The sequence below is a fragment of the Rousettus aegyptiacus genome, unplaced genomic scaffold, assembly GCF_014176215.1.
Source record: "Rousettus aegyptiacus isolate mRouAeg1 unplaced genomic scaffold, mRouAeg1.p scaffold_m13_p_10, whole genome shotgun sequence".
In the NCBI taxonomy this organism is placed as follows: Eukaryota; Metazoa; Chordata; class Mammalia; order Chiroptera; family Pteropodidae; genus Rousettus; species Rousettus aegyptiacus.
This window is the reverse complement of record NW_023416285.1, coordinates 60,303,618-60,447,796: the sequence shown is the minus strand read 5'-3', so window position 1 is coordinate 60,447,796 and position 144,179 is coordinate 60,303,618. Positions and strand designations below refer to the sequence as shown.

The 144,179-nt window shown below is 31.8% G+C and overlaps 1 non-coding gene across 1 annotated transcript; it reads right to left on the bottom strand.

Annotated features, from left to right (window-relative positions):
- Window positions 1-69,660: 69,660 nt before the first annotated feature.
- On the bottom strand, window positions 69,661-69,795 carry LOC118608801. Its single transcript, XR_004953183.1, has one exon. It is a non-coding gene; the product is annotated as a U4 spliceosomal RNA (small nuclear RNA).
- Between the last annotated feature and the right edge of the window lie 74,384 nt (window positions 69,796-144,179).

The window sequence follows — 144,179 nt, the reverse complement described above, 5'->3', positions numbered from 1 at the left end:
GAAGAACAACTTCCTCCCTTGAAAGAACTCTCTTTCGGGCATCACACATTAATGGAAAACACTTCTTTATCCTCTCTCCACTCACACCTTGATGCCTTTACATTCATAACCAATCTCCCTACTAAAGAACTTAGTCCCTTGCTAAAGGGGCAGCTCCCTCAGCATAAGACATAGAAAATACTTCCATCACTGGACACAGAGTGTTTAAAAATTAACACATTGGCAGGTAAACATGTGTGAATTTATTATGCGATATCTCTGGCTTCTGTAGAATAACTATTATAAAGTAATAGACCCAGAAAATGGAATAATTGTTATTTGAATTTATACTTAACATCTAGTGGAAAATTTGGCCCAATTAATAGTCTCAGGAGTTTATCAATGAAATCTTAAAGTTTCTGTGCCTTAATTACTCCATTCATAAAACTGAAATAAAAACTACTTTAACATAATGCTACGAAAATTGAAATTACACTACTTTCGAAGAAGCAGAAAGCCTATTGTTAAATAGTACGTAGTGTATAATCTAAGAAGATACAGGTTAATTAAAGCAATATAATTCAGGTGTGGAAAAGAGGGCAGAAAGAATATTGAATGGCCATTTTATCACTGGAAAACCTCACATGGGTGGGGGAGGGGAATCGCTGCATTTAATCAGGAGATCAAGCGGCAACACATTTCTAAATTACTAATTACATTATGTATTAGATAAGTCAACAAATTTTAATTTACTCTGTGTCCTTCACATATTCAAAATAAGACTGCTTATTATTATGCTAAATTCCCTTTCACACCCTGGATAGTACAGATGATTTATAAAATGATTAAATCAGTAAAGTCCATCTTTGTCATATAAATGCCTTTCATTTATCTTTCAAAGTTAATATAACATTTATAGTTTATTTATCTTTTATAAGCCCGAAAACAACCATGTTTTCTCAATGGTTGAAGCATCTATGCAAAATTCGCTTATTGCCATATTTATTATGAAAATTTTAGAAACTTACATATTATATATAGTTTTTAGATTAAAAGAATACTGTCAGCTATAGCAGAATTCTGTTAAAATCTATGCTATTTAAGAAAACATTTGTGTTCTGATATAAATTTAGGCCCTCCAGATAATAATAATCTTTTCTGTTTGATACTAATGTATCCTTTAGAATGTCTGTGACCCAGAATAAGCCAATCACTAGCAGTGGAGAAAGAGAAATTTGATTTTTAAATTGTTATACATTGTATATTCTGAATAAAGCTTATTATTAGGAATCAAAATAATTTTCATTTCATCATCTTGCATTAGTTACATAGCAAGAGAGAAAAAGCTATGTCTTAATGAACATAAGATATGAATTTGAATAATCGATATTGAGAATCTCTGACTAAGATCTGATTATTTCTGATTTAAGAGATAGAAGCAATCATTTACTAGGTGTCGAGCATAGTACATAACTAATCAAAGGGTGGGTAGAAGGTTTTTATAGTTACAGAGATAAATAGTAATAACAGATGGCAATATACAATATCATCTTCAAAATACAAAACATACTTAATAGTTGAATATTACTAAAATACTGCAATCACAGAGGTCAACCTCTTGAGTAGAATATATTTCCTATTTTGAAAATAGACTTTTTTGACTATAATTATGGGATGACTTTTTGTACTCTTAGAGATTGTTTCATTACACTATAAAAAATACAACTGCTTTCATAAATCCTTTTATATCTTGCTGATACTTAATGTCTGACTTCAGATAATTTTGAAAGCAGAGTATATGTTGTTAATTACTTGTTTTTAATTAAACAAAAGACCTAAAAGACTCTCCAGTATGACTGGACCACATAGCTTATGGGAAACTCAGTGTTTCAAAATATGTAAAAATATGAAATTATATGTACGTGTTTATTTTTATTGCCTTTTTCTACTATAAATGACTGATAATTAAAAATAATTACATATCAATGGTCTAAATCGCATTTGTCAAAGATGAAAAGTATGCATTTAATATAAATTTTAAATTTAAAAATATGAAAGGAGTTATGCTTTACTAATATTTAATACTTAAACTGGCACTGGCATCTTCTCTAAGGCTGTATTTATTAGAAGGTCATGTGTGATGTACAGTATAGAATATATTCTTAAGGAAGAGTGAAGTTCCCTGAGGCAATAGGTGACAATGGCACTCTTAATAGCTTCTTTCAATGCATTTTGACAAAGAACAGTGTACATATGCTAGATTAATGTGATTTTATGGATTATAATAGCTATTTTAAGCTAAATAAATCTCAAAAATAGATAATGACCTTAAAATATTCCTGTAAGGAAATAGCTTATTATAAATAGCACCAAAGATTCAAATGCAAACTTTAGAAAAAAAATCAGATATGACATTTAACACATCTTAGTTAAAGCTTTTTATTTGTTATTTATGATACACAAAATAATAATTTTAATCAAGTCTAATAATGGGTTGGCAACAGATAGAAACAATCGGAGTATCAGAAATAGAAATTTACATTGCCGTATTTAAAACTAAGGAGTGCTATATCTTGGAATTTAATTTCTGAGTTAAGAATGCTCTGAAGTTCTTATGTTTGGAAAGTTATTTACAAAAATTTATTTTATCTTTATTTTTCTCTAATATTTATATTTTGAGTTCTCTGATTGTTTATAAAATGTATAATAGATGAGGATAGTCACCCACATATACAATTTATTTTAACATATTTATATTTTGGAGTAGTGGTTAATAATTATTCAGTAAAAGAGGTCTGTAATTTTTTTTTTTTTAATTTGAATACCACTACTCTAGGAGATAAGATTTTGAAGGATTTATATGAGAATGGCAACTTGGTCTAATCTACTTTTAATTAAACAATAAAAAGATCAACCTAAATCAACCATATTGCCTATAAATTTGACTTTTTAAAGTAAAATATATTAATTACACAATCTGGAAACAGATGTTTTACATTTGTTATATAATTCCCATGCAATTAATAGCTAATTGATTGCTATCTGTTACAGTGTTAAAAAAATATGTACCTGTAGCTATGGATGCAATGTTATTTACATAAGTAAATGTTTCCATTTCTAGAAAGTATATCATGCTTTTGAGAATCTTTAACTACAAATTTTAGAATGTGTATCTATTTTAATATGGGTTCTCTGTCCATCTTTCTTGTGGATAAATTGCAAAAATAAATTTTAATTCTATTATAGAAATTTGGTCAAGGTTATGCTCATAGGCATATATTTTATCTTTGAATTACTTAAGAAAATCCATTTTATCTAATGATCTGTAACCTATTTTTCCTAAGCACTACCATAAGAGAGAAGTTAAGTTCACATCAAAGACCCCAGACTCTTTCTACAGTTGAACTTCTTCCTTTCTATGGTACCCACGCTTCTTTCCAATTCATTTTGGGAGTCCCTGGAAATCTCTAACATGTTTCTTTAATTATACACTCTGTCTCTCATCATAGCTTAGTGTTTAGCAGCACACACTTTGAGTTTGACTCTTGGCTCAGCACATATTATGTGTGACTTTGAGCAAGATCACAGGGTTCAGTGAGTCAATATATATAAGCCCTTGGTAAGTGTGTGGCACATAAAAAGAACAATAGTATTTTCTATTACATCATTAGAGATAATTTCTAATATTATGGTCAACTAATGGAGTTGTTTGGCCACAGGTGATACCAAGTTTCCCGCCACCCACTGTGGCCTAACAGTATTCAGAGGTATCTTTACCAGAAAAGATGTCAGGTCCCAGTGTTGTGCAAATATATGTGGACCCTGAGAACCTGCTTACTCTGGGCATTGCCTCCATTCCTGCCATGGATGCTGGCTCTGAGGGTGCTGATACTGAGGTGCCCTCACTGTCCCAAGGAGACTTCCAAACAGCTCATCTCCCTACTTGCTCTTTCACTGTATAGTGCTCTATCTTTTTCCTAGAGCAAACACAGTGGTCCACTTTCTTTTAACCAAATATTTACATCCAAAATAAAGGTTATAAACTAGTAACTTAGAGACACTATTTATTGTTTATTAATATATTAATATATATTTTAATGTCCTTAAGTTGGGCCTACATTTTCAATTGACTATATGCCTATTGTAAATTATGTACTTATATCTAAATACATTTCCTCACTTGGCTCCTAAAGATATTTTCCTTAGCATATAGTCTCTTTCTTATATTGTATGGTAAATTAATTCCCTGAAGGCTCTTTGATACTTCATTTATATAAACCTTGACAAGCTACCTTATTAGTTCTCCATATATTTAAGATAGGTATGGCCTGGGTTTGATATGGAGGTTTTACTACAAATATAATGTGATAGGAAGAACAATTTTATAAAGTGGTTTTGTTCTTGGCTTGATAGAAAATACCATATAAGCCCTTAAAAATAATTTTTAACAAATGGTTAATTTTATAAGCAAGCTTACCATATGTTTTTGCCCAACACTTTATCAACACTTTATAGTTTCTTCAAGTATTTTTCTCTTTCAAATAATCAAATTTGTGAATGGAGCTTAATATCTAATAGAGCTACTTTGAGATGTACTAAAAGATATACTGAGAATAAAGAATGAAATTGAATAGACTTTAAAAAAAAAACTAACGCATATTAAGAATAAATATTTTATTACATAACGAGAGTTAAAGTTTTCAAAAATTATATCAACAAAATCAAAAGACATTCTGGCACAAAGAGAGAGTTCCACAATCAAAACTACCTTTCTCTTTTTAGAAATCTGATTGAAAACAAATGTCTAAATGTGCTGGAAACAGACAGGGCCAAGCCATTATGTCTATTGTGGCAAGAGAAGGAAATGTAAGTTACAGAACAATTGCCTTGACAATGACTGAAGTAGATGAAGGAAGAAGGGAGCATAAACCAGGACAGTCAGACTCAGACCAGGAGTTTACCTATTTTGTTCAGTCTGACGAGTCCCTCTGATCCAACATCATCATCCTTCTTCAGAAGTCTCTAAAAAGCTCTCTGATTTTTTTTCTCTACCTTTTGTGTTAGAAACAGCTGACTGCCTCAATATCCAGGCTTTCCTTCCTCATTTATAAGTGAATTCTCTAATTTAGTGAGACACCTGACCATCCAGAGTTCAGACTTTTTTTCAAGTAGTTGTGACCCATAGTTCCAAGTTCTGGCCAATGATATTGATATAATACCAAGTGTCAGGCTACTAAATCAGAATCAGTGTGTTTACTCCACATCAAATTATAGCAATACTTTCACACATTTAAGTAATAGTGAAACGTAAGTGAAATCTGGAGACATTTGGTTTACCAAAATGACTCTCCATGTCTTGGCTTTTCATATTAGCATAATCTTGGCCTGGATTTATCATAGGAGGTCTGTGAGTGATGTGTTTTACTCAAAATGAAGATATTTTGGTCCTGAAATATCTTCATTTATACTTCAATAGTTATGCAGTTTAAGTGCCATCTTCCATGGACCATTCCCCCCAAATTTTATAGATTCATAGATTCAAGGTGTTTACCATAAACAATTCTAAATATGTCAGCTATATCCTACTAAAAGTATTTCCGAGTTAAGAACTCCCCAGCTAGTAAATACCACTACTAAGTCTGCCAAGGTATGAGCATGATTATAATAGGTTTTAACCTGCTACTTGTTTTTTACTAATCAAATATGTAATAAAAGATGTGTGACTTCCAGGATAGCTTCCTACAAATTTATACTGAACAATTTCTAGCAATTTGCCTGCATGTAGCCTTGAGCAACATTGAGTCCAGACATTATTCAAACAAGCGAAAATTGTCACTTTTGATATAGAATTGTAGATAAATCCATATTGATAAGCCAATTTGATTTAAATATAAAGTTTTTCTCTCGTATAGTTCTTTCTGAATACATTTTCATACATAGTCCCAAGGTTTACACTGACATAAAACAATGAAATCTTGAAATTATTTTGGTGTGGAAGGTTTTTTTGTTTTTGTATTAAATATTGTAGGCAATCTCCTGAGAAAGCTAAGATTTGATCTAGTTATAAATCCAGAGGTAATTAAGGAGAGATGAGAGAAATAGGACATGAGATCAGCAATGTAAATAGTACAAGCAGTGTAATTACAAGCTTTTCAGGGCTTGGACTACTTAATTGAACTTTTAAGGAGGGAACCTCCACAATCAGAAGAAGCTCATGGAGTTAGGAGTTTGGAATATACAGATTTATTTGAATCTACCAAAATGTTTGAATTATAATATTGGGGGGGGGGGTGTCTCTGTTGAGCAATCAACACCTTAACTTTTATGAAAGCGACCTGAAAGGGCTGCTGCTTTAAACCGTTTCTGCACTAGTGGTTTAGCAGTGATACCTTGTCCAACAGTGGTGGGCTTTCATCAAATAAGTATTCTACATCACTATTCATTCTATCAATTTTTCATCCTCTAATGAAGATAGTTTTTGCTGTCATCAATCCAAACCATGTCAGCTAACCACCCCTGATTCTCATTTCCTTTAGAGTCTGTTTTGTTGCCTGCATCCTCTTTCAGCAAAAATTACTAAACCCACACAAAAAATGTTACAAATAACAAAATTTTTTACAACTACTTTAAGTAGAACTAGATTAATTAATACATAGAGAGCTCAAAGAATCTTTTAGAGTACTAAATTGACACATTCAAATCTGAATTTCCAGAAATTGTTCCCTAGACCTAACCAGAGACTCAGAAACCAAACTACACATTGCCTCTGCCTCTGTTAGTTGTTTGGAATTGACAGGAAGTTGTCACTGATGCTTGCATCTCCAGAACCTCTGAAACGATTCTCATCAGTAAGCATGGCTGCTCCGTGCCTCTCTTGCCAAAGTAAACTCCTTCCAAAAATAAAATTATCAGTTGAGAACCTTTTTTTCTTCATGCAGCTAAAGGTTTCTCCATCTGATTTACAAAATGTAAATCTTAACCAGAGCTCTAGTGTTGATGAAATCGAGAAGTAATATTTTTCGTCTTTTTTCCTTTATGTACTAGAAACAATTTTAGTCAGCATTGAAGAAGACAAGGTACTATATCTGACGTATCTATGATTGACTTTATAATGAAAGTCAACTATTAAAATAAAATGTTAATACATATGTTTTGAAAAATGATGGATTAGACAAAGTTAGTATGTTTCTTTACAAAGACTTTTAAAGAGAATTTTATATATGAAATCCTTTTAAAAAGGGATCTAAGAGGTATTTTAAGATTTATTTGACCATAAAAATATTTTTATAAAATAGTAGAGGCTAATGGAATCTGAGTATTCAATGCAATAAAGTTTAGGAAACAAGCAGCCTAAGAGCTCCTTTTTCAGACAACTACATAATTGCAATTAATTATCTCCAGACCTCATCCTCCAAAAAAATTATAGAGATAAAGCCAGAAATAAATATATATATATACATATATGTGTGTACACTGGTATGTTGTATGTTCATGTGTGTATGAAACCATATATATGGAAAATTGAGATAGCTTACATAAGAAGTAACAATAAACTAAAAACAATGTCCAAACTAATACCACTTAAATTCCAATCAAACCACTGGAACAAAGGAAAAATAAACAATAATAAGGTTAAAGACTAATGATGAGGGATAAGTAAATGATACAAAGAATCAGAACCAAAGAGTACTCACCATAATGTTTCCTTTACCTCTTAAGAGATAAATACAAAATTTTAAAAATCAACAAAATAAATATATTAAGGTATCTTTGAGATGTTATGAATTATTAGAATATGCTATTTGAAAGCACTGAACATTATTGAAAATCTCTAAAAACCTACACATGCCATATATTTTAGAATCTTAATAATTAAAAAAATTTTCCTATAAGTCAATATTAAAAACTAAAAATATTGGGTTTGTAACAAAACAAAATTATTCATATTTTTCTGAAATACTACATGCCAGAAGTTATGGAATCTATATTTATACTTTTGAGGAAAATAATTCCTCAGGAATTTTTAATATGGCCAATTTATTTTTAAATTTTTAAGGTAACTTAAAGATAGTCGCAGAGAAGCAACCTGCTCAGAAAATTTACCTTTCTCATGACGTTAAAAAAATGTATTATTTGCTATTGTATTCAAGTCAATTATGAAATTAATATGTGATAAAACATTATCAAGTAGAAAGGAAATCATGGTGCAAATAGGTTAACAGGATTTTTTTCATTTAAATTATCATTTGAGATGAGAGCTGAGTGACAGGGAGCCTGCCATTCAAGGATTTGAGAAAAGTAGAGCAAGAAGACCTAGTTCATGAACTTTATTAAATGAGGTCAGAGATTCAGGCAGGAGTTCATGCATGTATTGCCTTTCAGGCAAGAGTAAGATGTAAAAGTTTGAATCTCTTTGCAATGAAAAGCCATTGAAGGATTTCAAGCTGGCAGTTGACATGATTTGCATTTGGAAAGATCTCTGGGACAACAGTGTAATCGATTTATGGAGTAGAATTAGAAACAGGAAGGCCAGATGGAATTATAGAAGTCTAAGTGAGTTGTGATTGGGGCTTAGACCAGGGACTTAGGGAAGCTAGAGAGAAGTGGAAATATGTAGAATATGTTTTGGAGAAAAACTGATAAGATGATGTGGATTGGATGTCAAGTGTAAGAAAAGTAGAGAAATCAAGGATGACCTCTTAGATTTGGCTTTAGCTACTGAGTGCATGATGATGTCCTTTGCCGAGATAGATAATACTATCTGAGAAATATATTTATAGGAAGAGGAGAAATTAAAAGATCCGCTTCAAAAATTTTTTAAGTTGGAAATGGTTATTAGATGTAAAGAAACAGTGCTGGCTGAATATCTGTTAGACATTGAGAATAAGCTAATGCTTTTTGTGAGAACAGCATGAAGGGATATTAACTGTGTGCCAGACTGAGGTTGGAAATCACCATGCTCCCTGAAGTAGCCTAGGAATCTAATGCAAGGGATACTGGGCAGGTCCATAGAGACTCCATAAATTACCTGGGATATTTCAGTTAGAGAATGGAAAAGTAGTATGTATAATTCACAGAAGGTGTGATTATAAAGCCAGAGAAATTTTGTTTGTGAAACTGTTATTTTATATCTTTATTTTTTTCCTTCTAAGCTAATGCAACTTTAGACACATTTGTGTTATTAGGTAAGATGAATGTTTTAAGGGATTCAATGGGAAACATGTGTATGTTACAGTAATTAATCTTGAACAAATACCACTTAGGAAACTGCACTTACCTCACCTAATGAACTGTATTATATCTGTAGGAAAGATGAGCAGGGAGTTCAGATTAACAGTAAATCTAAAAAGTACAAAATTTTTGTAAGTTAATATATATTTTTCAAAACTCCAAATTGTTTTATATATTCCATTTTTATACTGAAAATTTATTACTTTCATTTTTAACAACAAAAAACTTTATGAAAACCTTAAGTTTTTTTCATTCTAGCAAGAATTTTAATTTCCGTTACTTTTTGGAAATCGAGTTTGCTGTGTAAATTTGCATTCAGGAATTTCTCTACATGATGTCTATATGAAGAAAATGAAAACTTATTTAGGGACAAGGATATTCACAACAACATGGTGGTGACGAATTGGAAACAAATTAAATCTCCAACATAAGAGAGATTTAAAGAAAAAAGTGAATGTCAACAACTAGAGAATAATGGGATGATTACAATTAAGCTTGTTAGGTGTCTTATGAACAAGGAAAAGGTTTATACTATAGCTATTAATTGATTAAACTAATGTACAAACTATTTTTTCAATATTATCACAAATCTTTTAAATATTCATTAGGAACTCAATAGACCATAATAACATTTTAGCTCTTACTGCTCCTGTATGTTGGGACAATCTATCATATTTCTTCCATTTTATCTTTTATATTTTATTATACTTATTATATTTTTTCTATTTTATTTTTATTAAATTTCCAGTAACATGTTTTAGTTTTGAATTAGAGAAACCAAGAAAAACAGCCCAACAATATGACTTTCGGGAAAATATTTTGAGCTGTTTTCAACATTCAAAATCCCGTCAGACAATGGTCATGGACTTAGGAAAACAACAAATAGCATCCATCACTTCCACTTGAAGTTTGAATTAAATAATAAATATGACAAGAATAGTATAGATATAAGGTCAAAATATACCTTGTTACTAATTAAGCAAATATCTGCAGGTTAGTTGATTTCTTAATACTGAATCCTAAAATTTGATATCTCCCCTCCTCAGTGATAGGTAATGTTTGACTACTTCTAATATGCCTATTCCTGTAAAATTTATAATATGTAGAGTTATAAAAGAATAGATTTTTCTGTTGGCAGATCAGTTCCTATGAGAAAAGAGGATGAGAAATGAGCCATATGTGTATGCCAGGTTCTGCTCTTAAATTTAGTAGTCAAATAAGTCAGTCATCTTTGGAAAATGAAGGAATTGAAGGAGAGGGGTGAGGAGGAGACTAGTAATGTTATGCATTTATAATTCCCTCCACATGGAAAGAAACATCATAAGTGTTAGAAAGTATGGCATGCAAATCACATTACATGTAAGAACAAATTCATTTTTATGGATTAGATTTATTTTTAAATTTTAATCCACAATACCTAGAACAAAGAATATATGCATTTGTTTGTGCATTTATATTTCACAGTAGTACTAATTCTTCCTGAGCAATCAAATCAAATTTAGAAAAAAAGAAATTTTCAGAGTATTTATCAAAAGTCATCTTGAGAGTTGATATAGCAAAGCTTCTAAATATACCTATAGTTTTGAGGTTGCTGGTAGAATATATATTCTAAAAAATAAATATTCCTTTTCATATAAAACTAAAAGATAAAACTGTCCTTTACTTTCTCAAATAGAGAACTATAAATAATTGCTAATTACTGTTTTTAATAGAAATTAAATAATGTTATATAGTTCTTATAATTTTTTATGTCATTTAACAGTATACCTTGGACATCCTCCTATGGCAGCATTTAGAGAACAATTTATTTCTGTTTTATAGATACAAAGAAGGCCATTGAATGGGAGTATTTTTATTTTTTTTTAATTCTCTCTTGGTAAACAACTAAACTGGGAGGGGATTAAAATTCTAGCAAATATTATTGAAAAAATCTATTTTTTCACTTATCAGATGGTTCTCTATAGACTAAAATATTAGAATCTGAATGTCTAGGTAAAAAAAAAATACACCTAAATTTTTGTTACATATTACAAAATTGGCATATGTAAAAAAACTTAATTGAATAATATTTCCACCAAAATAATTATAACTTTGAATAGATCTCCAGTTTGTTAAAAATATTATATACTCTATTTTCACCATGTTTAAATACAGAAGAAAGATAAAACTATTTGATTAGTTATTACATTATTCCAGCAGTATTTCGATAGTATAACAAAAATATGAATGCAATATTCAAGTACTCATAATTGTACAATATTTCAGGAGAAAATTAGTGGAATATGATAAAATTTGTGCTTGTTTCGACTGTACAACTATGGTTGATTTTAAGAACCCAATAGACTATGATAGCATATTAGCTAATTTTAATGTGTTTCCAATTAAGACATGTAATGAGTTAAAAGGTAGCTGATGTATTCTAGTATTTCTAACAGCTTGCCCAGCCAGAACTTGAACAACAAAAAAACACATTTTCCTTTCAGAGACTGTATTTTAAAAGCAACACTCATTCTTTATGTATATTCGAAGGCTTCTTTATGTCATGATTTCTAACCTGCAATGTTTATGAAAATCATTCATTAATCCATTTGTGAACAACATATACTATGACTTCCCATGCTTCAGTTACACTGTGAAGTGTTAAGAATACATAGATATGTCAGACATACCTTCTGCCCTCCAGGACTTGATAGAAGCTATATTATTCTGTCAAAAAAAAAAAAATCAGAGATGGCAAGAAAACATGGTGGAGTGAGGGACGTCTTCAGATCTCTCCCCCTGAAACAACAATAAGCCGAACATCTAAAACTCAATAAAAAACACCCAAACTGCATACTAGCACATCTGAGCATGAGATCTGCGCATAAGAGCTACCACAGATCAGAATCCTGAGTGTTGAGAGGTGAACTCAGAGAAATAAAGAAGCTGCCTCACAACAGCCGGAGCTCCTTGCAGGAGGAGGAGGAGGAGTGAAGTTGCAATAACTTCCCCTGTCAGCCTGCCTGGAAGTGCAGGAAATTCTAGCAGCCAGCAGCTGGACTCAGTCATCAGGGCAGAAGGCAGAGAAGCTAGATGGGACTGCAGAGACACAACAGTTAATTTTTACTGGCCCCAGTTCCAAAACTGAGGCTGAGCTGCAGCCCCCAACCTTAAACCCAAGGGCACCTCTCCCCAAGCTCTCTGAGACCTAACACTGCAGAGACGCAGAGGAATCTGAGCAAAAGTTGCCGAGACTGAAGCTACCTCTCATAGCCTCTGGAGCTCCCTGCAGGAGGACTGGGAGGGGAGAAGGTGTGGCTACTTCTCTGATCAGCCCAGGAAGTACCAGAAATTCTAGCAGCTGGCCCCAGGGACAAGTCATCAGGGCAGAAAGCAGAGAAGCAGGACAGGAACACAGAGAAACAACAGTTGATTTTTACTGGTCCTAGTTGCAAAAACGAGGCTGAGCCACAGCTCCCAACTTCCAAACCAGAGGGCGGGCCCCTACCCTTATACCCTGCAAGAATTATTACCGCAGATCCCCAAGGGAATCTGAGCAAATGCTACCGAAACTGTTGTAACACTGACAGGGACTGAAATTGATAGTAGCAAGTATGATTTAATATCTATAAAAAAATAAAAAAGACATCGAGGCTTTACATGAAGCAAGGACTCAAGAGGCTTAGATCCCACCTACTGGAAACCAAAAAAAAGAAAAGAAAAAAAAAAAACACCTTCTTTGCAGCAGGCTAAAGAGAGACCTTTATATAATAAATCATCTTTCTAGAAAAATAGCATAATACACTTCCATTAATGCCCAGGCAGAGAAATAATCCATTAAACACCATGAACAACCAAGATGAAAAGGCATCTCAGAATTAAAGAGAAAAAATCCAGAAAATAAGCTTACAGGCATAGAAATATGCAACTTAAATGACAGAGAATTCAAGATAGTACTTCTAAAAAAATTCAATGAGATCCAAAACAAGTCAAATCAACAATTACAAGAACTGAAAAAACAGCTCAATGAGCAGAACAAGGAGATCGAAACCCTCAAAAAGAACCAAATAGAACTTCTAGAGATGAAGAACACACCACAAGAGTGAAAAATGAAATAGCAAGCTTAGGAAATAGAGTTGACCAAACGGAGAAAAGGATCAGTGATATCGAAGACAGAAATCTAGAAATAAGTCAGAAGGAAGAAGAGAGAAACCGAAGAATGAAAAATAATGAAAGAGAAATACAAGAACTAGCTGATGCTATCAGGAGAGGAAATACAAGAATAATGGGCATTACTGAAGGTGAGGAGAAGGACCTGGGACTAGAAAGCATTTTCAGACAAATAGTTGATGAGAATTTCCCAAATCTCAGGATGAGCTGGACCTTGGAATTCAAGAAGTTAACAGAACACCCAATTATCTCACCCCAAAAAGGTTTTCACCAAGACATATTGTATTAAAATTATCAAAAATCAATGACAAAGACAGAATTCTCAAGGCAGCCAGGGAAAAGAAGATGGTAACTTATAATGAAAAACCTATTAGATTTCATTGGACTTCTCTATGCAAACCTTGCAAACCAGAAAAGAATAGAATCAAATATTTAAACTATTAAGTGAGAGAGACTACCAGCCTATAATAATGTATCCGGCTAAGCTCTCCTTTAGATATGAAGGAAAAGTTAAGACCTTTTCAGACATACAAAAATTGAGGGAATTCTCCACTACTAGGTCTGTACTACAGGAAATATTGAAAGATGTCAGCTCACCTAAAACAAAATAACAAAACAAAACAAAAATACATAATTAGGAGTAAAGTGACTATCAGGGAAATGGAAACATAGGATGCAACCCTTACTAAGAACAGGCATTATAAGAATAAATTATGAGAAGAGAATTGCTATAGCAAGATAGTAACAAACGTTCCGCATACATAGGGACAAATTGAGATAACAACGACTGAAAAGGGGAGGATTCAAAGATCCATATTTGCAAAGGGGAAAGGAGTTAAGGCACACAAAGGAGAAAACGGATGACTGTACATATATAAGTATCCTTTTCATATTCATAATGATAACCATACACCAAAGATTCAGAACTGAAATATATAACGTCAAACAAGAAGAACCAGATGCAAAACCCACAAAAGCCAATCAAAATAAAGAAAACAGAAACACAAGGACAGGTGCAATGGAAACGTGAGCTACCAGAAAGCGAAAGATAAAATGACTGTAAGAAGACCTCATATTTTAATAATTACCCTAAATGTAAATAGACTGAACTCACCAATAAAAAGACAGTGTTGCAGAATAGATCAAAAACAAAACCCAACTATATGCTGCTTCCAGGAGACATATCTCAGCTCCAAAGACAAATATAGACTCAAAGTGAAAGGGTGGGCAATGATATATCAACAAATGGCATTCAAAGAAAAGTAGGAATAGCGGTACTAATATTGGATGAAATAGACTTTGAAATAAAAAAAGGTAAAGAAAGATATGGAGGGACACTTCATAATGACAAAGGGAATCATACACCAAGAAGACATAGCACTTATTAATATCTATGCTCCCAATCAGGGAACCCCGAAATATGTGAAGCAATTACTAACAGAACTAGAAGGGGAAACAGACCTAAACACTATCATAGTAGGGGACCTAAATAGCCTGCTGTCGGATATGGATCAATCATCCAAACAGAAAATCAATAAGGAAATAACATCCTTAAATGACACATAAGACCAAGTGGACATAGTTGACATTTACAAAGCCTTCCATTCTAAAACAGCTGCTTATATATTCTTCTCTAGTGCACATGGAAAATTCTCAAGAATCAACCACCTACTGAAACACAGAAATAGCTTCAACAAATATGAGGGTTGAAATGATATCAACCATATTCTCTGATCATAATCCCTTGAAACTAGAGATCAACTGCAAAAAAAAAAAATCAGAAAGAACCACAAATACATGGAGATTAAACAACATGCTACTGAAAAATAACTGGGACAGAAAAGGAATAAAAAGAGAAATCAAGAGATACATAGAAATGAATGATAATGATAGTACAACATATCAAAACTTGTGAAACATGGCAAAAGCAATCATAAAAGAAAAGTTCACATCATTACAGGCCTATCTCAAAAACAAGGACAAGCCCAAATAAACAACCTAACGCTTCATCTTAAAAAACTAGAAAAGGAAGAACAAATGAGGCCTAAAGTTAGCAGAAGGAAAGAAATCGTCCAAATTAGAGCAAAAATAAATGAAATTGAAAACAAAACAAAAGAAAAAAAATAGAAAAAATAAATGCAACAAAGCTGTTTCTTTGAGAAGGTTAATACAATTGACAATCCCCTAGCTAGACTCATTAAACAAAAAGAGAACGGACACAAATCAACAAAATCAGGGATGAAAGAGGAGAAATTATGGCTGACATTGCAGAAATACAAAGGATAATGCAAGAATACTATGAAAAAGTATATAATAATAAATTCAATAACCTAGAAGAAATGGACAAGTCCTTAGAAAAATACAATATTCCAAGACTGAGTCAAGAAGATCTGGAAAATCTAAATAGACCAATCAGCTGTATGGAAATTGAAACAATCATTAAAAACCTACTAAAAGGTAAAAGTTCAGGACCAGATGGCTTCACCAGTGAATTCTAGCAAACATTTAAGGAAGATTTAATACTTATTCTCCTCAAACACTTCCAAAAAATCAAAAGGGAGTCAACATTCCCCAACTCATCTTATGAGGTCTATATTACTCTGATACCAAAATCTGGTAAAGATAATACACAAAAAGAGAAGCACAGACCAATATCTCTCATGAACATAGAGGCAAAAATCCTCAATATGATACTAGCGAACTGAAATAGCAACAAATTAAAAAGATTATACACCTGATCAAGTGGGCTTTATCCTAGGGGCACAGGAATGGTTCAATATATGCAAATTGATTAATGTTATATGCCACATTAACAAATTAAAAAAGAAGAATCATATGATCATATCAATACATGCAGAAAAAGCCTTTGACAAGATACAGCATCTATTTATGATGTAAAGACTTAACAAAATTAGTATAGAAGGAAAGTACCTTAACATAATAAAGGCTGTCTATGACAAACCCTCAGTCAACATTATACTTAATGGTGAAAAACTAAAAGCCTACCCTCTAACATCAGAAACAAGGTAAGGCTGTCCATTATCGTCACTGTTATTCAATATAACATTGGAGGTCATAAGTTCAATAAGGCAAGAGAAAGATATAAAAGGCATGCAAACAGGAAACAAAGAAGTCAAACTGTTACTATTCTCTATATAGAAAACCCTAAAGATTCCACAAGAACACTACTAGAAACAAGGAGCAAATACAGTGAAGTCTCTAGATACAAAATCAACATTCAAAAACCTGTAGGGTTCCTGTACTCTAATAATAAAATGTCAGGAAAAAAAGTGAAAAAAATGATTCCTTTGCAATTGCAATGAAAAGAACAAAATACCTAGGAATAAATTTAATGAAACATGTGAAGGACCTATATAATGAAAACTACAAGACCTTATTAAAAGAAATTGAAGAAAATACAAATAAATGGAAAGACATTCCGTGTTCTTGGATTGGAAGATTCAACATAGTTAAAATTAGCATATTACCTAAAGCATTATACAGATTTAATGCAATCCCTATCAAAATCCTATTGGCATCTTTTAAAGAAATAGAACAAAAAGTCATCAGATTTGTATGGAAGCGCAAAAGACCCTGAATTGCCAAAGCCATCCTGAGAAAAACAAATGAGGCTGGAGGCATCACTCTGCTTGACTTCAAATTATACTACAAAGTGACAGTAATCAAAACGGTATGATATTGGCAGCAAAACAGACACACGAACCAGTGGGACAGAATCAATAGTCCAGAAGTAAACCCATATTTATATGGGCAAATAATTTTCAACAAAAAGTCTAAAAACATACATTGGAGAAAGGAAAGCCTCTTCAATAAATGGTGCTGGGAAAATTGGAAGGCCACATGCAAAAGAATGAAACTAGACTGTTTTCTATCACCACACACCAAATTTAACTCAAAATGGATTAAGGACCTGACTATAAGTCCTGAAACGATAAAATGCATAGAATAAAACATAGGAACTAAAGTCAAGGATCTTGTACTTAAAGAGGATTTTATGAATTTTACCTCAATGTCAAGGTAAGTAAAAGCAAAAATAAATGAGTGGAACTACATCAAAATAAAAAGCTTCTGCTCAGCAAAAGAAATCATCAACAAGGTAAAGAGACAACCATCTGAATGAGAAAACATATTTGTAAGCAACGCTTTCGATAAGGGCCTAATATCCAAAAAGTACAAAAAAACTCATATGACTCACTAACAACAAATGAACAAATGATCCATTCAAAAAAAATGGTCAGAGGACCTAAACAGACACTTCTCCCTGGATGGCATATAAATGACCAACATATATATGAAAAGATGCTCAGCATCACTACCTATTAGGGAAATGCAAATCAAAACCACAATGATATATCATCTCATACCTGTTAGAATAGCAGAATCAAGCAAACAAGTAATAACAAATGTTAGAGAGAATGCAGAGTAAAGGAACCCTCATACACTGCTGATGGGACTGCAAATTGGTACAGCCACCATGGAAAACAGCATGGAGATTTCTCAAAAAACTAAGAATTGATCTACCATGTGATCCAGCAATCTGTATAATGGCTATTTACCCCAAAGACTTGAAAATCCATATCTGAAAAGATATTTGCACACTGATGTTCATAGCAGCATTATTCACAGCGGCCAGGGCATGGAAGCGACCGAAGTGTCCTACGATAGATAATTGGCTAAAGAAGTTGTGGTACATATATACAATGGAATATTACTCAGCCATAAGAAGAGATGAAATACTTCCATTTGAGACAACATGGATGGACCTTGAGATAATCATGCTAAGCGAAATAAGCCAAACTGAAAAAGTTGAAAATCACATATATATGTGGGATATAAACCTAAAAGCAACAAATGAACAGGACAAACAGAGACTTAGGTACATGGAAAATGGACTAGTGGTTACCAGAGGGTAGGGGGTAGGGGAGGAAGGAAGAGGTATAAGGGGGTTGGGCAAAGTGAAGTGCAGACAGGGGATCAAATATATGTTAGCTGAAGGAAACTGAACTCTGGGTGTTAATCACACAATAGAATATATAGATGTCAAATTATAATGTACACCCAAAAATTATATAATTGTATTAACTAATGTTACCCCTATAACCTTAAAAAAATCCATCTATATCATAATCTACACAACCTAAAATAAGCATTGTAGAATTAGGCAATTTAAATAACACAATATGTATACTTGTATTACCATAAGATGTATTCTTTGAATGAATATGTGAATTACACTCTTCTCTGATTACTAAAGTGAGGTGTGAACAATGATTATTCAGCATTGTGGCAAAACGATAAAATATTCAAATGTGTCCTCAGAGATCTTTGATTTCAATGTTTAAAAGTTTAAAGTTTATGGCACATATGCTATCCAACTACCTCTCTGCTCCCAGTGAGAGAACCACTATTTTTATGACAATACGTGAACTTTTCATCTAACTATATGTACAAACGTCAATTTGGTCACACCTAGAAGCATATCACATTTTCTAATATATTTTTATGCTTTTCCTAGTCTAGGTTTCTATTACAAAAACACTGTTCATAATATTTCTGTTAGATCAGAATTTTACTCCCGTCTGAAAAAAATCAATGATCTACTGAAGGTGAGGAGGGATGATTAGTAGGGCAGTTATCTGTTTCTTTGGTTTTGAAATTCATGGATAAAATAAATACCAAGTATTTATCCTTTGCAAGGAAGGCACTGTGCTAGGTGCTAAGGATCAGTTTTCAAGACACAGAGCAGAACTGAACCTGAGAGGAAGATTGATATAGATGGTCAAACTACTATTTTGTTATGAATGGTGGTATCAATAGGACCACTTGAACAAGAAGTTCAATGTCTTCTAATTTTCAAATATTCAATTATATTTATGACACTCATTTTGTCTCAATGTATTTAGCCTAAAATATTCCATGAGCTCTTTTTTTAAAGATAGTAAAGGGACACCATTTTCATATCATGACTATTAAACATTTAAAACATTTTCCACCAGAAGCCTAAAAAATATGTATAATAATATTCACAATTCTAATTAACTTTTCTTTTGATAGAGGACTTATTATTTATTTATTTATGACCATGCTAATATTTTATTTATCCAGCAGCTTCTGGGTAGTGGGGTGTGTTATACAATTAGCAGAACCTATATTCTTGGGCCACTTGGGCCTTAGATGGTCTTCTGTTCCGATGCTATTACACAGCATTCCTTCTCTATGGATCAGATAATCTTTTTTAACAATTCAGTAATTATTTATATTGTATTGTGTATTCACCACTCAAAGTTAAATTTCCTTTCGTCACCAAATTAACTTTTTAAAAAAGTAAAAATAGATGTGTTTTTTATACATATTATGAATGAACAAACTAAATATGGGTATTATTTGCCACTTGAGCTATGGTAGCATGAGAATCAGTATTACCTGGGAATATTCTTAAAATGGAGACTCTCGAGGCCTCTCCTGAATATGTACTTCGAAAGATCTTTAGGTACTTATATTAGTGGCATAATAACATTAAGAAGCACCACTTTATAGAATTTTGTGGGGATTGAAAGAGAATGAGATAAGGTTAAAGTGAGAGATAAGGTACTAAAAGGAATGGCAGGTTAAAAACAAAGACACACTTGAATGGTCAGTACAGCAGTGGTGGAGAATGAATTGTGTAGCTAGAGCAGATGTGAAGTTCTGATTGTTCGGCTCATTCTCTAGAATGCTCAATGATCCTAGGAGCATTCTAAGATGTTCATAACACACTCCTCTAAACTCAGGCAAAATAAAATTACACATTTGAAAACTGCAAGTCACTTGACCTAGATGGCATCCTTATCAAGCAAGATGAATGTTTTAAAGTATATTTGAACAACCATTGACTGTATTTTTTCCTGTTATACATTCACAGCAAAGAGTGACAAAGCATGTAAAATCTATCCTTTTTTTGGAACTTGGAGGAATGTCCTAAGTGAACATCTGAGGTAGAATTGCTAACTCCCTAATTTGTGCTATTATAAAAATTAATTCCTGCTTTGAGGATTACATGTCTGTCTTCTCATAAGACAGTTTCCATGGAAAAAGAGACCAGCTCTCTGTTGCTGTAGCTTTGTCCATGGCACATTGCCTATACACAGCAGGTGCTCTATGCCTACTTAATTTGGGAAGAAATGATTGTCTTAATGAGAGAATGAATGATAGACTAAATAGTTTAAATAAAAAAGATTTCATTTGTCATCATGATCTAACAAGGAGAGAGAAAGGGAGACCCATGTCCTCAGCAGTTGTATAGAGAGGATCATTAAACTGCAGGGGTCCATTCCTTGATTTTTCAAGTGGCAGCTGCTTCATTCACTCAGCAGGTAACACCAACTACTCCATCACCGATAGCCCCAGGGAAGGCCACTTAAGGGGCAACTGCCACTTTAGGGGGATTTTATATTCACAGAGATAACAGGCTACCAAGTTTATTCTATTTTTTATACATGTTCCACATAACTTCTGAACACAAATAAGAATATATGAAGAATTATAATGAATTCAGTTGTTCTCTCTGCTGCAGCCAGGGACGTTATGTAGTGCAGACACATTATAGGGTTACAGGAGTTCGTTTAAGAATAGATAAAAGAGAGATGCAAAATAATGTAAGTAAAATCATATAATGAATTTTATGTGTCATTAATTCTGATAACTGATTTTATTGCTTTGGAAAATTATTATGGCAGTCTGCTACAAAATACTTAACCTAATTTAAATTTCGGAACACAGTTTTTGGCAAATCACTAGAAGCAATATTTTTAATCAATGAAGTGGATCTAATTTGGATTTCAGATGCACAGAAAGAGAGAGAGAGGAAAAAAGTTTCCTAAGGTAAGCACTGTGTATTTCACAGCTGTGTTTTGATTGTTGTTACAAGGAACAAAATTAAATAATAACTTTTTATTTCTATACAGAAAACTCACAGAAGATTAAAGTCTAAACTATTTCCTTGCTGATGTATTTTAATTGATATTTTTATACAGCCATTATGGTTTCAGAAACTACTTTATTACCACTGCACGCAATAATTTTTTTTAAGAACTGGATAGTGCTTAGAAGTTCTACTTGAATGCCTAATGAATAATGTTTTAGGAATTAGGATTTTAAAATTGCTGTTAACTTTGCTCTGACCAACAACTTAACAAGTTATTACAATTCTCAAGAGTTTAAACTGGGAAAGACAGGACTGCACTGTTTTCTAAAGTTTAATTTTTCCAGTTAGTTGATTGTATGATGGCATCACCTTTATCAAAAGGCTTGGCTGCTATAAAAATAGGTCTTTTATACAGATGAAAAAGAAAATCTCTACTTTTTCATCTGTTTACTATAAAATGTTGGTTAACATGAGAAAAGGCAATGTTCCTATCAGTCGGTTGACTACCTACAGTGAACTGTAGGCACCACTCATAGAATCCTGGCTTCATTTCCTCGTTTTATTTCTTTCTAGGGCAGTCATCCATAATACTAGCAAATAAAGCTATCCACTGCACTTAACCTAAAACCTAGATGAGGTCACTGACTGTCAGAATGGAATCAGAGGCAGTAGTATATAAACTGTGCCTCCTCTGGACACTGTTGAGGAATGCAAACATTTTAAAAAATGATACATGTGCATTGGTAGGAGGAAAAGTGAATTAACTTTGCTCTATCAAGGAAGATGAGATGTTTTAAAGTCAATAGACCAATTCTACTTTTTATTTATGTGTCTATTACTCTTGATGAAGTAAAGATAAACATAAATAAACACAGAAAGCTGCCCAACTTATTATAGATATTGGCATGTTCTAGTTTTGTCTTAAAATATTCTAATGTTTTATATAACAATAACAAAAATTTCAAGTGCAGGGTATCTATTTTTACCACTTGTGATTGACAGTCATTTTATATTGATATGTGGAAGTAAGTGAGAAGATTTACTTTCACTTAAATGAATTTAAGATGATTTGATGAGAAAAGTTACTTATAAAACAATATCACAACCAATTTACTAGGTGGTCCTCAGTCAAAGAGCAGGCTGCCTGAGTCTCATGAGGGGAAATTAATCATCCCCTAAGAAAATGAAAATCCTGATTCTTTTAGCAGAACACACACTTGAACAGATAACTAAATCAGATAATTTTGAATAAAACGTGAGAGTTGTATTGTTCACAAAGCAAGTTAAAAATGTCCATTCCATGCCAGGTAGAGCAATGGGTTCTTTCCAGGAAATCCAGTATGTCATTATCATGGGGAAGATAATATTATCAGAAAATTACATTGGGATAGTGACATTTTAATCTAAACAGACCATTTTGCCAAATAAGAAAAACAAAAATTTAGGCAACATCTGCAGTCAGAGAGTACAATGCTCTGACAAATACCTCATATTTAGGTGCTATTCTTTGAAATACCATAATTTCATACTCAAAATAGTAGAGAACACAAAGGAAATGCATTTGAGTTTCTTCAGAATGTGGTGGAACAAGACAGTCCATACAAAAAGAATTCCTTTTTTAAAAGTAATGGACTGATCAACAGAATAATTCTAAAATAATATATAAATACTGAACATATTACTTTGCTTTAAAAGTAAATGATTAAAAGGAAATAGAGCAAAATACAAAATACTTGTCTCAAGATAATAAAATTACGGATTCTCTTTATTAACTTAAACTTTTTATATTTTATCACAAATACTATGCTTAAATTTTAGATTGGAGTGAAATTATTTAAAGAACTGCTATCTTTTAAATATTTGTGCAATGAATCAATAGTACATATAACCATTTAACTTAAGGCTAAATCAAAAGCCACATGTAACGTGAGGTGAAACTTTTTGTTATTGTATCATAGAAATTATGTCTACATGGGTTAATTTGAATTAAAGATTTAGATCATTTCAGTATGCACTTTCTAAGTGCTTGTCCAATCCTTAATAATAGGATGTCAAAAGTTTCTTTAACTCTATTCATAATTTACAAATTATGTTCAAATAAAGTGTATTATTTCATCCTCACAACATTGTAAAGTTTTATTTTTAGTAAATGTGTAGCTGAATAAACAAAGAATTAGGTCATATTGAAAGAGAGTGGAAGAGATTAAAACCATAGTTCCCCCTACCATGCTAAGTTTTCTTCTACTATTATAGTACTTGAAATAAAGATTCAATCTTTTTAATTTACTATTACCTAAATGCGTTAGTCATGGAAAGGTTGAGAGAGTAACTTAACTAATTCCTTCTAGCACAATGATGACAGGCGACAAATTTATTTCAAAAAACAAGTATGCTTCCTGCTCTATATGGAACTAACAGAGAGGGTAGATCATATTGGGTAACAGAATACTACATGGCACATTTTGTAGAAACAGAAAGAAGACCTGAGTGAGTAGAAGGAAGGAGAGTCAAAGTGGAGTGAGATGAGCCTAGAGAATATTAGCAAGCTCACATAGTACAGACTATGAAGGTAATGTCAAGAACTTTAGTCTTTACCATAAAAAACTAGAAATCTATTGAAATATTTTAACAATAGATGGAGCATAATCAGATTTTAATTTTAAAAAATTATGATTGCAAGGTGGAGAATTATGGAAAATGGGTCAGAGTGGACATGAAGTAATTAGATTTGAAGCTATTGTAGAATATAATCCATAAGTAATAGTGTCTAATATGTGACTTACTATGATGATGGTGGTTGTGATTGTTTGTTTCTTAACAGAATCAAGAAGGGACAGTCTCTGAATTATCATCCGGGTAATTTTTATCTACACTTATCTATGAATTAACCAAAAATAGTCACACGAGTAATTAGGAAAGTTATCTATTGGCCCTATTATTCAATTATCTTCAAAGTTAGGACATGATAGTTATGGTTATTCACTATTTGCCATGGATTATAAACCAAAGATATATAAAATCCATTAACTCTAGCAGTTTGTATATTTTTTTAATGAAAATGTATGTCTTAACTACAGAGTATGAGAGATCTCTATAGGAAAAAATGGACTGTCACATTAACTTCCAAGTCATTAAATAGTGTCTATGTATTTAAATAAGTATTACTAAGAACTATGTGATATTTGACCTCAGTCAGATATGTAGATATTGCTAATCCAAATGTTTTGTTACCTGTTCTTGTGTTTCTGATTAATCAGCTATAAATCATAGGTTTTCACAGCCTCCTCATTGGGTTCAACTAATTTGCTAGATTGGTTCACAGAACTCAGGGAAACATTTTACTTACTAGATAACAGCCAGATGGAAGAGACACAAAGGGTAGGGTATCAGGAAGGGGTCTGAAGTTTCCATGCCCTCTCTGAATTTGTCATCCTCTTCAAATCTCCACATATTCACCTACCTGGAAGTTCTCTGAATCCCATCCTTTTGGGTTTTTATACATGCTTCATTATGAAGAAATGATTGATTAAATCATTGGCTATTGGTGATAGATGTCAACCACCAGTCCTTCTCCTCTCTGGAAGTCAGGGGGTGGGACTGAACATTGCAACCCTCTAATCACTTGATTGGCTCCTTAGGTTGGATCCATAAGGCATTTCATTTACATAACAAGACACCTTTATCACTCTCATTACTTAGGAAATTCCAATGGTTTTAGCACTCTATGCTGTAACCCCCCCCCCAAAAAAAAGACCAGATACATATTTCTTATTATAAATCACAATATATTAAAATGAGCAACCCTTATAGGGATAGTAGAGTCTGCATTTACAGCTGAGTTGTGTTGATGCATTGCAGATGAATAATGAGAAACTGAGGGTCATTAACAAACTGTTAAAAGCTACACCTGAAAGTTAAGAGGGAGTTGGGGGTATCTTTACAAAGAAGCACTTATCTCCTGGAATAGATGAGTAGGCACAGCTGAGCAGCAGACTGAGGCCCAGGTAGAATCACAGAACTCAATGACTTCTAAATTTCTGACCAAGTAGATTATTACATTAAAGTCAGAACCTTATTAAAGCCTAGAACCCAGTAATATGGGATGAGACTATCCAGATGAATACCCTGGTAGATGTCTTTACAGAAACCTCTAAACCCTCCACCAAATTTAAACCCTCCACCAGCTCGCAAAAGTGGTACTACACTCAGGAACTTGCCCCACTTTCTCTCTTAGCTTCCGGGATGACTAGGATTAAATTCCAAGAAAAATCGCCTGTGGACTTGTAAGGCTTGATGAGGAAAGGGAAAAAGTTATATACCAAAGAAGCTGTAATGATTAGATAAGACTTCTCATAGGAACTAAGAGAGTATCCCTGAGATTAATTTAGAGTGTACTTCACCCCCTGGATTAGAATATAAAACTTAATAAATAAGAAGTCATTGGTTCGAAGGCCATTGTCTTGGGATATCAGATTTCAGGCAAGGTCCCCATGGGTTGGGGCAAAGTCATGCTGGAATGGCTCTTAGAGTGTGGAGAAATGACAGTCAACACTGAATAAAGTGTAAACTGACTTATAATAGCAGGTGGTAGAGTAACAAATAAAAATAACTGAGGAAAGTGGAATTGCTGGAATGGGTATATAATGTAAGTTCAAAAAGTTTGCAGAGGACAATATTCAATAGGATAGCCCAAAGGACACTGTTTACTCTTCAAAACTATGAGGATGCATTGAAGGTGGAGCACTATCATCACTAAGTTCAATAAAAACTCTGCAAGATAAGAGAGCAGCCAGAGAACCCTGATACTATTAATGGAGATAATATAGCCCTAAAGTTATAGAAGCCAAGTGAGAATTGACAGTGCTAAACTGTCAAAAGTCCATATTTTCCATAATTAACAGCATGGTGGAAAGGCATTCAGGGAGCTTGACACACAGTGAGTTGTGGAAATGATAAATAAAGCATTTTCTCAGAAGAGGCAAAATAGATGGGTACCAGTAAGGCTGGTTTTAACATCTACAACCAGAAAAAATGAAAGAATCAAAGATTTGGAGGATGAAGATAGTTCTCTCAATGCAAAATCATTTCTTGCTCAGTACTTAGACCAGACCCAATTTTTATGTCAAGAACTCTGAAGAATTACATGGGTTTCTACAAGGAAAGGCCCTACAACACAACTGAAAATATACACTATAATAATTCCTCTAGTCTCTCCCAAAGACACCTATGGCCATTTAACCAGGTGCCTCTACAGTGGGAAATAAGGCTATACTCAAGCATTGCAAACACTAAGGGTCAGAGGGTATGATTTTAGTGATACCTGAAAACTCAAAGCATCAAATCGACCTCCTGTTAGAAAAGCGTACTAGCTAAATTTCTGCTCATAGGCAGAAAACAAACAAACAATCAAACAAACAATAATTTTTGAGAGCCTTAGATTTGTTAGACATGAATGACCTCATTTAATAAGATATCTTAAATTTGTTTATTACATTACCAGTACTATTAGATATACAATTGGCAGGCACTGTGTTATGATATAAAAAGCATGGCCTTTAGGCTCACTGCATCCATGGACCCACTCAGTGGTCCTTTCTCCAAATGTTTGCGTATAATTGGAATTGATATACTTGGCAGTTGAAGAAAACTCCATATTTGGCTCTCGGCTTATGGAGTAAAAACTATTGTATCAGAAAAGCCCAAGTAAAAATCTCTGAAATTGTAGCACCTCATGCATTGGCCTAGAGAGCAGATGCAAACCAATGAGTATTCTGGAAGGAGAAAGGGAAGATGATGGAATTTATTGTCATTATTTAAGATTTCAACAATGCACAAATAGTAGTACCTGTTATATCTACACTTATTTTGCCATTTGGATGCTAGATAAGATAGAAAGATCTTGGAGAATAAATGTGGACTACTACAATTAATATTGTCCTGATATAAACACCTGAAGGAGAGGGAAATGAGCAACATTGATTTACAGGTTATTTAGCTTGCTATCTGGGTGCAAACTGCAAAATGTTAGTGCCCCTGCAAGACAATATAGAATGACAACCTTCCCAATAGGTAGAACTGTAAGTTTTGCATTTATTCATTTTATGTAGAAAAGTAAATGACCCAAGGAGAGGATATATAGATATATAAATACATAGAGAGATATATAGAAATAGATATGGAGAATGAAAGAGAGAGAGAGAGACAGAGACAGAGAGACAGAGACAGAGATTCTTAGGCAATAGTCAATAGCTTGGCCATCTGAACAGGCTTGAAAGAAAAAGGGCCTGGAAAACTGACACCAAAGAAGATGAGATTGATGAATGTAGAAGGACATTGAGATTGGGCACTCAGTAAAACTTTTTGTGTCATACAAAAGTGTATTATATATCACATGTTACCCAGAACACAAGAGGCTTTGGACAACAAAATTAGTAAAATGACTTGGACAATATATACTAGTGAGCCATTACTGTTATCTACTCTGGACCATCACAATGGGCACATGAACAAAGTTGTTATAATGGTAGAAAATGAGGCTATTATAAGCTACATTCTGTACTAGAAAGACCAACAGTTATACACAGAGGTGTTTAACCAGCAGTGCTCTTTGAGGTCTTATGAAATGTCTGCTTCTTTGGGATGTAATACACAGAACTTAGCATATAGTCAGATAATCTACTTCACCCTGTAGGAGGTGAGTGAGTGCATCCATGGGATCATGGGACCCACTGGTAGACTAAAACATTATACTATCCAGCCATGGTTGGCCCTATAGAGAACTAGAATGAAATGGCTTAAATGCCAACTCAGAGGCATTTCTTGAAAGAATGGAACGCCATCCTTCAAGATACAGTATAATATGTTGAATTAGAGACTGTCACATGGTGATCCATCCACAAAAGACAAAAATATGCGTCTGCCAACTAATGAATGAAAATGGTTTTATTTGCCATCACTCATAATGACCCAATGAGGAGATTGTGCTTCTTGCCCCCCAAATTTAGATGGTCCCTGGAAGGCTATACTCTTGCCAGGGGACATAGCAGGTGCTCTAGGGGACAACAGTCTATGTCTGTTGCCAAAGAAATTTAGAGTACTTGTGTCCAAGAAGAGTTATCATCATCACAAAGAAGAGGTGTAAATGTTTTTACACAATGGAGACAGAAAAAAATCAGTATGAAACCCATGTGATTCCCGTGGGTGCCTCTTGACATTCCCTTACCCCAATACAACTTTGAAAGGACATGTGCAGCAAGCCTGGTCTGAAAAGACATGATTTCCAATGGCTTAGACAGTTTAGTAATGAAGGTCTGAATTACAGGACCATGTAAACCACCAAAATCTCCCGAGTGGATAGCCGAGGATTAGTGTAGGAGAGGTTTAGAGGGATAATAGAGGAGAAATAAATGAATACAAGTTAGGGCCCTGAAGTCAACTTTAGAAAGAGAAGAGTAGTTTATCATACAAGCATCTCATTACAGGTTTCCTCTTAGAAAAAGAAACTCATAGGAACCATAAGGAAGCAACTCTCCAAATGTGTGGAGAAAATTAGGTCTACATGTTTTAAGGAGTAGATAGTGACAAATATGAATATACAATCTAAATCTTCTGTTTTGGGTAGCATGCTTGACTGTCGTCCAAGTTACTGATGTTCAAGCTTCTGCATCTCTACCATGTTTTTATTCATTCTCAGGCCACGTTTTCCATAGGTATCACCCACATACTAAGTACAGAGGGGGTGCTAAAACAAGCCTATGTCTGAAAGGTATGGATAACTCTACTGCACAACTTTGGCTCCAGGATTACCCTTACAATAGAAAAACTCTTCTCGGACTTGCACTGCAATATCAAATTCTTTCTACTCAATTCTCTTTACTTCCCTCCTGCATTTGTTAGATATTGTCACAATTTGCAATATCTCACTCTCTTTTTTATTTTTCTCCTTTTTGTTCCTTACCAATGTTTCTCCCATAAATTCTTTGCCAGTCATAACACATTTTGGCATCTTTTTTTGGAGGTCTCTCTAAATAACACAGTCTGGATATGAACTGGACATGTGAGACATTCTCTGTCATGTTGACAATAGTCATGTAGACAATAGTCATGTAGAGTAAATGTCATAATCACTGTCATGTTAGTGAGAAAATTGGGGCTCCAGAAGTCAGCACATTTGTCCAAGATAAAAGAACTAGGAAACTGTGGAGCAAAGTCTCTTTGAATCTAAGACCAGTTCCCTTTCATTACACCTAAGAGTGATCTTTGACTTCCAGCCCTTAATTATTACAAAGTCATTTGGAATTTAATCACTTTTTTCTTGCAACTATTCGCTGCTTGACCCAAGCTCCAAAATCCCTTTTGCTCTCTACCCTCCATCAAAAATGGCTTCTCCCATTTTTATTAAATGCATAATATTTTCTTTGACACTAGGGTCAGAGAGAATTCCCCACCCCCACCTTCTCTAGTTTGTTTCTCTTTATACATTAGATTTCATCAAATATTACTTCTACAAGAATGTCTCTTCTGCGCTTCCTTCATCTACATTCAATATCGTGTGGTCATTTGATTAAATCAAATTCTTTCTCATATGTAGTCCATATGAGACAGAGATAATGCCTGATTTCTTCACACCTTTGTGTTGCTAGAATTTTATGCAATATTTACCACAATAGATACTCATACATTGTTGAAAAACTAAAGAAATGACTACATTAATAAACCGTGTTTCTTAACACTTGGTTTTTAGAACATATGTTGTATTTGTTTCAAAATTCATTCTAATTGCAAGAGATGACTAGAAATGGTTAACATATATTTTGTGCTTTACTTCTCCTACTTGCAGATAAATTTCATTCACCATGCAGTAATTACTAAAGCATAAGACAAGAGAATTCAGCAAACACAGGTGGCTACAAATGGTAACACTATTAAATTTTGTTATACCTGAAAATTATCACACGGGATGTCTTTAAAAGCATGAAATCATCAGTTTTTTCTCCTTCTTTTCTAATAATATCATATAAATCCAACTATAGAAAATGAAAAAGGTATGATTTGCCATTTAAGAGGTATAAAATTAATGCTATTTGCCTTTATTTAATTTCCCTCTGCTTCCATGTACATAAAGGATTCAACTTCCCCAAACTTTCGAATTTGGATATGGACATTTAGCAAGTTATGACCATGAAATGTAACTGGAAATGAGGTATAATCAACTTTACAATTATCACTTCATCTTCTGTATGAACATGTAAAACACATATTGAGATGTCGAAGAATATTTTCTAGGATCCATGAGTGTACAGAGCAGAATTTTGAGACTTGTAGCAAAAACAGAAATAAAATATTTGTTATTTGAAGCCGCTGATATTTGGAGGTTACTCTTCCACATATTAAAATATATACTATCCTGAGTCTTAAACTATGTCTAGATGTATTTCTGGAAAAGTATAGAAACTGTGTGTAGGAGGAAGTATCTATTCGAAGATGTATTTTTAAATTCTAGGCTAGCTAAAATAGAGGCAAAGATCTTTATGTATGGAGCAGTAACTGAACACAATCTCCATAGCTACTTGCATCTCAAATGCCACATTGTTCAAATACATATGAGAGTGATATCTAACACTTAATAATCACAAAGTCATAAGTTATGTTCACTAAAAAAATTTCTTATAAGTTTACTACATAATTGTTTTTTTTAGTTATTTTTAAGAGCAGTTATTATAAAAATTACCTGAAAAATAATTAATATAAGAACTTATAAAGTTCTAGAACCAATATTGTCTCTGAAATAGAAAATAAAAATATATTAATATTTTGTTTCCTGCAATAGTCCACTGGAATATTTTAGAAGCATGGATATTTTTCATTTGTTTGTTTTGTGTTTGTAACAAAATTTTTCAGCTGGAAAAAGTACTATGCTCTGTTTACACTATTTCATTCCTTTAAAGTATGCTTTCAGTGTTTCCATATAAAAGGTTAAAGGTTATAAGATTAGATGAAGCAGAGAATCAAATCATTGATTAAAAGACAAAGTAGCAGAAAACGCCCAACCAGAACAATGTTTATTTCTGACTGGTTCTGTTTTATGGTTTTTATATCCTGTTTTATGCTTACTTTAAAAAAATATCATTGAATTTATCTATTCTTTCCCTGAATTCCTTGAGAATTCTTATGACCTGGGTTTGAACTCTGTATGGTAGATTGCTTGCCTCCATTTTGTTTAGCTATTTTTCAGGAGTTTTCTCTTTTCTTTCATTAGACACATGTTTCTTTGTCTCCTCATTTTGTCTTTCTCTCTATGTTTTCTTCTATGTATTAGGTAAACCTTCTATATTTCCTAATCTTGGCACAGTGGCTTTATGTAATAGGTGCCCTATGTGGCCCAGTGGCACAGTCTTCCTGGTCACTTGAGTTGGATCTTCCAAGAGTATCCTTAGTGTGGGTTGTGTGTGTACTCCTGCTATAGTTGATCCTTAACTGCATGTTAATGGGTAGGATTGACCTTCAGGCTAACCCTCCATGACAATTGGCCATGAGTATAGTATACTTCTGTATAGGGTCTGAACCCATTAGGGAGATTCACCACAGAAGGTTCTGGAACCTGGCAATACCCCTCTTTGTGTGTGCCTTTTGTGGAGCTAATCTGGTGGTGCTCTGGTGTGATCTGAAGCTGGACACCAGGTATGTTGCTTCTGGGGTCTCTTGGGAAGTGCTCTGGTCAGCCACTGCCTATGCTCAGCCAGGAGCTTCTAGGTAGCTATAGAGTAATCCATAGTTGGCTATTACCTGTGGGAAGCATGTGGAAGAGACAATGCTGTGAACTAAGGCTAACTGTCACCAGTACCAAACCTGGGAACACTCAGTAAAAGGCACAGTGTACCCTGAGGTCTGCTACTGCCTTCCACTTGCCCATAAGAACCAGCTGCTGAAAGACCCTTGGGGTCTGCATGTTGGGTGAAATGGGGTCTCAGGGTGTCACCAGAATGGTGTAGATGGTATACACTAGGTACAGCCAATGCTAGACATCCATCTCTAAAAGACCCTCTTGTGGTGTGTGAGTTTGGTGAGGCAAATAGTGATTACCAGACTAATGCAAATTCAGATTTGGCTGTTTGGGGGAAAGCATCAATACAGGAAAGATGATTCATGCCTGTCAGCTATATGGGAGGAGAACTCAATGTAGAGACAATGGCAGCTGTCACTCCAGCTTTTGTTCTGAAGCCACATAACTCAGTTTCTCCTTGTATGTCTCAAGTGCATCCCGAGATGCTGTCCCTCCATGAGAGCCCAGGGTGAGCGAATGAGTCTATGCACAGGCCTTTTATGAGGATGCTTGTGTTTTCAGCAACCCTCTGTCTCATTTCGATAAAAGGAATCCCTGCCGATTTTCACAGCCAGATTTTACTCTTCTTCACATTGGCACTCCAGGCCAGGGAGCCCAGAGCGGGCCTGGGTCTCCTTGCTTTTCATGGGTACATCTGAGCTGAGATATCCTCCAGATTATCAACTGCCATACATGAGTGTGGGACTAGCCTTTGTGAGTCTCTGCTTTCCTTTCAGTCTTGATGTGGCTTCTTCTTTATATTCTTAGTTACAGGACTTCTGTTCAGTTATACTTCAGTTGATTCTCAGTGTTCTCAATCAACAACCCTTAAGGAAAGAAAATTATTCTCGTTACTTTCTTGATTCTGGAGAAAATAATAAACTTTTCTCCATAAATTTGCATGGCTAATAAAATATATTTCCTTTGGGTTCTTAGTCACAAAGTAGAACATTCAGCCGATTAATAAACAAGTGAACTGACCATAATATACTACATATAATAACCATTTAAAAATAATTATCTTAACATTAAGATCCTTTTTACCAAAATGTGTGTAAAGACAATTAAATGATTATAACATCATTTATTATAACAGTCAAAAAAAAAAAAAGAATATCTCAAATGGCGAACAGAGAAATATGATGTCATATATCTATATAAGAAAACACTATTCATCAATAAAACAAATAAAATATTGATACATACTGCCACATAGATAAAGAGCAAACCTCTGAGACATTACATGAATTTAAAAAAGTCATAAACACAGAAACATATATTGTATAAATAAATGTATATCAAATATTCAGAAAAGGCAACTCTATAGAGACAGAAAGTAAATTAGTGATTACCTGGAGCAGACACAGCAAGGCAAGATTAATTATAAACAGGTAGTTGGATTAATGGAAAATTTTATAACATTTACAACTTGGTAAATGTATTACAAAGCATTTAATTTTACATTAAAATGGGTGAATTTTATGAGGTATACTTTATACATAAAGTTTTCAAAACAAAGTTATTAAAAAAACTAACAATATTATTGAGGAAACTACATTTGAAAGATCATAAGGCAAAAACAATAACCATAACAAGAGAGTCATAGTGATATTTTTATAAATCATGTATATACATATATATATGCACTATATATATATCCGTTTCCTAATGATATAAAAATGCTTAATACTAAGAAAGTCTGTGGCTAAAAAATTCATAATGGATATCTCTAGCTGTTGAATAAATGGTTTTAGTTTCATTTTTGATATTTTGGACATTTTTGTACTATCTATATTTTATATTATTACATTCTGAAGTAAGATAGTTAAAATAAAAATTTAATTGCACATGGCATTTTTAAACTTCACAGAACTGCACAACATAAAGAGTGAATAGTAATGTCAACTATGGACTTAGTTAATGATAATGCATCAAATTTGGCTCATCATTTATGACAAATGTATCACACCAATGTGAGATGTTAAAAATAGGAGGAACCATTGGGGAGGTGGGAAGTATATAGTAACTTTGTATTTTCTGTTCAATTTTTATATGCACTTAAAATCTGATAAATAAAATCTATTATTTTTAAAAAGCAATATTTTTAAGAGCATGTATAGTAAAATGATATCATTTTATTTGTATTTATTAAATCATCAAGAATTAAAACTAATGATAAACTCAATTTGAGGAGTTTTATAAAACATATACACATATATTTTTGACATTTAATAGGTAATACTCTTCTAAAGAATGGTATGGCAATATTATTTAAACGTCTTAAAATTTTTCTTATTTGACATAACAATTACAGCCTTATACTTTTTTAAGGCAATAATGTGAAGAGAGAAAACTATGTTTGTTATTATTTTAACAAGCACAATGTATAATATTTGCAACAATAAAATTAATGGTTAACATCCATTGAATGTTTTGCCTCCAACACGATGGTAATTTCATTACATGAAAATGAAATCTCAAACAGTGATTCAATAATGAAAAAATTTGATTGTCATATAATGGGCAAAATGTTATGTCCATTAAACACAGATATGGATATTAAGTGGAGATCCAGAAAAGGTTTATAATATAATGTTAAGTTATAAAACAATAAAACCTTAGATTGCAATGCTATCAAAATTTTCAAAGATATAAGTAAGAAATTGAAGAAACAGGAAAAAGTGAAAACAGTTGAGATATTGAAATTATGAATTTTTATGTTATTCTAAATTTCCATTATTAGTAAAAAAAAGTCTGGGCATTAAAACAACTCTTGGCATTATACTATAGCATAATAATAATTTATAATAATATATAATAATAATAATTTCATATCTTACATTTTATTTACCATATGACAGGAACTTTCTCAAATTTAGAAATGTATTCTGCACATCTATCATCATTAACAGGCTTTATAGATTAAAACAATGGAAAAGATTGGCATTTTAAATAACTTTCCTAAAATCACAGCGCTAATAGTAGAACCAGTACCAATTAAATAACTTAGGCAATAAATGTATGATGAACTAATTTTACAAAATTATTCAAAATATTTAGAATTCAAATTATACTATATTATTTAAAAGTTTCCTCAATAATAATATTGATTTAGTTTCTTTTTTCAATATTTTGAGAAAATAAACCTTAGTCAATAAGACCCATCAAAAGATAATTTTTGGACTGTTCTACAGTAATTATTTAACTTTTTATATAAGTAGAGATTCTCTATTAAAATGGTGTGATATTAAAATTAAAATTTTCGTGTGATGTTGACATAAATTCACTGAGATAGGAAGAGTAGAAAACATCATACTTTGACAAATTAAAAAAAAAAAAGTTTAAATCCTGAGGCTCAGGGAAGTTATATCTTTTTCATAGTCATGTCTCTAGTAAGCAGGGAGAGTGAAATCAGAACCTTTCCCAACATCTTCATCTGTACTCTGGCAGTTTTGCTGGATTTGCCTTTCACTCTGCAGGCTCTACTGGTTTTCCTTATCTGGGCAATATCATGTTTAATATCCCCCAGAGAATTAAGGTTTCTGAATTCTGCTCTAAGAAGGTTTCAGGTGGGAGAAGAGCAGAAATTTAAGATGATAAGAAGCTTAATTTTATCTTGCATCACACCAAACTCTGTGTAATTCAAGAGTAAGAGGTAGATAGAATTGTTAGCTTTGCATGCATGGAGAAATGCAATTTTTCCTTTTTCCGCAGAAATGCAGCTCATTAGAACAAGTTGACTTTTTGGTTACCCAGGACAGATGGGGATTTCTTTTTTCTTAGTCTTGCATTTTCACAATGGTAACCACAACCTCAGGTCTAAAAAGACAAAATGATCTCATTTGGCCATGCTGAACAGCTGACTTATTCAACTCATCAAAGTTCTTCAAAATAGGCCAATACATCCTTGAAATCAATGTTGATTTTATAATAACATAATAATTTTGAAAACCATAAACTTTCTTTATGTTAATTCTATTCTAGATGATAAATTTAATTATTTGTTAGCTATACCAAGCCTCTTAAGATCACCAAGTATTATTTTTTAAATAACTAATTGAATAAACTACATTAGTAGATATTAATTTTAAAATGTGATAAAAAGTAATAATTACTACTTTTTTACTTTATGAGATTCAGAGACTTATTCAATATTTGGGGTGCAATTTAAAAGCAATATACCATTTTAATTCAAAATTAGGTACGAAATATTGGAAAAAACATAGCAAGTAAAGGTCCTGAAGCTTAAGTTATCTTAGTTTCTTGGTAAAGCAACCTTTGCTGACATATATTGAATGCTTTTTCAATACACTTTGTGAAAAATGCTTTTGGTGCATTATTTCATTTTTTTCCCTTATAATGACTATGTGAGAAAGATACTTTTATTAACCACAATTGATGGTTAAAGGTCCTAAGGCAGAGAAAGATTAAGAAGATACTTTTAATAACTGGGGAGCTGTAATCAAGCCTAGGAGCCTATTCCTCAATTCCTTAAAATAATAAAAATAAAATAAACTATGAGAAATAAAAACAGAATAGACCTTTACCATTTTGTCCAGCACCTTTGTTTTATACAAAGAACTCTAAGCTAGAAAAGTTAAGCAACTCACCCAAAGTTATATAGCTAGGATATTTCTCATAAAGTTAAAATTGAAACTTTAAGTAGAATTTGACTTTCATCTCAGTTACTACCAAAAACAAATATGAAAGACAATAGCATATCATTATAATACTCAGTCATGTTAACTGTTTTGTTTCAAAATTATTTGCTTTCCAGAAATTCTATGATTAGCCACTTAATTTTCTACTCAGATTTTGTATATATCTTTTGATATCTCCAGTTACAGATATCTAGGCCATAGAAAGTCATTATGCCAGGTTCCATTTGTTCTTCGGTCTATTGCAATTTTATTCCTGCGAAGCTTTCAATTCTACTTATTTTTATCCTAGCTTTGAAGCTAGTTACTTGCTTCACTGTCTGTTTAATTTAGATACGTTCCCTCTTGTCTCACTGTTAATTCAGTGACATAGTATTCCAAATTGATTTGTCAGTTTTGTAGATTTTCATTTAACATTATTCACATTTTGCTTAGTTTTGCAGACACTCTTATACATATCTTTGAAAGGATATCTCACTGAGTTGTGAAGATGTGTGCTGTATATGGACAAGCATATAAAAATAATAATTATTTCCATGGCGTTCTCTCTAAATTTAAGTCCAGTCTTTCTATCCAAAACAAGTTTCTATGTTTTCAGATGATTACAAAGAACGTATATTTTGATATTTGTCATTTATAGCTTATTAGTTTAAAACCATTTCCTAGAAGAGTAAACTACAGTGTTAATTTTATTGGGCAACAGAATAAAGATTTTATATACTGTGAAACTTGATTCTACATTTTCAAATGATCAGAGGAAAAGAAAAAGTTGTATGAGATATACTAAAATATAGAAATTATATAACCAAAATTTTTACTTCAGCAATATGATATTTACAGAAATACAAAAAATAACAGCAACATCCCAGGAAGTCAGGATTATTGGTTTAACCAGCTAGATTTTTTTTCAAAAGATATAAAGAACTATTGGAAAACATTATAGTTTTCTTTTAAAAAGGAAATATTTAATATGTGATAATATTAGACATATTATGGTTTTTTGGTCTATAAGCTTTGGTAGTTAGACGCATTAAAAAGTTGGATCAGATAAGTTTTTTAAAATATCAACAAAAACACACTTTCTTTTAGATCAAATCTGACAAGAACATCTGATGTTCAAAGCAAATGCACTGAAGCTGCTCATTTTCAAAATGTGATTGGATATCTGAGAACCCACTTACTCCTTCCACTGGCACTTTCCTCCACAGCCTCTAAGGGGTAGGCTGCAGCTCTGGTGTTTTTTTAGAAAATAATATAAAAACTTCTGGATTTAAATGTGTTTTTAAATGTATAGAGGTATAAAAGCCTTCATATGGTTTTACCCTTTTGATTCCTATCTCCTTCATTTGTGGAAAAAGATTCTCTGGTAAGACAAAGCGAAGCAGAATACACCTTTTAGGAATGAGTCATTGACATTCTGCTATGAATGGAAAGGTGTTTACTGCTGAGCATCTAGCTAAATTTGCTGTGAATCTTGTGTTAACTATGGAGATAAAAATCGCTGACAATTATGAAAGTTTTCACCTATGTTTACCTGAGATGAGATAAATTTGAAAAGCAAAGTATTGGGAGATCAAGAGGCTTTTACACATGCCTGGCATAAGAGCAATGAAATCTAGAATTTCTCCTTTCATAGTAAAACCAAAAATGATATGGACACCTTGGAAGCATACAAAGATCATCAACATTAACAAAAACACATGCATAGATGCTGGTCAACATAATATCATTCAATTTCTTCATCAGACTTCAAGGGGAAAAAGATGAAATGGAAATAAATAAATCATAGTGAATTATGTGTAAACTTACTCAGGTGATGACCCTAATTGTGGTCAGTTTGCTAAATATAGAATTGTCATTAAAGTGGATCAATATACACTTTGGCTGTTAGCGCAAAGCTATTATATATGGAAAACTTAATTCCCATTATTAGAGGTGATTAAAAATAGTTTGCAGTTACATGACAAGAAAAGCAGTATAACGAAAGTTCATGTTAATCTTCCTATTTGTTCTTTGACAGAACATTACGCTGCCCCATTATATTAATGAATCATATTAAGTAAACTTTAACAGGAAGTGGTGAATTCCACAGAATTCATTGAAAGGCACAGGTATGACAGAAGTACAAGAAAAAAAAAATCCCAGAAAAAAAAACAAAGGCTTGTGTACTTTTTAAGAAGCTAGTGGTTTATGTTATACTCCACTCTCTCCTCTATGGTACAAAGCAAGTGACTGTACCCTGCATCTCCCACCACTAAGAAAGAGGCACATCACTTAGGATTTGATTATATTCTTCCAATTAATTTATTGGGTGACTTCAACAGCTGTTGGTTTCAAGTAAAGCCCAGAATAAGACTACTCTTAAGAATATTCAGGCTATTGGAAAAACTGCTATCCACTTAAGAATTAAAATTTAATAGGTTCAATCTTGCTAGAGGTATCCATGATGTATAATGGTGGTAAGTGGAGTCAGTAATGTCACAGAATAGACCCCTGGTTGTCTGAAATCAGGTCATATCCTCTTTAGAAGAGAACTATTTTTTTTTTCTTCTACAAAAAGCGATTGGTATCCATGTAGAGAAAGATCCCCCAATAACAATACACTAGTTAACTAGGCAACCACGGCTAGCCACCATGAGCTATGTTCCATCCAATTTCCCCATGCATGTGTTAGGCAGACTTAGCAGCAATCTGTTGCATGATGGTAGCAATACAGTCAGAAACTGCCTGATCAGGTACAGAAGACATGAAGAAGCAGTTGTCCCATAATCATAGACAGTTGTCCTATACTCTCATACCACCAACTTCTTTTGCAACAGTGTCATACATATAGCCTCCATAGGAAGATCCTAACCAATGTAAGAAGAAAGGGTATGGGTCCCTATAGAGAGGTTGGTGTGAAATGCAAGAGTAAGCTGGACAAAAATATCTACTATTTTACTGCCTTTATAAATGTTAGTTATGAGGTCAGAGGTGAACGGAGATATTTCCAATCACCAGAGCTGCTAATCGAACATTTCGTGTTAACTCAATTTGAAGAGAGAAGAAAACTGAAATATGGCACCCAGAGATACCTAGGAGATGGAAAGTAACTTGGCTGGTTGATCAGAGGCCTGGCACTTGGAGAATTATGTGAATGAATCTATGCAACTGGACATGTGGATCTTTATGTTTCTTATTAATGCCAATCAGAGATCATCTTATGCAAACGAAGCTCTCAAAATGCAAGCAGATAAAATTACTCAACCTGTGGTGTCTCTAGATTCTCTCTTCAGCTTACCTTAGGGCGGCCATGAACTCACAGAGTGGAAATAGTAGCAGGAATGGAACTATGAATGTCGCCAACAAGTTCTATGTGTTACCACAGCTGGTCTAGCTCATGATATTGTTAGCCTGCTAGAAATCCATGATTTCACATATGTTTATAATTGCCTAACTCAGATTTTCAATCAGATAAGAAGCTTAATTAGCAATTTGTATGCCCCAAAGTAATTTTGTATGCTTAAATATTAAAAAGCATATAAAATCTTTTCATTTTGTTCTTTAAAAAGTGTATTTCAATGTTTGGCTATTTTGTTTTATGTGCTATTTTTTTCTAGCTTTATTGGAGTATAATTGACATATAACATTATATAACTTTAAGATGTACAAGGTGATGATTTGATATATGTATATACTGTGAAATTCTTACCATAAGTTTGGTTAACATATCCCTCACTCACATAATTATTATTATTTTTCTTATGTTGAAAACATTTAAGATTTACTCTCTCAGCAACTTTAAAGTATATCATACAGTATTGTTAATTACAGCCACTGTGCTCAATATTAGATATCCAGAACTCATTTCTCTTATGAATGTGAGTTGGTACCCTTTGATAGACATCTCCTCATTCCCTCCATCCTCCAGCTTCACCATTCTACCCTGTTTTATGAGTTTGGCTTTTTTATAGATTCCACATATAAGTGGAATCATGCAGTATTTGTCTTTCTCTGTCTCATTTAATTTACTTAGCATAATTGTTTTGCTATGTTTATTCATACAATATGCCATATAAATCACAAATCAAAAATCAATGTGGTAGCAACTAAAATTGAAGAGTTTGTATGGGTATTTTTTTTCAGATTAGAAGCAAGACGTGTTATCAAAAGAGTATAGGATAGTTGATATATTATTTTGCATGTGGAACTTAGGTAACTATTATATGCAAATAATTATTAAAAATTAATACATTCGTTAAATTATAGAATCACCAACAATTCACAAAATGTTAACTGATGGCAAGGATTATTATACACTCTGCTTCTTATTTTCCAACTGAATTCGGAGATCATATGTGATATATGACACCAATCATCATATACCTACATTTGAAGCTACATGATATTTATGAGTTTCCTGAATTATATTACTGATTACTAAATTTTTATATCTAAAAAAATTAGATTTCTCAAGTTTCTGTAATCTTTGTGTCTATGTGACCTGGAATGATACTAGACAGGAGATGGTAAAAGATGATGGTGGTCGGAGTGTCATGCTCTCAATGCCTGGTGGCATCGCCCACAAATCAAGATTTCAAGATTACATGTCATTCTTGATACACTGAGACCTTATGGTAGTCAAAGTTCCATGAAATTTAAAAGAAGTCATCCATGTAATGACACTATCCTGGTGTTATAAATATTACACATTTTAGGAAGAAATTTTCCACTCAAGCATTGTGAACTGGGGTCCACTTGGTACCACCGTGACCTCTATCTGACATGTCTGGTGCAAAGTTATGTATAAGCTTCTGAGATTATTCACTTGTTTATTCTTCCTATAGGATAGTATAAGACAATGAATTTTGCTGACACTTGTCAAGAAGCCTTTCTTCACAATTTTCTTAATAATTTGAGGCTTTCAGATGAATGATAGCACCGGGAAAAATATATGAATTCCTTAAAGCTGCTATAGTGAAAGCAGTTTGCTCCAGGTTTGTATAGTCTGGCTTTGATTAGAGGTCAACAAAATTCTGCCCTCAATGATCAATAGAGTGACTATTAATTATAATTGGTCTGGAAAGGTCCAGAGAGTTCTATCCTGTTATCTAGGCCTATTTTTTAATAGGCTCACTTTAACTCTCATGCGGAACGACACTACTATTTAAAACTGCTTAGAAGACACTATTTAAAGGCTATCTTGAATTTCTCTTCTCCTCATTTCATAGCCTGAACCTACAAAGGAGTCTTGTTCCTAGCCAAAGGGAATTTTGTTCAGTGCTCTCTTTTATGAGTACTCTGGAAATTTTAACCAGGACTTAAAGCTTTAGAAATGTCTTTCATATGGAGAGGTCCACTTTTAACATCACATTCATACAATGGAATAGAAAAGGGCTTGATCATTAGAGTGGGAGATAACCTAGGTTTACATTGCAGCTTTTATACTTACTAGCGTCTATACGTTTTTTCTATTTTGAAGCCTTTTAACTTTTGACCCAACTGGGTAATTCATTATTTATAAACTTCATTTTCTCACTCTCCTAGAGTTTTCAAGAAGGCAGAAGGTTTTTAAGGTTTTTTTTTTTTTTTTTTAATTTTTAGTTTGTCACTATATATCTTAGTTCTGGAAATAATGCTTTTATATAGTAGGTGCTCAATAAATATTTGTGATCTGAAGAAAAGTAAGGGATGACTTTGGGCCATCATTGTCTGTAGTTGTTAGGTAGTTAGTCAAGCACGTGTAACAGGAGCAAAGGCCCAGCTCTGTAACCATAGAAACTTCCCTTGAAGACCTTTCTTAAGGACTTCCCAGAGATACCTTCCTTTTAGGGTTATAAATTATCCCAAATCCTACAGCAAAAAGGCCATAAAACCTGCTGGCTAAACCAGCTACAAATGCATACACAGAAAGTATTGCCCATAACTTCAGCCTCATTATACTATCATTATAATATCATAGCTGCGCCTAGAAGTTCATGAATCTAATTATAACAGACTAAATTCTGTGTTATATAGCAGCTAACTGTCAGTCAAGATTACCTCACAGATCATTTAGACCCTCCTATCATGGCCCAAATATAAACAGACTTTCCCATTTCTGCATTGTTACTGCTCTCCTGGATGGAAACTCACTCCTCCCTTTGGGGAGCACCACCTTATATCTTCTTCTCCTAAATTCCACAGGGCTGCAACCTTCTTTGGTATGGCCCATCTCCTTTTAAAATGTATTTTCAATGAATCTTACTTTTTCTCAATCTCACCGACCTGTCATTCTTTGCTGTGCCTGCAGGGAAGAACCAAGGGACAACAACACACAATGTCACCATCCACCATACTCCACTATCCACTATCCATTATCATCCTCCTCCTCCCCCACACCGCTGGGGCGATGCCGGATTTCACCTCACCCCAACGGTGACATAGTGATAAAAAGTAAATGTGATAACGTGTGTAAGATTGTCACAGGGTAAAATGCTTGGTGTCTCTGACCCCATCTTGTTCAAACCTGCTTTGTTCTCATGGCCTTCAGGCTAATAGCTTCTACTTAGTCTTGTATGTAGCCAAGCTAATCATTAGATGAATTCTGCTGTGGCTGGTCAAACACAGCCAGTATCCAGAAGATGTCTCTCCTCAGGAGATAAGGGAAGTTTGTACAAAAATAATGATTGCTTATCAAAGATTTGCAAGAAACTTGTGATTGGATTCATGATTCACATCAGTTGGTACAATCTTCTAATCCCTGCTGGCACCCAGGTGTCTGTGATGATCAATCACCTCTTGCCGCAGCCTACCCCCATTTCCCCTTACCTAGGCATAAAAGAAGCCTGAGCTCCATACTTTGGAATGATGGATTTGAGGAATCACTAAGTCCCTCATCTTCTTAGTTGGCACCTTCTCCCAATACAACTTTTCTTAGTCCAGTTTGACATTTTAATTTTTGGCCTTTTAAAGCATTGAACACATGGACTTTGGACTAGTAACAAGATTTTGGAATATAGTAGGCTCTAATTATGTCTTCTTTCCTCTTCCTAAAGCACTTGCCAATAGTATTTAATTATTTTTTCATTAAAAAACAAAACAAGACAACAATTAGTAAAACTTGTTTGGCATTTAGTGATATGTATTTTATAAAATTTATTTTTTTCTTTATATTCTTTACTCATTATTTCAGCTAAGTTGTTTAAACTTTAAAAATGTTTAATTTAAGGTTATTAAAATATGGCAACTATAGGTCACTCTGTGCTTTAAAGAAAGATATTTGCCATAAAGTACTTATAGTATTTCCAAATAGATGCTCAAAATAAACCAGATGATATTTTAAACTAAAATATTGCTTCCTAAATAAATTCTTCATTCATATACTTAACTAATATTTATAAACAAGTCAGAAAAGTATGTTAACATATAATATATACAAGTTTTGCTTCCTACATCATTGTCAAGGTCAATTCCCAATAGTAGTTCAGTATAATTTATAAAGTGGTTTTTAATCTCCAAGGCTAAAAAATTTAAAATACATTTTGAGTTATTTATCATACTGATCTCTGGCATTACCTGAATCTCCTAACTGGTCTGTTGTGTTACCACTGAAGAGGTTGGGTGTACGGAGTATTTTCAGCAGTAAAAACTTTCTGAATGGTAAATAATATCATAAACTAATCAAAAGACAAACTGGGAGAAATACTGTGTGAACACACACAATAAATTGCCAATTTTCCTAATTTTTAAGAAGAGTAAAATTAAACATGAAAAAGTCAAAGAACAACAAAATACATAACATACCCAATAGAACAGGCACAGTATTTAAAGAGATAATATACAAAAACAAATAAATAAATAAATAAATAAATAAATAAATAAATAAATAAATAAAAATAGTGAACATATGAACAGATGGTCAATTCTGCACGTAATTAAAGAAATGGCAAGTAAAAACAAGAAATAATTTTTACCAATATAGTTTAAATTATATGAAAATGTTACTGATACCAAATGTTGCTTAGGGTGTTGGGAAATGTGGGTAAATTAAATGCACTCCTATACTTCTGATAGTAATATAAAGTTGCACAGATTTTTGACAATTTGCAATGATTTAAAGTAAGGATCCCTTGACCTAGTATTCCAATCTTTCTCACCTGCCTTAAAGAATCGCTCCGTCTCAAGGCAGCTTATGAAAAATTCTCATTACAACATTGTTTACATTGTCTAAAAATTGGAAACATTAGATACTAACTTCTGGGTACCTGATAAAATACAATAAAACACAAAATATCCTCCTAAAAGATAGGATAGCTGTGTATGTATTGACATGCAAACATCTTTAATTTATATTATTAAAGGAAAATGCACAATGTTTGCTATATCCCAGTCTTTCACAAGAATTGTCAAATATATCCTTATAACATCCCTAGAAGTTAGGGGCAGCATTTTTTTTTCTTTCATTTTAGAAAAAAGAAAATGTGGATTTTTTTTGTTTGTTTCTTTGTTTTGTTTTGTTTTTGGTGCAGGAGAGGACCTACTCAAGATCACAGAGGTGAAAATTGTGTAGCAACTAATTTAATCCAAATAATGTATATTCAGTAATTACAATGCAATTTGTTCATTTCTGCATCCCATTCTAGTCCATAAACTTAATCCTAGTTTTAGGCAGACACCACACTGCCAAAATTATCATACCAATAATTTTGATAGACGATTCACTTGACATTTAATGTTGCTCATAAGTCTTAGAATAAGAAGCCAATTTAAATTTTAATGAAATTTCTGTAAATGGGTAGATTAGTTTTTGAAGAGTTATTATCTATACACTTTTGAGTGTTTCTGTGTTGGATCATGGTATGGCTACATTTACTCAGTTTTTCTTATTGTTGATATTCTATTTTTTTCTTGATATGGATCTTGCACATTTACTGTAAAGTTGATGTATTATTTTATTCTATTAGAAGTTCTTTTCTATAATAATAGATGTATTTCAAAAAATTGTTTTTTATTTAAGTGCACATACACTAATTATAAAGATTTTCCTAATGTCACTGATCACTTCTGCTTGTCCCAGCTCTTTTTCACTATCAGTTCTTCAAATATAAAATTCTTATCATGAACATTTTTAGGGCCCAATTTCCCAGTGTTGAAAAGGGACTCATTATCTTCTCATTACCGTATAACTTTCCTGAAAGGAGATTTTTTATTTTCTTTCTTTCTTTTTTTTTTTTTTTTGCTTTATTTGCCCATCTTTATTGATATGCAATTGATGAATAAATATATATACTTAAGATGTATAATTTGATGTTTTGATATATGTATACATTGTGAAATAGTTGCTAAAATCTAGCTGCTTAACATATCCATCACTTCACATAGTTTTCTTTTTTTCTTTTTTCTTTTTTTTGTGATGAGAACACTTAAGATTCTCCCACTGCAAACTTCGAATATACAGTACAGTATTGTTCACTATAGTAACATTGCTGTATATTAGATCTCAAGAAATTACACATCTTGTATTACTTGGACTTTGTACTCCTTTCCCAACATTTCCAAATTTTCCTTTCTTCTCAGCTTCTGGAAACAAACATTCTACTCTCGCTTCTAGCTGGTTGACAATTTTGGATTTCACATATAAGTAAAATCATGCAGCACTTGTTCCATGTCCAGCTTTGTTCACTTAGCATATTGTCCTCCAGGTTCTTTCATGATATCACAAATGACAAGATTTTTTTATTTTTTAAAAGTTGAATAACATTCCATTGTTTATATAACACATTTTCTTTATTCATTCATTCATTGATGGATATTTAGGTGGTTTCCATATCTTGGCTGTTGTAGATAATATTGCACTTAACATAAGATTGAAGATATCTTTTTGAGATCCTGATTTCATTTTCCTTTGGATATATACACAAACGTAGGATTGATGGATCGTAAGTCAGTTCTGTTTAATTTTTTGAGGTAACTTTGTGTTTTTTCCATAATGGCCATATCAACTAAAATTCTATCCAACAGTGTATAAGGGTTCTCTTTTCTCCACATCCTCCCCAATCCTACTATCTTTTGTCTTTTAGATAATAGGCATAATAACAGCTATCAAGTGATATCTCATTGTGGTTTTGATTTGCATTTCCTTGATGATTAATTATGTTGAATACTTTTTTATAAACCTGTTGGCCATTTGTATGTGTTCATTTTGAGAAATGTTTATTCAAGTCCTTTGCTCATTTAAAAAAAATTATTGTTTTCCTTTAACTTGGAGGAATTGCTTAAGTATATTGGATATTAATTCCTTATCAGAAATATGACAGCACATATTTTCTCCCATGGCATTGGTTGTCTTATCTCCTAGTAGATTGTTTCTTTTGCCATGCAGATACTTTTTAGTTTGATGGTATGGTCTCACACATGATCTAGCCTGCGGAATATTCCATGTGTACTTGAGAAGAATGTGTATTCATCTGCTGTTGACTGGAAAGTTCTGTATATGTCTTGTAAGTTTGTTTGATTCATAGTGTTCAAGTTGGCTGTTTGTTAATTTTCCATTTGGATATTCTATCCATTATTGAAAAAGGAATACAGACATCCCTTGATGTTATTGTATTGTTGTCAGTTTCTCCCTTCAAATCTGTCTATATTTGCTTTATATAATTAGGTGCTCTGATGCAAGGTTCATATATATTTATAATTATCATAGCTTTCTTTTTTAATTGACCTTTTTATCATTATATGATGATCTTCTTTGTCTCACATGGCTATATTTGATTTAAAGTTTATTTTTCTCGGTATAAGTATCTGCTCTCTTTCAGTTACCATTTGCACAGAATATCTTTCTTCATTCTTTTGCTTTTACCCCATGTGTATTATTAAATCTATAGACAGCATATCTCTGGTTTTTTTTTTTAATTCATAGACCACTCTATGCCTTTTTATCAGAGAGATTAATCTATTTATATTTAAAGTAATTATCCACAGTAGAGAATTTAGTCTTGGCATTTTGTTAATCATTTTCTGTTTTGCAGTTATTTTGTCCCTCTTTTATTCTCTTGCTATCTTCCTTTGTCATTTGATAATTTTCGTAGCAATTTACTTTGATTTTTTTTCTCTGTAGTTTTTGTATATCTATTACAGGTTTTTTATCAAGGCTTACATAAAATGTCTTGAAGTCATAACCATGTTTCACCTAGCATACTAAGATTTAGCCATGTTTCCTTTATGTCTCAAAGGGTGGTTCATGGAATGGCAGTAGCAGCATTTCTGGGAATTTGATAGAAATTCAAATTTCAAATTAGAAGGCCAGACCTATTGAATCATAATAGAGAAGTTTTGAGGCCTGGTGTCTATACTGTAACAAGCACTTTAAGCTATTCTTATGCACATGACAATTTGAGAATTATTACATTTATCTATAATTAATTTAACTTAATATACCAGGCTACTTCACCTGGGTGGATTATTTAATTTATGTTTCTCTCTCCATCTACACTTTTTTTTCCTCTACTCATTCTCTCCCTTATTCTCCCACAAACACCTCTTAATTAAAGCCTATTCTACTTTCAAGGTACAGATTCTGTTTCAGTTCATTAGGTCTCATCCAGTAGAATCAGAATCTTCTTTTTCAGATCTTTTTACCAATTGGATAAATTTATCAGAAAACTATTAAACTTTATTGTGCCATTTGTTCATTTATATTTCTTATATAAAGACACTGCCTCATTCTTTATGGTGTCTCTATTTTTTGCTACAATGTCAGACAAATATTAGTTGCTGAGTAAATGTTATTTGACCTAATTAATAAGAAAAATTATTTCACAAACTGGTAAATTTTGCTGTTTTTGACCTCTACTATAATGATATAGAAGGCAGTAAGTCAACTTATTTTTTTTTTCTGTTCAGTACTTTAGCCACCCAGAAAGAAATTAGACCAGAATATGTTTAACATTATGAGACAGTCTCTGAAGTGTGATAATTTATTGCATCATGATGAAAGAGCTAAAATGGCAAGTGGAATTACAATTAAATATGGAACATGATTTTTAATAGATATTTAAGGTTCACTCAAATCTCCATGTGAGTCCGCAATTCAGTTCATAGCCATCTGTTGTCTTTTTATTTTATTCAATCACCGTCGATGGATGCCAGGAAGGAGTTACTACTTCTATATGAATCTTAGCACAAAGGCTTTAGATAATTAAAAATGATAGAATTGGGACAGACTATTACACATAAACAGAAGGATAAAAAGACATCTGGCATAATTAACAGTGAATAAACCAGGTTTAACTAGCTTCAGTATAAAGCACATTGAAACATCATGAAAAACTGAAAAATTGTTGAGAGATAATTCTACAGAAACGTGATTTAAAATATTTCTCTTCAGTTGAATTTTTATTAATTGGGACATTTCCATAAAATGAGGTATATTTAGTTTTTAGATCTTATTTGCCCCTGCTGTTCACTTCTCAGTTGAAGGCACAATCCTTTGTTTGTGGCACTGAAATTGGTTTATGTAGAGATGATTATGATGTACATTCAGAGAATTGTGACTTCAGGTGAGAAATAAGCAGCAGGAACAGATGAACTCTTAGCAATAGAGAAACTATTTTCATGTAAATTTCCCACAGTGACAGAAAGAGGAGAAGAGAAAATTACAGAACATAGATGGCTTACAAAAATATTATTTCATGATATTAAATGATATTTTAATTTTTATGTAGAGGAATCAATCAGAGGATTTTTAAAAATTTATTCATATGTCTTTTTAAATATCATTAAACCAGTTCTCCAAGAGAAATTATATTCACTTGTTTCTATTATTAAATCAAATACACTATCAGCAGCCATGCCTGTTCAGTCAGTTTTTAAAAATCAGAACTAGAAGCAGTTCTATAGGTTAAACATTTAGAATCCAGGAAGCAAATTTATTCAGTGAAATGATAACTTGATATGTATTTGGCTGTTGTGTATAACAATCTGTTTATTTTTAAAGAATTAAAAAAAAATCGAAGATATAGTCCTCTGGACTAGATATAGATGCATACACTATTCAAGTTATAACAAAGAACGATAATCAACAGTCTATAAAAATTAAACCTTAATAGCATCTTGAAATCTACTTTAACCTTTGCATTTGTTAGTTCTTAAGTGGAAATAGCATATGGAAAACAGGTTATAGTAATACCTGTCATGTTATTTTCTGTGATATTTGAATAAAATATCAAGATATGATATTATAATATACAAAAGAAAAACATAAAACTTCATAATTTTTTTTATCATACAATAGTTTGTAAATTGTTTTTTTCATAGATAAATGTCATTGACACCTATAATAATTAGGAGCTTCGATTTTATTAGTAAAGTTGGAATAATATTCTTCACTCCTGGCCATGTTCAATTCTTTACAATTAAATTTAAAGATGAGACTCAGGTATTAATTATACATCAAATTTCATGATGGAGCATGGTTAAGAGCTATAATATAGAGAAAGAATGCCTGAAGTCAAATCTGGATTCTGCCATTGGATTAAGTTTTCACTACCAGACTCTTCAAATATACTGTGCACATAGTAGGAGAGAAATAGGAGAATCATCTCTCCCTCTTTGTCTCTAATTCTCATTCTCTCTCCCCTTCTTGTTCTCATTTCCTCTCTCACTCTCCTCCTAGCTCTCACTCTGTCTTTTTTTTCTGTCTTTTTTAAATAGATAAACTCCTTTACTTGATACAGATTCTTATATCAGCTCTAGCTTATCTTCTTTATTTCTGACTTCTATCTATCTTGACTACAAAAGTCTCATATCCTCAAATGATAGCTATATTGCTATCAATCAATGTTAGAAAATGTTTATTTCAATTTGTTCCTATAGATAATCTTGAGTATCTCTTCAATAGTAACATCATTAGCAGTATGTAGTATTCATTGCTATATTTATCCGAAAAGATGTCTCCCATCTAAAACATTTTCTAAATGTTTTCAAAAAGATGTCTTTCACCTACAACATTTTCAGCATTTTTCATTTTCTCTCCTTATTAATCTGTATAACTGCTTACCAGATTTTAACTTTCTTTTTATTTTATTTGGGTGCTTTTATGTTTCTAGTTTTCTCTGTTTATGTAATTGTGTAGTTTTTTAGAGAGTTATTGCATTCCGACAGTTGGTAAGACACAAAATCAGTCTCTATATATTCAGTGGTGAAAAACTGAGGTGTGGTGCCTGCCATCACAATACTTACAGATCAGTGAGAAACATAGTTAAACAGATAAACAAACATGTTACCATTATAAAATTTGTTAAGTGCCACTGAGGAAAAATAAGCAAATAATAAGAGAGGATAATGGAAATATGTATGATTAATAAAGAAATGTGTCTACAAAAGCGGTCCTTGAAGGAATCAGGTGGAAAAGTCAGATATAAGATTTTGAGAAGAGCATTTCATAAAGAGGGGTCATAGATACAAAAGTTCTAAGTGGAAAAGAGCTTAACCCTTTCTTTCTTTATTTTTTAACATTTATAAAATGAGGCCAATACTTTTAAATAACATAGGTCAAAGGATATGTGAAAAAATATGAGGTTAGCAAATTATTCAGGATCCAGATAAAATAAGACATTGTAATCTATGTTATGAATGGTGTGACCAAAAGCCATGTAAGTGATAGAGAAGAATGAAGCAAGGGGAGTTAGCTGGCTTCAGTAAAAGGGAAGGGATAGTGGAAGAGTGCTCTTCTAGGTGTCATTTATACTGAATTCGATGTTAACCAGTGATTTTTTGAAAAAATCACATTATCTTACTTAGATGCACTATTGTTTTATTATTATCATTACCTTGATGTCACTGACTATCTTGAAGAAATAATGTGATGACTCACAGCAAAAATTACTTTGGTCCTATCAGTGCTTTAAAAAAAATTACTAAATAGATCCAAACAGTCATGTAGTCTATGTCCCATGACTACCAGTTCTTCTTGCCCTTCTTGAGAAAAAACCCTTATTTGCATACATGATTTCAGCTTAGGGAATATGTTTTAACATTGCTAAGTCTAACAGTGTAGTTCTTTGTTAAATCTTTTTGTGTTCTAGCTGGAAAAAAAGAAAAAAGGGGGGGAAAAAGCTTATATATAAAGCAGTGCAAATCCAGAGATTACTAGAACATGCCTCACATTTATAAGTCTATATTTTTTCTGCAAAGATTGAATATCACTTTGTAAATTCTGTTTTATTTCTGCACAGCTGAAAAGTCATATGAATTCACATAAATAGAGTTCAATGGTTGTTTTAGTAGTTAGTAAATAAACTAAGCAGGTCTGATAAAGAGCCGCTAAAATAAGAGCCTTAAAAAAGACAGAAGTGGGTTTTTTGTTTGTTTGTTTATTTATTTTCCCTCTCATATTAAGATTCAGAAGGGACTATTCAAGGCTGAGAGTCAACTCTGTTCTGTGAGGTTATCCAGGGACTGATTCTGTCTTGTTGCTTCACTACTCTCTAGGGTGTTTCCCTCATCCTTATAGTCAGAAGAGGCTTAGTAGGGCCGTATCCACATACAGCACATTAGAAGAGGAGAAGAAAAGGTTTATTTTAAAGACAAGACTCAGAAATTATACACCATACTTCTGTTCACATACTGATAGCAAAACTAATTACATGGCCACAGGAAACTACAGGAGTGGTTTCCAAATGTGTCTTTAGCTGGGCTCACGCACCTTCAGCTGGGCAGATGTGAGCCTATCTAAAACTCAGGTAGGAGGATATGGTCTAAGTAACTAAAAGGAAGAAAAAATTGCCATGACCTGCACAGCTATAGGGATAAGATACCTGAGAGTGGGCGACAGAAAGATTGAGAAAAACACAGAGACAGTATACACAAAAGTTGGGGCCAGGTGGGACACTGCACTTTGCTTAGATACAGTGACCCTGAGGAAAGCTCAGTGCTTCTGTTATATAATTTTTAAGGTTGAGGAGAAAGTGAGAGTCTTCTTCTCAGGACTTGAAACTTGTTGACAGCAATAATTTCCCAAGGCCTGTCTATACCCGGTTATCTATGCTAAACTAGAAGCAGCTGTCTGTTAACTGTTTTGCTTCTCTGTCCTTGGCAGAGTGCTACACAGCCAAGAATGGCTTTGCCAATGTTTCGATCAGGTCCAACTCAGATCTGACTCTCTACAGAAATGATGGATATTATGAAATTTAGTCTCTGATACAAAGAGTATTTTTAAAATACATAATCACTATCATCTATTCTTTAACTATGAATAGATGATATAAATATATTCTTGGTCTTTCATATAAGTACTTTCATATAAATACTATGCCTCTAGCTGGAAAATGCTATATTTTTCTATATTAAACTATATTTATATGTCCCTTTAAGAAAATATTTCTTAAAGAAATTAAGTTTTCTCTGCTTGTTCCTCCATGCAACACAAAACCATGTAATCACAGTTTATATTTATATTTAGTTATTAATTTATATTAAAAATATTTAATAGACACTTATACATTGGGTGCATGATAGATTCCAAATACACATTGGTGTTCAAAATGCCCATCCTCTCTTCTCACGAAGCCTGCAGATCAGTGGAAAAGATGGACATTCAAAATATTCAAATAAATGGAAACTTTTAAGTTTTATAAGTGACATGAGAGAGATAAACTGTTTTATGAAATTCATAATAGGAAGATTTTGTATAATCAAGGAATTGTAGGGAGGACTCCCTTAAGAACTGATTATCAAAGAGAGATCTAGTAAAGTCAGTTACCTAAATTAAGGAGGTAGGTGGTGGATGCCAGAGTTCCCAACAACCTTCAGATCCCTACTGTGGGAGTGTGTATGACGCTGCAGTGGGGAAAATTAGAGGAAGGTGAGTGAGGGTAAAGCCCAGAAGTCAAGAATGTGATAGAAGCCCAAGAGCCAGATACAGAAGAGTATAGCTGGAGTCTTGAGATTTCCTTAGAGCTTTGTTGTTTATCATCAGAGTGTCAGAATTCTACTAAGGTGATTAAACAAGAGAGAGAAGTGATCAAATTTCCACCTTAAAAAACTCCTTCTGAGGACAGTGGGAAGAATAATCTCTTGAGGATAACAGACCATATGGAGATTTATTCTTTTCTAGTAGTCCAGGTAAGAGTTGACTACTGATGTAACTATAATTAAATATAAAAAATTTACTAACTAATGGATTCATTATTCTCTAAGTAATATTTTAGATCTCTGAAAGTTTTACATGCATTTTTGAAGAAAAAGAACAGATTTTCTATACATTTTAAAACCAATTCTAAAAACATCCTAAGCCTATATAACATGAAGTATGGAATTTCTTACATTTTTTATACATTAAAAAATGTGTAAGGGTTTAAACATTAGATATTTTAGATAATTTTCCAATGTTTTTGTGAAGTAAGGAACATAAAAGATCCCAATTTAAAGATCGATATTTAAATGTAAAAAGATAATTTTTAATTGATGACATTATTAAATTGGAAACAAAGGAACATTAATGTGGAAATTATGTATGAATATTTTGCATGTAAAAATGAATATGAGAATTTAAAAAAATTCAAATGCATTATTAATCTGTATGTAAGAGGCCTCCACTATGGTTAAACTATATTTTTGGATATGGATAAAAGGAAACAAGGAAAACATTAAAATGCTTAAATTAGCTTTATGCTTAAACCACCCACTAAATACCATAAATTCAAATATATTAGGATTCTACATAAAAACATGTGATATCTAAAAAACACAATCTTAGAAATGGTGGCTTCTTGTTTACTTTTATTTATCTGATATAACTCTAACCTTTTTATTTGTTTATTTTTGTTTTCTACATGGTTTGTTATAAAGTAGATCAAAAAAAGACAATTTATATGGATGTATTTAAATTAACTATTAAACATTTAAGTATTATCCTTCAGCAGAAATTCCACAAATACAAGTTTTATGTTTACTGTTTAATATTAAACAAAGGAACACTCAGTGGTAGCAGAATTTGAGGAGTAGGTTAGGGAGACAGGTGGGCCCAGGGGAGAATTTGTTAAACTAAAATGAGAGTGAATGAATGGGAGAGTCAGGTGTCATTTACCTAGTTGACTACTGTCTTTCCCTCTCATGCACTTTTTTTTTCCTTCTTACTGTGCACATATCGCTATTTCTTGTTTTTGATTCTAATAAAATCAGATTCTCTGAATGTAGTTAAAATTAATTAGGTCTTATCTAAAAATTTTAAAATGCTAATAAAAATAAATGAGGAAAGTATAGTAGATTTTGCACTCTGGCTTCAATATTAATGAAAATTTGATCTATTTATTGCAATCAAAATATAACTTCAGAACTGATTGTAATCACTTTGACTTAGGTAGTCTTGGTAGCAAATAGCTCTCATTAAGTATCAAGAAATACACCAAATAGTTGTATCACATTGAGATTCTAATTTAGCTTAGAATAATAAATAACACTATGTAAAATAAGGAAAAAAAAGAATGTGTCATTTTATGCATTTAATCAATCAATAGTATTGTACTTCATCTATATGCAGAAGAACACTTAGCTTGTCACCAAATTAAAATGGAAAAACTTCACTTTCTGAAGAGATAGACCTAACTCTGAAACTATGCTCAGTGTGTGATGGTTAATTTTATGTGTCAACTTGGTTAGGTCATAGCACCCAACTATTTTATCAAACTTCCACTAAATGGTGATGTGAAGATATTTTTTAGATGTGATAAACATTTGAATCAGTAGACTTTGAGTAAAGCAGATTACTCTTTACAATGTGGATGGGTCTCATCTAATCAGTTAATGTATTAAAAGAAAAGAGACTGAGGTCACCTGAAGAAAAAGAAATTTTGCTTCCAGATTACCTTCAGATTCAAACTGTAACATCCACTGTTCCCTGAGTATCCTCCAGGCTGCTGGCTTCAAATTTCAGACTTGCTAATCTCCTCCTTGTGAGCCAATTTCTTAAAATTAATCTCTCTCTATCTCTCTCCCCCCTCACCCCCTGCCTCTCTCTTTATGTTTGAAAGATATATATATTTTAAACCAAGACAAAAGGGCAAGAGAAAACTTTTGGTGGTAACAGATATGTTTATTACCTTGATCGATGTATTGTTATTATTGGGGCTATCTGAACTCCATTGTTGCTTTGGTAACACTGGGGATTCTCTATTCTTTTTGATGACACAGAGATCATTCCAGCACACTAAGATTTAAAAGAAGTAAGATTCATCAAAAGTATATTTTAGAAGGAGATGGGCCACATTAAGGAAGGCTGCAGTCCTGTGGAATCTGAGAGGAAAAGATAAAAGATAGAGTATGCTCCAAGTGAAGAAAGGGTTTTCAGTAAAGAGGGCTGTAACAGTACAGAAATGGGAAGGTCTGTTAATATTAGGGCCATAATAGGTTGTTTCAAAGGTGTTCCTAGGTGATTGGCATGTGGGGTTATTTTTGATTGACATTTGGCTGTGATATAACACTGCCTACTGCACATGTGCTTACCCAGAATTCAATCTGTTTTAATTAGATTCATGAACTTCTGAGCATAGTCATAATATTGTAATGATGGTATAATGAGGCTGAGGTTATGGGCAGGTTGTGGTAGTGTTTTCTGCACAAGCATCTGTGGCTGGACTAAATCTTCTATAGTTTATGACCCTCCATTCCTTTGTCTCTCAGGATGCAGGAGTAATTTTTAAACTACAGAAGGTGTGTTTTTTCCACGGTCTCTGGGCTATCCCTGGGAGGGGCTTTTGTTCCTTCCCCATCCCCCGCCCCCGCAGTGCTCATATCTGTCTAACTATCTAACAGTAACAGTTTCGTAGGTGTAGGCCTATCTCCAAACTCATCATTTTTAAACATTAAATATGTCTATTATTTTAATATATCAATTATACCTCAATAAAGCTGTTTTCAAAAAGCGAAGGAAAAAACCTTCTTGAGGAAGAGATTCACAGGCCAACATGTAGTAGAACATGATGGAAGTGGAAAAGTAGGAAATTAACTTATTAAGAAAGCAAATTCAGTTATTAAAATTTCAAGGCCAATGAATTTTGTGCATCAAATATTTAATATTTAATAGATGACAGTTTGAAATAAGAAAAGATTTTATTTATTGAAACAGCATTGCAATGAGAAAATAGGAGCTTTCCAGTTTTCTCAAATCCATCTTAAGAACACCCCAAGTTTCAGAAACCCATATATTCAGGGAAGAGAGAAGAGGTGGGGCAAGAGGTAGGATTTAAGGAAGAGTAGGAAATCTCCAAATCTCTTTGTTCCCAGTCAGACCAGAAGTTATTCAAGTCTTAGGCTGAACTCCTTCAGTCAATTAGCATAGCCATGGAAATGTATGCTAGAACCAAGGCAGAGAGGGGAGAGAAACATTCCATGCTGTTACATTTTGACAGCCCAAGCAAACCAATGCACTCTGCCACTTACTATTCTATTGACCTGAGAAAGTCACTCGCTCCTGCCCTAGTTACCTGACTTATTTCTCTCATGTACAAAGAAAGATAATACTGTTAGGTAGCTAGTCAGACATAAGCAACAGGGGGAACAGGAATAACGACCCAGTCCAGAGACCGACCAAAGAACACCTATTGGTAGTTAGAGAATCCCTCCTGCATCTCCAGAAGCAAAGGACAGGAGGGTCATAATCTTCAATGACCTAATACAGTTACAGATGCCTGTGCAGTGTTACTACCCTAAGTTGCCTACAATTTAATCTCCATTCTAATACTATGTTTATGTCTGAAAGTTCATGAATCTAATTATAACAGACCAAATTCTGGGTAAGCACATGGATACTAGGCAGAGTAATATAGCAGCTAAGTGTCAATCAAAATGACCTCACTTGCGATTCACCTAGGAATCACCCATCATGGCCCAAATATAATGCCTACATTCCCACTCCTGGGGCCCTTTCAGGATTTTTGTTGTAGTGCTTTTTGTTACAGTGCTCTGTTATAGCTCGCACTGCTAAAACCATGTGCCTCCTTGGGGTATGCTTTGTCTTTCTAAAATACACTTTTAATAAATCTTTTCTAAATCTCACTGACCTGTGATTCTTCCCTATGTCAATGAGGAAGAACTGAAGAAAATTACTAACTATTCTTCTGCATGGTTATCCTCCTTCCCCATACCACTGGGGAGACACAGGATCACACCACCCCAATGGTAACAATAACAATCTAACAAAGCCATTGTACCTAAGCTTATTTTAGGAAAATGGAGGTGAACGATATAGACAGAATCCTAGTATTTTTATTTAATACTAACATTGCCATCTCTATTTTTCACCTCTATATTCCAAAAAACTAAAATTGTGCTTGGAACTCAATAGAATTTATTACTAATATGTGAGATAAAAAAATAATAATACTTTTCCTCCTACCTTCTAAGTTCTTCAAGTTGGGCTACTAATAAAATTAACAGAGACAAATTAAGAGGAGAAAATCAGATGTTTAATACATGCACATGGGAAATGGACATAAGCATGACAATTCCAAAGACAATATCAAAGACATTTTGGCCAAAGGAGAAAGTGGGAGAAGGGGTGTTAGGTTAAGAAGTGAGAATGGGAGATTTACAGGTAGTTAAGGAAGAGTAGATTATGTACAGCAGGCAAATTCTTGCTGGCAACTCAGAAATAATGGAACCCACAGGGTATCTAGCTAATAGGAGCCTGTCTGATGTCCTCTTATTTACCATACTTAACTCAAATTAGGCTAAAGGAGAATTCTAAGATTTCCTTCTTAAAGAAGATTTCTCTGAATCTTTAGGACAGGAAATGGGGGAGGGTCAAAATTTCCTCCTGAGTCCTTTGTTTCTTATTAAAAAGCTTAAAATCAATAAACCAAAAAGTAGCTTCTGGGTGGCAAAATTTTTGTTCCCTTCATTAATTAATGAATATCGGAAGTGTAGTTGGGGGCTAAAAAAGTGTAATTTTTTTCTCCCACCTTCTAAGTTTTTCTAGCTGAGATAATAATCAAATTAACAGACAGAATAACAATAGAAAATAAAAAAAATTCATACGTGGGGGGAAGGTCAAAGTTCTTCTTGAGTCTTTTGTTTCTTAATAACAGCTTAAAATCAATATCCCCACAAGCAGCTTTAGGGTGACAAAAACTTGGTTCCTTTCAGTAGCATAGTAAATTCCTAATAGTAGGCAGAGTAGGTGGCTGCTCTTCCTACAACTGCTAGCTCTAATCGGAATGATTAAAGGTGGAGTGAGTACAAATTTTTGCAGAAGCCAGGTTACCCTGGGAACAATTCCAGAGAGTACACATGATTAAATAACAATATCAGTAGTTCACACACTAAAGTGCTGTGCAGAAAAAGAGATCAATGGGCTTTAGAATAAATGGTAAGAACATCATGCAGAAGGTGAGGTTTCTCGAGGTCTTTAAGGATGAATTGATTGGAAAGAGACAGCTATTTAACACATTTTTACTGTGCACAGTAAGAGAAGCATCATAAATGCATTCTCTTTGAATTGGCAAACTATAATAATTGTTAAATTCCTTGTTAATTAAGCTCACCTAACGCAACCTTCACTGACATTCTCATTCTTTAACGTTAATGTAACCAATGAAATTGCCTTATAGGAAAATGACTGTTACCTGCAGCAAGAGTAGAAAATTCAAATTGGTTAAAACTTTGTTCTCAACCACTTGTATTTATGACAGACTAAAAGAGTTTTATTGAATATGTCAGATTCACAGTAATTTTACTAAAGCCCTGACAGTCTACCATGCTTTAACCACTGGGAAGAACTTACTTTAGTAATAAGATGCAGCTTCTTTAAACTATATGCACACTGAATAGGTTATCTGTGAGATATCTGTGTTTTCAATCTCTCAAATTAGCTGGGTTTAATCTCTCAAATTACTTCAAAACTTTAAGTTCTGGATCTTGGTCATTTTTACTAGGAATATAGAAAAGAATCATATGATTTATTTCCATAAATATAAAAGGTCTAAACCCCCAAGTTACTTAGCATGCAAGTGATTATACACAGTTTTCAAAGAACCCTGTTTTACTCTATTAACGACTGCATGTGATCCTTAAGTGTTTCTCATAACGGGCAGTAGAAAGTACTGAGATAAATTCTAAAATGACTTTCTAGTCATAATCTTGTAGAAACCAAGAGCTCCGAGTCTTTCTGATTTGCTTTTTCAAATACTTTTAGTATTAGCTAGGCCAAATATGGAATATTACATAGTCACAAATATTCTCTGCCTTTTTCAAGGTACTGTTATTTTTCTCCATCTGATTGTTAGTTTTCTTCTTATGACTTGATTTAGCCAATGAAATGTGATAGAAAATTATAAGCACCAGTACTCCTTTCCTCTACCTTAGCAGTTAGCAATCTTCCAGGACAGAAGACTTTCCATTGGTCCAATTTCTGAAAGTAGTCAATGCAAAATACAGTCAACTCATGGTAGTTATATAAAATACATCAGAAATGAATACATATATATATATGTATGTGTGTGTGTGTGTGTGTGTGTGTATATATATATATATATAATTTGTATTATTTATTACTATTTATGCCTATAGCACCTGGTCTTCCTCAGTGATCTCCCATCTAAGTATTAGCCAGGCCTGACCCTGCTTAAGCTTTCGAGATCAGACATCGAGCTTGTTCAGCGTGGCATGGCTATAGAACATGGACCGTGGCTCCACTGGGGTGTGAACCCAGGATCTTCTGTGTGTAAAACAGACGTGCTAACTGCTACACTGTGGAGCCATGTCTGAACTTTTCTTGTTGTAAATCATTGAGGTTCTGGATTCTGTTACCACTGCAACATGTAGTACACTATTATTATTACCGGTTCTGGGGATTCTTCGAACTCTCGCACTTGGGTTCTTGGTGTATAGCAACAATGAATTGAAGGCAGATGCCCACCAATTGTATCTAAGCTACTTTTATTGAAAATTAAAGTATACTCTCAAAAGAGACAGCAGTCTGCCAGAAGTGGTAAGCCCCAAAGACTTCTACCAAGTGAAAGTATACTCTCAGGAGAGCAGTCAGGCTTAAGAGAGAGTTATTGCATTGTCTTGTTGTAGGTTTGGATTTTCATCCATTAATCTAACTAAGGGGTGGAATATTAATAATTTTGGGTGGCCCCTTCCTAGAAAGAAGATGGTTCTTTCCTGAATCAGGGAGAACCCCCATTTTTGCCCTGTTTGGGCTATTCAGAACTGTTATGGAGTCAGATGCCTGATGGGTACAGCCTTAACCACAATGCTAATTTTTTATAATGCCTGTATAATGAAGCAAAGATGAATTGTAGGTCACATCAGCTGTCCTTCTGAGTATGCCTATGTTGGAGACTTTCTCTATCCTCTTTGTTTTCCATTTTAGGAAGAAGTTTTAAACTATAAACTTTTACTATGTTAAAGCTATTGTTCACTGCTTAATTTTCATTTTGGTGGCTGAGGAGGGACCCTGTAACTCTTACCTCATTATGACACATTAACCCAGACTCTTCATCATGATTTATTTATTCATATCACAAATATTTTTAAAACTACACCATATCAGAAACTATAACAGATTTATTCTAATGGTGAGTAAAAGACATCTTCCTAAAGTCATGGAGCTCAGTCTGGAATGACCATGACCATGCATCATAATGATGTTTTGCTATTGTTTTTTCTTTTTCTTTTTTGTCTTTTTCTCTCCTTTAAAAAATATATTTAATGTACTGACTATCACAATATCAGGCATACTTCTCTCTGTCAAATCGTTAAAGTAACAATATCTGAACACTAAGGATGGAAGAATTTGAAAAATAAAAGAGCAGAGAAAAGACAAGGCAGGAAGACGAAGGTGGTATTTTAGTTCACGTGGAAGGCCTCAGATATTATATATGTATCTCTGTGAGGATTGATCAGAGCAGATGAGTCCTGTTTGTCTTTTCTTTTTCTTCCTCTCTTCAGGAAGTTTCAAATTGCCGTTGGGTTATTTTATATCATACTTGCGGCTCAACATTGAACTTCCTTATTCCTAGGTTTAGAATTAACAGCATTTTGTAACTGTCAATAGTTCTAAAACAAGTCCTTATAAATACAGAGGTGGAAATGTGCAGCAAATTATTATTCTTGGAATCTCTTCAGTACTATAACAATAAATCTTATTGTAACTACAAATAGCTTGCTAATGGCCTGACTCTTAAATTCATACAGATAATGTTATATATAATCTGTATCTATTATGACTATATAATATCTATATATAATAGAGGTATATAACTTATTATATACAATACATCTATATCTATTTATTATCTATATATCTATCTAAAGTAGTTTTGGTTTAACCGTTTTAACAGATTTATTTCTAATTTTGATTTTCTGAAGAATATTAAAATTCTGATGTGGGGGTAAAAAATTAATACTTTTCTTCCCACCTTCTAAGTTCTTCCAGCTGGATCAATAACCAAATTAACAGAAACAGATTGAAAGAGAAAATTAAAGTTTAATACATGCTCATGAGAAATTCACATAAGCATGAAAATTTCAAAGACAAGAAGGCAACATTGGGTATATTAGACATTTTTGGACAAAGAAGAAAAAGGGAGGAATGAGGTATTAGATTTAAGAAGTGAGAATGGGTGATTTACAGGTAGTTGATAAAGAGGGAGAACATTACATGGCAGGAAAATTCTTCCTAGGCAACTCAGAAACAATGGGACACAGTGGGTATCTACCTAACAAGCTAGCTGTCTAATGCTAGGGTAAAAATTCTTTAGGTGACTAAGATCAGAGTCCCTTCCTAAAGCAGGATTTTCTGTCTAAATCTCTTGGACAAGAAGTGGGGACGGGGGCTCAAAAGTTTATTCTGAACATTGTTTCATAGTAAACAGCTTAAAATTAATATCCCAAAATGCAGCCCTTCATGGTGGAAAATATGTGATTCCCTTCACTGACAAATGCATTCTGCTGAAAAATATAAAGTATAGGCTAAAATTTTTTCTATATTTTTTCCGACATAATGAATAAGTGAAAATCAGCTCTGCTGAGAATCAGATCATTAGAACATAAACATTGTTTCTCACGGGATATAGTCAAAGCCCTAACATAGCTGCAAATATGACTAATCCCCTTCTGAGCAATGATCGCTTTTTGACCAATGCTATCTCTTGTCCTGACTTAATCCTCCTTCCTTTTGCATAAAAACTGATAGAACATTAAATCAACACATTTTATATTTTTTGATAATATCCAATCCTGAACTAGTCACTACTTCTGTAATTACTGAATAGATCTTAACCCTAGAAGTCCTTTCAACTCCTCCTTACTGAGGTCCCCTCAATCTCCTCTAATGTGTGTTCCCTCTAGCCAAAGACAGCTAAACAGACTAACCTTGCTTGAGTGCAAGAGTGTTTTTTAGTTGGTGAATTTTGACAATGATATAGTGCTCTTACTTAACGATTAAACACATACACACACATACACATAGACAAATGCGTTTTTCTAAATTTCAATGTATCTGTATACCAAAAGGAAATTGTTGTGTATTTTTATGTAGAAAAGTAAATAATTAATTTTTTCTGAAGATATATTTGTACCATTCAGATTTGAAATGAATGAAGAAAAATGTTCCTTTGTCTATGTTTCAAAATCTCTGAAGAGAATTTGTTCTTTTTGGCTGCCTTGTAGGATTGGTCATGTAAGGTGCTGAACCATTTTAAAATGATGCTGAGGATACAACTAGGTGGGGCAGAGTGTCCTGGAATAATCAATCATATTTCATTTACTGCTAAAACTAATATTTCCATTGTTTATTCCTTCTTATTATTTCAATCCCATGCTTCTCTGGCAGAAACAATGAACTGAATGGGACAGATTCTGAGAATTTTACTAGCAATAAATATACGTAAGACATTATTTGCCCAAAGTATATATTCCAATGAAAAATAAATAGGATTTATACATTTTCCCCAGGAAGAATGAAATTTTTAGTTCCCTAGTCAAAATTCTGTGAATGCTTTCCACTATAGTAACAATTTGAGATTTGTTACTTTAAGGATATAAAAGAAGCCTATAAAAAAGATTCATAACCTCAAATTACATTAACCGTACATTAAGGGTGATGCACAAATCCCAAGAAATAATGAAATGTCAGGGTTAGAATCATCCCTTTTCGAGTTTAGTGCTCAATCTTCTATGATCTTGCATAAAATGCTATTGCTGTTCACCTTACTATTAGGAAGTACAATTGATTTTCTTGCAATATTTATTAGTGCATTAGTCTTGTACATTAGCACCAAACTGGAAACAAATAATGTTTTACTTCCACAAGTCTGTGGCAAGCCAATGCAAGTAAAAATGTAGGTGCCAATATAAATTCAAGTGTGACTCACGCGCCTGAAATATTCTTTCTTTACTAGATTTATCAGAAAAAGTTAGAGAAAGAAACTAACCATTTCAATCTTTGATGAATTAAAACAGTTCACATTAGTAAGGTTAATTTTTAGTTTTTCAGTTTTTTGTCTTTTGTCAAACTATCAGTAAGAAGGTACAAAAATAAATCAAAACTGAAAGGAGAGTTTGTCTGATATTGGTAAAAACGATAGGCTAAAATCTGAGTCTACCATTTTGTCAAATATTTATTTCAGCTCATTGTTGATTTTTTTAAAAAAAGAGAGAAATGTATTTTCAATCAAATAACAGTACGTCTGAATAAGGATGTTGTTCATTAAAATTAGTTCCACCATTGCCACCACCTCCACTGCCTTCCCTCTGTATCTAGACCTAGTTCTGACTAATTCCAAACAGCTAACTCCATGACAACCTCCTTTAATTTCTGTCTCTGGTGATTGGCATGTGGAATTTTTCTGTAATAAAAACTGAAATTGGCATTTCCCAAAGAACTTTGTTTTTACTGATTCCTTGATTCTCATCACTGTGAGTTTTTTCCAATAGAAAACTTACTCTTTGCAACCATATGCTATCTCCTGACCTTCCAAAGCCTGCAATGTCAATTAGCTTCAGGACCACCCACTTCCCTGTTTTCTTGGGGAGACTGGAACAATAACAAAGAGTTGACAGTGTAAATGTGTGTAATGTATGAGAATAGTTTTAAAAATTATACTGTGGGTTTATACTAGAATCCTATCATTTAATTTTTTTCATTTTGTTTAGCACTACAGTCAAATCACATTATTTTTTTAAATAGTCCTCACTTCAATTTTACTATTTAAAGATTTATGAAAATCCAAACTTAGCTGTTTACTTGACTAAAACTGCCACCATTTATTGAGTTCTAACTGTGTGTCAGACGCTGATATATCTTTTAAACTTCACAAAACCTTCGTTTGATAGGAATCATCACTCCATGTGACATATCCCTATTGGACATGCTTTTTGCAACAGGGCTTTATCACTTGTCATCAAAGCGTCTGATTTAATCTCTACCTTCCTGACTCTGGTCTAGCACTATAACTTCTTTACTAAAGAACACAGTGGAGATAATACTGTTCCATTTCATATAGCCCTTAACTGGCCCGGTAACTTCTACTTCTTGTCTCTCAAAAACTAGTCACCATGTCAGATGTTGTGACATCACTGAGACAACCATAGTATAAAAACTCGAGCAACAGAAAGATCCTGAAGGACGAGATGCTACATGGGGAAAGAGAGGCCAAGAGCATTATGATGACAACCATGGTGGTGAAGAAACCATCAGAATCCAGTCAAAAATTGGAGCATAGGTCCAAGATATTATGAATGGGAAACCACAATCCCCTTGTGCCGGGATCAAATTCCTTTTTGAATGGAATTGTGAGCATAAGAAAATGGCATTTTTACCTTTAAACTAGGGGTCGTTCATTATAGAGAGCTAAATAGCCAAAACATCACTGTTTTGAAGAGAAAACAAAGCTTAGAGAAGGGAAGAAATTTGGCCAAGTCCATCTGGATATGAGGTAGCTGAGCCAGGGTTCAAACCATATTCTTCTGGATATTTAGTTCATGGTCTTAACCGTTATGTAATGCAGGACCTCAACATATACCTAGAAAAAAATTTTTTTCTAAAGAGATTTAAATTGTAAGTAGTACTATAGAGATTGTATTAAGAAAATAATCTTGGTTTATGGGCTATAACATATGTGTGTTTATAACTAAACAAATGCTCCTAATTATAAATTTATTTTATTTATTTTTTGAAATAAGCTGACATAGTCTCTATTTAGAAACAGTTTATTTTAAACAAATAAAACTCTATACTTTTCCTTTGTTAAACAATATTTTTATTTAGATTTTCATTAATTCAGTCTAAATTTCCAAAAATTCTTCAGTAATATTTCAGACCAAATTTACCTAAATCATGTTTTCTGTAAGTTGTTTCTTTAACATTAAGCTAAGAAAACAAGTCAAATAAAAGATAGGTGTTTGATGACCTTTTCTGACTCTTGAGATTTGGTGAACTGATAAGAAGAAAAATTTCTGTGAACAACCGAAAGGCCTCAAACTCAAGGCCTTTCCTTTCACATAAATGTACCTACTCCACACAGGGTCTTTCTGCATGTAAAATCCAGACCAATGTTAAAATCTCAGCAAACTCCCACAATCAGTACAACAATAAAACTCTCAAAATTCTTGCCCCTCAAAATTTCTTCATCCATCCGTGTTCTTGTTAGGGATTTTTAGCTTATATAAAGCCTACTTTTACAAAAACTCTCTGGTTTCAGTCTTTGCTTACTTCTTTTTCTGTTTGATAGATTTTTTTCCTTCCTTTTTTTTTTTTTTTGACTTCCTTTCATCAGCAAACCAAAATAACGATCTCTCAATATTTTTTATATAAATTTTATAATTATTTTACTTTTTACCTTTTTAAATAATATATTTTTATTTTTCAATTAAAATTGATATGCAAAATTATATTAGTTTTAGGTGTACAGTACAATGATCAGACAACTATATAACTCACAAAATGATCACCCCAATAAATCTTATACCTATCTGACACTGTACATAGTTATTACAATATTATTGACTATATTCCTTACATTGTACTTTCTATCTCCCTGACTATTTTGTAACTACCAATTTGTACTTTTTAATCCCTTCTTCCTTTTTCACTGACCCCCCCAAACTCCTTCCACCTGGTAACCCTCAAAATGTTCTCTGTATCTATGTGTTTGTTTCTTTTTGTTTGTTTGTTTATTTTGTTGTTTAGATTCCACATGTATGTGAAATCATATGGCTTTTGTCTTTATCTAACTTATCTCACTCAGCAAAATACCGTCTAGGTCTATCATGACATATCTTTTCCATCCCTTTACTTTCTGTCTTTGTGTTTCTTTTAATCTGAATGAAGTGAGTCTCTTGTAGGCAGCCTAATAAGGTCTTGTTAAGAAGTATTGTTCTTTAATTTTTTTTTCTTTTGTGTTTTGAACTCATGCCTCCCATGTATTCCCAAAGGCCATGCCTTCTACCCTAAATGGTCCATAAAAACATTTTCCTTAACAAAATTTTCTTTCAAGAGGAACATTGGTGCTAGCTGTGAAAACAATAATGCATTCACCATTTGTTTCATGGTTCTGACCACTCTAACTCTGAAATCTTTGGGGAAGTACTTAACACAGCTTTAGCTTTCATGAAATAAGTATTGAATATCAGCAACCTCAAAATATTGCTGAGAAAATTCAGTGAATAAGGAAGATTAAGCCTAACACAATGAAAGAACTTAATAAACAAGCATTTTCTTCCTGCTAATCTCCTGCCACCTTTCTTCATGCCTTTCTCACAGGTCTCAAAATCAATCTAGAGTGTTTCTACATCTTCAAAATAAATCTTACACAGTATCAGCAAAGGTTTCTGTTATTTTTATATAACTTTCTCTTATCTTCATACTGCCTACTGGTTTCTGTCCCAGTCTGTGGATAGGCCTAATTCCCTATATAATGTTGCTTATTTTCTAGGTAAAAATATGTGAAAGTAGGAAGATCTTATTTATTCTACTTATATTCTATACCCCTAAACCCTTAGAAAAAGAATTATACTCTCAGAGAACCATTTCAGATTATTCTGTTAAATTGATCATGTGCAACAATCATGCTATAGTGTTCATGAAAGCTGGGATTTTATTAATTTTACAAACAAAAATTACACTTTGAAAGGTTTAAAAAAAGTTTTTGAAATACTTAAAGTTAAAAAGAAGCTGTCTTATCAGAGACAAGAAGTTTGTTGGTTTGAATTTGAATTTTAGAAAAATTTACACAGATTATTGTAATTAGCACAATGATAATTATAGTCAAAATAACTGCCATGTTTGTTCACTATAAATTTCAATGTAGTGATGAAATTTTAAAATCTTTATTCTTTGATTAAATATGTTTAGTTTTTTTTTTTTTTTTTGTATTTCCTCCATCTATATTACTATGCCCTATTTGAAGTAATCCATAAAGTCACTTGACTTAAAAGATAGCAAGAAGTAAAAAAAAAAAAAAGATATAAAAGATATATTGTCAATAACATACCATGACTATTATACGAATGGGAATTTCATCTGCTTGGAATTATAAAAGGGGTTCAGATACCAGCCAAATTATCATAGAATATTTGCGAGGTCTCAGAGGAGACCCAGTCTAGTTGACATTCCATACCAATCCCATTGGAGCAGGGAGATGAAGAGCACAAGAAATGGGGAAATGATAAAAGGGCAGATGTGGATAGTGTTTCTTGTTTAGCTGGGAAAAAAATAATAATATGGACTAGAATTATGAAAAGTGTGAAAATGGGAGGAAATTTTCTTTAAATATTTAGTACGATAATACTTGTGGAAGTGTTTATTTGCCTTTTACCTTTAAGATAAAAGGACATGCCCTTCAGACACGATTTTGGATCTCCAGATGCAGTTTTGGATCTCACAATCAGAAAAAGTGCAGTGATAGGTAAATGTAAACCTGAAGTGAATTTGTTTTTATTTTTATTTTATCTTTTGCTGGCACAAAACTGCTCCCATGTTTGATTTGGCTTCCACTTGAGTCAAGTGGATCTATACTTGACTCTAAGCTTCAGGGGCATATGTAATTCAGGAAGGCTAATCAAAAACACTTCACTTCTCAAGCCATAATGATTTACTCAGAGCTATGATCCAGTTTGCTCCAATAAGCTAGATTCTCTGGAGCTTCTGTAGGTATAACTTTTATTTATTTATTTGTTTGTTCAGTATTGCTGAGGTGAGAATGTTCTCAAAAAAAGGGTTACTTTTGAAAAAACTAAGGAACAAATGCTATGACTTTGTTTTTTGAGTTTCTTGCAATCAGTATTGCATCTCTGTATGCTGCTGAATTCTCAAAGACAATTGAATCTGCAAAGCCTTGAGAGCCAATAGGAAAGTCACTTGTACTGTAGCATGTGACAGATGATATTCCCTCACTTTGTCATTCACTCAAAACTGGAAAGTGAATTAGAGGATACCATAGATAATATCTTACTAAGAGTATATAAAAGATATTCAACTTTTCCTTTAATTTTAAGATAATATGCAAACATGTTCCCATAATACTGAGTAACACAAGAATTTATTAGTAGGTCTTCATAATTTTGAAAAATTTATTTTTAACTCTCTTTACACATGTGTGACTACTAAGACATTCAGGATACCTGCTCATTTCTATGCTCTAGTTCTTATTAGCTTAGTATTGTGAAAGTCGCGGAACAGTGTAATATTCTTTGAAATAATTATATAGTCTAGGTCCACGTAAATAAATTTTGGACAATGCAAACACATTTCAGATAAAAGCAAACTCCTTCTGAAGTTGATTGTTACCTGTGTGGGGGATGGGGTGAGAGAGAATAATCTATTTCCAGAATATATGCATTCCGGTTACTAGGAACTAGGTTATCTTGCTTTGGAATAACAGAATGCTAAGTTTTAGGGACTGAAATAATTCTTAGCATAAATAGCACTTCTGATAGAATTGTTATTTCTCATAATTATTCTCCTATACCTTCAATCTTGCACTTAGACTATTGAAGAACTAGTTTTCAATTAGCAATAATCGTACCTCCGATAAACCTTGTTGGCTACAATACTGCCACTGCGCAAAGCTCTTATTGGAGAATTAAATGGAAATGCCATAGGAATCATTATTATTGCATTTTTTAAAGTTTTTATGGTAGCTTAATTTCTGGAATCTCCAAGGAGGCTACTTTTATTTTGTTACTGAGAAAAAGAATTACACAGGATGGAATGCACAGATCTTATGCATGCAACCAATGGATTTTTGTAGATGTATATACACAAGCAATTGCTAGCTTAAATAAGATATGAAACTACATTTCCCTAGAAGTTTACATTTTCTTTCAACAATATCTTTGAACAACCCCATAGCACCGTACTTCACACTATAGCAACACTTAGGAAACCAAGGCATTTTTTTCTTTTTTCTTTTTCTTTTTTTTTTTAATGCCAGAGTTGTTTTACTCTTAAACCAATTATCTGGATCTTTCCGTCCCAAATCCACTTAGAAAATTCTTATTCTGATTTAATATTCTCAATTTGTGGTTTGTGTATATAAAGAAGCAAATAATGCAACAGTGTGTCGTTTTCAGGAAATACTTTGTTTTATAGTATAAATGCACAATCTTCCAGTCTTTTCTCAGGTACTTGTGCTTATTTAGATATATGAGCTGATATCTTGGGACCTCAGAATGCCATTACAATCTATTGATGAGAACAAGCCTCATAGTAGTCAAGAGATACATTTACCTCAGGAGGAATGTAAAGAACATTGCTGGTAACATTTGCCTTTGAAATAAACAGAAATGTTTGAAATAAACATGCGGTTCAATCAGGCTGAGTATCATAAAAGAAGAATAGATCTACGTGGGTAATAATTCTAAAAGAGAAGATGCTCATCGTATGTAAATGATATGCATCTATTCATCACCTTTCTTCTACCAAATTATTCAGACATCTAGTAATTATATGGTGCTGAAACACTCAAGTTTACACTTCAATTATTTCAACATGTGGGTGACAAAACTTTGCAAGGAGGGCACATTTGGAGAAAATTTTAGTATACTGTCAAAATAATATTTAATACAAATAGAATTTAATATAAATTTAATATAAATAGAATTTAATACAAAATGAATACACATGGAAACTTAGACGGTATATATTCATTCAACAAATATAAATTGAGGCTACTTACATATGTAGTTGTTTACTGTTAATCTCATATGTAGTAACATAAAAATATTATTGATCTTTTGATTAGAATTTCTTAGTTATACTATTCCTAATAGCACTTCATAATACCAACCATATTATTGCTCTGAGGGTACATTTTTCAATATATTCATATTTGATTCACACAATTGTTTGCAATCTTAGTCGAAGTTGAATTTTATGGTTACTAAATTTGATATTATATCACCATTAATTTAATTTTTTCTGCTAACAATAATAGTTTTAACTGATAAATACCAATGTTGAAGTACTTAGTAAGCTCAGATGACATTCTGTGAAATTAAAGGTTATTCTAATATTTTAATAATATTTCTAACAATATATTTAAATATGTAAATATTTCGATTTAATTATTTATTTTTATAGATATTCACTTTTGGCCTCCATTCAAAGTATCTTTCTTCAACAAGTATTTTTGTAAGATAAATTTCATAAATCCATTTACTCTATGACTATTTATATTTTGTCCAGTTTAGATGCAGTCTTCTCAGTTTCATTCAGTTCCACTACAGGATAAATTTATCCATTTAGAAATATGAATTCCATCAAAAAAATTTTTCTAGAAGTTGAGATATTTCAAATAGAAATGTAATTTCACATTCAGTCCTCTACGCATTTTGAGCTCTTTATTGCATTTGTTTAGTTTTCTTGCCTTTTACAGAGATACAATACAGTGTCTCACTGTTCGCAAGACCGTCAATAATTACATTTCCCTAAAAGCTTTGGAAGCTGAATTGTTCTCAAGCTACATTTGCCGAATACTTTGATGAAAGAGTTCCAAATGTTTTTAAACAAAATGAAATCAATATTCAGAAGATTTATTTACAAAAAAGAAATAATATTGTCGAACATATAAGTTGATTTATAAAGTAATTCTTCAAGTTGTAAAGAATTTATTTTATGAAATAAACTTGTGCTTCTTTAGTTTTCTACAATCTGTGATTATTCCCAGTCATTTCTTGCCTTTCTTGATTCTTAAATGTTTGAAAAGAACTAATAAATTATTTGTGAAATGTCTGTCAGTTCAACTTGTCTGCTATTTTCTGATTAGACTGAAGTTCTGCATTTTTGACATGAATGCGACAGAAGTGATGGTATGACCTTTTCAGTGCATATATCAGATAATCTTAACATATCTATTATAAGTTATACTAACCTTGATAATGTTGTAAAGTTGTTTGAGGTTTTTCCACTGTAAAGTTGCTATTATTTCTTTCATTAAACTACCTTGAGGAAAATGAATTATAACTATACAGATATCCAACTTTTAAAAACTGCTCACATTTTTTATCATTTTTGGGTGGAGCTTGCCTGCGACAATAATTAATCTGATATTTGCTTAATAAAAATTTTATATTTGCCTCTTTCCTTCTTAATTTTTGATTTGAATTCTTTTACAATGGGAGCTGTCCCTTCTCTCTCACATTTATTTATTATTTGTTTTTATTTTCTGTATGAGCTCATCAATATTTATTTATTCTATTGGTTATTATTCAACTACCATTATTTATTTGTTGCTTAAATTGTTTAAGTTTGGCCTTTAGGATTTTCTTCAAGTTGGCTCCTTTGTTCTTTTGACATGATCTCATTTTTGGAACATTTCTGGGTTTCTGGTACCAAAAGAAATTGTTACCTTTTCTTATATTTTATATTTTTATTACAATAGCTCTGAAATAATGTACTTCTCTAAATACCCCGAGTTCTTTTTATTAAAAAATAGTATTTAGAAACTATGATCTGGAAATTAGTCATGCTCATTGCTACTGGAGAATCATTGGTCCTCGGTCTTAACAGTGGGTTAAGCATAGATATAGATGTGTATATAGTGAGTTTGTGTGTTTATCCACAAAAATTTGCATACACACATCCATACTAATCTATGCCTATAGATATATTATATATATATCTGATGCTGATACTTCTAATTATAATTCAGTATCACAGGGATTAGTCTAGTCTTCCTCTTTTCATTACTTATAATATCATGATATCATAATAATATTTTAGAAAAATAATGTTATAATATTATAAGTAATACAAGTAAGTAAATTATAATATTTATATTATAATACAATAATACTATAAATATATTATATAATAGATATTTATAATAGTATAATATTATATTACTTATAATATGAGTATTATATAAGTGCTACATTACTTGTAATATAATATAAGTAATATAAAATAATACTATTTTAATGCTAATAGTATATATAATAAGTGATAATAAGTGATAATTAATTAATATAATAATAATACTATTATAATGCTTTAATAGTATTATTATATTAATAATATATAAGTGATAATTAATATTACTTATAATACAAGTATTTGAATGATATGCTATTGTAATATTACAAGTAATATTGTAATAAGTAATTTATAATATTATAAGTAATGAAAAGTATTATAGTAATACTTATAATATTTGTTACTTCTTGCTCTAAAACTGACATAGTTCACACTATCTACAATAAATTTACTTATTTACTCATCTTTATACATGAATAATATAGCTTTGGAGTCGCTACTATATATCTTGCAAAAAACAAATTCACTTTAATGAATTGTATTACATTGTATATAATTGTATATATTTAGGGAGATTATGAATTCTTAAATATATTAACTACCAATAATTTTTAATAAGCTATTATATACTAGAACTTTGGGAAAAAAGTAAAGAATAAGCTGGTATGGGAAGTAGGCAGCTAGATAGTTTTCTAGATTCAAACACATCTGTACAGGTGTTATTTTAGAAGATAACTATTCAGTAATCCTTCTAAGAATAAGCACAGGTAATCATTGCCTGAGATATCAGGTTAAAAGCTACCATTAATACTAAATTTAAGACAAATAAGAATAAATATAACCATTCATAGCATATGCATACTGTTCAGTTTATACTTATTCTTTCAAAATTATATTTCAATTCATTCAAATTATAAGAGAAGTAATAGTACTAGATTATAATATTCCTAAATAATAACATTAAATAATAAGTGGCAAATCACTATTGCTTATGTTGGCTTATTGTACTGACAATCATAGTTAATTATTTTGATATTATCAAGGGGGTGTAAGACATAATACTACCAATATGAGGAGTGAGTCATTTTTCCAGAAGTTCAATGTCTTTTTTATAAATACTTTCCTTATAATTTTTGAAATGATTTCTATTTATGGCATGAACATGCAACAAGATACATAAATTAACATTTAATTCAAATGTTTAATAGAATATTATAAATATATTTCATGCTAAGAATAATAAAGCTGAGTTTTTGAAAACATTGTCAGTTTATCCTTCATCCTTCAAGTTGATCTTGTCTTCCATTAAGCAGTCAATAGTTTGTTTCTGACAATCTATTTTTCATTTCAATCCAAATTTTTGCAAGGTAGAATTAGACACTAACTATAACATCTTTAAAATTATATTTTAATTTGAGTGTTTCCTCATATGTGAAAGAGTTCTCATAATGTTGATAGTATTAGATATTGAAAAATAAAAACAAATTTACTTATTCCACATGAAGAGGCAATGTTTTAAAATATAAGCATCAATACTGTACACATCTATGAGCTGCAGTGTTAAAATATATTTTTCAATCTTTTTTCTATTTATTTTTTTACTATCAAGAATATTATGTTCAAATTCACATTCAGAAATGTGACAATAAAAGACATATTTGAAATACTGTTTTTAAAACAAGGTAGAAAATCAATATATTATTTCAGATAGAGGTAGAAAATAAGAGTCTGTTCAAAATGTATAATTCGTCACCCAGAAAGTGAAAATATCTTTTAGACAATTTTCTACTTTAGAGTTTTATTTCAATAATAAAATGGTTCTAAGACTTTATCAGCAGTGGTTTGTAAAGCCCATTTAATTTACAAATATTGTGATGGAAATCCATATTATAAACCTGACTTCTGAAACCAAAAAAGCTAATTTGTCTAGTGTGTTGCTTTGATGCTAGAAATATAAACTACTTTTGTTTATATACAAAATTAGTAACACAAATTAGGTAACAGGGAGAGGCAACTAATTTATCCATGTCTAATACTGGAATGCTATTATAATGTTAATTTTTATAATCTGGGTTCAAAATAGAGGCCAGCAGTATATAAATAGTTTTTCTTTAATTGCTGACAAATATAATGATAATATCACCAATGCACTACTCCACTTAATAAGAATAATGAAAAAGTGCTGGATATATTTTTAATGATTTAAATAGGTATAAATATACAGTAAATATCATGAAAATTGAGCTGTTTTAAAAATATGATATGACTTTAGTCTATTTACATGAGATTGATATGTAGATGGAATATATATGATTGATGTAGATTGGTATGTGGAAAGGGCAGTCTATAGTATGATATGTGAACATATGAAATGTTATTACTTCTTTATATATCTCCCAAATTCTAAAACATTAATGATGAAAGAATTTCCATTTTTGTGGCTATAAAAGTATTTAAACAAATAAAAAATTAAGTTAAGAGACATTAAATTGCTCTTAGAAACATCATCTTTGGAAAACAACAGGGACATAATTGATAACAATAGATAGTTATTTTACACATAGTTTATACTGAGCACAGAACTAAACAATTTTTTTAAAAATTTGAATTAAGTTTATTGGGGTAACATTGGTTAATATAATTATATAATTTCACATCTGTGTATTCTATTCTGTGTTTACTGCCCAAAGTTCAGTTTCCTTCAGCTACCATACATTTGATACCCTTTACCCACTTCACCCTCCCCCTAAACCCTGTATTTGACCTCCTTAACCTTACTTGTCCCCTCCTCCCTCACCCTGCTAGTAACCACTAGCCTATAGTCCATGTCCATGAGTCTCTGTTTCTTTGTCCTGTTCATTTGTTGCTTTTAGGTTTATAGTCCACATATAAGTGATATCATGTGATTTTCAACTTTCTCTGTCTAGCTTATTTTGCTTGGCATGATTATCTCAAGGTCCATCCATGTTATCACGAAAGGCAGTATGTCTTTCTTCTTATGGCTGAGTAATATTCCATTGTATATAGATACCACTGCTTCTTTAGCCAATCATCTATCATAGGACACTTAGGTTGCTTCCATGTCCTGGCCACTGTGAATAATGCTGCTCTGAACATTGGTGTGCAAATATCTTTTTTGATATGAGTTTATAAGTCTTTGGGGTAAATACCCAGTATAGGGATTGCTGGATCATATGGTAGATCATAAATTCTTAACTTTTTGAAGAACCTCCACACTGTTTTCTATACAAATTGGCTGTACTAATTTGCAGTCCCACCAGAAGTGTATGAGGGTTTCTTTTTCTCTGCATCCTCTCCAACATTTATTATTACTTGTCCTGTTGATTATAGCCATTCTAACAGGTGTGAGATAGTATCTCGTTGTGGTTTTGATTTGCATTTCCTTAATAGCTGGTGATGTTGAGCATCTTTTCATATATTTGTTGGCCATTTTTATGTCCTCTAGGAAGAAGTGTCTGTTTAGGTCCTCTGCCCATTTTTTATTGAATTATTTGTTATTTTGTTATTATTGAGTCATATGAGTTTTTTTGTTTGTTTGTTTGTTTGTTTGTTTGTTTGTTTGTTTTTTGGTATATTTTGGGTATTAGGCCCTTATTGGAGGTGTGGTTTGCAAATTTCTTTTTTTTCCATTCGGATGGTTGTCTCTTTACCTTGTTGACAATTTCTGTTGCTGAGGAGAAATTTTTTAGTTTGATATAGTCCCATTCATTTATTTTAAATTTACTTCCCTTGCTTTTGATGTCAAATTCATAAAATTCTAAGTATAAGGTCCTTGAGTTTCATTCCTATGTTTCCTTCTATGCATTTTATTCTTTCAGGTCTTATATTTAGGCCCCTAATCCATTTTAAGTAAATTTTGATGTGCGGTGATAGACAATAGTCTGGTCTCATTGTTTTGCAGGTGGCTTTACACTTTTCTCAGCATCAGTTTTTGAAGAGGCTTTCTTTCTCCACTGTATGTGTTTGGCTTTTTTGACAAAAATTATTTGTCCACATAAATATGGGTTTACTTCTGGACTCTTGATTCTGTTCCACTGGTCCACATGTCTGTTTTGCTTCCAATACCATGCTATTTTGTAGTACAATTCCTATTGCTTTATAGTATGGTTCAAAATTGGGCAGAATGATGCCTCCAGCCTCGTTCTTTTTTTCTAAGGATGGCTTTGGCAATTTGGAGTCTTTTGTGCTTCCCTACAAATCTGAAAATTCTTTGTTCTATTTTTTAAAAATATTTTTATGGGATATTGATGAGGATTGCATTCAATCTATATAGTGTTTTAGGTAAAATGGTCATTTTAACTATGTTGATTATTGCAGTCCAAAAACGGAATATCTTTCCATTTCTTTGTATCTTCTTCAATTTTTTAATATGGTTTTATAGTTTTTATTATATAGTTTCTTCACATGTTTTGTTAAACTTATTCCTAGATATTTTATTCTTTTCATTGCAATTGCAAAAGGAATTATTTTTTCCACTTCTTTTTCTGATGCTATTAGAGTATAAGAATTCTATGGATTTTTAAATGTTGATTTTGTATCCAGAGACTTTACTGTATTTGCTTAGTGTTTCTAGTAGTGTTCTTGTGGAGTCTTTAGGGTTTTCTATATGTAAAATCATGTCATCAGCAAATAGTGACAGCTTGATGTCTTTGTTTCCTATTTGCATGCCTTTTATATCTTTCTCTTGCCTGATTGCACTTGCTAGGACCTCCAATGTTATATTGAATAACAGTGGCAATAATGGACAGCCTTGTCTTGTTTCTGATCTTAGAGGGAAGGTTTTTGTTTTTCATCATTAAGTATAATGTTGACTGAGGGCTTTTCATATATGGCCTTTATTATGACAAGTTACTTTCCTTCTATCCCAATTTTGTTAAGTGTTTTGATCATAAATAAATGCTGTATCTTGTTGAAGACTATTTCTGCATCTATTGATGTAATCATATAATTCTTATTTTTTAATTTGTTCATGTGGTGTATCACATTAATCGATTTACATATGTTGAACCATCCACGTGCCCCTGGGATGAAGCTCACTTGATTGTGGTGTATAATTTTTTTAATATGTTGCTGTATTCAGTTTGTTAGATTTTTGTATCTGTGTTCATGAGAGATATTGGTCTGCAGTTTTCTTTTTTTGTGTTATCTTTACCAGGTTTTGGTATCAGAGTAATATTAACCTCATAAAATGAGTTTGGAAATATGGTTCCTCTTTGAGTTTTTGGAAGAGTTTGAAGAGAATAGGTATTAAATCTTCTTTAAATATTTGGTAGAATTCACTGGTGAAGCCATCTGGTCCTGGACTTTGACTTTTTGGTAGGTTTTTGATGATTGTTTCAATTTCCATACTACTGATCAGTCTATTTAGATTTTCCAGATTTTCTTGACTCAGTCTAGGAATATTGCATTTTTCTAAGTACTTGTTCATTTCTTCTAGGTTATTAAATTTTGTGTTATATACTTTTTCATAGTATTCTTGTATGATCTTTTGTATTTATGTGATGTCAGTCATAATTTTCCCTCTTTCATCCTTAATTGTGTTGATTTGTGTCCTTTCTCTCTCTCTCTCTTTTTTTTTTTTTTTTTTTTTAGTGCATCTAGCCAGGGGTTTATCAATTTTATTAACCTTCTCAAAGTACTAGCTTTTTGTTGCATTTATTTTCTCTATTGTTTTTTTTTTTGTTTGTTTTTTGTTTGTTTTCAATTCCATTTATTTCTGCTCTAATTTTGATTATTTTTTTTCTATCTGCTGCCTTGAGGCTTCGTTTGTTCTTCCATCTCTAGTTTTTTTTTTTTTTTTTTTTTAAGATGAAATATTAGGTTGTTTATTTGGGCTCATTCTTGTTTTTGTAGGTAGGAATATAATTATAAGAACTTTCTTCTTATGACCTCTTTTGCCATGTCTGAAAAGTTTTGGTATGTTGTACTATCATTATCATTTGTTCCTATGTATCTCTTAATCTATTTTTACTTCTTCTGTGACCCAGTTATTCTTCAGTGGCATGTTCGTCTAATCTCCATGTATTTGTGTTTCTTCCTGATTTCTTTCTGCAGTTGATCTTTATTTCAAAGCATTATGATCAGAGAATATGGTTGGTATGATTTCAACTCTCATATTTGTTGAGGCCATCTTTTTGTCCCATTATGTGGTCTATTCTTGAGAATTTTTTATGTGCGTTAGCGGAAAATCTATAAGCAGCTGTTTTAGAATGGAAGGCTCTGTAAATGTCAGTTATGTCCAGTGGGTCTAATGTGCCATTTAAGGATATTATTTCTAATTGGTTTTCTGTTTGGATGATCTGTCCATATCCAACAGTGGGGTATTTAGGTCCCCTACTACGATTGTGTTTTGGTCTGTTTCTTTCTTTAGTTCTGTTAGTAATTGCTTTACATAGTTCAGTGCTCCCTGTTTGGGAACATAGATATTAATAAGTGTTATGTCTTCTTGGCGCAAGGTTCCCTTTATTATTATGAAGTGTCCCTCAGTATCTTTTTTAACCTTTTGATTTTGAAGTCTATTTAGTACAATATTTGTACCACTACTCCTGCTTTTTTTCTGAATGCCATTTGCTTGAAATATCATTTTCCACACTTTCACTTTGAGTCAATATTTGTCTTTAGAGCTGTGATGTGTCTCTTAAAGGCTGCATATGTTTATGTTTTGTTTTTTGATCCATTCTACAACTCTGTGCCTTTTTATTGGTGAGTTCAGTCCATTTACATTTATGTTGATTATTGAAATATGAGATCTTCTTATAGTCATTTTATCTTTTGCTTTCTGGTAGCTTGGCTTTTCTATTGCTTTCTTATCCTTATGGTTCTGTTTTCTTTATTTTGGTTGACTTCTGTGAGTTTTCCCTCTGGTCCTTGTTTTATGTTATATGGTTCTGAATCTTTGTTGCATGGTTACCATTATGAATATGTAAAGGATAGTTATATATGTACAGTCATCCATTTTCTTCTGGGCATGCCTTGTCTCCATTTTCCTTTGCAAATTTGAGTCTTTGAATACCCCCTTTTCAATTATCGTTATCTCAATTTATCCCTATGTATGCCGAATGTTCATTGCTATCTTGTTATAAGAATGTTCTTCTTATTATTTAAGTTTATAGTTCTCTGTTTTTAGTAGGGGTTGCACTCTTCTGCTTCTAGTTGCCCAATAGTCACTTTACTCCTAATTATGTATTTTTTTTTTTTTGGTCATTTGTTTTAGGTGAATCGACCCCTTTCAGTATTTCCTGTAGCGCAGGCCTTGTAGTGGAGAATTTCCTCAATTTTTGTATGTCTGGAAAAATCTTAATTTCGCCTTCATTCTAAAGGAGAGTTTAGCTGGGAACATTATTCTGGGCTGGTAGTTCTTTTCACTTAGTAGCTTAAGTATTTGGTTCCATTCTTTTCTGGCTTGTAAGGTTTGTGCTGAGAAGTCTGATGATAATCTAATGAGTTTTCCTTTATAAATTACCATTTTTTTTTCTCCCTAGTTGCTTTGAGAATTCTGTCTTTGTCGTTGATTTTTGATAATTTTAATACAATATATCTTAGTGAAGGCCTTTTTGGATTGAGATAACTGGGTGTTCTGTTAACTTCTTGAATTTCAAGCCCCAGCTTATTCCTTAGAGTTGAGAAATTCTTGCCAACTATTTGCCCGAAGATGCTTTCTAATCCCTGTTCCTTTTCCTCACCTACAATAATGCCCATTATTCTTATGTTTCCTGTCCTGATGATGTCAGTTAGTTCTTGAATTTCTCTTTCATTATTTTTCATTCTTTGATTTCTCTCTTCTTCCTTATGATTTATTTCTAGATTTTTGCCTTTGATATCATTGATTCTTTCTTCTATTTGATTGACTCTATTTCTCAAGTTTGCTATTTCATTTTTCAACTCTTGCAATGTGTTTATCTACAGAAATTCTATTCAGTTCTTTATGAAGGTTTTAATCTTCTTGCTCTGCTCATCAAGTTGTTTTTTCAATTTCTGAAATTTTTTATTTGATTTGTTTTGTATCTCACTGAGTTTTTTCAGAAGTTCCTTCCTGAATTTTCTGTCATTTAAGTCACATATCTCTATGTCTGTAAGCTTATTTCTGGAGATTTTTCTCTTTCTTTCTGAGGTGCTTGTCACCTTGGTTATTCATGGTGTTTAATAGACTATTTCTCCACCTGGGCATTAATGGAAGTATATTCTGTTGTTTTTCCAGAAAGATTTATTATATAAATCTTTCAAAAATAGGCGCTTTTGCAAAAATTGGCGCTTTTCTTTTGGCTTCCAGTAGGTGTCATCTAAGCCTCTTCAATCCCTGCTTTATATAAAGTCTTAATAACGCTTTTAAAATGTTCTTGTAGACATTTAATCATGCTTGCTACTCTTAGTTTTAGTCACTGTTAATGTCAGTGACAGTCTTTGCAGCATTTGCTCAGATTCCCCTGGGGCTCCAAGGTGATCTTTCTCAGAGGGTATGAGGGGAGGAGCCCTCTGGGTTGGGGGTTAGGGGATGCAGCTCACCTCAGTTTTGCAACCAGGGCCAGTAAAAATTAATTGTTGTTTCTCTGTGGTCCCGTCTTGCTTATCTGGTTTCTGCCCTAATTACTGGGCCCTGCAGCCACAGCTGTCCCAGGCAGGAATGTTCAGCAAACTCACCGCAGGAACTTGCTGCTCCTTCTCTCCATCCCCTCCTCCTACAGGGAGCTCCAGAGGCTGAAAGAGAAAGCTTCTTTATTACTCCCAGTCCACCACCCGACACCAGAGGTTCTGACTTGTGGTAGCTCTTATGCACAGATCTCATGCTTAGACATGCTATTGTGCAGTTTGGGTGTTTTTGTTGAATTTTAGATGCTCAGCTTATTCTTGTTTCAAGGGCAGAGATCTGGGTACTTTTCTCTCTTTGCCATGTTTCCAAAGAGATTTGAGTTAATCAATTTTATCTTACTTATTCTTTCAAGAACCCTTTGAAATAGACTGCATTATCATCTGTAAGCTATAGATGAAGTTGGGCATAAGTGAAATTAAGTAGTTTCTATAGGGACAGTCACACAGCTAGCAAATAGTGGAAATGGAATTATAATTTTTGTCAGATTCCAAAGCCAGAGCTTTTACACATTATACTGAGTGCATAAGACATTCTATCCAGCAACTTCATCCCTTCAAGCCCCTCCTGCTGAAAAATTCCATTATTTACACTGTAGATTTAGTTTAAAATATGATAAATGATTCTATTGTACTTTTCAAAAAATAAATTTAAATATATATATTTTATAAATGTATAAAAAATAAATTTGATATGATATGAAAGCCAATGATTGAAAGTCAGATAGAAGTGAAAATTTTTTAGTTTGGTTACATGGTTTCATTAAATCATAGATATCTTGAAGTTCTTATTTCATGTGCACTTAGGATAAACCTTTGGAGAGTAGGTTGTCTATTTCTGGGGGCTATGCTGGTGTGTTGAGTGGTACTGATATGGAGGAAGTAGCTTTGAGTCATAAAATGAGGGTAGGTGTACCCATTGGTAACCTACTACATATAAATTATAGCAGGGTAAAATTATGTGAACTTTATGTGAAAGTTATGTGAACAGATGAAGAGCCTGCCTAAATATATTGCCCTAAATATAATTTACAATAGCACAAAACCAAAATTACTAGAAAATTTATTTTAGATAAAATGTGCATGAACCTCCAATTTATTTTATTAAAATCAATCTAAAGGTTTTATAATATAATATTTTAGTAGCTTCAGATACTTGTGTTATTCTTGAGATTAATTAATTAATGTAGATATTATCATATTTCTGGGTGCTTTAAGTATATGACATCTAAAAGTGGCATATATTCTATTTTCTAAGTAAAGGATAAACATGATTTAGACTTTAAATCAAAGTAGTAGTGTAACTCAAAATATTCTCATGCTTCTTCCTTAATAAGAGTTTAATAGCTATTGTACTTTAATTCCCCAGAAAGTTATTGGTTGGTGCAGAACTTAAAAAAAAAAAGAGTTGTGAAAATAATAGTTACAAGCATCTAAAATATATTTTGAAAAGGGAAGGAAAATATTCATGTAGTAGATTTTTTCTGAACTATAGTTGGCGCATAATCTTGTTCTTGAAATTTTAATTTGCCGTTACAATGTAAAGAGAACCCTCAAGTGGCTATTTAAATAATAGAGACTTTTTTTTTCTTTTTTTCTTTTCTTTAATACACAGATCCAGTAATGTGCAAAGGATATTATATATTGTCAAGTTTATTTAAAACATACAATGTTTATCTCTCCTTTGTGCCACAGTGGTACATAAACACGTCCTGGGAAATTAAGATGTATGATAAACTTGTTGGCACCATCTCGAAGGCACAAGACATAATCATCTTCTCCACAGGTAGTTGGCTAAAATATTCTGTCCTCACATTGTCAAGTAGCACCTGGAAGAAATATCACACACATTGTTGAAAGTGAAGAGGAAGTCAAAGATAGCATGACTCATATAGTTGATATACTGCATACATAATAGGGTCTTGATGTGAACTTGAAAAGACTGAATAAAATATAAATAATACTTACCACATATTTAAAGATATTAATTCAACCAATTTACCAATGGGATAGATAAGATTTTTTATTTTTTTAATAGATAAGCTTAGAGATTAAAAAAGAAAATAAGGTAGTTATCAAAGCCATACTTGCTTTCATTAAAATCAAAGTCTAAATGCCTTTGACTGCTTCCATTTGTTTATATTAGATAAAAAACAGTCGTTTAAAATATAAAATAAAAGATGAAAATATATAGTTTTATTATTCTTTACATGAAATTTGAACCATATAGCAAGGAGGTTTATAACCATACAGCAAGTATAGTTTAAACAACTATTTTTTGATGACAAAGCCATTTACACTCATTATGGAAAAATGAGTGTTAAAATGGTTTTTACATCATTTCAAAAACTAATTCCAGCTCAGACACTTAATTAGAAGGTACAGAAAGAAACAGTTTTTTTTTTAAGTCTGTTCATCTCTGCAAAAGATATACTTCATTATTTTTTTCTTTCCTAAAGGTATTTACACAATTGAAAAGTTGGCTGTAAATTAGATATATAATGCTAATAAAATGACAACTTAAAGAAACAGACAAAATTTCTTGCTCAAGAATTCAAATTCTAGTTTGATATCTTAGAAAAACTATAGAGAATTTGTCTTCCTTTCTTTTCCTTCCTTTCTTCTTTTCTTCATTTTTTTCTTTCATTTCTTCCTTCCTTCCATCATCCTCATATCTCTATTTATCATCTATTACTATCTATCTATCTATCTATCTATCTATCTATCTATCTATCTACCTATCATCTTTCTATCTATCTGTCATCTGTCAATCATCTATCATCTATCAACTATCATCTATCAATTATGTATCACCTATCTATCCATCTATCTGTGTATCTATCTAATTTATCTATCATCTATCATCTAATTGTCGGTCCGCTGTCTATCCATCTATTCATCCATCCATCTATCTACCTAACAATTAGGTGAGCTGTTTTTTATTATTCATCATCCTCACCTTTCTTATCTCACTACACATCTATACTTAACAAGCACCTAATATACATTTGGTAGTCAAGAAACACTTAGTTAAATTGAAACAAATTGACCTAGAAAGCACGTGCACACACACACACACACACACACACACATACACACACACATATTCTCATATGTAACATATAATATCTCATATATCACATGTATACGCATGTAAACATGAAGCAAACCACTCTAAAGTTCTTGCACTTTCACTTTCCTCTAAATTCCTATTAACTCATATTCTTTTCAACCTACTATCTTGTATTATCATTAAGATCTAATTTTAACTTGACAAGTGAGTGTTCCTTAAGTCTAAATCAAATGATAGATTTCAAAGACTATGAATTTTTCCATGAACATTATGTTCATAACTTAGGGAAATACTTTTTACATGGAAGAAAATAAATACTGTTGATGAGGTAATATTGTTTGTACAGAATAAAATTGCTCAAACTGTCTGATTATGTTTACCCTCCTTTCTCCTTCCTGTACATGATAGCATGAAGACAGGCAATACAGAATGGATAACCACACACAAAGTAACTTTAAGTCATGTAAGTTGCTGTAAGAAATGGAGTATAGGTTGCATCATATAATTTGAGATGTATTTGAACCCATTCATTTGCAATTTACCTTTGAAATTCCTGTTATGCTAACCTTATAAGACTGGCTGGCCCTCTTTGGACTTTGTCTAAAAAAATATTGTTCTGGCAGAGTTTTTCAAATATCAACATAATTTTCTGAAGAAAGATGCTGCAATGATGTCATAAAAACAAACAAAAGTGCTGGCCGAAATCTGTTCTTTAGCAAAAACATATTCTTTGTCTAAAGCAAATTGCATTATTTTAGTTTATATTATTCATAAAGTCTTTAAGATTTTACATGTTTCAAAGTTTATGACCATCAGTTATAAAATTTTGTAATTAATGCTAATAAGATTTTTTTCCCACAGCCCTATATAGGAAGTGAAAACATTTGAATCCATAAAATGTTTATGATTGAATAAATATATATTACTAAGATGTTATAAAGAACAATTTTTGTTTCTAGCCTTAGTATATTTTACAATTATTTTCCATAGTTTTATATGGGCTTTGTAATGTCTAAAATTTCCACTTTTTAGAACCAATTAATTTTGTATGTTAGTGAGTGTAGTGTAATATGTTATGTAATTTGTAGTCAAAAGACATGGTTCAAATCATAGTTATGCCTTTTATTAACTTCATAATATGTTTTTGAGCATCAGTAATTTCATAAAATTGAAAAAAATAATTAATAATAAAACTAGTAGTAGTATTATTTTTAACAATGAGCTTAAATGTTTTATGTCATTTTTTCAACATTTTTTCTTAGAGAATTTACACATAGAAACAACAAAAAAATTGTCAAATAACAATATAAGAAGTCATTTTTCACAGATATTTGCAAATATAGGTTCCACTTTATCAACACTGCACTTACTCGGTCTTACAGTCTTTCATTCTGCATCTTGATTGATGACATATAATATAAGTCCTCACTTAACACAGTTGATAGCTTCTGCAACTATAAGTGAAACAGAGTATAATAAAAACAATTTACCATAAGCTAATTAATATAAATAAGAGTTAAGTTCATACATCATTTCATTAACTTTATAATGAAACAATGTTGAACGAAATGACATTTTTTGAGCACCTGCTATTTCTAATATTTTATTTTATTATTAGTTTCAAGTATAAAGTACATTGCTTAGACATGTATGTACTTTATAAAATAGTTGCTTTTTCTCTCCTCTGACTTTACACTTAGCCAATATATTAATGCTAACTACATTCCCTATGCCATGCTCCCCATCCCCATGACATCTATCAACTACTAATTTGTACTTTTTCAACTCTTCAACCCTTTCTCCCAGGACACCAACCTCCCTCCCTTCTTGCCATTACCATATCATCCTCTATATTTGTAAGTCTGTTTTTGATTAGTTTGTTTGTTTTTGTTCCTTAGATTCTGCATATAAGTGAAATCATATGGTATTTATCTTTCTCCGTCTGACTTATTTTACTCAACGTAATAACCTCTAGGTTCATCCATGTCATTGCAAAAGGTAGGATTTCATTTTTGTTAATGGCTGAATAATTTTCCGTTGTATATATGAACCATAACTTCTTTATCCAATCATCTGTTGATGGGCATTTAGTTTGCTTTCATATCTTGGATGTTGTAAATTGTGCTACCATGAACAGAGGGGTGCATAGATCTTCACTGTGGTTTTAATTTGCATTTCTCTGTTGATTAGTGATCTTGAGCATTCTTTTATATGTCTATTGACTATATTTCCTCTTTGGAGAAATATCTGTTCAGGTCTTCTGCCCTTTTTTTAATTAGACTATTTGATTTTTGTTCTTCAGTTGTATGATTTCTTTATATATTTTGGATATTTACTTCTTAACAGATGTATCATAAGCAAATATTTTCTCCCATTCAGTTGATTGTCTTTCTTTTTTTTTTTTTTTTGATGGTTTTCTTCACTGTACAAAAACTTTTTAGTTTGATGTAGTCCCATTTATTTTTTTCTTTTGTTTTTATTGCCCAAGGAAATATGTACAAAAAAAATTACTAGTAGAAATATCAGAGAGATTACTATGTTTTCTTCTAGAAGTTTGAAGGTTTTGGATCTTACATATAAGTTTTTAATGTATTTTGAGTCTATTCTTTTATACAGTGTAAGAAGAAGATCCAGTTTTCTTTTTTTGCTCATATCTGTTTAATTTTCCCAGCACCATTTATTGAAGAGACTGTCTTTACCCCACTGTATATTTTGCCTCCTTTGTCATATATTAAGTTAGTGTATAGACATGGATTTATTTCTGGACTCTTTAGTCTGTTCCATTGATCAGTGTATCTGTTTTTATGCCAGTATTACGCTGTTTTGATTACTGTAGCTTTAATGTATAGTTAGATAATACGTAGTGTGACACCTCCAACTTTGCTCTTGTTTCTCAAGATTGCTGTGGCTCATCAGGGTCTTCTATGGTCCCATATAAATTTAAGATTATTTGTTCTAGCTCTCTGAAAAATGCCATTGATATTTTGATAGCGATTGCACTGAATCTATAGGTTGCTTTGGGTAGTATGGCCATCAAATCATGAAATTTTGAGATCTTATACTGTATTAGACTTTAAGGAGTGTATGATATATAAAAAAAGGAACATTATTCTCAAGAATCTCATCAATAAAAGAGAAGAAAAACATATACATTAATACTTAGCCTATGACATTATGATGGCTGTACTCCAAAAATTTTGGACATGTGGTCAGACAATAGAATAAAAAATTTGTAATATTTCTGTCTTGTAAAATCCAAGATATATAGTTGTATAAGCTATAAGTTTTTCATATAGCCAGAGATAAGAAATAAATTGCATTTGCTTGCTGTGTGAATAGGCTAAGCTAGAAAAGGGAATGCAATTTGAACAAGTTTTGAGAAATAGGAATGAGTTTTCCAAAGAGACAAAGATGGCTTATAAGAATTGGGTAAAAAGGTAAAAAGTAAAAATTATTGTTGTAACAAATACAGCTTACGTAATGTCAATATAGTGAAGTTTAGCAAGGTGGTTAAGGGAATGGATTCTGGAAGCAGTTTACTAGGTGAAAACCCTCAATCTAAGACTTTCTTACTGTGTGTCCATGAACAACTCTTCTTAAATATAGTTTCCTAACATATAAAATCAGAAAAAAATAATAGTCACTATCTCAGGAAGTTGTTGAGATGATGGAAATTTGTTAATGCATTTAAAATGCTTAGAATAGTATTTTAATATGGTAAATGTCAGATGATTATGAAATCATAACATAATCATTTGGAAAATAGCAAACATTCATATTAGCCAGAGCCTAGTTTAAGGTAGCAGGGGAGATAGGAAGAAAACAAATAAGGGATATGAAAAGGTAGAATTTAAAAGGTATGTTTCATCTTTTTCTAAGGAATTTTAATATTACATTAAATAAAACACTATTTATATACATATTTTTAAGTATGGAGTGATATAATACTTTAGTAAAATAACTCATTTGCTACAGTGTTGTAGCACATATTTAAAAAAAATATATTGCCAACAGTGATTTCAGTTAATCATTTCAATTGTTTAGGTAACTTTTCACAGGAAATTGGACAAATATAGAAAACCTACAGATCACGAAGAAGGGGTCGATGAGAAAATGTTCCAGAGCTTGGTTGTTGTTTCTATATGGGAAAAGCAGTGGGGGGCTGTGGTAATAAGTGAGAACTCAAGGATGTTTGTTAAGTTTATGTTCTGAATTAATAGTTCTTTAGTATTGCCGTTAACAGATAGAGATTGAAGCAGGAAGAGAAATTACTAATTTTTTTTTAAGCCTATAGCAGCTGGTATTCTTAGGTGGTCTCCCATCCAAGAACTAACCAGGTCCGACCCTGCTTAGCTTCCGAGATCAGCTAAATCATTTTTAAACCTGTTTCGTTTTCATGTTAGCATGGCATTAGAATAATTTCTCATGAGGCTTTGAAAATACAAATTTGGAATTTAGAACATTTTCTACAAGCCACTATTATTGTGAAGATGGTGGTTAAATCAATTAGCACAGGAAAGATAGGAATTGGAAAGTATATACAGAAAAAGAAGGAAAGAAGACATTCTTAATGAAAAGATTATTATCCTGGAGTTTAAGGAGTTCTAGTTTCCATTTTACCATTTGTGTTTTATAATTATGAACAAATTACTATCTATCTGTCTGAGCTTCAGTCTATTTGAAGTATTTCCATGCTTTCTTTTTCATGGGATAATTGTAGGCATCAAGTGAATATGAAAAGTAAAGAATATGGAAAAGTACATTGCAAAATGTAAACTTCCTAACAGACGTTACTTGCTAGAAGCAGTATGTGATAAGTATAGATTCATCAGATAACTAATGGTGATAGTAGGCATGAAACAAAGAATAATTATTTCTTTTGGCACATTATCGTTTTTACTCTACTCTTGATATCCTAGGGCAGCCATGGGTACTTTTTTCTTTTTCCCTAATAGAAGAAAAGTGTTAATTATATTCATAAATTATCAGCATAGTATTTAATAATCAGCATAGTATTTAAATATTTATAAATTAAATTGTGTTCATTCAAAAAAGCCATGTTGAAGTTTCTACCCTCAGAATGTGAACTTATTTGCAAATATGATGATTGTTACTGTAATTAATCAAGAAGAGGTCATATTAGAGTAGTGTGGACCCTACTCTAATACAATTTTTGTTTTTGTAAGAACTTGGCCATGTGAAGGCAGAGACACAAGGAGAATGTCATACAAAGACACACATTGGAGTGATGCACCTGTAAGCTAAGGAATGTCAGAAATTGCTAGTCTAACACCAGTAGCTAGAAAGAGAAAATAATGATTCTCCTACATTTTTCAAAGGGAGTAAGGCCCTTCTGATATCTTGATTTTTCATCTTTTTTGGAGTTTTCATCTCCAGAACTAAGAAACAATAAATTTCTGTTGTTTCAATCTACACTGTGTGTGATACTTTTTTACAGTAGTCTTAAAAAAACTAGTATGATTTATAAGGAACTTTCTAGTATATGGGATATTTTCATATTTGATTATCATAGAAGTGAAAATAGTACTACTTACAAAGAATGACTAAGTCATGCAAAATCACGCAGTAATTAGAAAACCAGAAATTCATCACATTTTATGATTCAGGGTATAGCCTTTTTTGAACTAATAACATCAAATATCACACAAAAAAAGGAACTTATGGGCTAGTTTAAGAAGCACTATTTATAGTGCATTTCCTTAGGTTTTCAATAGTTTGCCAATTCTGGATTCCCTATGTCTTGGTCCTTGATGCTAGGTCTTCAGAAGAACAAGAAGAAAAAAATAACAAAAACCAAAATTAACTCATAGGTGAACAGGTAGTGCTCATTTTGTCTTCCTATTTATTGTCAGATATGAAGAAGGAAAAGAAACAATATTGAATTAGTGTTTAATATCACCAGTTTTATCTTCTTTGGTGCATCAAATCATGACTAACACAAATGAAGTTCTCAATGAACTTCTGTCTCCCTGTCTCCCCTGCACCTGTACTTACACTGGCTTAGAAAAGACAAAAATGAACTCTCTTTAAATGGTTTTAAAATAGAATAATTAAAAAAAACAACAGAGCAATTCAAAAGAAAAAAAGCGAACACAAGAATGAAAGATGGCATGTCTATGCTTTTTTTTTTTTTTGGAAAGGCACACTTAAAAATGGAATATGCTATCTCTTTTGCTATATATCAGTGGGTTCTAGTTACGTAGATGAAAGGAAAGTAAAATGAGTACTAAAAGAGGAAATAGAAGCACTTTTATGTGGGAGTTTATGTTCTGTGTTTTGTGTCTATAGCTGTTGTTATATCTCTTAATAAACCAATTCAATTCACATCCACATTTTACCAGTTTGTCATTTGACACACACAAAAAAAACTAGACATATGTCAAGAAAGGTGCCTACTTTCCAAATCTGCTATTATGTTTATATGAAAGACAAGGGCAGAACCTTCTCCAGAGTGGTAGAGTTATTAACCAGGGTCGTAGAGGTATTAATTCTGGCATAGCCATTGTGGCTGGTGCTCACCAATTAGAAATTTTTTCATATACATACTTGTAGTATATATTCAATATTTTGGATTGAAGCATTCATTGTTGATCAATAAAAGCAGCACTTTAATTCAAGTTAATCTAATATCTTCAATTAGCACATATAGAAAATGGGTAAATCAAAATAACATTTGAATAAAAGTTTCAGTTGCCCTTTTTCTCTTTTTGAGTAAATTTGTTTTACTCCATGACCTCAGTATTACAAAAAATAACTGAGCAGAACATTGATTGCAAGACATTGTCATGATGTTTCCTAAGTGCAGTGGTTAGGCAGGAAATTTTCATTTCATACATCATTTGAGCCTAGTTGCAGTGATTTCACAAAAGTCAGCAGGCTTTGAAAAGTTAATGATAAAGAAAAGCATTTGTTTTTGTTATTTTGAGAAAGTACTTGAGTGTTTAAAAGTAGAACCTATGAAGGTTGGTTAGCCATGGTGAAATATAAAATTTACTTCATTTTATTTGAAAGTGCTTACATTTATATCACATTTAAAAGAAAAAAGTACCACTAGAACAATAATAACACAATGAAAATTATATCCAGAATCATATCAGTAAGTAAAAATATGAAAATATATAATAATACATATACTACCTATAAATAATATACATTAAATATGCCTATTTATAATAATTTAATAAAATGGCCATTTATTTTTCTTCAGGTGAATACATGAAATTTGCTGTTGTTTATTTAAATATCTGCTGATTCATCTGAATGATGTGTATTAATATCTTTTTTCAACAATAGGAAATAATATAGCTGTGATTTGTAAAGTTAGATAATGGTAATGCCCTTGGAGATTGCTTCTATACTACATTGAAGAAAAGTGTTTGTTCTCATTAAAAGGAAGTAGAAATATAAGAAACCAGTTTTCATATGCTAACTTTGACATTGACACTAAAACTGACAACTATGCATTGCCAGTTATATCTCCTTAAATGGATCTCTTAAAAAGGAACTATGCTACTTCCATATCAAATCACAAGCTCTTTTTTTTTCATGGTTGGTATAGCTTCCTGATTAATGTTCCTGCCTTTATTTCCTCTTTCCTCCAGACCCTTCCTCCACTGTAAAGTTTCAGAAGTATTATTCTTTAAAGAAATTATATATATATTAAAATATATATTAAAATATATAAATATATTATATACATATATAAAATATATTATATAGATTAAATACATATATGTATGTGTGTGTGTGTGTGTATATATATATATATATTTTTTTTTTTTTTCCCGACCTGAGACTTATATTAGCACCAGGTTTCCTATAGAATGAGTGTGTACCTCCTTACTTTTCTAGGTTTTCATAGCCAAGCAATTCAGCCTCATCTTCCATCATTCCCACTCTTTATAACCTACACTATACTCACCAAGTCCTTTAGGCTCTCTAAAGACATGCATAAAATTTCTCAACGCTGTATTTCTTTGCTCTATTGCTAAATACATGCTTCCTTCCTTCTTTAGAATTCTATCCCTTTTATCTGGAAAGCTCCTAGTCATTATTTAAGATGCAGGTCAAATGCAAGTTCCTCTGTGACATATTCTCAAATTCCCCAAAAGGGAGACATTCTCCTTTCTGCTTACTAGTAAAGTTCTGCATATATCTCTAAAGTATCTTTGATCACAATGTGCTACACTTCTTCATGTCAGTTTTCCCTCTCTATTAGTGGTACTGCCATATTTTACTTTGTATACATACAGCAACTAAAATGAAACCCATGACATAAATTTATCCTTTATTTCATTAAACAACTTCCTTCTACACTTAATAAAGTCACAAAATTAATTTTTATTTTATTTTTCTCATGTTTTTACTATCACCTAAGCAGTTGCAATAATAATGGTACATTGTTGCACATACTTTTTATGGCTAATCTTTTGTCTTTCAATGTTAATTCAATTGTCTGTACCTACTTGCATTTGACATTAGTCAGCGTCAATGTGTCCAAGTACACAACTGTATTTGTAACAGATGCATGTTACTAAATTAGTTTTCCCATTAAGTAGATTGAATAATTTGGCAATGACTCTTTTTTTCTTTGATCTGTAAGATAATCACAACTTTAATATTTACAGATTATTTCCTGTAATTGAGGAAAGCATAAACAGAAACATAGAGAATTCTGATATTCCAAGAATAATAAATAAGATTATTATAAACAATGTTTTCAAAATAGGATAAGCTAAAAAGAACACTCTAACTCTTTGTCTTCTTAGTAATATTCACTTCTTAATTTTTTATAGTAAAATGATAAATTAAGTTATTTCTATGCTCATCACTTATATTACAAAAGTATAAAATACAAAAGAGAAATGACCCCTCTGTTTAGATGGTACTGTTTTTCACATATATTTTAAAACATATGATAGATAGCAGAGTTTTTTAAAATTCCTAAAAATTCATTCAGTAATTCCAGATTCTTTATTTCAGCATTTTGCAAAGATGAATAAAACAAATACTTGTTGATGGCATATTATGTATCAAGCTTGATAAGGAGTGAGGGACATAGAGATCAATGAAAATTGATTATAGTATTCATCCTCATAGAGGACTAAGTTGAGTGAAGGCAAAAGATGTTGATTTAAAAAAAAACAAACACACACAATCATATAAACGTAAAATTTGGAAGGTTACATATTATGAAGGAAATCGGCATAGGTTTGAGAAAATGAGATTGGCATGAACTAATCTAATTAGATTTGGTAACTAAAAGAAAGTCATATAAAAAAATAGTTTTAAATTAATAATTCAAAAAAGACTTGAACCTAAGGTAATGTATTTACTACAGGAATTTTCCAGATTTCAAGACAAAAAAGACAAAAAATATACCTTGCAGAATTTGACCGATTAAAATGTTTTTTTTAATGTATATATATTTACTCATAATATCTTTCTGAAACTCCTATAATTGGAATATTGGTCCTACTAAAATGATTCTCTGTCACTTCTTCCTCTTACATAATGTCTCTTCTTTCTTAGGTCTTCTCTCCTTCCCTCTCATTCTCTCTCTCCTTTCTCTCATTTCCTTTCTGTTATATTTTCTTGACTTAATCTCCCTAATTTTCTTATCAGTTATTTTTATTTAACAATTTCATTTATAATTTATCAAAATACTTTCTTAATGCCCAATTATTTACTTTAAGTCAAATTCTTTTGATATTTATAAATGTAGTGTCTTCAAATCTCTATGAATGTCACTGGTGGGACTAAAAACTTTTGTACAGTTTTTCTGAGTCAAGGCAAAGAGTTTCTTCTCTTTCTCTATATGTTTTTCCTTTTTACATATCTTTTAATTTATACTTTTTTTCCCCCTGCTGATATTTCTCTGCATTTGTGCAATATAATAGATAGTGCAAAATTGCATCCTTGACTTGACATCTCAACCTTAAAGTGTATATTACTTTACAGATTAAGTACTTATAGATAATTAAATTATTTTATATTCTTTGAGGGGAAAGAAATCAGGTCGATCTACTTGAAGAAATGTTTCTATAGAAATGGCTGTGGAGAGTTAGAGTTACATTACATACATAGTAGTATGTGTAGAAGAAGATTCTCAGAATGGGGATCATCAGTGAATGCATTACAGAAAGAGTTTTTGAAGAAGGGGCACTGGCTAATTACAAACTTCAAGAATTTCTGCTGCAGCTATGCTGGCAGACCTTAGAAAATCAACATATATTATAGCATATATTATTTCAGAAATCACTATCAAGAAGATTTTTTATTATGTTGATACTGGCAAACATTTTCTTAAAAGGCCAGATAAGTGCATAATGTAGGTGTTGAGGATCATAAGATGTCTATTGCAACTACTAAGAAAGCAGCTATGAACAATATGTAAATTAAGGGACATAGCTTTGTTTCAATAAAACTTTATTTACAAACACAAGTGGTTGCCTTATTGGCCATAGTTTGCTGACCATGTAGAATTGGGGAATAACAGTTCATATTTTGGAGGATTTGCTACAATTATATGTATCTCTCTATACGCATTAAAAGAAAAAATATTTAATGCAATTAAACAAATACATTTTAGATGAAGGCAATTAAAATTTAAAATAATTTATGATGCCAAATTGCTGATCTTTGAAATAGGCAATTTTAAGGACTAGTTCTTGATTTTTTTGGTATAATTTTTCAGACTTTTTAGATTTTAATGGAAATAGCTATTTTGTTGTTCATCATTTGGTTACAAATGTATTCTATGATTTTAAAGCTATTTTCAAAAGGATGATTATGTGTCAAAGCACACTAAAATTATGATAAATGCTTAAACTGTTCTTCTATGGCAAAAAGAGAAGTACTGAATGGAGCTAAAGTTGAGAATGCTAACATGGGAAAGACAGAAGCCATGTTGGGAGAAATTTCTCTTTCAAATAATTAATATATATCAAGAGCTACATAATTTAAATGATTAACATGCATACATGTGCACACAAACACACATATGTACACATATGAGTTGATATTACCACCTTCCTTCTCTCTACTCCTATACACTAAGTTGGTTAATGAGACACATGGAGTTGAGAACTTAAAATTGCAATGTTCTTTTGGAAGAGGTCTCCATCATTATTAATCTATTAATGAATATGGTTTGTGGAAAATCTAACACCATACTGAGAAGAAGTGTAGTGGCTGCTTATGGAAAAATTAAGAAAAATGAGTTTAAATATTTCTTGTGGAAAATTCAGTTAATAACTCTTTTGTTTTTTGTTAAACACACAGATACCTGTGGAATGATGTAGACATATACGATGAGGATAATTGATGTTAAACTAAAGATTTCTTGGACTCCAAAAAGTTATTGAAATGTGGGAAAAAAGCCGTGTTCTCAAAAAATTGAACACTATTATGGTCATTGAAAAATTATTCATTTTTCAATGCTACAGAATAAACTAGTTTCAAAAAATTTTGTTAGATCTGAAACTTTATATAACAATGAGAAACAATTACTCATTATCATAAGGCACTACTAAGTCTGTGTGATGAAGTTTTATCATATTGACTACAATAAGAATAGGTTTTTTGCAAGTTGATAATCGTGTTTTGTTTTTACTCTATGGTTATTATTAAAAGAGCATTTGCCATGAAGCACCAAATTATTATCCATGATAGTAATTGATCACAGTGCAATAAATTGCACTGATTTTGATCAAACACTAACAGTAGAAAATGAAATTCACTTGACAATTATATCCTTATAAAGACAACACTAAGGCTATAAATGCTTAGTTGAAATACCTCTGGGGAGGCGGGAATTGCCTTTAAGTACTGGTCTTCTTTATTTTAGCTGTCATCACTCTTAACCCAGAATGTTCATTCAAATTAACATGTCCTGGAAATACCATTTCTACTTTTTTTCTTCTAAGTACTTTAATATTCTTGAAAAATAAATGATTTGTTTCCCTTTTGTTTCTAATAATATTTTACCTGAGAAAAAGATAGTAGTATGAATACAATTAGAGTCAACCGGGGGTCAAATATCCATATTAAAAGTATAATGATTATGTAATATTTTGGGATTTCTTCATATGTGGATGGAAACTTATTTAATTGAAAGAAATATATTATTTTATATGATATGCTTGTTTAATTACATTTTGCAAAATATTTTATTCAGTTCCTTAAGAACAGTATTTTCCTACAGAACAATCTGTTTATTTCATTAAAAATAAATTTATTTCATATTTGCTATAAAATGATTATATTAATATGATATAAGTTTTAAGAAAATAGTTTGCTTTTGCAGTTTCTGGTCTCATAGTTTTCCTATGCAAAAACACAGTGGCTTTACTTCTCACTTATAAAAATACAAAACTTACTAGTATGCAAACAAATACACTGTGCTAAATATCTGAAGTGACTTATTTTTGCTTTATTGCATCCACATACAAATGTCATAAAAGTAAATGTCATTTTGCACTTTTATCTTAAGAAGTCAGTCCCATTTCTATAACGTTGGCAGGTCTTTAATGAGAATTAATAAATAACAAACAAGGGCACTTTTAGAAAAAACTATGAATTCATGAGGAGATGACGGGCCTTCCAAAGGGCAAAATTATGTTGACTTTTAATAATGCAGTTAAAATTAAAAAGAAAGACTTAAATATCTAATTCACAAGATCAACATTTTTATACTGAAATACACAGTATTTCATATTGTTGACTATGATGAAAATAAAGACTGTTTAAGTATTCGATATGCAGGGCATGCATGATGACTCATTAGGCAGGGAAAATTATTACTGCCCATTAAAGAATTAGCTTTCACACAAATGAAAAAGTTGATTAGTGTACCTCAGAGTGGCTGGTTTCTAAAATTATAAAGTTAATGAATGCATGAAATATTTAATTTCACACATAAATATCTGTGAAGAGAAATTAATTGTTTCATAAAATAAAAGTCATTTATTTTACATGCAGGATCAAATATTACATCTGAAATCATAATATAGTTTTTGATAGTATTTATTCATGCCAATTTTGTAGCACGATAATAATATTCCTATAAATTTTCAGAAATTGTGGAATAATCTCACAATATAGATGGTCATATTGCTATTAAAATAATTTTGTACATATTAACTGTACGTTAAAAATACTTTTGAAGTCCACATGATCAAAGAGTTTGAGTTAGGTATCCAAAACTTCTATTGTAGAATTATATAAGGAGAAAGATAATAAAACATGCTGATTAGATTTAACTACATTGTACTAGGTGACAGCCAAATTATAGAATTATTTTATGAAACAAATTCAGTAAACTATATGTATTATATTTATAGTATATCATGGCATACAATATAAAATAATGCTTATCAGAGTGCAAGGCCTTTAGTGTTCTAAACTGTAATGAACACATTTAAGCTTAATACAATGTATTATTGTGTAATACTTTCTTATATTTAATATTAAAGTCCAAGGTCGGGATTTAATGTCACAGTATCTATAATAATACAAGTTCCATAACTGCAAAGATTATTTTGAAATGTTGGAAACATCATCACTTATTGAAGCACACATTATGTTTTGACAAATTAGAGCCACTTCATTTTGTTCTGTAAAATACGAATGAACATTCTTGCCTCAAAGATGGGATACGAAATATCTTAAGAGAATGGCTTGATGAATTCCTTAAGTACACATAGAGAGATCAAAAAATATTATATCTATCTATCCATCTATCTATCATCTGTCAATCATATAGAGATCTCTCTCTATATATCTTTATATATGCTGTATCAACTATCTTATATATAAATACATATATACTATATATAATATATTCTATCTATATTATATATAGATAGATGATTTATGTGTACATATAATAATAATAGTAATAGTTATTGTTATAATTACTATGATTATTTTCTTACCATCTCAATGTCAAAAGTTTTATGTGGTTAAGTGTTCCTATGTCCCCATGAGATCATTTTCAGATAACTACGTATTGGGTATTTTTTCAATGCCGTTCTCATTAGATCAGCCTATGTATCTTAGCTGATTAAGCTGCAAAACCTTCCGCAAACTAATGACTAAAAGAATTGTGCTTAGTCTGACCCTATCCTATTATGTTGCCTTGTGAATTTAACCAATTTCTGTGTACTCTTAATTATAAACACTTATAATATAAAACAATGAAATACATGGAAGTTGTATAGATTATAATGATTTTTATCCACTATATAAAATAAAAGAAACAAAACAAAAACCTGAAGAATCTTTTTTAAAAGCTTAAGCAAATAATAAATCATGAAATAATTTTCTTGATTGGAACATGTTGGTAATACAGATGAAACAAACTCAAATTCTGGCCAGAAAACTTTCACTTGCATTCTATTTGTTTCTCAATGACTATGGCAAAGTTTTAATGCATCATCTTTCTTTCTAATATGGGGTGGTAGAAAGAAGGGTATTAGACAATCACTAAGAAGTGAGAGATAATCTCTATGCAAAATGTTAGATATAGGAGGCATTGATAATGATGTGTTAACTTACTTATACACTCTGAAGATAAGAAAATGTAACTTCCTTTCAGTAAAATTCTCACAATTTGACTGACTCTTTTTTGGAAGTCTTCTGCATGTCCTTGTCTTTCTTAATGTATAATTCTAAAAAGACACAGTTCAGAAGAGACAAATGAATGAGATTCTGATAGTTCTTCAAGACAGCATTACTCAACACTGCTTCTATTCCATACAAGGCATAAAAAGAAAAGTTACTCCTCAGCTAATTTATTTTTCTAAATATAAAAGAAGAAAAAAGAATATATACCCTGAATTTTTTATGCCTAAAAAAAGTAGAACTTGATAATAGTACAATATCATAATTGTTTCATTGTGACACAATCTTCATCAAAGAACAATATTTAGTATTATATTTTTAGTTGGAAACTTTATAATGAGGTGTTAATTATTTTCCTATATATGTGTATATATATAAATATAATATATGCATATTTTAGCCTTAGAATGCTCTCGTTTTATGTGAATATATAGAATTCATTTCCCTTCAAAAGGTGATTGTCTATGACCATGACAAATGTTCGAAATTGATTGTTGCATAAAATTGGAAGATATTAACTATTCATCTGTTATATAAACTTAAATTATTTATGATTCGCCAGAATATACAAAAGCAAAAAAGTAAGAAAAAAGATTATAAACACAGTAATGTATATATTTTAAACAGGTATTCTACATATAAATGTTATCAGAGGTTATTCTACAACAAATATACTATTTAAATTTTTTTTCTGGTGATTAAACTTTCAATGATGCACTTACAGGCCAACATATGCTTTCTGAAAGTGGGTGTACTTGCACTGATTGCAGAGAAGAAATTTTCATTTTTTTCTCTGAGTTTTAATAAAGAATCGAAATAATGTTTGACATTTTTAAAGAATGTAAATGAAACAAAGCTGACTATCGGATAAGATGCTTACAACCAAAATAGAAAATGAACTGACTTAGTAATGAAAATCTATATTCAGTTTCATCTGACATGAATTTATCATAGGTAAAATTCAAGAAAGCAAAATACAGATACACACACATATTGTTTATTTAAAAAGTTATACTCTATTTATGTTATTGAGACCAATTTGAGATTATCATGTTTAAGAATACAAGGAAAATACATGCACCATTATTGTTATTTCTTGCCTTTGTTGTATCTTTACTCACTTTAACCTTTTATTCCTTTCTTATATTTTTATGTTATGATTATTATTTTCTGCCATACTGAAGTAAAAAAAAAGAAGAAAATAAAGGGAATGGGGGAAGGAGAAAGGAAGAGTGTGTACATAGTGGGGAAAGAGAGAAGAAAGTAAATGAAAAAGCAATATTTCTTTATCTCGATAGTTAATGTCATTCTTATTCTACTGAATAATTCTTTTTTTCCTGCTTGCTTGCTACAGGAGGAAATATTCTTGAATAAATACTTCAAATTAAATTCCTTTAGGTGGCGATTGTTAACTCTGACGGTATCAGGGCAGTTTATAGGAGGGTTATGTCAAACAGCCTCCTTCTAAGTAACCCTTGAGAGTGAATCACCATATTCTAATTGAGGTGCAGAAACAAATCCTAAGTACTTTCAAATAATAACTGTGCTTACATTTCACAAAACTTTCTAATGATCAGGCAAAATACTATTTTCCGCTTATTTTAAACTTTTTAATGATCATTTCCCTACCAATGCTTAGCGAAGCAGCTGTTTTCCCTTGAGACTGATACTTATTCCAAGTTTAAAATGTTAATGTTGTTGAGCCATGTGTTCAAGTATTAAGGATCTCCAATTTCCAAACTGAAAGATGTTGGCAGCTCTCATTCACTATATAAACTCACATAGAAAGAGGGAAGAGAAAAAGTCCCGCCACTTATCTTCTTTAATTCTGACCTCCCTAAATGACCAGGAATACTAAGGAATCTTTCTATAAACTATAATTAGTGGAATATTGATTGTAGTAGTTGGCCTAAATAGTTGGTTTTTAAATAAACAAAATCAAATTATTGAATGAACCCCCGACAGTTGTACAATACCAAAATGAAATAAAGTGATATTCTAAAACAAGCAATGGCTTTAAATAAGCTCTAGGTTTTTAATTTTGTATAAATCATATGATGGTCTTTCAAATATTTGAAGATTATTATGCTTTTTACAAAATTCTTCTAATTCCATAGGAAAGGTCCCCATTTTCTGCCAAAGTTATCTTACATTTTTTGTGTTTTCCAATTCTTTTTAATCAGAATATTTTAAAATTTACTTTTTGGAATACAAATTTATGAATTGAGACATGTTTATAGATTTGTGTAACTAACTATCACAATAAGAATACAAAACTATTGCATTGCCCCCAAATACCTCAATGTTATCTCTTTAAAATAACATCGCCCCCATTCCTAAACCCAGGCAAAGACTGACAACTGTGTCATTTAGAGAATGTCCTACAATATATCTTATAATATTGGCTTCTTTCACTTGGTGAAATTCCTTGAAGATAAATTTAAGTTGTTGCATCTATCAATAGTTTATTCTTTTTTTTTTTTTTTTTTTTTTTTTTTGCTTAATAGTATTTCATTATATGTCCATGCCAGACATAATTTATCTGTTATTTGTTGAAAGACCTTTGCATTTCTGGTTTTTGGTCATGTTGTATAAACCTACATTTTCATTTATTTAGGGCAAATAATAGGAGTGGGATTATGTCACATGGTTAAAAAAAAATACCGAGGCTCTGGTCTGGATGGTAAAGTAGGTGAATGCTAGGCTTGCCTCCTCCCACGACCACATTAAAATTGCAACTAAAATATAAAACAATCAACCAGCAGAACCATTCAAAGAATAGATGAACAGAAGTCCTATAACTAAGGATATAAAGAAGAAATCACCTCAAGACAAGTAGGAAAGATGGTGACATAGAACAAGCTGGTCCCACAACCATGTGTGGAGGTTGAGAATCAAGAGGTATATCTCAACTGCAGAGATCCTCCCTGAACAGTGAAGGGCTCCTTCCCACAAGAGGCTCCCCAGCTTGGAGCAAAAGTGCCCCCACAACGTCTGGCTGTGAAAATCAGCGGGGATTCTATCTGGCCCAGTGACACAGGAGATAGATATAAACCCAGATATTCTCTTAAAAGGCCTGCACACAGACTCTCTCACTTCCGGATACTCACCCTGGGCTCTGGTAGATGGACAGTGGTTGGGGAGGTGCCAGAGACATACAGGGAGAGACTGAGTTTTGTAGCTTCAGGGCAAGGGCTAAAGGGAAAGCCACTAATTGTCCCTGTGTTAAGCCACCATTCCATGTAGTTGGGGGTAGAGAGGGTTGATGCCATCTTTCCTGGGTTGAGTCATCCCCCTACACTTTTATTGGCCTGGTGAGTTGCTTTCACATCAGTCTGGTGAATCCCTGGGTCTCTGCCCTACCCAACTTGTGCACCACTAGAGGATTTTTCTCTGCTGACAGGTAGCTGTTGTTGACACACATGAAATTTTTCATTGCCAACTCTTGGGGATTTGCAGGCCCTAGGTGGGAAGTGGCTGGCCTCAGAGAGCTCTGAGACATTTGCAAAGTGTCCCTAGGCTTAGCACCAGTGCCAAATTGGGGACTGAAAAAATCTGTTGAAAAAAATTTTCTCCACATAAGTGACTCCTTGAGAACCCTCCTCACTGAACTCCCATACCATCTGTACCGGCCAAGCTTTATGAATAGCTGAGAGGCAATGGCAAGATGAGGGGTTCTGTGGGCCTTTTGCCGAGCTGTCTCAAGATCAATACTGGTGACAGTCGGCCTCTATTCACAGCATAGTCTCTCCCATGCACCCTCAGGTCCAGAGCAGGCAGTGATCAATCAGGATCACTTTGTAGCTCCTACCAGGTAACCCCGGCTATCAGTCACAGGCAGCGCCTGACCTTGGCCTGAACCAGAGCCCTTCTCAAGAGACAACAGAACCAGCACACCCAGTGTTCAGCTTCAAACCAGAACAGACCACCACCCAATTAGTTCCACAAGCAGCACACCTGAAGGGTGGTCTCCTAAGGCATCAGCTTGATGGGGCAAATTCTGCTCTGTGGGATGAGCAAATTAACCCATACGCTATGGTCATGGCCAATCCTATGAGGTAATAAACTTGAGAGTCAGTCCCACTTACTGATGTGTTAACAGCAATCAAAGCTCAACTACAACAGGATGGCACACATAACCAAAACAAGGAACATTTCTGGAGCATTCAACTCAAGAGACTAGGGAGACTATGCCTTGGTTCCCACAGGACACATGTTACATAAGGCCACCCTGCCAAGACTGAAAGACATAGAATATCTACCTTATATATAGAAACAAACAAAGAGAGGTAGCCAAAATGGGGAAACAAAAAACAAAACAAAACAAGTTCCAAATAAAAGGACAGGAAAAACTTCAGAAAAAGAACTAAGTGAAATGGTGAAAAGTAATCTAACAGTTGCAGAGGTCAAAACATTGGTTATAAAGATGCTGAATGAACTCAGTGAGAGTGTCAACAAAGAGATAGCGAGCATAATAAAAGACATAGAAACCATAAAAAAGAACCAGTCAGAAATAAAGAATATAATAACTAAAATAAAGAATAAACTAGAAGGAATCAACAGCAGATTATATGAAGCAGAGAATCAAATCAATTGGGAAGACAAAGTAACAGAAAACATCCAATAGGAACAGTGTAAAAAAAAAAAAAAAAAAAGAAAGGAAAAAAGAGAACAGTTTACGGGACACCATCAAGTGTCACAATATTCATATCATAGGGGTACCAGAACAAGAAGGGAGAGAGCAAGAAATTAAAAACCTATTTGAAAAAACAATGACAGAAAATTTCCTTAACCTGTTGAAGAAAATAGACATACAAGTCCGGGAATCTCGGAGAGTCCCAAACAAGATAAACCCAAAGAGGCCTACACCAAGACTCATCATAATTGAAATGCTAAAGGTTAAAGACAAAGAGAATCTTAAAAGAAGCAAGAGAAAAGCAATTAGTTTTTCTACAAGGGAGCTCCTATAAGATTAGCAGCTAATCTCTGAACAGAAACTTTGCATGCCAGAAGAAACTGGCATAAAATAATCAAAGATTGAAAAGCAAGGACATACAACCAAGATTACTCTACCCAGTAAAGCTATCATTTAGAAATGAAGAACAGATAAAGAGCTTCCCAAACAACTAAAAGCTAGAGAAGTTCAGTGTTACAAGAAATGTTAGGAGGACTTCCTTAAGAAAAAGAAAAAAAAGATGAAAAAAAATTAATAATAAAATTCCAATAACTATATATCTATCAATAATTACTTTAAACATAAATGAATTAAACGTTTCAATCAAAAGACATAAGGTGGCTGAATGGATAAGAAAACAAGACCCTTACATATGCTGCCTTCAAAAGACTCACTTGAGATTAAAGAACACACGCAGACTGAAAGTAAAGGGATGGAAAAATATATTCATGAAACGGAAACAAACAAACAAAAAAGCTGGGGTAGCAATACTTTTATCATACACAATAAGCTTTAAAACAAAGATTATAAGAAAAGACAAAGAAGAACCCAGTAATCCTAATTTTGGGTGTTTATTCATAGAAACCTGAAACACTACTTTGAAGGGGCACATGAATTCATATCTTCATTGCAGCATTATTTACAACAGCCAAGCTATGGAGGCAACCTGGATGTTTATTAATGGATTAATGGATAAAAAAGAAATAATACATATACACAATGGAATATTACTCAGTCATAAAAATAAATAAATAGGTAGGTAGGTAGGTAGGTAGATGATAGATAGATAAATGATAGATAGATGATGATAGATAGGTACATGATAGATAGATAGATGGATAGATAGATAGATAGATAGATAGATAGATAGATAGATAGATAGATAGATGATAGATAGAAAAAAATCTTTACATCTTCAACAACAGCAACAACATTTACAGATTTAGCATTCTTCATCTCATCTGCTACAACATGTCCAGATTAAGAGCAAGACCACAAGGTAGCCAGCTGGAAATGCACCAAATTTTGTAGTTTATAATTCCTATATTGATTGGCTGTCTAATTGACTAAAATATTACGTGATTCAACAAAACAGAAAAAAAATTGAATAATTCTTAGAGTAGAAAGAAAATAACAGAGTTATAAAAACAAATAAGAAAAATTGGGAATAGAATTTCTTACATCAGAAGTTTCTAGTAAAAAATTAAATTAAAAACATTTGAGATTCCATAGATTCGACATATGAAATGATCTCAAAAAATGTTTGTTTTTACTAACACATGGCGAATGCAAGGTATCAATGTTAACAAAAGCTATTAAATATATTATTTTCTCAATTTTCACTAGTTTAAAAAATCAAAATAAAGAATTTTAAGAAATATTACTGTGATACGTTCAGCACTCACTATGTGTATTTTTAACTATTCGGTTTCAGACAATGAGAGATTCTGGTAGTCATCATTATTAGATGTTCTAGGGCAGTTTCAGATACAAAATGTTAGAAACTATTTTATAAATTTGATAATTTACTAAGGTAAATTGTGGCAAATAATCTAAATTAGATATCTTTATTTTGGAAAACAGCACAGTCATTTTTTATTAGTAGATAAACTTTATTTTTAAATTTGAGTTTTTTTCTTTCTGTGTTTAGAAGAGTTATAACATTCTTACATATATTTTATCTTTCGATCTGTCACAATGAAATTCATTAAGCATTGTCCATTTTGTAGCGATGGAGTAGCATATATAATGTGTCTGGAAAACATTTGTTGGTGTGTGCTAATTTTATAAATGGAGAATTTTTCACTATAAGTATGCTCTTTAAACAAATTTTACAAGTGTTTTGAATGGTCATGAGAAACTTAACCATGGTGCTATTGAGGTCAACAGTACCACTGAATGAACTGTCTGGATGGAAACAGGAGCCAAACCCAGCTCCCTGTGCATCAGCATCTTTTGAGAAGGCTCTCTCACTGCTAACATTTGCATGATAAATTTATGGACTCTGGCTCTACCAGCTTGATTGAACACATTGCATTTTGCTAAGAACAGCATGTCAGCTAGCACAGTCAGCATCCATATACATCTGGGAAAACTGCAACTGTTAGAATTGTGCCATGAGACTGAAGATAAGAAAAGCTTTGTCAGCTGTCAGTTAGACATTTCCTTCACTGTCTATTATACAGGTGATAAATGAAAAGTGTTGCTAACACTCAACACAATATTTCATATATTACCCTTTAGACTTAGACTGCACCAGAAGTAGAGAAAAATGTCAATAAAAGTCACAGGAATAAAAGGAATAGTCACGTTTAGTCCTAATAATTGAAGAGATAGGAAACAACAAAAAAAAATAATATAAGTGTAAAAATTGCAACTCAGAAAGAAGCTGGAGATTTGTTGGCAAAGAGCGATGCTATATGGCAAGAATTCACTTTAGAAGAGTTCATTAGTTCCCCTGTCACCTGCAAAAAACAAGCAGGATATTCCCTAACAATGAATTTTTTTGTGTGTGTGTTATCTGAAATAATTGCATGATCTTAACCCAGTTCTTAAGAGTTCAAGAGTTTGTTTACAGGTAATTTTGTTTGAGAGTTAATTTTACTCTATTATCTATGTGATTTAGACAGAAATTTTTGTCAAAATGTTTAAAAATATTCACGACCTTCTAATTTAATTTTCTATTGTGTAAACTGCATTAAAACTAGGGTTTTAAAATCTGAACTCAATAATCATAATGACTGGAATTGTAATATAATCTTCATTAAACAAACAAAAGAAAAATGAAATAAAAAATGGGCAGATATTTTCTTCATCTGTTTTAAAAAGGTGTCAGTTACCTTGTCAGTGATAACAGAAATATGGTCTTATTGAAGACTTGGGTAGGTGATTTTGAATAGCTATTTAGCAGTTTGATGTGGCTATTGTGACACTGATAATTTTGTTCCTGGACATTTCAATGCAACTTACAAAAGAAATCAATCATTAGACTAAGTTCTTAGTACCAGTCACACTACCCTAGAATGAAATGGAATGTGAGGACAGCATAGAGCTCAGATATATGTAGAGACAGAAATGTGTTAAAGCTAAGTGAAGGCATAATAACAGTGGTAAAATGGAATTTTAAATTTCAGGTGAGGTTCTAGATTGTAGTTGGGTCAGAAATGCATGATGTAGGCCTTGTTATTAAATAAAACATTTTAAATCTATGGCATTGCTCTTTCAATATAGGCGTCACAGATTGCTTTGCTTTATATAACTTTTTATATTGTGAATGGCTATATAACTGACAAATGTGTATGTTTCCTCAGCACGCTCATGAATGCTTTTGAAAAAAAAATGCTTTCACTAATCATTAGATCAGCTTGCTTATATTTGTATTCTCCTAGAATAAAGTTGTCACTTAAACCCATTGTAATATCCCCTACTGAAGATTCATAAAAGAAAACGATTGTAAACTTAGAGGGAAGGCACTATGCCAACTTGTCAAAGCCAATATACAGTATAGGTCTGTCAAAATCGTGGTCAAAAAAGGATAAGGAAAATTGTTAGAAAGTCATATCAGTAGTAGGTACCTTAATAGAGTCAAATCAAGAATCAATATTTGAAGAAAAATTAAAAATTGACATAGTGGTGAAGATGAAGCAGAAAGAAAAGGAAGGCCTTTGACCTAGGTATCCAGATGTCAAGTTACATGAGAATAGAATAAAGATCCTTTAGACTGAATCCAAAGACTAGTCCTGTGACACTTTCTTTCAAGGGCATGCTTCTTTCATAGACTTGTTCTGCCTATCTAAAGGATTTCTCTTACTATGCATAGAAGCAAATAAATTATCCTGTTTGGAGACTTGCATGCCATCCATGACTGCTTAGGGACAGTTTGTGTAATGCTGAGGTTCTTTTCCACTGTTTTCATGATGTAAGGGCCTAGTAATAAGAACACATTTGCAAACTCAGAGTAAAATGATCGTGTGGCATTGTGGATGAACTGTTTACTTGAGGAAAAGAAATCACCACAAATATTAAAGTTTCTAAGCATTCTTTTTTATTCCACTTCTCTCTTCTCTTTCTCTCTCTCTCTCTCTCTCTCTCTCTCTCTGTTAAACGCATAATTTAAATTTATTCTTCCTTTAAAATATATGACTTCTGAGATTCCCATTTTTGAAGTTATATGTGGTGGACCCTATTCCTGCTATAGAAGAAGTAACCCTGATTTTAAAGCCTTTCAGAAACAGAATGCAGAGAAAGATATCTTCTCTTGTTTAGGTAGAGTAAACCATCAAAGCTCACATAAACCCCAGCCCAGCACACAGAGGAAGCAAATTATATAGTAGTTTAAAAGGAAAGACCTCCTTTGTAATTTGCCTGGAGTATACCTTGAGATATACGGCTAATCCTGAAAATGGTAGGTGTCACATACTCTTCTAAATGGTAGAATATTATTATTACTATCCCTATTTGAAAAGTGTTGACTATTGAGTCACATAGAGATTAATTAGCACAAAATTACACAGATAATATTGTAAAGCAAGGATCTAGACTCAGGTACCGGGTTTCTAAGTCCATTCTCCTAACCTCTATGCTCCACTGCCCAAATTTCATTTAATAGTTGGTGGGTCTCACATTGCTCTCAATATTTTTACATGTGTTAACAGTTTAAATCTTCACAGAACACTAGAAAATTAATATAATTATTACTATTTGAACATAAATAAACTAAGATATACATCTATTATGCAATAAGTATGGGATACAAGCCAAGAGAGTTTTGCTTCAGAATCTTGATTATTTTAGCCTTTATGAGACTGGTTTAAGAGTGGAAATTAGTTTTTGAAAAAATGAGAACATATCAACTATGTACTTGGCATGGAAAATTGAAATAAAGTCATACAGTCTCTCTCTTTAAGAAGCTCAAAATGTGGTAAAAATGATATTATAGAAAACAACTGGAAAAAGTGTTAGATGAGAAAAATCAGTCTTGAAATTTATTTATACATCGTAGAAGAGATCTTTGAGTATAATGTTAGAATTTTGAGTTAGGAAAATATCTTTTCCATCATGTGTTCTTTGCACGTTTAAAAGTATAATATTATGTCCCAAATATCTTTAATTTCACTTCAAAATTCTTTGATTTATCAGAAAACTTCTAAGTGTAGAGATTGTCGATATAAGTGTTTTGAGAGTTGAAAATATTGGATTAATTACTACTCTTATTTAAAAAAATAAGATAAAAGTGAATTTTAAAATTAATATTTATAGTTTGTTATTGATATACTTATTCTCTATTTTGTCATTTAAAATGTCAAGTTTATATTTTAATCTAGTTACTAGAGAGATAAATGTCTTTCCCACTTCACTAAAGTAATATTTTAGTATTTCCAAGGACCATTATTGATCACCTTGAGGCTATAATACCAAGAATAGGAGATCTCACTTGTTAGGGTCTTATTTTTACTTAAAAATTCTTCACTTAAAGATATGCCATTGCAATAAAAAAATTAGTCATTTGACTAGATCTTCATGGATCTTGCTCCAATCAACTCAACAGACTTAAAGATTCTCTTAAAATTAGATATATATATATAATAATTACTATTTTTCTTAATTAAAAATAAGTAAAATAAAAAATGACTTTAGAATCACAATTAAAACTTGATTTTTCATAATGCTTTCTACTGGCAGTGATAATTGTTAGACTTTAGTGTTACAGAGCTAAAAAGCACTAGAGGGTTAGTCACCTTTATACTATTGATGTATTAGCTCAGAGATTTATAATCAGTTGGAACTTGTGTATTTGAGAAAACCTCCTCATTAAGTGATACAAATTTCTGAAGCCATTACAATTTAATAATTACCATTATTTGTCCCTCACAAGACATCATCTAAGTAGAAGATGTAGTTCCTGCATGCATGCTGGCTCTTCCTAAAGAATATGGCTATTCAATCACATGTATTTCTGTTTTTTAATGTGGCTTAAGGTTAGTATACATTTTTGTATTTAACATCTTAAAATGTTTACAATCTGCTAAGACGAAGTTAAATTTTCTGAAAACCCGTAAGCCGAGGCCTCAAAGAAGGAATCTGGACAGTTTCACAATATTCTCTACAACACTGAATCCAATATTTTAAGATAATTAAACATAAAATGGAGGATTGCAGTCAGAAGTTTCATCGTGGAGTACTCTCCGGATATACACCAGTAAAGAAGTAAGAAATTCACATATAGGCAGAGGGTAAACGCTGACCAACAATACGGTGACAATGGAAGACTTAGTTTATTCTATGAGGAGCTCTGGAGTTGGGATGGGTCTTCCACATTGTCCAAAAATTGAGTCATGGGACTTAGAATTTTGTATCCCTCTCCTCCATTGGAGGAGTAGCCTCAGGCTACATTCTAGCAAGGACATCAGCTTGAGCTATGCAATCAATTCCCTGTGACTGAGGGCAATTCTCAGTTGAGAGAGAGATGAAGCTGTAAATGGTCTTTGTCTTTTTATTCCCGTAAGCTGAGGCCTCAAAGAAGGAATCTGGACAGTTTCGCAATATTCTCTACAACACTGAATCCAAAATTTTAAGATAATTATTAGGGTTAATAATTTTTTTCAAAACATGTTTACAAAAATATAAAATATATATCTTTGATATGACCTAGTAAGAAAATATCTAAAATTAATGTATTAAAAAAATCCTTCTTATATAGTTATGACTGTATTTAAAATAGCCAGCAATGTGATATAAATCTCAGACAGATTTTTTTTCTCAAACGAAGGCCCCAATGATGTACTACACTATAATTAACACCAAAATTCTGGGAACTACTTTATCATTTCCAGGCATTATATTTCAAAAGCTGGGAAGTGAACATTGTTCATGAGATGATTGATTTCCCGTGGATTACAAGAGGCTGAAATTTCCTTCATTATGCAAATTAATAAAACCCAAACTATACAAAATATATATAAGTCATTGATGACGAATTCATCTATATCTATGTGCTGAGAATCTTGTCTGTTTAAGTCACACAGATTTTTTAACCTAGAAAAATTATATATATATATCTATATATATAGATATATAGATATATAGAGAGAGATATATAGATATATTGCTTCATAGTTATAATTCTAGATTGGTAAAAATTATGAGGAAACTCTAAAACTTTCACATTAATTGAGGATAGGTGTATATATTTGATGTTTAAAAAAAATACTTAGGACCTTTAATGGAGATGACTTTATTGTATTATTTTGGAAACAGTATAAAAACAATCATTTAAAAATACTGTTATATAAAAATAAAACCTAATTACTTCTTTTTATTTTAAAAATAAAAAAATAGAAAATTCTTCTTTGTAAAAATTGCTTCTCAAACATTTATAATTAACATATTTAATAGTAGATGGAAAGAAACACTTCAGCAATATCGGCATATACTAATTTGATACCAACATATACCACTGGACAGGTATTACTTTGAAATGCACCTCTTTAGCAGCATTCCTGGGGGCTTTATATTCTCCTTCGAACTATGTTTGATATAAAGCAATTCCACCACAACTGTCTTCAAACTCTCTAGTAAAATGATCCTGTAGGAAGATCTTTGGGTTAACCCTTGAGAGAAAATGACAGTTCCCCAAACTGAGAAGTCAAATCCCAAGAAAAACAATAGAAAATGTGGTTGGAGTTTACTAAAATATAAAGAATTAAGTGTTAAATGTTATCTCTTAAATAACATTTTAATTACTTTATACGACAAATCCATTCACCAGTGTAGTTATAATTAGTGACCTTAAGCACGGTGCAATACTATACTATCCTAAATCTGCTTCAATGACCTAGAGTTATTTCTTTCTGTATGTTATTAACATGCATAACACAAAACACAGTCATTATTTTTTTGTGCTTACAGTGTCATGGCCTGAAATCTCTTTGAAAAGGATATATTTATATCTATGCCAAATCTATATCTGTAACTATATAAATATCTAAATATTGTAAGCTTGTGAAAGTGATAGCAATACTGCAAGTAAAACTAAGATGCAATTATTGTTTTTTGAGGTTGGAAAACAGAACTATATTAGCTTTAGCTTAGAATATATGACTACATAAGTTTGCCAGAATGAGATTATAAAAGTGGGCATAGCAAGCAACATCCTGGGCTGTTATTTTATCTACTTTGTATACCTCTGTCCCATGTCAGATCTTAAGTCGAGTTTAGGAAAATGAAATCAAATACTGAAGCAATTATTTCACTTATCCAATCTAAAAGAAAATATCATTGTCTCAATTTTTCGGTATTTCAAGTATAAGTTTTGTTATCATTATTGCTATTGATTCTTATTATTATTGCGATTTTTAATTGCCCCTTTATTTAATATTATTTTCTAAGAATATAAATGCATCTTAGAATCCCGATAAATTTTACATGTATACATTTTAGATATCACTAAGGTCACCAGGGGTCCCTAAACCCCAGGCCGCAGACTAGTACCAGTCCACGGCCTGTTAGGATCCGGGCTGCACAGCTGAAAGTGAGCGGTGGGCAAACGGTGAAGCTTCGTCTGTATTTGCAGCTACTCCCCAGCGCTAGCATCACCGCCTCAGCTCTACCTCAGATACTCAAGCATTAGATTCTCATAGGAGCATCAGTCCCTAGTGCTAAAGGGTTGGGGACTGCTGATCTAAACTACATAACTGAATAGAAAAACTAATGTGATAATACAGTTAAGACTAAGTTTTGATTCTAGAGTTTCAGGAAGTAGCTTACAAATTTGCAAAAATTGCAAAAATTGTTATTTTCTTATATAATCATAAAAATGAGCTTATTTATATCTAAATAAAATATTTAACTTATTAATCTAGAGTACTGATCATGTTCTCAATACTTTAAAAATATGTTCCTATTTATTACATATATACATATATTACATATATCATTTTTACTATTTTTGTGTTATCTTTACTATTGAAACATTGTTATTATATCTCCATGCATTTTATTTCATTGTAACATTTAAAACATTCTTGTCATTTAAAAATAATGTAAATATATTTAGTTCTGTGCTTGTGTTTCCATAAATAGGCCTAGTTCTGTGCCTGTGTTTCCATATTGTGAGAACTGTGAGGACAGTATTTTTCTCACAAGTTTGAACATTAAGAAAGATGACCTTTGCTTTCCTTCACAGATGAGGCTTGTTTTCTTTCTTTCTTAATGGACTTTCTGTTTATCAGTTTGCCTCATAATCTGCTTAGTGTAAAAGAGAACCACAGCAACTGTACGCCCAGGTGTCAAAGGTAGAAAAACGCAACCTGGGTCCCCTGTTGCAGTCCACAGCCTGTTTATACAGTTGGAGGACAAAGGCAGTGTCTGTCTGACTCCACTCTCTATACTCTGGGAGTCTGGAACCAGTGAATTCAAAAATCTCTTACTCTTATAATTGCATAGTATGTTTGCAGCCGCTGTCTCATTTCTGGTAATATCTGGAAACGTATCACAATTTCCTTCCTTTTTTTTTTCTTTTTCTTTTTTTTTTTTTTTTTTTTTGAGCCTGTTGCAAAGCCTTGCATATTCTCTCAGCAGAGACAAGAGAATAATCAGCACCTGTGTAAACAATGGGTTCCGTGGAGACAGCATGAGAGCAGTGAACTGGAGCATGCCATTCTAGCTGTATCTAACTGAGTTCAAGGCCTGTCTTTACAGTTTATTGGGTGTATTGGAAACCAAGTGACCATGAGAATTTCCTTGCTCTAAAATAGGTTAATAGTAATGAGGGCTTATTTAAAGACTGTTAACTGAAGAATACTTGGCATTTTGCAAGAACTCACTATTACTAACTGAAACATAATTTTCCTCTCCTCTATTTCCAATAATAAATCATCACTTCCATTCATTAAATCAAATGTTAATCTTACTTTTCTGAAACAGCAAAATTAACTTCAAATTTTCTTTGTATATACAGAAGGAACATCTTAAAGCAGATAAAGAAATATGTTTCTCTTTCCCTCAAAACTTATGTGACACTAAAAAAAAGGGATCGCCAGTGTAATATTAATTTATAGGTCAATTCTGAATATAGAGAAAGTTGATCTAAACATGCAGCACTTATTTAAAAGAGAGTATCCTGTCATGCTTTGCTGATACCATATGGGTATTGAAAGCTAGTATTCTCTCGTCCTTTTCCTATCATGTCATAGTAGATTATAATTTGCAACAGAATACTTTTTTTCTTGTAAAATATGTATTGTCAGGAAAGAGAATTACATAAAACAATATCTTGTTGTTTTAATTACAGTGCTTAACAAAGTGTCTATCAAACAGTAAATAAGTCGTATTAGTTGGCTGTTATTATTCCTTACTCTTATAATTACTTAGGATGTTTGCAGCCACTCACTCATTCAGCAAAGGTATTATAATTTCCTTTTAATTTGCTACAATATCTTCAATTTGCCTTGATCTTCCCATCCACCATATAGCAGCAATGAGTCAATATAGGTAAAGTTCTCCAAATGCCAAAACTATGACTAGCGTATAGTACTTCATGAGTGTTAGATTTTTTTTATTGTATCTCTTCTTTCTATGTCTCATTAACTAACATTGATTTTTCTCTCAAAAATTATTTTTCAAAATTGATTTTTTGTCAATACTGGATTCTCCTCCTGTGTTCCCAATGTATAAGACCTATGTTAATTTTACTTACTGATGTGAATATTAATAAGATCAGGGTTTTTCTATGGAGACTCCAAATCTTCCGTTAAAGCTCAAGTGAATTGTAAATCTTATTCCACCCATGACCCTGTAAAAAGGACGACATCTAGGCCTGGATGGAGAAAATGGCTTCCTTGAATTTTGCTAAAATTTTTGAGAAAGATTCGTTCTCTTTGGACTCTTCTTCTAAATTGGAAGAGTAAACCTGCTGTCTTCTAGCATAGCAAGCTGTTGAACCTGATGAAAAAGGAGCCAGCATGAAAGCAAAACTGAAAGATACAGTGTTACAGTCCTGATTACACTGTCTTCAATATCTAAAGCCAAGTGAATCCTAATGAATGCCATTATTTAATTTTACCCCACTTCTACAAACATTTTCTGTAAAAGGATAGATTGACTATACATATTTTAGGCTTTTTAGACCATATGGTTCCACGTGCACCTATTTAACTTTGATGATGGATATGGCTGTATTGCAATTAAACTTGATTTGCAGGAATAGGTGGCAGAGTAAATATGGCCCATGGACCCCAGTCTGTCAACTCCTGTGTTACTGTGACACAGTCAAATTTCTTTAGTTGGCAACCAAAGTAGTTTTAATGGATACCCCCTATGCCATGCAATGGATTAATAAAATTTTAAACCAGAAATTGGTAAAAAATATTACTTATATCTTTTCCCTAGTTTCTCAGCAATAAGTCAATAAGGGCCAGAAAGTGTGTCTGTCTCAAAGGTTTTCCTAATCTATTCATTCTTACCAATCTCACCTCTAACTTGTTATTACAAACCAACATGATCTGTTCAGAGTTCTACAAAAACTTTTTACATTTTTCTCTGTGTCCAGAATTATTCTTTCCAATTATTTTTCACATTAAAGATACTATGATATTTCTATAATGCATATATTGGCATTCGAGCTCATATCCAGGTGACCGTTTATGAATACTTGACTTAGTTATAGCTTCTGTCATGAAATATACATTTGATTTCTATTTTAAATCATTGTTCTTGTTGTTAAAATGTAAATTCCGTGAGAGCCAGAGTAATTTTCTTGTTTTTGGCTTTGTTCAATTTTCTATATGTGCTTGATATAAAGTGGATATTTAATATATATTTCTGAAAAGAAAAATAAATGATTCATTAAAGAAAGTAAAGATAAAAATAATCCACTTTTCCCTGAATAAAGACAAATTTCAACAAAAGCTTCTGCATTTTTAAAGTAATTAAGTTCTGTAAATACGTTGTAATTGCATAGTAATCTTTTAGTTTTCTATTGAGCCTACATTACCAGAATTTTATTGGAATAAAACAGAAAGGCAATTTTCTAAAAAAAAAAAATTATTTCAAATAACTAAGTTTTCAATCACCTTTCTATTTTCCCTGACTTTCAAAATTGACTTATTATTCAATGTCTAGTTCAAGTTCAGATTCTCATTATCTTTCTAATCAAGTCTCTGTAGGTCTATTCTGTTATATATGGCACTTATCTTCTGCATCATACATTTGTATATTTTGTATCATATATAAATTTAAATTGTTAAGAATTTCTTCCTGCGTGCATTTATTTCTTTGATGCCCATGCACAATAAATGTTCCCAGAAGGTAAAGGACATATTTTACACTTCTTTTTGAAATTACTAACTTCAGTACTGAGCAATGTACTTAGAAGATATTCACTAAATTTCTACTAACTGAATACATTTCAAAGGAAACAAAAACGTGATGATCATAAAATTACATCTGGAAAGAACATCATGCTCAGAAAATCATCTAATGACTGCAGAGAATTTTGCTAGCATTATGATGAAGGAAACAAGTGTATTTCAAAAAGATGAAATACAGCAGATGGTTGGTTTACACTTCATATCACTCACTGGTTTCTTGGTGTAGAGAAATTATTTGATGATAATTAATAGCATTTTTTCATTTCTTTATCTGATCTTTAAACTGATTTAATGATATGAATTACACAGAGTATTTAGTCATCTTCTATGTTATAAGAATGTTTTATTAAAAATATTTAGCTACATTAAAAGTGCAATTATATAACAGAATATGGAAGACTTGTTAGAAAAACAAAACAATAGAAAATATTATTGATGAAAAGTGCAATATAAATTAAAAATGAAATGTGATTTTCAAATATTTTTAAAAATTATATACTCTAAAGTTAGAAAAACTGACTCCAGAAAAAAATCAATATTAAAACACCAGTGATACAAATGAACAAATTAAAATGTGAAGTTTATCAAATAACTATTTCTAATAAAGAAGCCTCTTGACCCAGGATTGATATTTCGGAGAGTAAGAGAGAGTACAAATAATTCTCTTAATATAAAAATTGATATAAAGTAAAGAAAAACAGGAAAAAATAGAAATTTTTTTATAAAGCTAGCATAAATGTTAAAAATGCATGTGCATGAATGTGCTTATGCACACATGAGGGAATATGTGCATTGCACATATACACACCAGACTAATCTCATTTAAAAATATGATGCAGAAAATCAGGTATTATTTTCTTCTGCACACACAAAAAAAAAGATAGCAAAATGAATTAAAATATTGGAAAATTATTTGAAATTATAGGGAGCAAAGGGTAAATATCGCTTTCATTCATTCGGCGATATTTAGTTAGAGTATTCTAATTTCTAGGCGATTGGTACTAACGCCTAGAAGTAGAACACTGAAGAAAATGATTCACGTCATGCAAAAATTTGTACAAATATAAAATACATATTGATTAGAGCAAATAATATATTAATAGACAAAGGAACAGGAATGATTAACAACAAAATAAATTATATGGAATATTGTCAAAGTAGTTGGTAATCAAAGTGTTCACTTCTGCTGTCTAACAGTCTAGCAATTAAAAATAACCATTTTATTCATTTCATAATTCTGTGGATCAACTGAACAATTCTGATCTGTTTTGGCTCTAGTGAGCTCTGAGGGCTCTTTCATCCTTCTGTTGTATTCAGCTAACAGATTTGGCTGGTGGCTGGATGTTTCTGAATAACCTCACATACATATCTTACAATTGGCTAGGTGTCCACTGGGCTGCCTCAGTTTTCTATGTGGCCTCTCATTCTCCAGCAGGTTAACTTAGGTTCTTTCAGACAGTATTTTTAGGAATTTGAGTACACCAAAAGAGTAAGCCTCGATATACAAGCACTTTTCAAGACTGCTTACATGATTTTCCCTAATGTTGCATTGGCTAAAGCAAGTCATATAACCAAGACAGATTTACGAAGTAGGAAAAAAGACCCTATTTTTTGATGAGAAGACCTTCACATTACAGGAGCGTAGCTAAAAGAAAGGAGAATTTGTGACATTTTTTTTTAAATGTGCTCTAGAAAGATACTACTCTAAGGACATTTTGTCATGTTCATCTATTAATTTAGAAGATAAAAAAGTAAAATTCAATGTCAAAGGTAGGGTGAATTAAACTCTGATAACTTTCAAATATCTCTATCATTGCACCTAGCTTCTTGTTTTATAATTCTCTAATATTTAGATAGTGATCACTCTAAAAAAATGAAAATATGTTGTGTTCACCTTGCTTTCTAAATATATAGCTCAAAATCTTGGCATGGGTTAAGTGCTCAAATGTTTATAAAGAATGAATCATTCCTCAAAAATCCAAAAGTAGAATTAACATATGACACAGAATAAACACATAATAAAAAATAGAATAAAAATTTTATTTTCAAGATATGAACCAGAAATTTTTCTAAAAGGCATATATACTCAAAATATGAAGGTAAATGTGTTAGTTTGCAAGGGCTGTCATAACAAAATACCACAGATTGCATGGCTTAAACAACAGAAATCCGTTTTCTCACTGTTCTAGAGGTTAGAAGTCAAGTTCAAGATGTCAGTAGGGTTGGTTTCTTCTAGGGCCTCTCTCTTTGGCTTGTAGGTGGCCTCTTTCTGTATTTACATCGTCTTCCTTCTGTGCCTGTATCTGTGTCCTAACCTCCTCTTCTTATAAGAACACCAGTCATAATTGCCTTATTCACTCCAATTACTTCTTCAAAAATATTACCTCCAAGTATAGTCTCAGATTTAGAACTTAAATATATTATTTAAAACACAGATGTTTATTACAGTATCAATTAAGATATTGAAAAATAGAAATGGTGTAAATAGCCAGCAACAAAGAAATAGAGTATTGTACATCAAATCCATAAAATATTATGGTCTTTTAGAATGCAGAATGTAAATAGAAAGACTATAGACCATCTCCTGCTATTTCTACAATGAAAAAACATTCATGCATAACAGAATATGAAAATAAGAAAAATTGCATAAAAACAAAGAAAAAACCTGAAATTTTTATTTTTCATCTTAAAAAATTTAAATTTAAAATCTTTATGTTTTCTGGCATAATTCTACTTTATACCATCTATAACATTGACAGCAATGACTTAACTTAGTTAGTTCAAGTAATGATTTTAGTTTTATTTTGGTCCATGAAAAACTCCTCAACTACAAAAGAGAAATCAAAACAATACACACACAGAAAAATATTATTGCTTTGAACTGATTACATAATGCTAAGTATAAGGATTTTAATTCCTCAGGGAGAATTGCCTCCATCATTGTTCAGTATTATTATCTCTAAGAAAATATTGATGAGGATTAAAGAGGACAGAAACTCTCAAGATTCACCTTGCTTTTCATTACTAAAAAATATTACATTTCCAATTTTATTGAATGAATAAATCTGAGCAATTCACATGTAATACATAAAGAAGATTTACCTTTTAAATACTAAATCAGAGTGAAAAGACATGGTACGTTAAACAAGTAGTGACTTGTTCAAAATACAAGTTCTTTGGAATAATGTTGCTGAAATACCAGAGATCTGTTAAGTCAAGCTGAAGAAACAGCAAATAAAGGAAACTAGAAATAACAATATCAACATCTACAAAGTAAAACCACTATTCACAAATCATGTAAATAAACAATTCCTTTTAATGAGGCAGTTTATAGTAACAGTCAATATTAAAAGCAGCCTGAGATTTTTTTTCTCCTTTGCTAACATTATTTGACTAGTTATTAGTTCTTATAAGTTATAAGATTTTTTTTAAGGTACTAGTTTAACTTGAAATTTTAAAAAAAAATCCAAACCAAAAGTTCTTTATTTAAATATCACTGTTCAAATGTTTTAATTTACTGTCTTTTTTTTTTTTTTTACCAGTTCCTATTATGAGATAGTGAATTACTCCGTTTTTTCAACACCTTTCTGAGGTTAACATCATTTTATATTAATTAGACCGATAGGTCAAATAAGGCACAGAAAGGTTAAGTGGTGTCTATAGATTCAGGCTTTCTACTTACTAAGTTATGGATGAAGCTCGAAATTCATTCCCTTGTTGTCCTTTAATCAACTGACTATAGAGAAGCATTCTTAAATAAGTTTTCATGATGAGAAACAACAGTTTTGTTACTTACATTAATAACATGATTTTTGACAGAATAATCACAGTCTAATAATATCATTGTAAGATATCAATAGCATTTCTATTTATTTATAACTTGCACACATACAAATTTCACTAGTCATGTGAATCATCTAAAGACAGTTCAGTCCAGTTTTTTAATCTTCCTAACTTTCATAAAATCTCAAATTTAAGTACATTGCATTTATTTGGCCATTGATTTTGAATCATAGCATGGTTGATGCTACTTTGATCAAAATAAACTCTATTGCTCTCAGTTCTACTAATAGAGTCTTTGAAGCTCCTTCTTAACTTAGTTGTAAATATGGGAGGGAGTACTTCAGGGTCTCCAATCTTGTATCACCTTCTCTTCTCTATTCACATTCTCTATTTGCAATATTTCATACAATCCCATGCCTTTACATAATATATTTGATTAACATATTCCAAATTATTTCTTCAACTTCTAATTTTAACATAAAATTTATTTATTAAAATGTTATTTTAAATTATTCTTAGATATGTGATAATTATTTCAAAAGTAATATACAGTAAATGAATTTATTCACTTTATCTTCCCCAATTTGTCTTCTACCATTGTTTTCTACAATGGTTTTCTACTATTAATCCCAGGCACTGCATTAATGGTCCTTTCAAAAGAAGCAAAATATAACCATGCTAGTATTGAGGTGATTATTAAACATTTAGTTCAATAAACTACCTTCAGGTAAGGAAAGATAGAGATTAGATTAAGATTTCAAAGTATGAAAGACATTACATTTCTATGTGTAAACTTAACTAGAGACTAACAGGAGAGAGAAGGGATTAAGAGTTTCCTCTAGTAGTACATAATGTAAGACTGATCTTAACTGACTTACACAATCAAACAGTTAAAGCAAAAAGGGAAAAATAAAAATAATGTTTTTTGAAAAAGTTTCCAATTACTAAAAAAGTAACCTTGGACAAAACAAATGACATTTGAAACATGGGTAGAAAGCAGACTTTAAAAATCACCTTTCCATTTTAGTATCTGCCAGACTCTGATGACCCTCTGTGTTCTTTTATTCAGAGTTATATGAGGTTTGGGAACAAGGAGATAAAATTAAATGCTATCTTACATTTAAGTTGTAAAGTAGGAGATCTTTCCCAAATTATCATCAAATGAACAATACCTTCTCCTAGATATATAAGCCTTCTGCAAAAATCGAAACTCGTATGTTTCAACATTGGTGTAAAAGGCATGAGAAATATTTCTCTTGAAAACTAATAATTTGAAGCCTGTCACCATGCAAGTTAACAGTTGAAGTCGTACTACCTATGCGTTCTGAAAATCATTGTGGAAATAATTACATTATTATCATTCTCTATTGGAATAACTCTCAGGCAACAAGCAGATGAAAAGACAATTTGTCTCTAGAAAAATTCAACTTTAACCCCGAGAAAAAAGTCTAAGTAACATGGATGAAATATAATAATAATAATTATTATTATTATAAACACTTAGCAACAATGTACCACAAATGAGTCAGCAGAATCAGACAAATGGATGCTTCAAATATTACCCTTATTTTTCATAGATAATAAAAATCTTATGTTTCATGGTATAAATTCGGAAGCTTGAAATAAGGAAAAAAGTAGGAGCAAATAAAAATCAAGATTTTAAAAAGCATAAAATTACAAAATGAAAAATATAACATTAAAAGTTGAAACTAAGTGAATGTGTTAGTCATCATGTTACACATACTAGAAAAAAGAATTACTGAAGCTGCAAGAAGTTTCAAACATTTCATCCTTAATGAATGGTTAAACAGATAGAATGTATAAAAGAGAGATTAACAAACATATTTAGTGTTAGAAAGGCAAATAATATAATTTTGTATATGAATGTGTCATTGGGGGGGGGGGTCAAAAATGGTTAAATACCAGGGAAGATTTTACAGTTAACCCTACAGGAAACTATAAATAAGCCACTTCTTTAGCATTAGTAAATGAAGTTAGCAAGATTATCGGACATAAATTGTTATGTAACAATGGTACATCTCAGTAACATTCAATGCAAGATTGTCATTGAATTAGTTGTCGTGTACAAGTGGAAACAACAACAAAAACATACCTGGAGATACATTTTATAAAAAGAAATAACTTTGTAATGGAGAAATATATTAAGATTTATTAAAAAGCATTAATAAATTTCAAAATAAATGAAAAGGCAAAGTTTCTAAATTGATCTTCTCTCTTCCCCTCTCTCTCACCTCTACACACACACAAACACACACACACACACACACCCACCCCACATTAACATTAAAGGGTGAGAAAATATTTTTATTGTGCCTTTCACACCAAACTAGTCCCTTGTTCCCACTGAAAAAGAATATAAACTATTTGCTTTAAATAACTAGATATTAGGTTTCTTATACACCAAAATTCATAGACACTGTGGATTTTTTAAAGATAGGTTTCAGACAGAACATTTTAAAAAATAATAATAAGCATATGGAGAAAATAATAATTTTTTAAAAGTTATTCAGAGGACTTATTCATATATTGCAGGTACACATACTATGTGTCTGAAAAATGATGTTAATAAAATATTTAAAATTTTACTTCTTAAGAATACTCAAGGTATATGGCATATGTATTTAGTAAGTGCTAAGATTTTTTCTTCTTCTAAATATATTATTTTCTGAAAACAGCAAAAATAATATTAATAGTTACATTTCAACTTTTGAATGTGACATAATTTAGTTGTCAAAGAATAGTCACCTATGTTATGGAATGCACCAGTTGTAAGTGATGCTTCATTTTTTAATTTTGACAGCCAAAATCTGATAGGAGATATTTATAAGCATCTACATGATTGACTTTATGTCATCATTTAAAGCACGGCTCACTTACAAGCTTACACTTTTTTATGTTCTCCTTACCGAAGTGTGCAGTTATTCTATTTAAATATACATAGCATTTCTGATGAGGCACGATGCTGAATCTGGGGTTCTATCATTTGAGCACTTAATACTCTGCCATATGTAATTTAAGTAGTCAGTTCTCTCTTTGAACCTTATTGCACTCGAAGTCTTCTTGCTAACCCTCACATGCTTCTCTGGCTTCCTTTTAAATAAAAATTCAGTTTGCTGTACAAGTTTTTCAACCATGAAATTCTACTTGAGCAAAACACAAATGTAAAGTATTACTTAAAACTTTATCAAAGTTTTTTGGAAAATGGTAACAGATTAAAATAAATTAAGGTAAAATCAATGACTATTCATAACTCATGTGTGGAACACCTTCAGAGGTATATTGCACAGAGCCCATGGTTGGTGAGCCAGATGTGACTGGGTCCCATAAAACTCTACAGTACAAAGGGATACAGCTGTTGGGAAAGTCTAACTAGTCATAAGATTTTTTTTAAATTATAGATATCATCCTCGTTTGAGTCTTCCTTATACTTACAAAAAGATGGACAAAAGAGAAACGTATCATTTGTCAGAACCAATATTAAATTTCTATATTATCTTCAAATAAGATAGACAACATGTTACTTCAAATTGTAGCTTATTTTTCTTTATATTGAGGTTTCACAAAGTGGTACTATTGACATTTTGGATTAAATAGTGCTTTGTTGTGGGCAGTTGTCCTATGTGTTGCAGATGCTTACTAGCATCCCCGACCTCATGACAAGCGAGGAGCACACCCCCCAATCCAATAGTAATGATCAAAAATGTCTTCGGATATTACCAATGTTACCTGGGGCAACATGCTTTCCCTGGAGAGGCACTAGTCTATAACAAGGCCTATCATGTGGACTTTTTATTTAAAAACGACGTTAACAGTTTTGACATAATCTAAGGATCATGGCTCTAAATTTAGATGAATAATTAAGAATTTTCCAATTTTATAAAGAAACCCGTGTGCAGGTCTGCTATGAATTGAATGTGTCTCTCTCAAATTTTTATTTGAATTTGTTAAATATAAATATTGGAAATCTTATCATCAATATGTTATTTGGAGGTGGAATCTTTGGGAGGTTATTAAGTTTAGATGAGGCTATAAAACTGAAGCTCCCATAATAAGATTAGTGTCCTAAAAAAAAAAAAAAAAAAAAAAAAGACCAGAGCCCTTTCTTTCCACCATGTGCATGTGAGGATACAGCAACAAAGGTGACCATCTGCAAACTAGAAAGAGTTCTCGCCAGACATCAAAGTCAACTGACATCTTGATCTTAGACTTCTCAGTCTCCAGAACTGTGAGAAAGAGATGTTTGTTGTTTAAGCTACCCAAAATACTAGTGTATAGTATTTTTTTATAGCAACCCAAATTGACTCAGATAAGGTCTTATTACTTAAAATGTAGAAAAAAACATCGTAATTATAGGATTTATTTCAGAATGGCACCACAGTTTATGATCAATAATGTAGACCATAGTATAGTAAAATGGCAGTCTATTAACAATTTAAAAATATTGATTAAACACAAAAATTTCTACATATTAATCAAATATGCATTTATTAATACTGATCATAAAGTTGACCATGTTTTTTTAATTGTGTTGTAAAGCATCACGACAAAATAAAAGATGGCAAAATTTTTCTATTGTAAAAATATTAATCTTCATGTCTTAAACGTATATATTCCTGATTTTTTTTTTTTAAAAAGACTACTTAGGAAAATAAATGTATCTATAGCATGTAAATAAGTACATACAAATCAACAGCAAATATCTATTTTACTATGAAATAGTAAAGTCACTATTGTTATATTAAGGAAAATAATATATTCACTTAATATTGTTCAAAAAGATCTTAACACTGAACCAAGAGACAGAAAACTAAAATAACAATAGATAAAGTGGAAATTCAAAACCTAAAAAAGGCAAGACTTGTGTATTGAGTTTAGAAGACACTGATTACAATACCAATATATGAAAATCCAAATATTTTCCTTATATTAGCATTAATCAACTAAAACACAAATAAAAACCTATATTCATAATGGAAAGCATAATATCAACTAAACAAAAATAAATATATAAAGACAGATATATTAGCCCTAAAGAAAGTAAATAATAAAATCACTGAATTATAGAAGAATAAAATCTTCAAAGCAAAGATAAATATTATTTTTATGGATGGTAAGACTGAATAATGCAAGAATTATATTACAAGGACAGTTAGTACACATTGAATATTTTTTATATGTTATATATTATAAATGTTTTTTATAAAATTTCCCAAAAATATTTACAAAAAATTTATGGAGTTGCCGCTATGATGAAAGTCAAGTTCAGAGAATTAAATCTAAAAAAAAAAAAAAAAAAAAATCACTAAGAAGAAAAAACAATCTATGAAATTAAGCAAAGTCAGAGCTCCTAGACATTTTTTTGTTGTTGTTTCTCTATTAGTTCTTAATCATATCATATTGGAAAAGGAGCAGCTTTTACTAAATTCATCATATCAAAATATATTTATTTTCACTTAATTGGAAAATGATTAGAATTCTGTAGTGAACCCAGGCTGAGTTTCTAATATGGCAGGAACTATGCTGATCTTTGAAGATATTTAAAAAATAGTTGCTGTGGGAAGCTTTTTCCATTCTATTTAATGGTTGTTTTAAAACCACATTTATTATATAAAGATTTAATGTAATTAACTATAAATCTAATGTCATTATGATAAAGGCAAGCTGAATTAAAGATAACCATTTAATAGTATATATAAGATAGCGTGGGATCGAAAACTGCATTTATATATTTCAGGTTTTAAAATACTTTAGGTCCACTTATGTTATGATTTCCCCTGCCATATTCAGCCATAAAAATTCAAATATATGTTTTTGTCATAGATTCTTAAAAAATGTATATATTTGTTACTATTACAATTGTTTTTTTTCAAACTGAAAGATTACAAAAAGAAAAATACAAAATGAAACAAAATTTGTAAAGCTTGAATACTTTTATAGTAATAAGTAAAAACAAAACCATTGACATATTCATCTTTTATCTTAATCTGAATTTTTGCCTGTGCTTATAATATATATATACTTCTAGAAAAGGGGGGTATGTAAAATAGTCCTAATTATGTGAGAAACTATGAGAAAAAATTAAGAAGCAAAATAAACTCTTCAGGGAATATTAATTTTACTTTAACCCGAAAATTGCTTGACACACATATAAAACCATTTTTGCCTTGTAGTTCAATGCAGTCCTGAGTAATATTCTGTTGAATTTAAATATAATATTATTTATGCCATTGTTGCTACATATGGTTTAAAATATTATTTTAGTTAGTTTAAAAATATGTCTCTAACTTAAAACCCATGTTTTATATAATTGACATAATGATATGCTAATGCACACATTATAATATTTCAAAATCTATACACATTTAACATTTCAAAATTTATATGAATTAAAGTTTTGTATGCGGGGGCCTATCAAATCAGAATTTTAAAAGTTAAGACAAATTTTTAGAAAAATTATAACTGAATATTTAAACAAATTTCATTAGAGACCCAATGACAGGAGAGGCAGAATTTGCCTTCCTGTGTCATTTTTTATGCCTACAGTTAGTACCATCCCAGATGCCAGCAGAGTGCATGGATACTGACAGATAATTCAAAGTGGTCTAGTGCAATTTTTCACCCAGAAGGATATAATGTTGTCCCTGATATTTAAAATGTGGTTTACTTCTTATAATTCAATATGATGCACTCTTCCCTAGATGGTCAAAGCAAATATTGTTTTTTCAATAAGCTCATCTGCCTCTTAACAAGCAATGCCAGTGATAGAAACTTCAGTGTTGGAAACAGATAATGGGCTCTTTCTTGTGAGGTCAACGCTTTTAATTATGGTCACTGAGAGATACAGCTATGAGAAATGAATGTTTACATTTTTCTCTCTGTATTGTTGTTTCCAATCAAATGGAAAAACTTTTCAAATGTCTTGGTAGAAATCATTATGGTATTTATCTGCTGAAACTCCCAAGAAAATTTATTTGACTTAATTTCTTATAAATTACCAAGAAATAGGTTGGAATTTGGTGTTAAATAAAAATTTTCCCAAACTAAGAAAAGAAGCAGAAAGAGAAAAAGAGTCAGAGATAGAGAGTAAGGAATAGAGAGAGATAAAGAGAGAGGCTTAATAAAACACAAATATTTGAATTTTTAAAAATAGATTTTTCTTCTTCCTTCTATATTTTTGCATGAGAACATTAACAAAAGTAAATAATATATCATGAATTAAATAACAATAATTACTAATTCATGATAGAGTCAGTAGCAACTTGACTAATTTAGTTAAACTATGTAATTATGAAAACTTAGTAGTTAAACTTTATGTTCAACCTGAATTTGGAATAATTCTGTAGTTGACAGTATTTTAAATTTAGCTTTAGCTCTAGAAATATTTGAATGAAATCTTTTTCTTCTGTTTGTAAGGTTGCTCGCCCATGACAAAGTTGGTTGAGATGAATTCATTTTTATACGTAGTTTCCTAAGATTTTTAAGGAGAATATTATTGAAAACATTTCTGATTTTATATTTGAATAAGAATAGGCAGATCAGGAAGTCTCATGTTTCCTAGATTTTTTATATACCTGATTCTAAAAAAAGACAAAGCTCATTTTCCTAATGAAATTACTATTATTATTCTAATTTTACATAGTGAATTTCAAAGCAGAAGAAAATTAAGAAATTTTATCATGGCTACAAAACAAGTATAGAATGGGTCAATTTGTGTAGAAATCAATCTGATTCTAAGCTCTATATTGTTGGCCATTATAATATGTTGCCCTACATTTTGCAAGTAGGACACTGAGATCTAGGGAAATCAGTGTACTTATTGAAGTTCATAGAGTAAGGAAGTAACTTATTTGGTGCAAAAAATAATAATATTTTAATAATAATTAATAATAATTCTGATTTTCTCATTATTGCATACATATGTACTTAACTATGGTCTTTAATTTCAGTATTGCACATATAGTGTATATATATTATTTCCTATCCAACATTTCTTCCTCACAATGGATTTTATACCAATCAATAAATATTTTAACAATGATTTGTTTATATAGCACATTCTTTATGAGGGATGGGGAAGTCAAAAGAAATAAAAATAGACTTCAAAATTACTCCATGCATTCAGCAAATGTGGGTGTAGATTAACTTTCTGCGAATACCTGACAAGGTGCTCAGGAGACCTTGTTTTAAGTCATAATTATATGTCAGTTGAAACTGGAACTGTCACCGGAATATAGTGTTTCTTTGACAAAAGATGAGATTTAGTTTACTTTGTCAAAATTCTAAATAGTCAAATTAAACAATGTGATCTTGTTTATCTAATGCAATCACATTCTGACCCTCTTCTCACCACCCCTCCCCTCAAAAAATTATGTCTTTGTGGAATTTTTTTCTCTGGAAAAGATAATTCTTCTTTAAGGATTTTATTTTTAGCAATCATTGCTTTTAGCCTAAATACTAAACACCATTGATAAAGGCCTTGCACTTCCTATTCCTAAATGATAAATGTGGTTATGAAAAAGAGGTGATGGGGCAATATTTATAAAGTCTATGTATCCTCCTGATTCCAATGCCCCCCTGAAACTGAAATGATTCAATAATCTGAGCTCACGTACTTCTCTTTTCACTTTCACCTGCCTGTCAATTGTCAATTTAAGCTAGTCAGCGACTATATATATATATATATATATATATATATATATTTCCAGTCTTTCCATGAAAAATGATGGAAACTTTCTCATGGCAGTTAATAATTGCAGAAGTTCCACAAGGACTAATATTCAATGTGCTAGTTGAAGCAAGAAAGTCTGGATGCAATTATTGAAGTCATTTCCCAGTGCACCACAGGTATCCTCTAAAGATGAGAGGTGAATAGATTTATTTATTGCTCTCATCCAAAACTTCAGTTTGATGAATAAACCAGTTTGCATCCATGTGAAGCTCTCTTCCACATAAGATTTAGCTTCTTCCTACTCTGTTGTCTCAAAATAAAGAAGAAATTTTCTTTTCTTTTCCCTAATTTAAGCACTAAATCCTTTCAGATGCAAGATTTCTATTATATACATATTATTATTCGTTGTAGTTATAGCAAATCAAAGAAATAGTCCATATATCCAAGTTTATTTGAATAATGTAATAAAAAATCAGGATTCAATGGTAATTATTAAATTACTATTAATAGAAGAAACAACGGATGGAGATTTTCAGGATCGCAATCTGATGCTGATTATCTTAAACTATGAATCTTAGGTGTGGGGTGAAGATGAAGAATATAGATAAAACCATGTTGTGATGCCTCTTGTTCACCATTGGGTGAACAAGACTTTTCAGGTATTGCTAAGTTTTTCAACGTGATTCTAAGTCATCTCATAAATTATTTACAAGATTAAAAATAAGATATATTTTACAGAAACTCCTCTCATTCGGAGAATGTGTTGGCACATGAGGCAAAACCCATGCAGAACCAAAAAAGTCAATAAAATAAAATAAGACAGATATTTCAAGCCAGGTTATAACTTATGATATAATTTAGAGTATAAAAACTGATTAAGTAATGGAACAGAATTAGCATACACTGGAAACTATATATTGTTCTTAATTATTTTCTGTAAACACAATAAAGAAATAGCTCACTTTCTTTCACTTCTGCCTGGAGCATCCCCTTCTAAAAAACAGTAGCTAAATATGCCCGGAATTCACAAAATATAAAAGGCAACTGAATTTTTTTAAATAGCGATATAAATTAAAACTATCAAATTTAATTTTAGTGTTGGATTCTGATACTAACTTACTTAGCTCCAACTGTATCAGAAAATTCCGAGTTCCAAAGATCTATACTCTTTTCCAAAAAGGATGAAAAATCATGTTCTCTTTCCACTCTATCAATTGTGTAAGCTTCAAAGTAGTCTCAGATCTCATTTCATCAATTTCTTACATTTCCTCTTTGCCTCCATGCGTTATTTTTATGTTCACCAATACTTCTGCTGAGATAATTTATTTTCCTAGTTTTCAGTTTTGTTAGAAGGTAGGTCTGTATCAGTATAAGGATTTTGTATGGTGTTTAGAAGAGTGCTGACTAATACCTGGATTCTAGTCCTGGCAATGGTCCCTAGAAACTCAGTGGCTGCCAGGACTCCATCTAGTACAGCTGCTTTCTTTCAAACACTTGGCTTCCTTTTTGGAACAAAGTAACCGTTCAACAAACATTTGAAGGGATGGAAGAGGGGGAAAAATGTTAAATCTTAGGAAGTAATTTAATTCCTTTCACAAATTAATTCTAGTTGTGTAAAAAAAAAAAGATAAAAACAAATATGAAGACAAGTATGGTAAGAGTAAATATGCAATAAGAAAACAAATAAATAATAGAGACTTCATAGAACAGGATATAATTTAACAGGGAAGCAAAAACAGTACACTCAGATCATCTAAGACTGAACCTTCAATACCTCTCCTGATATAGCTTTAAATGTGCCCTTCTTATATTATCCATCTTAAATGGTTCTCTCATTTATAGAGTTATGGTAGGTAGAAACTAAGCAGTCACCATTGCCACATCACCATCTTTCAATGAATATGCCTAATCTATCACAAAGTACTAACACTTTTGCTTTTTATCATTTCCCAATATCCATTTCCTTAAATCTCCATTCTTACTACTACCTATACCACCACTTTAGTGTTTATCTACATTTAAAAAAATTCTTCGGTGTATCCACTTTAAGCCTCTTCTAATACTTCACCCTGCCTGTAACCAAAGTACTAGTTTCAAAGGCAAATCTAACAATACCAGTGTTCTATCTTAAATTTTTTTCAATGCCTCCCCATTCCTCTTTATATAAAGGAAAAGAAATATATGATGTTACCTTAAAGAATCACCATTTATACTCTCTGTTTCTATGAGTTTGACTATTTTATGTATCTCATATATGTGAGTGAGTAATAATGGCTATCAACTAAGCTCACTGCCATAGAGATTCAAAAAAAGGATGGTCAGGCTTCTGAGGGGACTTATTTGGCATCCATAAACATTCTGAATGAACTGAGGTAATGTAAAAAAATTTTAAGAATTGAGGTAATGTAGAAAAATTTCTAGCACAAAAGTTTCTGATGCTTCTTATCAAAATTGGCCATTAAAAGAGAAAAAAAAACTAAATTATTTAAGAGTTGGTATAACTTTAAGTTTTATTGTTGTTGTTGTTGTTTGGTTTTAAGAATAAAAGCCACTATTGAATTTCATCCATATGTTCTTGAAAATGGTTATCTAACACGGCATAATATTCGATGCAAAATTTTTCTAAACACTATAAGCAAGACTGAACTAAGATATTGTTAGCTAAATTTAAAAAAATAAACAGAAAGAGAAGAAAGCTGACAGGAAGTAATTTAATAGGCCATCAACATTAAATGATAATCAAATCATTATTAAATTCCTCCATGCGGACACCTCATACACTTACAGGGATAAACACAAAATAAATATGCATATGCTTTTTTTGGACTTTAAAAAATATAAGGAATATATGTAAGTCACTTCAGAAGAGATAATATAACTAATTATTGCTAATACTAAATAACTGTGAATGGCATAAATGAAAATATAGTTTATGTACATATATGATGCATAAATAAAAATGTTTTTTCTTCTTTTTTAAAAAAGGAAGAACCTTTTCAAAACATTATGTGAAAATTTCAGAATACAATTTGTTAAAATACTTATGAAATCAAATATATGGATAAGTTCCTTTAGACCATATGAGTCCTATTTTTATTCAGGCGGCTCATATATTGCAACTAGTGGTTTGTTCCAGCTTTGAAGACATAACTTGGAAATATTTATGACCTTAGAAAATTGTCCTTAGGTAAAGATCAATTCAACTTAGAGGATGTGAACTGTTATTTCAATCCCTATTACTAAATGTAGTATTTATATTATATTTCAGATTTCCTAAGAATTAGATTCAGCACTGTACAGATTTTATTTAAATCAAACAATGGTAAAAGTTCAGCAGAAGGTTAGCCAAATCTGGTAACATGCAATAGGAAACACAAATGTCCAGGAAACATTGGAAAGTATATACATTAAGGGAGGGGGGGCGGAGAACAATGAGATCTTTTAGTCCTTAAGGAGAATTTTAAAGATTACTAATAGAATATAGAAGAAATAAAATGATTTTCATATTAAAATACTTGTGAGAGCTTTGGAAAAATTTCTAATCCTGAGGCAGTTTTCATAGAGTATCAGATGGTGCCCTTAACAAAGATTGACTTCTAAAATGAGAAAGTTTTAGGGTAAGTAGAGTAACTCGAGTCTGATAAATCACCAGGACCATATGGTATATATCCAAGATTTCTGAAGAAAATAAGTGTGAATTAGCATACATACAGGTGGTAAAAACAGTGAAATATAGCCTTAATGGTAGCATCTGCTTTTAGAGATAGGAAGATTATTAATTTGGTACCTAGAATACAGAGAAAAAAAATTTAGAAGTGTCAAGGAATTTAAAATATTCTGCCTGTATTAACCACCATTGTTGGGTAATCTTGAATATTTCTGTACTATTCTTTCTTTATCTCTTCCTGATTTTGGCTGTTCTTTCAACCATATATTACTTAATAAGTCAATGGTCAACTCTGGATCTTAAATACATTCTCACCTGTAGAAGGCAAAAACTGGTTAATTAGTGATGATATCACATTTGTCCTGCCCCAGAAAATTTGTAGTTTTTTTTTCACTTGTGTTAGTTTTATTATTATTGTTTTTGTTTTGTTTTGTTTTTACATCATAATAAATTGTAATATACTTGATTTTAAACAGAATCGGTATTACATCACTTTGTTTTCAGCCATTAGTTTATTCTGTTACATGGCTTTGGAATCCAGTTAGGGTTGTTCTAAATATTAATTTGCAATTTAAGAAAATAAACATTCAAACAAATTTTTATGCTTACTTTATATTGAAGTATCAGATATATAGAGAAGTGTGCTACTCATAAGTGCATAATGTCAGTGAATTTTTACACATACATGCACTAATGTACCCTCCAGCTAAATCATCAGACAGCATATTGCAGGAAAAATGTTAATGTTCATGTTTTTTTCCAAAGGAAAGTCAAATTGCTCCTGTACTATTTATTGAAAATGCCATTTTTTTTCTTCACTGAATTTCACTGGCATCTTTGTGATAAATTAAACTGAACTAAATTTTCTATAATTTTCTGTAATTCTATTGCTTGTCTTGTGCCATCAAGAGAATTTTAGTGCATAGACTATAAATTCTTGTTGGTCTATAAGGTATTTCTAACTATTCCATTGGAGTTTCTAAAGATTAATGAGGAAAATGAAACACACGCACACAAACACACGTGCGTGTGCACACACGGCAATGAGAGAGAAATTGAGAAGAAAGAAAAACCTACCACATTCAAAAATATACATTTGCTAGTTGATATCAAATGTATGAAAGAAGAAAAACCTGTTGTCTATACTAAGGCCAAAGTGATATTTTTAATGTATGTATTAGATAATAGTACTCCTCTGATTGAACACATTCTGTTTTTCCCATTGTACTTGACCCAATATTTTACCATATAGTGGTCTAGACACTCTCAGTCTCATTTCAAACCATTTTCTCATGGCTCTCAATGCTATATCCACACTAGCTCATTTTTTTTTTCAAACAAGGCAACATTTTTCTCCATATTAGAACATTTGAACTTCATATTTCTCTTAGAATGTTAATGCCAAGGTTCATGCTCTACTGAATCATTTCCATCATTCTGGTCTCAAATTACATTTCCAACTCAGAAATACTATGGTCCACCAAATCTAAAATACCCTGCACTCAAAATATATCATAGCAATGGGAGACAAACATTAAAAATGGGGAGTTTAGCTGGGAGTTTGACATATAAGACATCAACATCAATAAGCTAGAAGCTTATTCTAGAAGGAAAGTTTATCTCTAGAAGGAAAGTTTAATGTTTTTTGCCATGAGAACACAGAGTCTGACCACAAAGTTTTTGCTTCTGCTTCACAGAAGCAAGGCTCATGAATGTATTGTGTAGCAGGTCCAGCACAGCCACAAAACAGTAAGTTCTTTCTGACAGCCAGAGGTGCTGGTGACCTTCACCTCTATAAGCATAAAATGCTCTATTCAGCAGTCCAAGAAGGGTTCTGAGGGAGTAGTGATGGTAGCTGAGGGTTCAATCAGCCTTCTACAGAATGTTATGTTCACCCAGTCCTTTTCCAGTTTAGACTGGAGTTCAGATAAAAGGGATCTCTGCATCTATAGTTCATTTGATAAAATGGTAAGAGAACTGAGTATTTCAAAACTCCATAAAATTTGATCTAAAGACTGGACTGGAAATTTTCCATCAGAACACTCAGAATTTTAAATGTGTTCTGGATCCTTAGGCCTTAACTGAACAAAGTTGGACTTCAGTGATGAAAAAAAGCCCCAGACCTCCAGGCTAGCCTCTCTCTGGGTGTGAAATACCCAGTATGTGTTCCAGTGACCTAGCTGGTCACTGGTTTGCTACTGCACATGGAAACACCATTATCTCCAGAGCCAGCTCTGTTCCTTTCTCTCTATTTCTAATAAATAATTGATACTTGTCCATATTTAAACATATTTTAAATTTATTCTTCATTCCCAAAGTTTCATATTTATAAAAGCACTCATGCTGCATTTTAGTGTTTACGGTGTTGTGGTAGGCATCACTTAATTTAGTTTAAATTTTGCCTTGTAAAACTTCTGTGAATTAACTTTCGTAAATACACTGAGAGATTTCAATGTCACTAAGTTTCAGTATAGAACATTACTTTATGAAATACAAAAATGGCATAGTCAGACTAGATTTGGGCAATTGTTTTTAGCAGTATAAATAATAAAATAAAATATTTTGATTTAAAAGGCATCTTTTTTACTTAACCAATAATAGTTGATTAGTGAGACTTTTGTTTGTCGACTATGGTAAGTGATATTGAGATGTACAAGATTGTGGTGGCTTTGCAGCATTTTTTTGGGTCAAACTTTTTAATATATTTTATAAATAAATTTCTGTTTTTGAAAAAAGTGCCTTGTACTCATACTTACAACCCACTCCACCTTACCCACGCAATGTCTTTATATTGGTGTCTTCTCATTGTATTAAAAAATTTGTCAACCCTCTGACAGAATATCCTTTATGTATTCATTGTATACCCATACATATCTTTATTATTGTTTGTTTCCTACTCATTCATGTATTTGTCCACATATTTTTTTTATAAATTATTTTAGTACATTAATATTTCTTATAGGTCATATTTATTGACAATTTATCTTTATTCAGGCCCAAGAAATATAATAACAGACTGTGACATATTGAATACTAGCAGACTAACATAATTCAAGAAAAATACAAGGGTTTTTAATTCTAAATTACACTGAGAGATGAAAAGTAAATCAAATATAGAGTCTTTGTAATCATTTTAGGCTTAGGCCGATTATGGAGATAACTTCTGGAGTCTTACCTAGACACTTGACAGTTTAATATAATAAAGAAAAATATCAATCCTGAATGGTTAAGTCTTATACAACCATATAGTAGCTTAGGATTTTTGTTTGTTTATTTTTCAAAAAATAGGCATGTATGTGTGCTTCTCTTTAGAATCTAGGTTCCTTGTAAACAAATATGCTTTTCATTCTAAAGATCAGATGGTGCTTGACACATAGAATTTACTAAATAAACATCTTTGAAGTTATAAACCATTTTAAATCTTAATTTTAAGTGAGTTCAAATTAAAGTGAACAAACTAAATGTTATTTAACATGCTTCTTCCTACATGTGGTGAAATCTCTAAAGGTCCCCTTTACAGAGGAGGCAATATACAGAAGTAGAAAGAGCTTATTAATAGGATGAACAAGAAACTTGTCTTAGTTTTCTTTTCAAAATTACTGAATATTAGTCTCTCTCCAGTCACTTCTTGTTTTAACATGCTATGATGTTATGTATTTAAAACAAATAACAAGGTACCTACTGATATTCTTCATGATTAAGTTGTGTTCTCACTTTGGGTTAACAGAAACAATCCTAGTGGCTTCAAATGTCTTCAGAACGGAGAAAGCTGACGTTTATCCAAAACTGGCTCCTGCTTCTGTTTAGGATACAAATATCCAATAGTGAACAAATTTAGATGTCCCCTTTACTAAACTTCCAGCAATGTATTTCAGAATCAGTGACGAGAAAGAAACACTTTCGTCAGTGGTAGCAAATCTCTGGAAATGACTGGAATGAATCAGTTAGGCTCTCGGTAGTTTCTATTTAGACAGGGAAACTGAGGAGCTTCTGGTAAAGATAAGAGATGGCAGCCAGTCAAAAAGTGAGAAGATCTTACAGAGCCGTGCAGGGAAAAACAGAGAAAGGTAAGCCACACCTTTCAGTGTAAAAGACTTAAGACTGATAGTGAGGGAAATGAAGCATAAGTGACTTCTAAAATGTGTGAAAAAGAAACATCTGCTTTGCTGATATCCCAAATGTGATGAACAACAATAACAAAGGATGTCAGCAAAGGGCTATCCTCCTGACGTGATAAGAAAGTCAGCCAGGTCAAAGCACCATTTTAAAACAGAAAGTTCTTATTTTTTCCATCTTTTTTTTTTTTTTTCAACAGAGTTAAGCTTTCTGAGTAAAGAGAATTTTAAAAATTGGGAAAACTGTCTTAATGGAATAGCTTGAATTCATCTTATCAGTTAATAGGTACGCTATCAAGAAATCTTACAGCTTTTGTATGACTTTTTAAGCCAAGAAATTTGGATACTATGTTTTTTTTTTATTACCTAGCAAATGGTGGATCATTTATTTAATGCACTAATATGGTTTTACTAGTAAGATTAGAAAATGCCTCAGTAACACAAGTGGAGTATAATTACTTCATCTTGATTCTTTTCTGTGTACTAAACAAAGTCTCCAGCATATTGATAAAATAATAATAATAATAATAATAATAATAATAGTAATGATGATGATGATGATGATGATGATGATGATGTAGCTCCAGGTCTTATTCAGACAGAAAACTTTAAATTGAGCTTGTTCCACAAATACCCAAATTTTCCACTAACACCCATATTTTTCCACTAACCTTTAGCAATTTGGTCAATGCCTCTTGTTATACCTAATTGTCCCTGTTGTAGATTTGGGGGTTTAGAAAATAATTGAAATATAAAGGGGAAAAAATTTTATTATTTTCTAAATATTGAATATCACAGATGTGTCTAACATAGGGAATCCCTGGAAAGTTCAAGTGATTATTAAGATATTTATTTAATTTAAACATTTGATGAGGGGAAGTTGGCCCTGAAAAAAATAGATAGTTTTAAAAAAGAAAATAAAAACTATATAGAATAATAAAATGTATTTTAATCTTTGATTTTTTCCTTTAACCTATAGTTGAGAAAATCAGATTTTCTTAAGACAGATAATTTGAGAAGTCAAGAACTTCTATGTTAAAAGTTCTCTTTCTCTAAACATGTCATTTATTCTCTTTAAAGCTACATCTAAGGGGGCATTTCCACTGTTACCAGCAAAAGGCAGTATAATATAGTAGAAAGAGCATTAGGCTTATGTCCTTGATCTGTCTTAAGCAAAGTAGGTGATCTGTTATCCTCTATTTCTTCATTAAAACACATAGGAACATTAATCTTGCACTTAGGTAATACTAAATACTTGTAAAATTTTGGTACAATGAAAGCGAAATGTAAATAATAAAAAAATCATTATCATTTATATTTTTGTATTCTCTAATACAATAAAAGCATTCCTTAATATAATAAAAGCGATGTCTTTTTACAAGAAAATATTTATTAAAGTTATAAGTAAATTTAAAAATTGTAGAAAACTAGAAAAAGAAGAGAAAATTAGACTCAAAGTAAGTGGGAGAAATAAGTTACAGAAATCAATGAAATTGAAAATAGAAAATCAATAGAGAAAAATCAATAAAACCAAAAGGTGTCTTTTGAAAAGTTAAGTAAAATCAATATGTCTCCAGCCAGGCTAACATATAAAAAAGAGAAAAGATACTACAGAAATGTTTACAACGTAGGGGCAAATCTTCATGATATTGGATTTGACAAAGGATTCTTAGATGTGACATCAAAAGTACAAAATTACAACAGAAAACAGTTAAATTGTACTTCATCAATCTTTGAAAAATAGTTTGTTTCAAAGGGCATCTTTAAGAGATGGCAGTCCAAAGAGAATAAAATATTTATAAATCACGTACCTCATGAATCAACAGTATTTTTCAAAACCTCTTACAACTCAATAGTAAATAGACAAATAACCCAATTTAAAAATGTGAAAGGATTTGAAAAGATATTTCTTTAATTAAGATATACAAATGCCCAATATTCACATGAAAAGGTTGTCAACATCATTAGTCATCAGAGAAATACAAATCATACACTCATGAGATATCCATTCGTGTTCATTAGAATGATTACAATAAAAATGATAGTAATATGATTTGTTGAGGATATAGAGAAATTAGAACCTTCATACATTACTGATGGGAATGTAAAATGGTGCAGCCATTTTGGAAAACAGTTTCTCAAGCAATTAAAAATAGATTTACCATATGACCCAGCTATTCCATTCCTAGAATAATACCCAAGAAAAATAAAATCAGATACCAACACAAAACCTGTATATGAATGTTCATAGTAACATTATTCATAACAGCCAACAGCTAGAAACAATCCACATATCCATGAATAGAAATAGATAAACAAAATGTGGTATGTCCATATAATAGATCATTATTTAGCAAAATAAATAAATAAATAAATAAAATAATGATGCAGGCCGACATATGGATGAACCTTGAAAATATTATTCTAAATGAAAGTAGTTGGTCACAAAAGACCAAATTTTATACAAATCCTTTTACATGACATGTACAGACCCAGAAAATCTATAGAGACAGAAAGTAAATTAAGGGTTGTTTCACAGTAGGATGGTACATGGCAGGATAGGAGGGCAGTAGCTAAAGGTCACGGAATTTCTGTTTGAGAGGGTAAAAATGCTCCGAAATTGACTGTGATGATGGTTATACATATCTGGGAGTATGCTAAAAACCACCAAATTTTATACTTGAATGTATTGTATGGTATGGGGATTGTATCTCAATAAAGTTATTTTTAAAAATAACAAAAAATACAAATTACATCAAGCTGTTGTAACAAAAGCAAAATAAAGCAAAACAAGAAAAAAAGAAAACCCTCTAAAATATATATCAAAGAAAGTTAAAGATCATTGGTGTAGTGTAGACAGAGTGACTCTGCAATTAATGTCATTCAAAGACCCAGTTCCTTTCTTTTATTTCATTCTTTACTATGGTGTTTTTCTCATCGGCATGGTTACATAAACTTATCTATCTCCAATTTTACGAGTTCAGCCTATAGGAAGATGGAAAGATGTTTAGAGTAAAGAGCTTGAACTTTAAGTAGATAATCTGAAAAATTGTACAGATTACCTTTTGCCTATAAGCCATTTAAGCCATTGGGCCAAAATGCAATGTCCAAATCTAGTTGTAAGAGAGACTGGGAGATCTGAGCAATGATACACCCAACTAATGGAGAAAGAGGGGAGAAGAATGGGAAAGACAGAGAGAGAGAGAGAGAGAGAGAGAGAGAGAGAGAGAGAGAGAGAGAGAGAGAGAATAAGATACAATTGGTTGTCCCTATCATACTTCTATGTTTAAAATCTTCAAATTTAATTACAATATAATATAAACTCCTTACTAGGAGCTAGAAGGCATTATATATTCTAATCTCTCATCACTCTAATGTCATGTCATCACTCTTTGCTAATTATACCAATACAAACTAACTTTCTATTCACTTCTCTTTTTATTCCAAGCTTGTTTTTAATCGAGGGCCTAAATTTATATGTTTTCATTAGCTAATTCTTGTATTGGTAAACACGTTCTTTCATATTCTTCCATGGTTGGGTCTTTCTTCTTACTTATTTTTCACCTTTTTAAAGATATATTCCCTGACCACCAAAACAAAATTATACCAATTGTTACTATTCTCATCACACTGTTTTTTTCTTCAATAGTAATAACCACTAACTGTAATTAGTGTTTTCAGAAAAGTCACAGTTATCCCCTTATTTAATCATTATCATTAGTGCTTTTAACACAGTCTTATTTGTTCATTTATTTTATTCAATATCAATATTTTCCCACAAAAAGCAATCTCAGTAAGAAGAGAGCTTTCATATTTTTCAATAGTCCTAACTTGATACAAACAGTACATAATTCAGCATTTGTAGGATGAGTGAATAAAAACAATGATGAATGTGATGATAAAGAAGTACAAGAAACCAAAAAAGCACAGAGAAGGAACATTTTATCCAGGGCTGGGATGGGAGAGAAAAGATTTTGTGTAAGCAATGTCTAAAGACCCAAAGTATGATTTTATATGTGGTCAGCTGAAGGAAAGGCAAAGGAAATAGGTGAAAAGGCTTAAAGATAAAGTAAAAACAAAACAAAACATAAACCCAATATTGTTTCATTCAAAGATTTTTAAAGAAGTGTATCAGGGCAATATTACATACTACAAGAAGAAAGTGATAAAAGTCAAGGCTAGAGAGATAAGCCAGGACCAGATTTTGACAAAATTATTTATAAAGTGGTCATCACAATGTAGGATAAATCCACCCTCATTACCTATCATATTCTTTAATTTCACTCTGATCAATAAAAGACTTCACATAGGTTTTTTTTTTTTTTTTTAATCTAAAGATAAAAAGCCAAACTGAGAGGCAAAAGTGTTTATTTAGGATCATAAAGAATTGCAATTCTGATAAGCACAAAGTCAGAAACCCAAATAGTTTCTGACTGTGGGGTAAAGGCAAGGGGTTTTTATGAGAAAGAGAAAGGAAATAATTACATGAATAGAATGAAAGAATGTCTACCAATGCTAATAAGCCGAGGAAGTAATTTCCATTGGTGCTAATAAGCTGAGTTGCTCTAGATGTACATGGCTGGTTACTGATTCTAAAGAGTGTTCAAAATCATCAGTCCTTATGGGCAGGAGGTCTGCTTTTCTGTTAGCTTTAAAAACAGTTGTTTGTAAGGCAATGTTGGTTTGGTGCAGTCCAAAGATTATTTGGTTTAGTTCAAACATTTCAAAGGTTCAAGGCGCAAGACATGTAAGGTCTTTCTTCTGGGATAGACGCTCAGAGTCCATTTTGAACTGGCTTCATTTGTATAATTATTTATTTTATTTTTTAAAATATCTCTCACAAATGTAAATACTACCTTATCATGATTTTAAACTTTCAGATAACATTGTGCCACAGAGTCTTGCTACTTTATTGTTTTGTTTCATCACCAGTAGTTTCTTCCAGGTGTTCATAGCACAGAATTCTAGAACACTCCATACTAAACATTAAGAAGGAAAAAGTTTTAGCACTTTATGCCCAAGTGAAATCATGTTTAGATATAAAATGCCCAGTGCAATAGGCAAAAGAAAATGTCTCTGAAAATATTATACAAAGAGGAACAAAAATCCCTGTAATCTTAACATTTCCATGGCAGACATTTAATTTCTTTTTTCAACACCAGCTTAATCTTTAATACCAATGTTTCTTTAACAATGCATAAACTTTTCCAAAGCCAGGGCTGAAGAGTGTCCTAAAGCTTCCTATGGAGAGCTACTCCTAATAGCTCAGTAGTGATGGAATTCTTCCAGTTATTCAGAGCAGAAGGCTTGAATCTCACCAGGAGAAGCTCATCTTTTATCCTTCTGATGAGAGAGCACCATATACTGGCTTTTCACTGATTTTCTAAATGAGATGAAAGAGTTTCATATCTATTATGCATTCACATTTTAACTTGCTTTTTTTAATGTTATGGGACACCACATTAGAGAGCATATTTTCAGACACATCAGGATAGGACTGAAGCTCCAAAATAAAAATCTATACTAAGATCTCAGTCAACACATAAATTATTTACCTTCTTTATTTCATTGTTTACAACTAGAAAGAAGCTTAAACCTTTTGCCTTCAAATACAATTTCTATCTTTTTTTTTCTTGTTTCTTTCTTTTTTTTTTTTTTTCAGGACTAACATCACTCAGAGAGTTTCTCAGTCATTTCTGAGACACTCACATGGTTCCATTCCACAGAAAGTCAGGATCAGGCTCCTCTGATGTTATTGCTATCCTTGTCACCTGCTATCTTGACCCATAGGATATTGTTGTTCTTGGTGGAGACAGTCCTGCCCTGAGGAATTGCTCACAGCAGCATTTGGGGTAGATAAAAAAGAACTTCCCCTGTCTTCACACCCCTGTCTTCATACTGGCCATTTTCTTTAATCTCTCACATTCTAGCAAAGATGGTACTGTAACTAATAATGAGTTTTACTGAAATTTCAATAATAAAGAAAGTGAACTGTCACGTGGTGAATAACTTAAATCTGTGTTGTGGACACCAACTACTCTTAAGACTGTCTCTCAGACATGATATTTCCTTAAGTCCGAGGGTCATGCTGTCTTCTCCACAGTCATGAATGTGCTTCAGTTTCCTCAACAGTCTCGTGTATGCCAAACTGTCTTCAAGTTCAAAGTTAGGAAAATATTTTTCTTACCTTCAGTTTAAAGCCTTAGTTTTCTTGGCCTATGATTAGTGACTTTCAAAGTAATTAACAATAAAAGGGTATTTTTCCTTTTCAGAAAATGTTCTTCCACACTTAGGAATATAGTCCGATATTAATTATTTTCTCAAGATCTGACTAAATCAGATTTAAACAAAACTACATATAGGACATTAGCTGCCAAGTTCAGCTGCAGCTGTGTCAAGCTTAGTTTAATTTTTTACCATCTGTTTATTAAGAACTCAAAGTCTTGGAGTTCAGAATTATTTGATTCTGCTTTCATATAACAGATTTTTGACAGATTATAATATTTTTATTTAATAATAATTAACATAATCAGTAAAATCCTCATCAAATCAGATATACTGAATACAAAATTAATTAATTTTTAGACTTTAATAATCTGTGTGCTTTCATTAAGATTTTGAAAAAAATCCTACTTAGAGATTTACCTTTCAGTAAAAGTAATTTCACATTATATATTTTACATTCCTATGTTGGGATTTTTAAGCAAATATTATTACAAATATTTTGCTTTTTCTCTGAGTACCTTGAAAGTAGAAGAAGGATCATTTTACTTCAAATGGTCATCTGATGAGATAAGAATAATTTGCAGAATGTCGTATCAATTTACAAAAAATTTTAGATATCTACGACAATCATTTTCACATTAAAATTTTAGACTAGAGCATCACATAGAATAATATCTTTCATCCACTTTCTTTAAAACCTGCAAATAAAGTTTAAGGATAAGATATTGGTATTTTTACCTAAATTGGCAGTTTATAGACCAAGTATTTCTCTTGGAAAATAGAGAAGTCTTAAATACACACACACACACACACACACACACACACACACACACACATCAAGAGAGAAAGATACCGATATGAAATATAAAAAAAAATTCTTTTTTGTAAATTAATTTATATCAGTAAATATAAAAAATTAGTTTTAGAAATTCCAATATTAAATGGCAACTAAATAGCCCATCAAAAAGTGCTCAAAAATAGGTATGTGAAATTTTATAGTTTTACAGTTTTTCAAGATTCTCACTATTGAAGAGAGAATTGGTTCATATAGGTTCCTATAGGTCAAATAATGTCT